Genomic DNA, 144,179 nt, shown 5'->3' on the forward strand with positions numbered 1-144,179 from the left:
ACTTCGCAGGTGTGAGTCAAAGGGTCTAACCATAGTTCTGAGTTGGATTCCTAGCCACTGTGGCATTAATGGCAATGAGATGGTTGATACATGGGCAAGGCAAGCTATCGACATTGGTTCAGTGAAATCGGTAATTTACAGTACTGACCTTTTGAGTGGCGCACTCGCAGACATGTTTGCCACATGGCAGGAGCAATGGGATATCTCGAAATTGCAGACGGGCAAGCACTATGGATGTGTGCAACCTCGTATCACTCGGAAGCCGTGGTTCTATCGTTTTCGTAATTCTCCTAAATGGGTTATATCCACAATTTGCCGGTTGCGATTGGGAAAAGTATGCACTCCGTTATTTCTGGCTATGATTGGTGTCCGCGCGAACTCATTATGCCAATGCGGGCAAGAGGAGGGTAACTTGGATCACATCTTCTTTTCTTGTTCAATGTGTAGCTACTCACTGTACGATGTATTGCCCGAAAGTGTACCACGACCTATATGCTTTAGCTCGCTACTTTGTTACATGGATTCGACCTTAACTTCTATCCTAATTAAATATTTACAAACAAATAACATTAAACTATAAATAACGTAAATTCATTCTCACTCTCATCTATAATATTCTATTACTTCATTTATTCCTATTATACATATAATATGGTTTTCTTTTCTTTCATTTCCCTCATGTTGGCATTACTAACATTCTGTCATCCGCTTCCCGCTTCTTCGCTAATCAATTTGTGTAAGTGTTGTCATGTGTTTGTCAGTGACGTTCATAACAAATGTTTTGTTTTAGGTTTTCCCTTCACATCCTTCATAAAAAATAAAAAAAAATAAAAATACCGAACATTCTCCTCACGTGTGAAAGTCAAAGCTACGATAACACCAAGCCAACACTGACATTGGCAAATTCACCCTGTGCAAATTGGCAGGGAGTAAAAGCCAAAGCAAAAAAAAAAAAAAAAAAAAAAAAAAAAAAAAAAAAAAAAAAAAAAAAAATATATAGCGCGACAAGTTGAGCTCGACTTTTAGCTGTATGACTTCGCATATTTTTTACGGCTCAGTGTTTCGGTTTACTTAATTAACAACACACGTGCTTAGCAAATCGGTTTATTCTCTATTTCAACTTAACTTGAGGTATAAATTGTGTTGGTTAGCTACAAAATTAAATCTTAAAAAGTTAACTGTGCGTCGTCGAACTATCATAGTTTTTAGCATTAATTTCAGTGCAATTTTGCTTGTAATTAAAGCAAAAGTTTAAACATTCGATCTTTAACTTTCAGTTAACAATATAATGAAGCTCGCGCTGTTTTTGTACGTGACACTGTGTGTGCTGAATCTCTATGTAAACTGCAAATGGACAGCACGGGAAGCTGCGAATGAGATCCCTACTCGTAAACCATATAAATATGGTTCTAATCCTCCTCCACATACTGAGCTTATTGCCATGGCCAGATACACACTTCATAATGCAGGTATTATTACAAGATTTTCTCTGGATCTTGGAATTTTCTGTCTTATTGTTATTCGCTTTACTCATTTAAAGTACCTATATTGCTATTGTCTATGTTTACTCATTTGATTTCTTACAATACATATTCCTAAAAGTATACACCAGGGGCCCCTTTCTCAAAAGGTACAAGCCTTGTATTACAAAATGTATTGTAATGGTTGTAAACACACTTGTAATACAAGGCTTGTACCTTTCGAGAAACGGGCCAATGGTCATAATATATTGAAATTAAATACATTCTGGTTCATTAAGTATAATTAGTAACTAAATTATGCAAATCAATTCCTTTTCAGATTGGGCCTCAATCGCAACTGTATCAACATTGCCTGCTATTGAAGGATTTCCATTCACAAATGTGAAATCCATCGCAGATGGAGACATTAAAAACTCAACTGGCATTCCTTATTTCTACATGTCACCACTAGATTTTACTGATAAGGATTTATCGGTAAATTATACTTTATTGTTTCATTTCTAATATTACCATTAACTCATTAAAAAAGTATTTTTTTAAGTAATTTATATATTTTTCTCAGACAATTTTAATTCTTATTAGACATTATTAGAACCAGATATCAATAGATTAATATTACTAATAGTTTTGGAGTTACTTTTAGTTTTTAATTTTTTTTTTGTATTAGGCTATCCTAATACAAAGTTTTTTTCAGTTAATATTAATAAATACATAAAGTTTTTCCTTAGTCTCATTTCCGGTGGATACTATATTAGTTATCCTGTTGCAAACCAGCATAGCAACAAATAGCATGGAATTTGTTTTGTTTTATAATTGAATGAAATCAAAAATAAATCTATATTAATATTTGTAGAACTACTGAAGATTGTTTAATTATTTATTGAATTAGGTAGTAGGTTATTTAAAATTAATCATTGAAGTAGGTCTTTTCTGAAAATGTTTTTTTGTCTATTCAAAAACCTATCTATTGATTTCCCAGTTTCCTTGTATTTTACTTCCAATCTTTTTGTAGAAAAACAACCGGGCAACAGTGCTTGTGAGCTTAGAGGAAACAAGATACTGTGAGAGCCAGCAGTGGGACCCTGAAGACCCTCGCTGCACCAGACTAATGCTTTCAGGTATCATGAAGAAGGCAAGTATATTTATTATAGTGCACAGCATTTATGTCTTCTATAAGTTGATAAAAATAATATATTCTGAGCTATTTACTATTTTCTCTAGGACTTACTATTCTAAGCCCACCTAGAAGCCCAATTTTGCCCAATTTTGCTTCAATTTAAATAATATGCTTCAAAAAGCTAAGAATTTTAAAATATCTAAAGATTAGTCATTGAAAGGTTAAAATTCTATTGTCCATGTATGTGACTGATAAATCATACTGTGCTGCCTAGGAAGAAAACCACATTCTTTAGGCCGAAAGTGATCTAATACCTATACCACTTTAGTATTCATCTGAATAGGTACTGTCTATTTTCTATTATTCTAGTAGGTACTTGTTGGATAATAGATTGTCTCATCGCAATATTATCGACAGGTCAAGGAGGGCACCCCGGAGTACACTTTCGCGAAAGGCGCCTTGTTTGAGCGACATCCGGCGATGGCCGACTTCCCTCCTGGTATGTATAATAACGTATCTATATTCTATACCTAACCGTAATAAATGGCCTGTGTAAGCGAGGCATTTTTCTACACGTGTCTCAGTCGAGGCAGGTTGCTCGGCTAATGAAACGCGCGCAATGTCTCAAGCGTGGCACGTATACATTATACTCTGCTCACCCGCCCTCACGTTCCATTCTTACTAATTATACAATTCGCTATGAAATAAATAAATAAAAATATATTTCAATTAATTGAAATAACCCCTAGTCGAGGTTGTCCCCCAAAGCTTATATAAAATTCGTGCAATGAATTAAATCATAGTCCAATTATGATTTAAGCAATAATTTTTAGATTTATTGGAATCACTTACAAGCTAGATTTCTTACGGCATGTTGCATGTGTAGAAATAAGTCGAATGAAATACGAAGCTATACATATATTGAACGCATGTTACGCATGCATTACAAAAAAGGTCGTTACGGATCATTACATCACACATCATTTCATAAAAGCAAGGAGATCATACAAATATCGTGTTTGCGTCTTAATACGTAAGTCACCTTCAAAAGTGTGTTGACCGCAAGCCGAATATTGGCGAATCAACTTATTTCACCACTTTAAAAGGAATCAGTTATATTTATTTGGCGAGTTGAAGGATTATGGAAGAAATGGTTTAGTTTTATGAGTCCATTGCTTGATTTTTATACAAGTGAGGATTCAGTTTTTTTGTCTCTAGTGTATCGTGATAACACTTTCACCGCTAAAGACGTCAACTGACGCTGCAGTCCAATGTCAATCTTGGTGCATCCGGCAGAAAATCCGCGCCGCACGCGATAAGGGTCCAGTTCATAGGGTTAAGGGTTAAGTATGTTTATAAACTATCTGTTACAGATCACGACTGGTTCGTTGCGAAGCTGAAGATTGCCCAAATAGCAATGGTGGACTACTTTGGAGGTGCCAAATATATCCCTGTTAAGGATTATCTCGCATACAACTACACACAAATCGCTAACACACCAAGAAGTCAATTGTCCTTAATCTCCGTTAAGATTTAGAAAAGTAATCTACTGATACGTAGTACTTTAAATATTATAAGTAATATAATGTAACAAAATGTGATATTATGGAAATGGATCTAGAAGGTTATTTTTATAAGAAATTTGAAATAAAAAAGTTTTTTGATCAATTGTTTTTTATTTAAATAAGATTGTTAAATATACAATTGGAATGGTACACTTGTAAATAACGAAATAAAAGCACCATTTGGCATTCACCCGTGTTGGGCAATAAGCCAATGTTTTAATTACCTACTTAATATTTATATAACAAGCTATTACTTCTATCTCAACCACCTAATTGCTTTTATAATTAATAGTTTAATCTGATTGTTTTTCGTATTAATCGATGTTAGACATCGTTAACAACCGACTAAAAAATAACACCAACAAGCATAGAAAATAAGAATAGAGTTAAATACGAAGTATTGCCTTTAAATATTTTTTTCCCCTCACTAGCTCAGAAACACGTGTTTTGTCCTTTAATACCAGCGGGTAAAAACGCATTTTATCCACTAGTGGGTAAAGTAATTTGACATTGAATAAAGTCAAATTATCTGCTTTAAAATTGATAAAAGTAGGTGAATCTAGTAATAAAGATGATTTACCACCTGTGGAACTACTGGAAGCAGTGATAAACGCAAGTTCAGGATTCTATTCTCGAACCACTCGCTTCGCTCGTGGTTCAACTATAGAATCCTTTCACTTGCTCGTTTTTCAATTCCACACTCGGCGTTAAAATACAACTTTGCCCCCTTGTATAACAAATAACTATTATTATGCTTTTACAACACACAGTTCAGGTAACAAAATATAGAACTTGTTATATTTTCCAAGCTATTTACCTACTTAAAATCTAAAATGTTAATAGTAAGTATTTACTTACGTCGGTACCTGGTATTTACCAGGTACCGACGTAATTTCTAATTTCATATATATCTTCGCATCGCACAGTATGCATCCCTTTTTTTAAAACCTAGATACATATAGTCAAAGTCGAGTTGAATGGTGGAAATTTGGGGTGATTTGAATTCTATAATTTATCGTTGAATCATGTTTTATTAAATTGATATAAATATGTATCTATATATAATTTTTGTGCGACTCAGGCATGGTAAAATCTCAACATATTATTTTTGGGATATCTTATATCTAATTTCAATTCTGTTGCAGTCATAAAGTGTCATTACCTTGCTTCAGCAACAAAGGAATTCTTCGACTTGTTTTTAGATTAATTTGATTGTGACATTCTTAAGTAAAAGGTACCACATTGTAGCTTACCATATAATTATCGTGTGAATTAAGAAAGTTTACCTGTTACTGCGACAAGCGACATTATGGTACCTTTCTAGAGAAGGAAGGAAGGAATTAATCTCTCCATTAACGGTTTTAAATTCATAATCATAAGCCATTGGTATTTTGACGACAACGATATTCTACCTATAGTCACTGGCAATAATATTGTACAAAAAACCGGCCAAGAGCGTGTCGGGCCACGCTCAGTGTAGGGTTCCGTAGTTTTCCGTATTTTTCTCAAAAACTACTGAACCTATCAAGTTCAAAACAATTTTCCTAGAAAGTATTCATAAAGTTCTACTTTTGTGATTTTTTTCATATTTTTTAAACATATGGTTCAAAAGTTAGAGGGGGGGACGCACTTTTTTTCCTTTAGGAGCGATTATTTCCGAAACTATTAATATTATCAAAAAACGATATTAGTAAACCCTTATTCATTTTTTAATACCTATCCAACGATATATCACACGTTGGGGTTGGAATGAAAAAAAATATCAGCCCCCACTTTACATGTAGGGGGGGTGCCCTAACGAAACATTTTTTTCCACTTTTTATTTTTGCACTTTGTTGGCGTGATTGATATACATATTGGTACCAAATTTCAGCTTTCTAGTGCTAACGGTTACTGAGATTATCCGCGGACGGACGGACGGACGGACGGACGGACGGACGGACAGACAGACATGGCGAAACTATAAGGGTTCCTAGTTGACTACGGAACCCTAAAAAAGGCTGAGTAAATATCTAACACGCTGTTATGGCTCTAAAAATAAGTTTGTGACAGATATTTTTGCAGACTTCATATTATTGCCGGTGACTGTACAGATCATGCGCGGATCCAGGGAGTGTGGGAAGTCATGGAGCTCATGATCTCGCCCCTGGAGCCTAGGTTGGCCATACAAATAGACCACGTGACCCCCCCCTGGGGCCTGGGTCTTACCACGTGACCGTGCGTGGATCCGCCCTTGGTACAGATAGTAGGTAAGTATAACTAGCAAGGCTACAAACTGGATTTTCGAACCTCTAGCGATGTTTTCTCTACTCAAGCTTAGAGTAACTGGACTTTGCCGTTGCAGTGCACGCACGAGGCTATAGGTCTTGGAGTGCTATTGCTGCTGGTGTAAGCGTGGTGCACCAGCGCGTTCACAGGCTCTTCACTCACCTTCTTCACTTCTAGGGGCATCGCCATTATCTGAAACAAAGTGTAGGTAAGTCATCCTATCCTACACCATAGATTAAATATAAGAAGATCATAAAATGCGTCTGCCTAAGAACGCGCATACACTATACCACACATAGATAGCGCCACAAAAAAAATGTCTTGTAGATTTCGATTATACTTGTAATAACCATTAATCGATGGCAACAAGACATTTTTTGTGGCATCTATGAGTGGTGTAGTGTATGCGCGTTCTTAGACGGTCGCATTTTAATGTATGGGATGGTATGATCTTATGTGTCGCTTAACTTCAAACCTGGGTAAATCCAATCTGTTTCAAGGTTGAATATGTAGTGTGTGTGTGGATTGAGTGAGCACCTTCCGAAAATAAAAAAAAATATGCTGATCATTTAGTAAAAGTTCTAAAACAATTGTAAAACGAATCTCTGAATTTGTAAAAAGATAAATCAAAAGATACAGCCATTAACATGTGCTCACTCAGTTCTCACAAACTACCAACGAAAACAGTGAATATATTCATTTAACATATAATATTTATATACTAACATTTAGTAAAAAATAGGCCAACCTACCTCTATAAATATTAGATCACCTAGTGACGTATTAAATTTTTTACAAATAGTTTCTTATGCTCACTCAATCCACACACTTTTGAAAAGCCGAATTTTGATGAAAAACATAAGATTTAGACCGCTATTATATGTGTATAGTTTAGTAAAAGTGAAATGGGAATTTGTAAAATACAAAACGAACCACTAACGTGTCAGGTTTTTTTATAATAAATTTTTGTAAGTGCTCACTCAGTCCACACGTTTTGAGAAAGTTAAAAATGTAAATATATTACGATTTGTAGCACCTAAGACACTCGAAAGTACTTCAACATTTAGTAAAAATTTTTACTAAATATCCACCATCTAATATTTTATATTCGTTGTCTGGTTTTAAAGATATTCAGACATAGTTTTTCTCATACAAATGTATCAAGTAGGGTGACTACACTATGTCGGCTCCTGATTTTCCCCACCTTCCCATTGTCATATTGAGATTGGGGAGTTTCGTTCGTTCAATTTTGATAATATTAAACTAATACCATATTAATTATCCATCTGCAAACTGTTTTTAGGTTATTATCTTGGCCTAGTGATGATGTGTATTGTGTAATTTTTATCGACGTCAGGATAATAACCATATCGACATGCATGCATTAAAAAGGACATGAATGATAATTGGTAAGAAACAAAGAATACTTCACTAGTAAGAAACCAGAACCTGGTAATCTAATCGCGCTAACAGATGAGCGTACCGGATTTGTAAGTGGGAGCGAGAAATAGTTATTCTTTTCTCGCTCCCACTTACAAATCCGGTAAACTATTATCAAAATTGAACGAAACTCTCCAATCTCAATATGACAATGGGAAGGTGGGGAAAATCAGGAGCCGACATAGTGTGGTCACCCTACTTGATACATTTGTATGAGAAAAGTTATGTCTGAATATCTTTAAAACCAGACAACGAATATAAAATATTAGATGGTGGATATTTAGTAAAAATTTTTACTAAATGTTGAAGTACTTTCGAGTGTCTTAGGTGCTACAAATCGTAAGATATTTACATTTTTAACTTTCTCAAAACGTGTGGACTGAGTGAGCACTTACAAAAATTTATTATAAAAAAACCTGACACGTTAGTGGTTCGTTTTGTATTTTACAAATTCCCATTTCACTTTTACTAAACTATACACATATAATAGCGGTCTAAATCTTATGTTTTTCATCAAAATTCGGCTTTTCAAAAGTGTGTGGATTGAGTGAGCATAAGAAACTATTTGTAAAAAATTTAATACGTTACTAGGTGATCTAATATTTATAGAGGTAGGTTGGCCTATTTTTTACTAAATGTTAGTATATAAATATTATATGTTAAATGAATATATTCACTGTTTTCGTTGGTATTTTGTGAGAACTGAGTGAGCACATGTTAATGGCTGTATCTTTTGATTTATCTTTTTACAAATTCAGAGATTCGTTTTACAATTGTTTTAGAACTTTTACTAAATGATCAGCATATTTTTTTTTTATTTTCGGAAGGTGCTCACTCAATCCACACACACACGAATATGTATATAAAAAATATAATATGATCTGAAAGATAATCAACCTTACAGCAAAATGGATTTACCCAGTTTTGAAGTTAAGCAACACTTATATTTAATCTATGCCTACACATACTACAAAACAATGATAATAAATGTGTCGCTTAACTTCAAACCTGGGTAAATCCATTCTCCTTTAAGGTTGAATATATAAAAAATATAATATGATCTGAAAGATAATCAACCTTATAGCAGAATGGATTTACCCAGTTTTGAAGTTAAGCGACACAAATGACAACTCACATTCTCAGCATGTTTCTCGCCATCCGTCTCGGCCGGTAAATTATCAAGATAGCTGATATCGGGCTTCTCATTGGAACCGCTAACATTCTCCGATAATTTTAAATTCACCAGCGCCAAATCGATTATATTTGAAGAGTGTGGTATTGTAGTGTTTAAATTGAGGTTACCAATTGGTTGGTTATATACTTTATTATTGCCAACATATTCTGAAATGGCGATGTTTTCTAGCCACTTCTCGTGGAGGCTGTAGAGGTTTTTATAGGTGCATAACATCATGTCTCTGGTTCTGCACCTCTCATCTAGCAGTTGCTTTATCGCTTGTTGTAAATTTACGGTTTTTTCGTTGAGGACTTTCTTCCAGTTCGCTAGCTCTTCTACCATAAGACTGAAAGAGGTATTTTTTAGTTAGTGACTTGGACTATTTAATATTTAATTAAACCATCTGATCTATCTCTTATGAAACTTGTCTGAATGTGAATGCAAAAAGAAAATGTATGCACGGAATGTTATGCATCTGATATTTTATACCGAATTTTAAATTTTATTATTGTAATGATTACATTTTATTTTTATTTTTAATATTCATTAGTTCTGTTACTGTTAGATATTAAGTTAGATACCTATAGTAAATATTGTGTGCCCTAACAGGGTATCATGAATTGCCTACTTGTACCTCTACCTTATGACACTACCGTCGAAAAGTTTAAGACCAAACACAATGTTCAGTGTTATTGTTATAAACCCTTCTAAAAATCATCAAACTAAATTTGTAATCAATAGAAAACAACGTAATCTTATTATATTGATCGGCAACCTATTTGTTCTGCAAGAAGACAACGATCCCAAACACTTAGCAAAGATCTGTAGAAGCTACACAGTCAATAAAGAACGCCAAGGTGTGTTAAAAAATATGATTTGGCCACCGCAATCCCCAGACCTTAACCCGATCGAACTTTTATGGGATGAACTCGACCGTAGAGTCCGAAGACAATGTCCGACATCTGCAACAGCTCTATGGGAGATACTGCAATACGAGTGGAAATCCATTAGCCAAGAAACGCTACACAAACTTATAGCAAGAATGCCAAGAATCTGCTCGGAAGTGAAAAAGCGTCGAGGAGGATTTTTCGATGAGAAAAACGTTTAGCTTTTATTTCTTATTATGATCCCTTTTTAAAAATTGTTATACGCTTTATTTTGTCGGTTGTACATAGGTACTGAAAAGTAATATTCTCATAGGAACTTCAAGAAATGTTGATTATTTGCATATATCGTGTTTGGTCTTAAACTTTTTGACGGTAGTGTATGTAAATATGTTCATGGCTATGCAATAAATGAAATTAGATTGAAGTTGCGCATCAGTTGGCGGTCAGAGTTTTACCTGCTAGCAAGGAATTTGCTTCTCCAAACTTCACATTGCCCTGCTAACCATTCTGTTTGCTCCTGTAAGTAAAAAATAAAATGCAATAATTTCTGTCAACAATACTAATTGCCTACATTACACAAAATAAAGTTTCAACCTACTAACTCCTACCTGTAAGATTTATTAAGTTCGATTTTGAATGGCTGAACTTTAGAAGGGTTTGTTGTCATTCTCAATCTATTAGTAGGTATATAGACAACTTTAATATAAGGAATATCAAAATGCTTACTTGATGGGTTGACAAGTGCTGAGCAGAGTTCAGCAAGGCATTGGCCAAATGCTTCTTATCTTCATTGAGGGATTGCACCTGGATCTCCAAGTCTTCACCCATGGATGCCACAAGCATTGTTTTTAATTCTTTGTTAACCTGTATTTAAAACCAAATATTTCTTATATTAATTTAATAACATAAGGTCTTAATGTTTAAAAATAGGCACTTATGACAAGAAGTTATAATTACATCAGGATACAAGAACCAAAACCCACAGCAATTCTCCCCATCAAAACTGTACAAAAAATGTAAGGTTAAACATTTGTAGCACTGCACAACAGGAAGTGGTCAAAATATAATCAGTGTAAAATTTAATTTGAAATTAGCGAATATTTAGAATTTTTACAAAAATACATTTATTATGTATATAAAAAAAATACCTGAACTTGCTGTTTCAGCTGCTCCTTCAAACAATCATTTTCATGCAAAAGTTTGTCAATAGTAGCCTGCATTTCAGCTTTCTCAGGGTTATGTTTGTCAGTATCCACCACTGCAGGATCTAGTGAACTAGAGGATGTCAACTTGGGTCTCGGCTTAAACTCATTCAATTTTGTGTCCATTTGTGACATCTGGGATATAAGTACATTGATGTCCATGTTGTTTTTAGATTTCTTAGATTTAGAAACAGTTTGAGGCACTATAGGCTTCACAGCCGCTGGGTAAGGCTCATAAGGAACAAATTTAGGGCTTTTAGAATGAAGTTGTGGCCTTTTCTTTTCAGCTCTAACCACACTGGTGGGGTAAACCTGGATGAGCCGGCCTGGGAGAAGGGTCTCTTTGCTTCCGGTTCTAATAGTGGGCTTCCCAGGAACTTTTGGCACAGCCTCGGAGGTAGTTGCATCTGATTCCATGCCATCGCCTGCAGTCCTTGTTTTACTCATAATTTCTGTAAATTGTGTGAAAAAAAAAGAGTAACTAGTAGGTCACGCAAATAATAGACAAAAGGAAACATTTTCCTCATATTTATTAAGATAAACTTATGCAATGCAATGTGCAACCAAGTAAGATAGTTCCTAAGGTATTTTAAAATGAAGGTCAAATGTAATAGGCTCTCTACTTTAAGTAGCAATCATGAAATTAAAGAAGAATGCTAAATTTCAGCTCAATAACAAAGAAGGAATTGGAAATAGGTTGATAATAATAAACAAAAAGTCTTAAATAACTTAATAATAGCTTAGAAAGTAAGTATAATCATCATCATCATAGGTATATGTCCTTTTCGTAGCTTGTCTTCGTTCTTCTAATCTGAAGCAGGCAAATACATTCGAATCACAAGGTTTACTTACTAGGATGGAAAGGGGTTAATTCGTCCATGGAGTAAGAAATAGTTACAGTAGAAAAGAGAAGTAAATTAAATTTTTAACACTTGGCTTACTTAATGAATGTTACACAAACTAGTTAATTTTCTGCCGTGGACAAAAAGTGATATGATAGTAATATTGAATTTAGTTATAATTAAACACAACCCACTATTTCACTTCCACAACATCAAGAATTTTACAAACTTATTATGTACAGGTGAAGAAACGAATATCGTCTTAAAAACATTGGGCCTTGTAAAGAACACGTAAAGAAATGAAATATAGGAAGTTTTCATTTCATTGTCACTTTTATGTCACACTGACACTCAATGCCACCAACTTAACCACAAGTAAATATCCTATGCTGTTTAAGTCTATTATTTAAACACTGTTAAAAAGTTCACCATGAAAACAAAAAATCAGTCAGTCTCTTAAAACATACGGTTTAAAGTTTAAACATTTTTCTTTGTGAATGAGTCTCGTCTTATTTTTATATTGGTGGCCAAGAAGTACACAGGTCTTCTGGGGTATGCGATCATTGCTGCCCATGGACATCGGAAACACCAGAAGGGTTGGAGGTGCGATGCCGGCATTTAAGACGGGAGTATAATATTTTATTGAAGGTTAAATTGGTCAGAGTTTCCGAAAATACCGCAGGGCGCCAGTTCATGCCACAGTTTGACTCACCTGACTCGATGTACCTAAAACCGTGGACAAGTACTACTGTGATTATGTCTGTTCATTATATTTATATTTAAAAAAAAAACATAATTTTATTAAAAGCTTTATTTAAATAAATAAAATCCAACCAATTGAACCAACTAGCAAACAACCAACATTCAAGCTTTCAGAGTGGCATCTAACTCTCCACTGGCTTGCAGTTCTTTGATAATATCTAGCCCCCCAACCAGTTCACCTTTGACATAAAGTTGGGGGTAAGTTGGCCAATCAGAGTACTCTTTTAGGCCTTGGCGAACTTCCTCGTCAGTCAGTATATCAAAAGTGCCATATTGAACCCTGAAATGTAAACAATATGTCATGATAAGATATCATTTATTTGTCGATTTACTTTTATCGCCAACCTAATTTGATCACTATTTAATAGCGATTGTTATTTATCAAGCAGGTTATCTAGTCAAGTCCAATACTGGTAATGGAATATTGTAAACTTTATAGATGAAAGAGAAGTACCATTTTTGGGCAGTGAAAATTTTCCTTTGTTAAATAGTCCATTTCATTACAGTTTTATAGCCAAAGATAATTCAAATGAATAGGACCAACTACATACCCCGTTCCATTCAGAATCTGAATCAAGGTCCTGCTGAATCCACATCTAGGTGTCTCTCTGTTGCCTTTCATGAATACCATTACATTATGTTTATTGATCAGTGCCTTGAGCCTCTCCTCCAATGGCTGTTGTGGTGTTGTGATAGCTGGAGCTGCCTTCCCGAGGCTGTGAGCCTTTACCTTTGAAGTAATTTGTGCGGCGTCTGCACCATCCACTCTGTCCACTTGTGATCCATTTTTGAATAAAATTACAGTTGGTACTGAATCAACCTAAAACACAATTTAATATTTAACAAATTTTGTTATGTATAAAAAATTCATAGACATATTAGAGGAGTTTTGTTGCTGAAATATTTAATGTTGCTCAAATAATTATTATTTGGAGCTAATGTAGTATCTTTATTCCATTCATAATATATTATAATAAATTTGCATACAACAAAATGTTATATGTTACAGAGTATGAAACATGAATTTGTAATTTACATAAAATGCAAGCACGGATCCAGCTTCGTGCCCAGGGGGACACACGTGGTAAAGGCCCAGGCCCCAGGGAAGGGTCATGTGGTCTATTTCTATGGCCAACCTAGGCTCCAGGGGGGGGGGTCATGACCCCCATGACCCGCCCCTTGGATCCGCGCATGATAAAATGTGAGTGTGCACGGGGAAACATCCCACTTTGTTAATTGCTATAAAGCCGCTTTGTCAGTTTATTCATATAAAGATACAAGTAAATCTCACCTTAATGGTAACTGACAAAGTGGGATGTTTTACTAAACACACACATAAATATAAATACCTTATAAGATAATGAGATTTCAGATAGGTTCTCAGCATCACAAACACAGAACTTAGCTCCACTACCTTGGATTTCTGGAATTTTAGAAAGTTCTTTGAGCACCTCTGTGACTTGGCCACATTGGTCTGCCCATTCGGCTGAAAAATGGGCTACTGTCAATGTAGGAGATCTGCAAATAAATTAAAAATACATAGTACCTAGCATACCATACATTAACTACTAACAACTAAGCAGGGGATCTAAGTATGTTTATAACGAAAAACCATTGAGTTTTGCAGATACTGTCATATTCATGTTAATCATGTTAGATGTTTACATAATGGTGAAGCATGGTTTGATCTTGACCTCCAGGAGTTATCATAAAAACGTCACCTGACACAATAGAAGTTTCTTACGCAAAATTTATGTTTTACATACAATGTAGTTTGTTTTACATACAGTGTAGTAGTAATAAATCTTAAGAAAATGTTCGGTTTCTAGAAAATAACCTAACCTGGCATCAAAGGTCACGATGAATATAATTTAATTGTCGAATAATCACATGGAAATAATCTGTCATAGAAGTTGTGTTTCAGAATTAACCACTAACCTTATCAAATTTTGGAAGTTTTCCGCAGAATCAACATTGGTAACAGACATTTTAAAATTAGGTTACTTCTGTAAGACCGGAGAACAAGCGCAGATCAATAAATATGCACTGCGGCTTCTAGCACTTTTGGAGCTTATGTATCACTCAGAATAGAATAATTGCATTCATGAAATAACTTCTAGTTCCTTCGAATTAAATTTAAAGAACAACAACACAACCAAACAGAAAAGACTACGTGACGGTGACGGATGACAAATTGTCAAAACTCGAAAATTTTTTTCCGGGAGAATAGAGGCGGAAAAGGGGAAAGGAAAACAACTGTCGAAGCTCTGTCAAACAATTCTGTGAGTAAATAAGAACAAAGAAAACTATAGGTATCCTTTTCTCTAGCACCCTAAAGAAAAGGATACATATAGTTTTCTTTGTTCTTATTTACTGACAGACTTGTTTGACAAAGATTTGTTTATTCTTTTTTATTAATTTTAATTTTCTTTTTGTGTATTTTAATTGTTTTTAGTTATTGTTTTATTTTATACAAATATGTCAACTTAAGCCCTTTTTACATTGTTTGCCTCATCTTAGGATTCTTGGGTAATGTTGTAAGTCTTGCGAATGAAATTTCGAAAAGTTGTAGCAAAACAAAATATTTTTGCATATTAAAAAAATAAAATAAATAGGAAAACATATTAGTAAAAAAGCTCTCATCATGATTTGAACCCGGGACCTCTTGCTCCGTAGGCAGGGTCACTACCGAGAAAGCTAAGAGATTGTCAAACTCTTAGGGCCCGCGCAGACGGGCGACGCAACTTTTTTGTCTGCGGCGATCGGTCTATGGGCTAGTATGAAAGTGCGCACACGTTGCGACGCAACTATTTTGTCTGCGGGTTCGGCGACAAGCCTGCGACGCAACTGTCTCCTTCCCTATTGGTTTCAATGCAAGTGCGCACACGGCGACAAAATAGTCGCCGGTCGGTTGTCATTTTGACAGTTATCACTCAACCGCCTGGGCGAACGTATGTTATTATTCGAAAAAAATATAATTTTAAATGCCGCTTGTTGAAGTCGACATTAATATCTGTCGTTTAATTGAAGAAGTAGAGGAATATGACAAGAATTTAATAGAATATTCCGACAATATTGAGAAAATGATGTCGGGTTGTAAAATTCTAACCAGTTCATCATAACTTTTAAACACTCATTCTGAAGTACCAAACATTTTTTTTGGATAGGCTCTCAATTTCATGAAAAAAGAAAAAGTTGCGTCCGTAGAATCTTCTTAGTAGTCTGTGATTGCGTCGCTATCGTTCCCGTGTGCGCACCTTGGAAATTGTCGCAAGGAGTGACGACAGAGACAAAAAAGTCGTCGAGCGACTTTGTCGCCCGTCTGAGCGGGCCCTTATGTACCTGCGATTGCAGCGCCACCTATCTTTTCTTTTATATTATGTGCACTTATGATACTTAAAGCTTTTGCTCCTTACCTGTAATCTCCATATTTCATTTGTCAATTTTGTTAATCAGCTAACTTCACTCCTTGACATTTATCGAACTTCACGTTGTTCCTGATCATGGTGGCCAACAAAAAATAGAAATGACAAATAACCACATAACAGATAGCACATTTCTTCACAACGGTTTATTACGTGTCTCAAACATAACTGTCAACTGTGTCAACTGTCATTGCATTTGGCTAATGGTTTCACACGGCTTTTCTTTTGTGTGAGGTTAATAGAAAATATGCTATAGTTGCGTTTCCAAGCAATATTTACAACTAGTTATTGTATTGGTCCGATATTTCTCACAAAATGGCATCAGTTTCTACCGCTCCAGCGCCGGGTATGCACCAAATCGACTTGTCTAAGTTAAATCTTCACCAGTTGGCTCAGCTCAAGCAACAACTGGACCAAGTAAGGCATTTCTTATGATAAAAAATGTTAATATTGTATTACTGAAAGTTTATACTGTCTAAATAAATATATTAAAATAATATCCTAATGGTATTTCAGGAGCTAAATGTCTTCCAAGATTCTCTTTCAACTCTAAAGATGGCTCAAGGCAAATTCGTCGAGTCTGGCGAGAGCATGGACAAAATTACACCTAGCACCAAAGGCAAGAGTATTCTGGTACCTCTCACAGGCTCCATGTATGTGCCCGGTACCATAGCAGATACTGAACATGTAGTAATAGACATAGGCACAGGATATTATGCTCAAAAGGTGAGAATATTTTTTTACCTGGTTTTGTGCTTCTGGCTTGAAAAATGAAGAGGATATTTTGGTTAATGACAAGCATTTCTATATGTTTTTTCTTGAATTGTTCTCTTCCTTTATATAGGAGACTATTTTAGAATATATTTCTGATAAAGTTAACAAACCAGTCATTAGGGTTAATTTATTTTATTTGTGCAACTATAAATCTAAGTTGGTTGAAATATTTTCTGCCATATTTCATACCAATACTATAGATTGTGTTATTCATATTGTCATACTATGAAAGGTTAGATTTGTCGAATTTCTGCGTCATTGTGAATGAAAAAATCAATACAATTGCTACAATTTGTATCAGGTTTTAATTATATGCTTCTATAGCAATACTTTGTTTAATTCACAGGACATAAAAGGTGCTAAAGACTATTTCAAAAGGAAAACCCAGTTTGTAACAGAACAAATGGAGAAAATCCAAGTCATGGGTATTGAGAAATCAAAGGTCCGAGAAGCAATCTGTATGATGATGGAAATGAAGCTGCAGGCTCAAGCGCAGGAGCAGAAGCCTTCCACCTCATAACAATAGAACACACTGACTCGCTTGCTTGAATAACATATTAATTTAATTAATTATTTACTTTGTATTAATACTGGTATTAAAGACTATATTATGGAATTTCACAACATGTTTAATAAGGGTTTTCAGCAATAATAATGATATTTTATGAAGCATTTGTACAGTATTATGTCATACATTCTACAGCAAGAATAGGAAATACTAACATGCAGAATTAAATTTAGTGTATTTCAGAATGGCTAGTTTTTATTCTTCTGTGTAATGAGAATTATCTAGTTGTATTTTACATCTCTTCATCTAAATTATTAATTGATTGTCAATTGATTTGCTTTGAGTTCTGTTTGAAAAATGCTTTTGTAACTAATGTGAAAATGCTTGTAAGGTCTTTAATTGGAAAACATGTTTTATCAATCACAACAGGATTTTTATTTAGGCCTTAAAGGCTTAACAGATAAATGTTTTGATCTTGTTTGAAGGAAATTAATTGTCTTTTCCTTTACTGCATTATGAATTAATTAAAAAAAGTATAACTTTATTCATATTTATAATTATAACCTCAAATTTTAAATATGGAACAAACAGATAAGGGAGTCTTTTTAGGTTTTGACTGTTTTGATTTCTCAGACTAAAAAAATTTGGTAGGATAGGTCTAGGGATAAAATAAATAAGGTAGTCAATAAACATTGTGACACCAAATGATTTATTTTTTTAATAGGCCAAAATGATAGCGCTGATATCTACAATATAATGACTTACTGTAAACTATCTTATACGTATCTACAATGTCTTATACCCACAAAACAATATTACCTAAATAAGGCAACGACTATTCCTTAGAATTGTAAACAATTTTCTAATAATAGTAATGTAAAATCAAATTTTAATTTAAATAACTGTTTCTTACCATGAACACGTGTTGTGTTAGATACGAGATAGTAATTATACCGTAATGTGAACTGTACATTGATATCAATTTCATTTGTGAGCAATGCATTGTACAGTAATCGGCCATAAAGAACGCACATTGGTCTTTGGAAAGAGACAATTAACGTCCCATTAGCAAGAAAGAGACAACGCTCTACGAAGACGAAAAACCGATGTGCATTCTTTATGGCTGTTTACTGTATAATAGTAGGAAAGCTTCAGATATCTAATGCTGAAAGGCTACCGGGAAATGATCTGGCACGTTTAAATGTAGGTTTTTCTCGAAAACGTAAGTCCTAGCGTATTTATACATCACAAATAATTTAAGAATGTACCTATATATTATAAATATCGTTAATTGCGCGCGCTACACATTTTTGGAAACTTCGCACTTCACATGGAGTCTTGTAATAATGATCATATGTAGGTATTTATGTCTAGATACAGATCACTTGTCACGCTGAGCTGCCGTCCCTCACCATTCATAGGTGATCACCAATGTGTCGAAGACTATAGTCTTAAGCCTAAGGTTTTGAGTTTAAGCTGTTTTAAGCTTTTATAACTTAAACTGAAGACGGCATCGGCATCATATTATGCAGAAAATTCAAATTGAACTACATAGTATTAGGTACCACGTGAATGTAATACACTGCATCACAATTCGAAATAAAGATGTAGTGTAGTGGATTCACACCGCAGCATTCACAAGGGTACCATCGCTACAAGTTACATAGCCACTGGTGGTTTGCTCAGTTCTCAAGCAAATGTGTAGCGCGCTTTAGCGTACAAAGTTAACTTCAGCTTAACACTTAACTATGTTTTGTATGCGGTGATCAATTATCTACCAAGATTATTTTTTATCCCAAATATCGACTGATATCAGCACCTAACTTACGCAATATTATACGTTAAAAATATGTATTACAAGGTATTGAAACTCCTAAATAAGTAGTTCACTAGGTATGTACACTTTATTACATTAACGTTACCTTAAGCCTTAAATATTAACCACTGCCTTAGGCGAATCTACACGTCGGTGTATGTATATGTAGACACCATATCCCTTAATTATAAGCCTTTTATTGTACATTATAATAATTGCCGTTCGCTATAGGTCACGCAGCGAGAGCGGGGGCGATTACTGTAATTACCTCGTGTGTACATACTTGAGGCGTATGAATAAGAGGAAACGATTGGCGCCCGGTCGCTGCCCCATAGCCATAGGGCACTACGTGTGGTTACACGAACAGATCACTCGCCTGCTCGGCGAAGTCCTTGTCTCATATAGTGTAGTACTCTGGGGCAAAGTCGTTGGCGAGGTTACTCAGGAAATGGAAGTCCGAGGATGAGTTGGAGTTGTCTCCGGCGCCGGCGGGCGCCGCGTGCGTCGCTTCGTAGAACTGCTGGAAGGAGCCGTAGCCCTCTCCGCACTCACCCGCGTACCCCTCGCCGCTCGCCCCGCTCGCGCCCGCGGTATACTGCGCCCCGGCCCCGCCAGCTGCTGATGGCTGTTGCCCAGCATACACACCGCTTGCCTCGTAGTAGGCACCTTTAGCGTAGTCGTTTCCATGTGAATTCTTCTGTGCCTCGCTTCCATAATAACCGTGCGCGTGCTCGTGCTGTGAGCCCTCGTGGTAATGGTACCCGTAATGGCTGTTAGCGTAAGCCATGGCCTCAGCCGGGTAGCCTTGGGCCTGGTCGTATCCCGGGTGTCCGTAACCGACTTGATCCTTTCCGTACGCCGCCGGGTATCCATAGTTTTGATACATTTCGTGAGGGTACGCTTGTCGGGATGCGATACCGTTAGCGGGTCTTCCTGATGCGGAAGTCTCCTGTCTAGCGTGCTGCTGGTTCCGTGCGTACGCGTGCTGCTCGGCATGCACAGCTGCTCCGTAATTATCGTAGTTTCTATTACTCTGAGAATACTGACCTATTTTCCCTACAAATTGTTTTGAATCCATGCGGAAGTCGGGATGAGGCACAAATTGTCCCGGGGGAGCGTTACCCCTTATAACGTATGATGGCATCGCGTTGGGTACTGCTTGCGGATGAGGCGGTCCGGGGGGCGCGTTCGGGGGCGACGGTCTCGGGTAGTGGCCGAGAGGACTCTGGTGCAGGCTAGACGGCGTGCCAGGGGTGGAGGAAGGCGTGAGGCTGACTGACGAGTATTTTGCGCCATCCGGTAGACCGATGGAGCCGAGTCCGTCCTTTGAAGACGACGGAGAAATTTTACAAGCCGTGGCGTCTAGAGACGGCGAGCGTTTCCTTGATTCTTGTTTAATTCTCTTGGCTAGACTTCGGGGAGGAGCAACGACTGATGCTCCCGGGGGATGAGCGTCACGTGAGTCGTCCTCCGCTAGCTTATCGAGCGATGAGGAGGAAGCGACGCTGGAAGCCCCGTCACTCGCAAAACTGTTGTTATTGGTAGCGCTGGGCGTGTTGTTGTTGCGTGTGCGGGAGGCCAGCTCCGGCAGTTCCTCTGTAGGCGAGCATAGGGCTCCGGGCGGCAGTTCGCACCCCTGGCAGCTCTTCTTGCCGGACAGGGGCCCGTCGTCATCCAGGAATTTATCCAGTCCCATTTTGGAGCTCTTGCCACCTTCGGATGTGGTCGAGTCTTTGTCGTCGCCATCTTCGCTTTTAGTTAGCGTTTGTCTCTTGTGTTTCATGCGTCGGTTTTGGAACCAAACCTTCACCTGAAACAAAAAAAAATTGGATAGGAGCTTTTGCAGTGTTTAATTTTATTATTCCTAACCGTGTATGTAGTCGCAATCATATTGAATTTGATATAACTTTTTATTTTTTTAAATTAGTTTGTGTTTTCAATAAATGAAGTAAGTAGGCAGGTAAAGGTGAATCTGATTTTACCTGTCTCTCGGTGAGGTCTAAGGAGGCGGCGATCTCTATTCGTCTCGGGCGACACAAGTACTTGTTGAAGTGGAACTCCTTCTCCAACTCCAGAAGTTGCGTGTTCGTGTAGGCTGTCCGCAGTCTTCGTGGTAGTCCATTTTCTGTAACAAGTATAGAAAATCATTATTTGAATAGTTTTATGAATTGGGATTTCTACAGTGAGATCATAAATTGTAATCTTTTTAAATAATACGATACAATAATGACATATCTCGCACGCAAATACTTGGCTTTTAACTTTCAAGATTTAAAATGAATTTCAGCGGAAACAAAATAATATCTAAGACTTTTCTTTATTTTTGCAAGAAAATTTAACTCCTGTGGGAGGTATTTTGTGAAATACTTTCCCAGTATAGTTGATTATAAATAATTCCTGGAAGCTTTCAATAATAGATGGCAAGTTACGCGGGCGCGCTTTCCTTTAATGTAATAACTTGATCGCATGTTAGAGCACCGCCCTTGACGCCATTGTGTCGAAACGTTTTTTATTTTACCACAAAATACGAATTGGAATTCGAAATTCAAATTACAAAAGGGCGGCGAATAATGGGGCGATCGCGTTTGCGTGACGAGCAGCCAGGAGTTGTCGCGGGGTTGTGCGGTCGATGCAGCGCTTATTTCGAGGGGGTAGGGGTTAGTTTGCGTTGTGTTATGGTTTTTGGAGCGTGGTGGGGTCGCTGCGCATGATTGACAAGGAACGTCAGGTCGCGGACGCCATTGGCCGGGGGAGCTGTCAGTCAAACTTGGAACTGCCCTTCGGTTCCACATGAATGCACCAGTGTACGAGTATATGGTAGATAGTGTTCAAAATGTACGTCATTCTATTCAAATTCAAATATTTTTATTATTATTTATTAGTAAATATATTCATAAAATCTAATAGACGAGGAACGATGAAACGATTATCATTGCCGAGAAAGTTCAGTCAAGTTCAGAGCAACCAAACTAAGTACCCACTTTAATATCAAAGTTCGTATTGTTCCAATGGCGGACGCTGCCGCACAATCGCGGGCACAAGTGAAACGGGGACTGCATAAATTAGAACAACATTACTAAATTATAAGTTAACTGGAGCTGAAACTCGATAGCCTCTGGTCACTGGTCGAGGTGGACAGTTGGCTACACAAGTGTTTCAACATATTATAGTATAAATTTTTCACCACAATATAATATATTTTATTTCTAGTTAATACCGACTTATGCCTTATATTTAGTGCAGTTTTATTTCCTGTAGCCAACGCATATAGTTAAGGAAATTTTACTATTTTTTCACACTGCGTTCTAACAGATGGAATATGGACGGATACATTATTTTATTAGGAATTTGGGATTCAAATAAGAAAATTTGATCCAAGTGGAGCAGATTATTATACATACCTTGGTTAGGTATAGGTACAGTATACCTCTAGCCGATTTTTTAAAGTACATACTATTATTAAGCGTTAAATATATCTCGTAGGGCTACGCCGTAGCTATTAGCCGAGGGACTACGAAAAACGAAAATTGAAATGTCCTTATTTGCCTCAATCGATCTTGCATAATAGATTAATATAATAGAAATAAGTCGTTTTTTTGACTTTTGGTTTCACAACGAAAACTGAGGCCCAAGAGCGGCTATTTTTGAACTTTACATACGACATAAGTACTAATATTGTTATAAATTTTAGACAATTTTATCGCCGACAAGCATGACTTTCGTGCGTGTGCGTGTGCGAGGGTTGGACGAAAGATGCAAGTCGGTAAGTTTTTGTCGTGTAATAGGGCCGCATAATTCCGAGAGGCTCGTATCGTATAATGCGCGCATTATCGCGTCCACTTCCGCGCCGCTGACCGCTGCGTTTGAATACGAGGATGTTCTGAGACAAATCTGTGGTCGCTATAAAATATAAAGCTTTGTTGTGTTGAGAACGACACAAATAAAGTACGAAACTTTTGGTTCTACTAAGTAACCGTTTGTAACGTTCTCGGCTCGCTATCAAGTAACGAATTGTTAATAGGTATGACGAAAATCGTGTAAGACTTTCAATTGTGTGTTTACCTTTTATTTGTGTCAAAGACATATATAACTCCGTATAGACAGATAAAGTCTAAGAAAAAAACGTACTTCAGTACCATACAGAAAAAGGTACGGTGGCCCAGATGGCATTACACCTTTGGGGTACGCTCAGCTAGATGGCGCTAATATTAATATTTGACATTTTAACACATATCAGTTATCAAGCTAAGAATATGGGCCTAATTGTCAAAACTGAGGTTCAAAAGTTCTAAGCCTGTGTCAAGAGATGGCAGTCTATGCACTGTGATTACACATTTTACTTCGACAGTAATACTCGATCCTCTTTGATTTGTGTGATGGTCAAATCGAGGGTTTAGATGTCGGTTGTAATCTAGATAGAAGCTGATAGAAGAAACAAACGTTCCCAAAAAAAAAAAACTTATTTTATGCTGAAATACTTGCTATTTTTCTATGGGCTTTTAATTTGTCATAAGATTTTATACCACGTCGGTGGCAAACAGGCAATAGATACAATAGCAACCAATAGGATCGAAATCGAAATAATTATGTAGGTACTTAGTTTTAAGTATTAGTAAATACATACGTATTAGCAAGCTGAAGTGGCAGTGGGCTGGCCATATTAGCCGTAGAACCGACAACCGTTGGGGTAAACGAGTTCTTGAGTGGAGACCGCGTCTCGGCAAGCGTAGTGTAGGACGGCCTCAGGCAAGGTGGAGCGACGATTTGCGCAGGATGGCTGGCAGCAGCTGGATGCGAGCAGCCGAAGATCGGAAACGGTGGCGTGAAATTGGGGAGGCCTATGTCCAGCAGTGGACTGCGATAGGCTGATGATGATGATGATGAAATACATACGATACGAATACGAAGTCTTAACACGCGAACGCGTTTAAATTCGGGAACCCTGCACAGGTAATAAATGACGTGTTACAGGCTTGTTTAACCCCCGGCAAGATTTACGGCGGATTAAGGGTCACTACATCACTTAAGTCAAGAGTCGCCGTGTCCCGGTCCGGCGCGGACGCCGGGGTGAAACGGAATGTTATTGAAATGTTTGCGGTCTCGTTGCAATTTGCGTACGTGGGGTTTGCTTTTTCTTGATACTTGCAGGTTTTCCACACCAATTGTAAGTTTCTGTTTGGTCCAATGGTTGACTGGTAGAGAATGCCTTAAGGCATTAAGTTCGCTATTTGTACTTTATCTATGGTAAACTGAATAATAAATGCTTTTAAGATTTTTGCTGTGACACAACACATAAGTCAAACATAAGTCGAGTTGCTGAGCTTCATTTAATAATATACGAGGGCTGATTGAAAAGTTCGCGGCTTAAGTATGAAATCAAAACCAAAGTTTTTTTATAATATTTTTATTTCTCTACGTAGTCCCCGTTAAGGTCTTTGCACTTATTCCATCTGGATTCCAAAGCCATTATACCACTTTTAAAAAAAAAATCCTCCAGGCCTTCAAAATAGGTATCCACTTCAGCTTGGACCTCGTCGTTGGTCAAAAATTTCTTACCAGCCATGTGTTTTTTTTAAGTTTGGAAATAAATGGAAGTCCGATGGTGCCAAATCGGGTGAATAAGGCAGATGCGGCAATAATTCAAACCCGCAATTATGAATTTCTGCCATTGACTTTAGTGACGTATGCACGCGTGCATTGTCCTGGTGGAAAAGAACTTTCTTTGTCAGCACTCCAGGTCTTTTTACTTTCAAAGTCGACGTAAAAGTCGACGTAATCGACGTAAAAGTTCGCAATAATAGTCCGAGTTTATAGTCGTACCTTTTTGGAGATAGTCAACCATTATTACACCCTTTGCGTCCCAGAACACTGATGCCATAACTTTATTTGCCGACAAAATGGCCTTTGCCTTTTTGGGTGGCGGAGATCCAGCACGAACCCACTGTTTTGATTGCTGTTTAGTCTCGGGCGTATAGTGGTAGACCCATGTCTCATCCATAGTAACATATCTGTCCAAAAAGTCTTGAGGGTCTGCTTCATACAGGTCTAGACAGTCGCGTGAAATTGTTAGACGAGTGATTTTTTGTTCCACTGAAAGGAGCTTTGGAACCCATCTCGCCGACACCTTGGAAAACCCTAATTCGTTAACTATAATGTTTTGAGTTTTTTCATAGGAGATGCCTACGATGTCGGCTATTTCTCTCACTTTTAACCGTCGGTCTTGGATTACCATTTTGCATACAGTTGCCACATTATTTGGATTGGTCGCAGTAGTTGGCCTCCCGGAGCGAGGGTCATCTGCGATACTGACTCGTCCCCGCTTGAATTCAGCTGCCCACTTTTTTACCATCGTATATGATGGACCGGATTGTCCTAATGTACACTGCATATCTTCATAAATTTGTTTCGCAGTCAATCCTTTTTTATGAAGATATTTAATTACATCACGTTGCTCCAAATTGTCCATTGTGAAAAAACTGCTTACACGTATTTTTAAATGAGAGGAAAAACTTATTTTAAAATATTGCATTTAATTAAAATTAAAATTTCGCGGGATGACAAGAGTCTTGTCTGACACGCCGTGGGAGACGGACGCATCCCCCGAGAGCCCAAAGTTGTAAAACCTCGGCCAAAACAAAGGAACCCGCGATAACCCTACGGGTGGCAAGTGCGACAACTAGCCGACCGCAACCTACGCCAAGTTCCTTACGCGTCCAAATTGCACAAATAGTTGCTTATAGGTTTCACGTTACGAGTGTATTGTGTGTTATTTACATAATCATTTAGATTTACCTCATTTATAGAGACAGTGTTAGATCTATTTAGAATCACGAACCTCTTCCCGCGTTACGAGTGTGCAGTGTGTTTACATTCCTACAGTGTCTGTGGCTCAATCCTAGGGACAGTGTTAAATCAATAACTTATAGGGACACCAGATCTAGCAGCGAACTAGCCTAGTGTGTGACTCTCGCTCTCCCAGACCGGGCCAACTTTCCCGCGCCCGGCGCCTACGATCCAACGCCGAGGAACAGCAGCTGCTGCCAACTACACCTCCATGACCAAACTGGTGAGCTCGTTCCATCTCTGCTAGACCTTAGCACTAACACCAGTACTGCAGTATACTCAGTCCACTAGGTCCACGAGTCACAACGTACATATCACAAACGAACCGGTACAGAGACATAGCGGGGGTGATACACCACAACCAGCCGACTACAACTATTATACATGCCTAGTTCACCCGGAGTATACATACTGTTCCTAAGTACCTAACATATAAGTACCTAACTTATTTGTACACCCGTAACGCGACCATACTACTTAATGGACAAACCTCATAGGCATCGTATACCTGTCCAGTGTCCATACCTATAATATACTTCAGCTAATAACACCCTTATGAAACATTTCATTTTCCAATATTATTCATCTATTCATAAAATAATAATTTGCACATTACGTTTCCAAATTTACAACATTAATTTCTATTAGGTATAGTTAGCATAATTTATTTCATAATTATTTTTAGGTAATCTATAGCATTAATACCACCGTAGTTCTGTAATTTGTTATTCAAGTGGTATAAATAAATCTCGTAGGTATAAAATTTGTATAGTTTAATCTTTATTTCATTTAATTCCGAGTAAGAATGTTTTCTTAGGTATACTTGTGTAGTAATTACTAATTACTACGTTAGCCTTAATATTGCCTAGGCCTACACACCACATTACCTTGCGCCAAATATCAATTAGGTACCATACCTCTTGTACCCTTCTAACGAAGGACTCTTCCGAGACGAGATATCGCAGCCTGGAAGGCACATTAAGCATACAAGTACAAGCTTCATATTAAGTCATAATAGCAGCACCCGCGGACACAGACATTCGGAAATACTAAACAGCAAGATTCAAAGCACAAAAAACCCGGACCTTTCTTGGGAACAATTTGGATAACTTATACAACATAATAACAAACTCATTGCGCACCCAACTCATAAAACAAACCAATAACTTCCCATTAAAGAAAAGGATAAATTTCCCCCATAAAAAACGATGACAACTCCTTAGTAGAAACGCACACATATGGCGTCCAGCCCCAGCCATCACTTTGCTGTCGAACACGGTCATAAACGATAAATTACGTAAAACTCTATTCATGCAGGGTTGTTTATCTGACTCGCATTGAGCCGTATTGTCTTTACCCCGGGGCACTCGCTAGACCGTAATTATTCCCACCAAAAAATCGGGATCCTTGGACAACTTTACACCACGAACAGGAAACTACGAGTCAAAGAAGAAGGATAACTATACAAATACATTTCGAACGTTAGCTATATCACAGTTATAAAAAATTGTATCTGTATGTACTACCCATTCATAAGTAAGTAGTATACATAAAAAACGCAACGGGCTACTCAATCGTGGCGCAGTCACACAGTTAGAAACTAATGTTAGTAAACAGAAATAAATATTAATTAGGCACCACAAGGCCCGAAAGCCATTGCACACTACTGAAAAATAACCTAAATCACACCATACCCTGTAAAACAGTATAATCCCAGAAAGCGCAAGTACTGCATACCTAATAAACATTACTTAATTCTATAAGCACACAGCAAATATTATACACTTAATTATATTCTTTACTATATAAGTTAATTAGCATAACCCAAGTTCTATGTAATTAGATACGTAGTTTGGTACAAGCTCACTTTTATTTGTAAGTTGAACTCTAGTTTTAATGTTGTTTAGGTCAACATAATCAGTAATTAAATTGTTCATTAGTTAATGGTTAGTAATAATAATTCAACCAAACATTACTTAGCCCTAATATAACATATAAGTACATCACACTAAGTTGCACGAACTGCATGACACATTAGTAAGAAATTAACCCTAAACATAAATTAGACACATAAGTCCTCCCCACAGCATACTCTAGCAACGCCAAATGCAACATCAAATACAAGCCCCAACATGGATAACAAAATCATAAAGATACAAGGCGACGGGAATTGCCTATACCGCGCACTAGCCCACCAAATAAACGACCTATATGACCTAACATTTGACTACCAGGCAATCCGACGAGATCTCGCGCGATATGTGGAAGAAAATAAAAACGACCCTAAAATACATATGGCAATCATGAGCAACCTGGACACCTTTGCGCAAAACGCAGAAATCGACAATTACATAAAATCACAATACGTAGATGGTACATGGGGTGGCACCGATATACTAATTGCAGCGGCTGATTATTATAGCATAAATGTAAAAATATTCCAGGGATCCCCTCCACAAGAAACAGCATGCTTTTCTCCCACCATACCACATGACGCGGTCGGTAATATAGGCCTTATTTTTAGTGGCAATCACTACGACTGTTTTGAAAGCCATCTAGGAGTATTAACGAGAAATATACCACATAACGATCTCAGTCTTACGGCTGGAACTGGGACCCCAGAAGATATACCCGATAAGACCGGCTACAGAATTACCCGCACCAAACCGCGGCCTGCCACCCATAAACGTGATGTAGAAAACATAAACGTGGCCACTTGGAACGTAAGAGGTGCGGCGACACAAATTAAAAAACGTGACATTGACTCACTACTGGAAGAAAAGTCAATCCACATCGCATGCTTACAAGAAACACATCTCAAATCTGGCACACTCGACTCAAAACACTACACGTGGAATCTTAGCGGAAACAACAACAGAAGAGGCGTAGCCATACTAATCAGAAAAAACACCGGGCTTAAGCTAAACTGGTCAAAAGAAAACACAAACAACATGGTGGCCTCAATAGACACATCTAACGGACACACACTATTTATTATCACAACCCACTGGTCTAATGCAGCGTCTGCCGCCGCCAATGACCTAACACGCCTTCTACAACTGTTAGATAAGAAACCAAAGAATGCAACACCTATCATCCTAGGAGACTTGAACGCTCACATTGGCCTCAAAGACACAACTGCACTTCGGGATCAAAAACTAATAGGCAGGAACCTCTTTCATGAAAAGACTAACGACAACGGGGAAATCTTATTAGACCTGATTCGCAGGGAGAAATTCCGATTAGAAACTTCTTTTGGACGGACAAGCTGTAAACTGACTTGGAGGTCAGGAGAGAAAAGGTCTCAAATCGACCATATAATGACAGACGCAAGAAGTCGACCCATATTTAACTTTATCAAAGGGGAGTACACACACTTATCTGATCACAAAATGATATGGGGTAATCTGAAACAAAGACACGGTTTAACCCGTAAGAAAGTTTCTTATCAGACAACCAACGAGACGATAACCGACGAATTCAACTACAGGACCCTTAATTACGAACTGCTCCAAAACAGCTCAACAGTTAAAGAATACCAAGGTTGCCTTATGGATCTAACTGAGAAAAGCAGAGCGGAGAGAACAATGCCACTACCGTGGGACAACATCATGAACATCATGAAAACTGCCGCTAATAAGACCCTAAAATATCAACCTAACTACTCCACAGAACGCAAAGAGGCACTAACAAATCTACAAAAGGCAAAATTTCAAAGTAAACAACACCCACAGGACCCATCAGTTAGAAACAATCTCAGAGAGTGCAGGCGTCGTTTAGAAACGATCGAAGCAGCAGACGACGAAAAAGAATGCAAAGCGTTCTTCAGGGGGCTAGCCAAAACACACCCATCGATGAGAATGAAGATCACTTACGACTTCTACAGAAGACATAAACAAAAAGAAAGACGGCAAATCAAAAACACTTTTATCCCAATGTCAAAATGGGAAAACGAACTAGACAACATGGAGGGGCCTTTCATTGACGGACTCACCGAGGAGGACCCATCAGAACTAGGAGAGGACCCCACAATGGAGGACATTGATAAGATCATCAGCCAAATGAGAAACGGTACCTCCCCCGGCATCGATCAAGTGGTCACGGAATTATACAAAGCAAACACCTGGGAGCTAAAATCCGAGATTCTAGGACATATAAAAACGGCTTGGACAAAAAACGTTTTGCCGGCCACCTGGACACAGTCAGTCCAAGTACCCCTCCCAAAAAAATCTAATCCGAGAACGATTGACGACTACCGACGCATCTCTATCTGTACTACCGGCTACAGAATATACGCCAACTTTCTTTTAGCAAAGTTAGAAGAATCAACCAAGGAACTTGGTAATTACCAGGCAGCATTCCTGAAAAACAGATCCACAGACGACCACATGTTCACCCTACGGAGAGTTTTGGACGAAGAGTGGAAAGCAGGCAACAAAACGTACGTTCTATCAATCGACCTGGAAAAAGCCTTCGACACCGTGGACCTAAACGCCCTCAGGGACATACTATTGAGTAGAACAAACAGAGCTATGACCAACAGAATAGTCAAAGCGGCCATGAACGAATTAACCTGTATAAAATGGTTCGGGCAACAAACAAGGTGGATTAAAAAAGGCAAAGGCGTCAAACAGGGGTGCCCTCTTTCTCCCAGGTTATTTACGATACTAATGGATGACGTATTCATAACCCTTGAAGAAGAGCTTCCCTTTGTGAAGCTCAACCAGGACCAAGAAATACAATTACCTATAATTTTGGCATTTGCGGACGACGTAATCATTATTTCTAATTGCCAGCAACAGCTTCATACCATTTACGATAAAGCCAAATCCTTATTCGAAACGGTAGGCCTCAGAGTGAATGAGACTAAAACTAAATTACTAGTGAGAGACCCAGTAAATACAAACCAAAACCAGGGAACCTTCGTCACCCTCGGTAGCTCACTAATCTCCCCAGTGAACGAAATTAGATACCTAGGAACATACATCACGTCTACGCTATCTAGAAATAACACAGTTCACACACGTTGCAAACAGGCTCTACGAAACGCTAAAATTCTTACTAAATTCGTCAAAGAATCTAGAATGCAATGGCAGATCACACTTCTACTATATAAAATGGTCATCGAACCTACCATCACATACGGGCTCAAGTGTGCAGCCCTTACTAAAGCCAATAGATCCAAACTCAGACGCTATGAGCGAATAATATTAAGAGACATGATAAACAAGTCAGGAACAGCACCGAAACCAGCTAAGATTCGAGATATCCTCAACGGTAAAACAATCACAAAGAGGATAAAATGCCTCCGAATGTGCTACCTAGGACACATCCTAAGACGCCCTAAACCCCACCTCTTAGAGGCCGCCTATAGATACAGAGCCAATAAACTTAAAGTGGGCAGACCTATCTACACGTGGGAAAATTCACTGATGCAAGACATGGAATATTACCCCAGACATCCTTCCGAATGGCTCAACATGGCAGAGGACAAAAGCCAATTCGTAAAAGCAGCAAGAGAAATTTATACACTAGAAGAGACCGACAGCGAATCAGAAGAAGAAGTAGACCATCGAATCGACGAGCAGCCAGAATTCTAAGATTATATTGCATACAGCTAACTCGAAACAAGTTAGTTAGCTAATCGAAACTAAAACGAGGAACAGACATATTAATTTTCTAACGCTCTCCTTTAATGACTTAACCTACCCCTCCTACCTTCCAATATTGGCTCAAGGCTGCATAGCCGGCTGATTGACTATCCTCCCCCTATCCCTGAGCGTGTCACTCCCCACAAAACTACGCCCCCTGGTACGCCGGCTAGTCCGGAGCAGGCATGTCCTGGCTGGGTACGGCGTCTCTTGTCTTGTCTTGTCTTGTAATTAAAATTTCGCGGGATGACAACTAAATAATGACAGTTCAAAATGACGGCAGAAAAAAGAAACTAAGTTTTTTTTTAATGGTCAGGCCGCGAACTTTCCAATCAGCCCTCGTAGGTAATACATTCCTGTTTAGTTATCTAATGAACAATGAACCCAAGGCATAAACTTTAATGTTTTTTTAAACTTTTCCAACAAATAAATTGATTCCTTCAACTAGCAACACAACCTTGTAAATTATCTTCTTCATCTATTCGACTATATAGCGACATAACATACATACAAAAATAACATTCAGTCGAATTGAACCTCCTTCTTTTTTTTGAAGTCGGTTAATAAAGGAGATAAAAAGTGATCTTAAAATTTCCTCCTCTATCGTGATATTTTGGTAATCTTGTATATCGTCACTACTTTTAAAAAATCTCGTATCTGTTCGCTGTTCCTCAAACTTAAAACGCGGTAAGTCTAAAATATGCATTCCATACATACGACTTTGAAGATGGTCCTGAATGTTATGTTATGTTGTTAGTTCGTATCAAAATAAATACGGAACTGAAAAAGTTATTAAATCTGAATCGGGATCCATATTAAGGACACGTCAGTACACAAAACATTCAACAATGTAATTAGGTTATAGATTTGCTAAGAGTAAATTAAAACGTATAATTTTCAAAATATTCTCCTTCAGATTTGGTGCACGAAAGCAAATATATCGTCACTACTTTTAAAAAATCTCGTATCTCACGCTCTTCCTCAAAGTTAAAACGCAGTAAGTCTATATGCATTCCATACATACTTACTACAATTTTCTTTTCATTGACAGACGAAGGTACAAGTTTATTTAAAAGTAGTGACGATATGTGATAGTGAGTAGCTATAACGCGATATCAAACCGATTCAATAAATCAGCACAACAAAAGATTCACGACAAAGACGAATGCCCAGACCTATTGCTACAATTAAGTGTAAACTACTCGCGTGCGTGGAGAAGAGCCGGAGGCAAGTCGGAATAATTAATCAAGAGCCGGTAAAGGATTAATTAGTGCTGGGCAGTTGGCGGTCGACCCATTAGATCGACGCCCCTCTTTAAATGTCGTGGCCACATTTGTATTGCACGTATTGGGAGATAGTTTTGATACTTGTGATGCTTGCCTTTGTATACAGGTTTAAGGGTCCCCCAATATACCTCCGTTCTTCTTCCGCCATTGTTACTGTTAGGGTCCCCCCACATCTAGCGTCTCGCGAGCGTAGCGTCGGGCCAGCTGTATGGAAAAAGACGCTGCGTCGACGTTGCGTCGACGTCGCGCCGACGCGGTGTCAGGATTTGCCAAAACAGTTGGCCCGACGCTACGCTCGCGAGACGCTAGATGTGGGGGGACCCTAACAGTAACAATGGCGGAAGAAGAACGGAGGTATATTTTATGTGGCACTTGCAGACAAACAGGCATGGTGGTATTGTTAAGGTTAACTGGATGTTAACCTGCAACAAGCTGAGATAACTGTAGTTACTTAGAATTGAGTTATATATATGTAATTAAAAAAATATTGAAACAATATATTTTATTGTGATGTGAATTCTCAACAATAATACAAAAAAAATCTCATAAATGTGTCACAATTGGTGCCGCTGCAAACAGCTACGAGGAAATTCAACTTATATCTTGTATAAACATATATGTATGTAAAGCATACCATAACACATAATATCAGCCTTCAGCGCGCGTGTAAAGGTGGCATACACGGCCCGCCCTGACAAAGCACCAAACATTTATTTTGAATGTTGCTGCAACGGAAAAGTTACCGAAGGGAGGGAGATTTCGCTGAGAAATATTACGTTATGAGGTGTGAAAGGCATAAATGTAAAAATTCAATATTTCTACGAGCGAAAAGTAAATTTTTCCTCAATTTTGTGACGTGAACATTGCCGTTACGACTTCGTGAGCGGTATAAAATGATTACCGGGATTTAAAGTGCTTATCATCGCTACTTGCTTTGAAAGCATCTCCTTGTGAGACAGGGGACTTCAAGTGGAAAACTGCATTTATTTCAGGTATTTTTTTTATTAGATCGACTTGAATGTGAAAATGTTCGTTTTAACAGGAACATTTTAGAGGACATACATATAGATTAATATTTATGAGGCAACAGCGACTCCCTTTCACGCAGGGATTATGGCTCAAACACTAATTTGTAGACTTATACGAGTAGGTACAGCCAAGTGTAAAAATATGGGTGTAAGGTAACGGACCTAATCATGGACAGTTTAAGATACAATTTTGCCTATTTTTGATATTTCAATGATACGTGTAAAAATTTTACCGCTAAGCGTGTTAAAACTTGAATGTCTTATCCTTCTTTTACATTTCAAGCGTAATGCAGAATAGATACTCCTTTTGGTTTCTTCATAGTTTACAAATAAAAACCGGCCAAGTGCGAGTTCTACTCGCGTTGTAAGGGTTCCGTACACTACAAGAAGGGCTTATGCGCCTCCTTTTTAGTAGGAACTTAAGTCATTTTTACGAATAATCGACATTTTGAACAAAACGAAACAGAAATGAGTTTATATGTAATATTCAAGCGCGCTCAAAAAATTTGGTAACTCCTTGCAGCGGGCAATGAGTGAAATTCGTAGGTAATTTGAGTTTTTTATTTTAAGTCCTACTTACGCTTTACAGTAGATTTCTAATAGGTTTTCCTGTAATCTATAGATTGAAAACTATCTCGTGTATTTTTTTGAAAATTTTACGCATAGTAGTTTCGGAGATAAGGGGGGAATGGTAATTTTTTGCCTATTTTCTTAAATAACTTGAAAATTACCTTACTAAAAATTATTAAAAATATATTTTTGAAATACTCATAAAAACTTCTTTCATTTGATATGTAACACAATATGTAGGTAGTTCCAGAAATTTTGATTTTTAATTTTCACTTTCGCCCCCAAAAGTGGCCCCTATAATTAAAATTTCTTAATTTAAATTACATGTTGTCTTTGGGTCACAGGTTTACATATGCGTGCCAAATTTCAAGTTAATCGGTTCAGTAGTTTCGGAGAAAATTGGCTGTGACGACGGACAGACAGACGCACGAGTGATCCTATAAGGGTTCCGTTTTTCCTTTTCGAGGTACGGAACCCTAAAAATGAGGTGTTTTTTCTCCAATCATGGACTGCAGTTGTCCAGTAATGGATGGATCCCCATTATGGACAGTGAAATAAGTTTAAAATGTTGCTTTTAAAGCCAACTGATACTCAATGAGTCAATTTTATATACCCCAAATAAAATTAGTTTGGGTTATTTTAACATAGGATTGTTTCTTGTAAATTTTGGTTTCGTAAATTGTTCCTGAGTAGGGCTGCCATCTCGAATTTCGCCAAACCCGGACAAAGACACAAAAAACCCGGACATTTGACGTAAATCGCGTTTTTTCCCCGGACGAGTCAGAATTTATTTTTAAAAAATATGACCTTTAATTTTCATCCATTTATTTTTTTAATTTCACACAATGTTTAATGTGTAATTTTTCTTATAAAAAAAATATTTGTCTCTTTTTAGTTTACTAAGTTACTAGATCAAATGGGGTATCGTTAGAAAGAGCTCAAATTACACATATCAACTATTTCTTATAATTTTTTAGTTGAAGAAAAAAAAATATTTTGAAGGTAAATGTAAAAAAATACCGTTCTTCCCCCTTATTTCCAAAGTTTACCAACGAAAAATTGTGAAAATTTTACGAAACATTGGCTTTATGATAAATATTGCAGGAAAAATTAAATAGACTGTGTATCTTGGAAACTTTTTTTTTAAATTGACTATAAAAAAAAATCCATTTCCACTTCCAATTTTACCACCCTTGCATATACATATTATACATCCATATCGTATTTCAAAATTATACGCGATTTTACCTAAAACGTTGTCTTTCAAATAAAGTAAAATAAAAACTGTCGAAATTGGTTAACATTATAAAGAATTATACGTCAAAAACCATCATACTATTGTAGCAGGGCCGATTTGTGAATTCGATTTCGTGAAATTCATTCAATAATATCTCCACTACTAGCGATTTCAATTTTACTAACAGAATCGAAAACGAATGGTCATTACTCGTACCTACCACTAGTTTTAAAATTACTAGCTTTCCTTTTTCAAAAATAGCAATTACGGCGTTTTCCACAGACTTTTAAACGACGAATATATTGTATTGTATTGACGTGTTGAATTCGGGCGTTCGAAATTCAAAAATCGATCCCCTGGTTGCGCAAGTAAGAGAATTCACCGAGAGATCGTACCTACACAATAATGCTCATTAGTACCTATACTTCTAGTCAAGTCATTATGTCTACATATATGAACTGAGATTTTTTTAACCATTGGAAGTTTGTACGAATACGGAACCCTCGGTGGGCGAGTCCGAGTCTCACTTGGTCGGTTTTATTATGTAAACAGATATTAGTTAATCGGTCAACTTAAATTCGCTGATAATACTTAAATTCAATGAGGTGCTTCCTTACGTGAAAAGTGTCCGGGTTTTCCCCGGACACTTCTTGACTCCCCGCCCGGACGTCCCCCGGACGGCCTCCAAACTAGGACAAATCCGGGGAAACCCGGACGGATGGCAGCCCTATTCCTGAGGTACGCAGTTTTCCGGTTCCAGTTATGAACACTCGCATAATAACACTATTTCTTTATATCTTTGGAGCAACAAACTAGTATGTTTTATACCTTATCTCATCCTTAATGCACTAAGTAAAATTCATTCAAGTTTACACCGAGTACTATTTTTTTATTATTTTATACATTAACACTAATCTCTTAGCAACATTACTAAGAATTCGTCCTAATATTTTTTTTAGTAAACTGATGACATTTATCTTGCCGCCAAATCCTTCAGAAATAACCGAATTAAATGAAACTTCAAAATTAAACAGCTCTATGACTCTAGTTTATGGTACATTGCCGTCAGTTTTTAGAAACTCATTTTAGATATTTATTTTTAAGGATTTGTGTATTTTTGTCCATAATGGCATCACCGTCCATTATAGGGTATTTTACATTACTCAAAAATATGTCCCATAGCACCTTAGTCCGGTGTAATAAGAGCGTTCAGCGTAGTACCATATTTATGCGACGATTTTTTCGATACATATTTTTGCGGTTGACTGTACTATGTTTGGAAGAGCAGGAACGGTGCAACTGTAGGATATGTTGTGAATACAATTATGATTTTGGAGCACGTTGCAAGACTAAAACATTCTGCTGTTTATGAAAGCGACTGTACTCAGTAAAACTTCGACAGCTTTTCAGAAATCAGCGTAACTGTCACAACGACAAGACAATCGATCACGCCGTGTTTCCGATTAGCTGTATCGCGGGATTGACGTACACATCAATTATAAGCGGCTTACAGGAGACAGATGTAAGACGTTCAATTTCGCGGGGCCGCTATCTGGGCGCATCTGATGCGGTGAATGCGATGCCTAAGACGCCTTAATACTGGTGGCTCTGACCTTGGGGCTTTAAATGGAAGGGTATGTTCTCTCAAGCGAAATACCTGAGTATACAACACGCAATTTTTGAAGAGCATTAATCATTTGAAAAAGCTCTAGAATGATTAGGTACAACCATAAAAAAAAATACCTATAAAAAAAAATCCTCATTTATCTACAGATCGAAGTTCGAACTACCCGTGCCGTAATTTGCATATAACATAACAATGTTATAGTACACGTAGAAACTGTAGAAAGTTTGTAATAAATCCAATAATCGCGGCTGCTCCACCTTCATTATTCTGCAGTTATATTTTGCATAAAACGCTTCTGTTCTGCATTAATTTGGAATTAAAGTTAAGTGGCGGGTATGCCGCCATACTGCGTGGTGCGTGTGTGTGCGTACTCGTTGCATGCCACCCATCACGTTTTAATTTCCCCTGTGTCGACAAAATCAACCATTACATATGTCGCTACATTATTAATACTTGTTTAAAAAAATCTCCAGAAAGGGAGACAGAATATGTTTAGGGATCTAACCAGCAAGTAAAAAGATAGCGATTCAGCTACTACTAGTATTTGACCTGTTTAACTTGAATGCAAATCGATAATGACGTGAGAACCTCTGATTTTTTTAAACACACCGAAATATCCACTTGATTTTCTTTATAGGTACGTATCAATGGGTGCTAAATATTTTGAAGGTAAATCCACATTTTCTTTTATTTCTTTGTAATCACACTCATATTATAAAATTAACAATTCAATAATCATTAGTTCACTACTCACTACACCACGACATATTTCTAACGGATTAATATTTTACAGCTATTTCCCGACCCTCACAGTTTTCCAACAGATGGCAGCACTTAATAAGTTGAAACGTATCGAACCTTCAGCTAGTGCCCAAAATCCATTTGCTTGATACAGAAGGTTATTAAAAGTTGTCCCGGGACAGACAGGCGGGAGTTTGGACGAGTTTGACACCTCCCCCAGGACCCCGGTTCGATTCCGTCGACGAGAAAATTTCATTAATCCCGTATTAAAAGTTTATTTCCTAATCGTGTTACAGGCATTCGTGTTTCTGAAAGTTTGTGATACCTACAAATTTTGTGGAAAGATATTCATCATTTGAAGATACAACCCTATTATTTATAAACGTAGTTCGTTAAAAAAATCCTGGGTACATCATAGTGTCCATACAATTAATCAATCGTAAATATGTTCAAATCAAGAGCAGAGGATACCGGTTCAAACATCTACATAATAATAGCATACTATAATCGGCGCGATTCTGATAATGTTAAGTATGTTAAGAATGTTAAGATCCGTCAAATCATCGTTCTAGATACGAAATTGATTTGATATTTTCAGTGCTAAAATTGAAAGAACACAGTTTAGACGCTAACAAAATGTGATGTGTTTGACGTATCATGACAGTATCCCAAGTTTATGCAGTTAAATAACGATTTTTTTCTTTGCATTTAAAAACATCGACCTTTACTATTTATTAGTGCGGCCATAAAGGCGCCACGGAATATGCAAAGAGCTAAGACTGGCGGCATTTAATTGCCCTTGAAAGGGGACAAAAAATAAACGGTCTGGGACGTAAATAACGGTGCACTTTTCATAATCGCAATTGTCGCCCCGAGAATATTTAGAGCGCAGTAAAGTGCGGGGGAAGAAAACCCCTCGCTGGGACAGATAACATGGTGTAAGCAGATACAATACTCGTACCCGTGAAACATGCCAGAAGCCCCAGAAGGAAAATATATGTAGTTCCGTTTGTCATGTGAGAAAAGTATTAAAAAGCGTCAGCCAATTTTGTAAGGCAGAGGAGAAGCTTAGGTAGAGGTTTAATAAGCGAAAATGAGTGATTGCATTAATGTCAGGAAGTAGGTACCGTATGGGTTTTAGAACATTTGTTCCCTCAGTGTTGTTAAAATGCTTGATTGTCACATACTGGCAAATGTATTTAGGTAGAGGCCAACTAAGTTAATTTTATATGGCTTATGACAGACTTTGACAATAACATCATAATGACAAGTCTTTATGAAAATTTGTCACTACGTCACGTTGTTCTTTTCGAGTCGGAGAAAATTCGCTTACACAAGAGTTTGGTTATATTTGTGTAAATAGTAACAGTAACCACACAGTATCTGATAGGACGTTAAGTTTAGTATGTAATCTGTGGCCGGGGACACATTTAACGACTTGCACAACTGCATATGTCTTTTAAATATGCAATGTCTTTGTAAATACGACCTTCACACAGACGATTAAAATTAATTTTATAGCAGACTTAAAAAAAACAGACAGATGCGAATTTGTAAAGTTGTTGCGAAAAATCTATAGGTAGGTACTTTAATGTCATTAGTTACGACGAACACCTATAATAGATTCTCCTGCTTGAATCTTTGGTGTAGGTACGTATATAATTCTATAAAATATGTATGAATTAAGGACATACATTTCAAAATTGTCTCGTACAAGGAAAGAATATATTCAAAACGACCACATATTTAATGCATGTGAGAACGTATAACGCATGCCTGGCTACGCTGCGGCTGTAAACCGTTTTTAAGCAATTAATTAATACCTACACTTTTATATTGTGCCAAAATTTCTCAGTCCATAAAACTAATGATAGAATCCTTAAGATCGGCTTACCGCATAACCCCCAAGAAGCGGCGAATAAATTTTATTTATCAAATAAAAGGATGGCGCGGTCGTTTTTCACCGCGGGACATTATCGCTTCTTTTAATTATTATCCCGCCAATATTTTATGCGACGTTCACTATGTTTCTCCATTTAAAATATAGGAGGTTAGCTAGCGGTTAAAAATAAATACAATTATAAAAAAAAAAACGTAGGTTTGGTACTAATTGTAAGACTTTGTTCTTAAATATTTCACACATTCTAATATGTATATTTTAATCATATTTATGTCCCTACCATACATTTTTCCTATAAAAAATAAAAGAGGAAAACGAATATAAATTAAAATATATTTAATTCTGTCAAATGGAAAATTAAGACTGAGTTTGTATGAAAAATTGAGTGTCACCTTTCATCTTAAAAACTTTAAATAGGCACAAATTACTTCTTATATTCCATACACTGAATCTACATCATGTTCATAATAATGAGTTATAATTTAAATTAGTAAACATTTTACATTCCTTTTACTCCACCGCCATAAAATCATTATCTATCCTTACGCTGCACGTTTAAAAAAACAAAGTAACGTTTTAATTCTACTATTAGAGCATGGGGCGGCCCCCGCGGCCGCGCCGAGAGGAAATGAAGGAAAAAAGCGGCGGAAGCTGAGGCCCCCTCGCCTCCCCGCCGCTTGTGGCTTTTTAAATGGAAATTTATTGTTAAACACTTCGTCAATCCAAGTAGCAGGTTTAAGAATTTTATTTTTACCTAGTGCTGTGTGGATCAATGGAGAGTCTCATTTTGATTATGAAAAACTAGACGTAACACAGCCACAAAAACAGTTTCAGCATATCGAAATATAACTTATATAACTCTAGGTATTTAAATTAACCTGCAGCTCAAGAAAAATAAAAAGTATAGATCGATAGAATATTTACATAATGTTACCGTTCTTTCAAAGCTGTTATGCTGTATGAAGTTGTAGGCAAGTCGACAAAAAGTTGGGTAACATAAAGAGAGTAAAACCACAGCGAGCATTAAGTTCGCTAAGCCAGAAGCATTCAGTTCAGTTAAGTTGCAATTTGCTCTCCGCATTACTCAGCGGGGTAAGTGAACTCAAAAGTCAGAACTCTAGTTAATAAAATTTACTTCAACCAAAAGCTGGCCGCTTTCCCCACAATTGAAAAGAGCGAGGGGCGATAGGGCACTGTAAAAGTTAAACCTAATTGCCCTTAAGACATATTTTTAATTTCATTGCTCCTCTCTTAGTGTTTACGAACTTTGGGCTGAAGGGAAGGGTGTAACTGCCATTTTTACGAGATAAGGTCACGATATTCGAAAGTCTGAAGTATTTTACCGGGCATTAGGAGCTTAGAAAGATTTGATGAGATTTATGTTTGTTTTAATTTCTTTTTAAGGATTGTATTGTAACCATGTTTATCTGTTACGTAATTTAAATATTTAAGCAACCCAAAATATTTCCATTGGTAACCTAAACTTTACATGTACAAGCAATCTAGTCCGTTAAATACGCCTTTTGAGACAAAATTAAGTTTGAGCAAGCAGCAGACATTAATATATTAGTTGCAGATAAGTAACCAATCTTAAAAATATTTCCTCCTCGGTGGCTACTTTTTTGTCTTATTGCAGAACTCGAAAAAAATGCTTTCTTTTTGGACTTCTTCCATCAAACCTACTAAGTCCAGCGAGGCGCGTTGTGCTGGGCCGGGCCACGGGAGCACGTGGCACAAAGCGGTGGCCGGTAGCCATCTCCTTTGTACCGTCTTCACATTCATTCAATCTGTCATTTCATTTTCATAAATGAATCATTCTTCATTTGAATTCGGCTCCGAATTGTAAGGTTTTTTCCTTGGCCGCTGACCTGCCCACCGCGGGGGTCGTGCGATGACTGATGATATTTTAATGGTTTATTTTTCTTTTAACATTCTTATCACCAACTATTGTAGTTGCTGGCCGCAGACCGCATAAAGACTAGATTTTTTTTCTGCCGTCTGGTTAGTAAAGTTATTTATTCTTGAAGTTTTCTGAGCGTACCCATTATTTCTTATCGATGACATGCAAGGCAATCATTAGTTTGGTTTTTCAGTATCGATTCAATAAAGAAACCTGAGTAAATATGTACCAATTTCTACCTTGAATTTATAGGTATTAAAATGATTGGTCTATTAGAATTATTTACTCATTTAAATTGTACTTTTTGATCGTAGGATTGCGGTGGTTTGTTTTTTAAATAAAACTTAGTTAAATATAGAACGTGGGTATCTATGAGAACTATCATAAAGTTAGTACCTACCTAATGATAATCAGCACGTAATTATTAGCACTTGATCCTTCGGAAGTAAACCTGACCATGATCGCTTTGCACTAACTTGGCGGTATGAATGCACATATATTTCTTATCAACTCTATACCTAATTGACGGCTACGTCAATTATAGAGTAAACTATTTAACAAAAAAAATGTCATTAACAAGTATTAAGGTCCAATACGTTCATATCTTCCCGTTAAGTTTATTTATAGAGCCATATTTCTAAGTAAAACATTCACGTTCCGTAAACGGCGTACCTCAGTCAAACTGTCAATAGATGTCGCTGACAGTTCTGATGAATGAGCATGCGCCGTTATGCGCGGGAGTCATTAGCGGGGCGAGATTAAAAGAAACAATCCGACTACTGTCCACGGACAACGGAACGGAAGTCTATACAAGAGTCGGTATGCAACGTTTCATCTATTTTCACTTCATTTGTCTTGAAATTAATAGTAACCGGTTAAGTAGCTGGCGGAGATGAGTAATTGTCATAGGTTAAGTGGCTATAATAGCTAGGTTTTACGATTTGCGTGAGAACCTAACATTTAAATTTTAAGCAACCGACGATATTCTTAAATTCATATACTTACATTTACAGTCTGACCAAAAAGAGTAGAAATTGAAAAGTGACAACATCGTAGTGTCGTCCCGTTTTCTCACACATATTGATTTAAAAGGGATGGACACTACAATGTTGCCACTTTTTAAATTCTACTCTTTTTGGTCAGACTGGCTAGTAGAGAACAGTGAAGACAAGAGTCACTTAGTTTATAGGTAATACCAAAGACATATATATAACTTCGTATAGACGGATAAAGTCAAGAAAAAAACGTACCTCAAAGCAATAGAGAAAAAGGTACGGTGGCCTAGATGGCGTTACACCTTTGGGGAACGCTCAGCTAGATGGCTTTAATATTAATATTTGACATTTTAACACATATCAAGCTAACAATATGGGCCATATTGTCAAAACCGATGTTCAAAAGTTTCAAGCTTGTGTCGAGAGATGGCAGTCTTTGCACTGTGATTACACGTTTTACTTTAACTCTCTATAATACTCGATCCTCTTTGGTAATACTTAGTTCTAGTTGTTTTTAATTATTGTATTATGTGATTTCATTAGCATCAGACCATCACCCACCTAAAGTTTTTTTTTTCTTTACATATTGCCAGTTGTTCGACATTGCCCTCTGTACCACATACTTTTCCAATCCATGTAGCAATGTCGTGACACTTGTTTCAAAAACGGAATGAGCAATATCCGACGCCGTTTATTATAAGAAAAGTATTTTCTGTGTTCTAAATTCGACGGGCTGTCGATTGACGGGTACGAGCGTGGGGGCATGTCCTACACGATTTCTCTAGAACTGTTAATAGAATCAGTGTTAAATAGTGCTGAGTTGTATCTACATGCTTCAATGTCATCATAATTATAGGTATCGATCAATAAAATATCCAAATCGTGGAACTTGTAAAAACATACTAATTATACAGTATGTAAACTAACGAAAACCATTTACTGTAACCCGTAAATGTTAAGGTTATTTGATACTGAGAAAGTGTTTTACTATGGGACCAAGTTTTTTAAAACGCGAAAGGAAAATTTATTCCCATAGGAAATACTTACTATAAAATAAAACTACCTATGAAACTGTCAGAAGATATTTTCTTGATTTCAAGGGGTTGATCCCATAGTAAAAGTTTCTCTGGTATCACCTGGACAAAACGTATTACGAGTTAATATAAATGGCATTTTCGTGGACCAACCAAAATAATAAGTGAAAACTGTATAGATACTTATTTTCAAGGTAGCTCATATTTATGTAGGCATTTACTTAGGTATTTTTGCGTAAGTAAACTATAGTGAAAGTTTTTATTTTGTCTACGGATGCGTTAATGCTATGATATGTGTAATAATGTAAAAAACTACATTAGTGTTTACATTAGTTGTTTTGTATTGTTGTATTTTATCAAGGTGTGCAATAAAAGTAGTATTGTATTGTAGTGTATTTAAGCCCCGCTTTATCGTGACTATCGTGAGTATCGTGACAGTAAATATCCACGATTCTACGATAAAATTATCACAGTGATCAATGTTAGTAGTTATAGTTATCAATTTTATTTTGTTACTGAATTTCAATATTCAACGCGTAGGTAACGTGTAGGTACTTGGACGATACAGGAGGGTCAATTCTCCATTCCTCCCTGGTTTTTGACGATAGAGCAATGATTTTTTCAACAAAAATTATTATAATTTTTATCTGTGCCGGACCGTTTTGATTTTTTTGATATTCTTGTTTTTAAAGACGCTAGAGCCCATCAAATTTTTTCAAAAACGGATTATGGCGCAAAAAAGTTGTGGTATTCAAAATTGATAACAATTAGCCAAAAAAACTAAACAGTCCGACACAGATCATTTCATTGTTATTCAGATTCTCAAATTTCGTTACGATTGATTAAGTTTTGAAGGAGGAAACAGTCGAGAGCGTTACAGTGACTACACTAAACGTTAATAATTGAAAGGGGGGCTCCTTTCTATTTTAGCATTTTCGCTCCTGTAGCCTCTTAATATAGGTAAACAATAATTCAAACACGAACAGTCACTACTTTAGAATTTAAGCATGAAAGCTGCTACAAAACATTCGTTATCAATAATCTAGTAACACTGTTGTCAGTGTTCTCGCTCGTTCGATTCAAAATAATTTGAAATGTAAACTAAAAGCGCCAAATCAACAAATACTGTAAATAAAGTGTCGTTCAATGCGCACGTCTCTCGTCACCTCGGACGTCGGATGCGACGCTTATAGCGCGACAAGACGACAAGTGACAACGGCTGATAGCGATACACGTGTCGCATCGACGTGACGACACAAATGGATACTATTGGGACATGTTGTTTCTAATGAAAAACGCGTCGTGTGAAAACTCGATGTTGGGTCAAGCTGACAGAAGTTTGTGTCAGGATTTTTTAGGAATTCTGAAAATTTTTGTCGAAATGTTTTCATTCCCATTTTTTTATGATATACATAGTTTGCAAACGAGCAGACGAAACGTTTGATGTTAAGTGATTACCGCTGCTCATTGACACCCCGCAACAATAGAGGGGTAGTATTTTAAGTGCATTTTTCGATTTTGAGATGTGAGTAAACTTTTTTCTTAAGGGGCCTGAAGGTCGCATCGGTCACAGTTCATTCAATTGTTTGAGTGGCCATACACGTACAGACGACTGCAACCAAACTGCAAAGATGTATGGGAACTGCACGCCGACGTTAGAAAAAAATTAAGAGAAGATTGCCAAATCAAAAAATGTTTTTCTGATCAATACGTCAATATCGGGAACATACCGAATATTTAATCCACCACATTGGCCCAGCAGGTCATTCACATTCAAATTAGTCTTGACTATAGCTCATAAAACGCAACTTCTATTTTTAGAGGTCGGTGCCGACCTCGACATGTCGCGAAGAAAGTTTTTATTGCTGCAAATAATAGGATTCATAAAGGGCGCGGGTGTTCGGAGTTCGCATGATATCGTATCGTGTGGAACTTTTGCCGGAATTTGTTACAACTTACGTCGAGCTGGGTTGGGAACTATCTGTGCGAGTTGGACGAGTCGCTTATAGGATTATGATAAGGAATATTAGAAAAATTGGAGATAGGTAATACTATGCTCTTTTTACTGAAATCTTCGAAATATATCGATCGAGATATCTACGACCTAATAGTAATAACGAAACGATAGTAAAATAATAGTAAAATAGGATCACAGCGTCATATTAAGTATACCTACCGAAGCAAAGGTGTCGGCGAAAATAAAAAATAACTTTGATTTAATGTTTTAGGAAACATTAAAATATTACTGCCGTCCAATGGCTATTTCGTGCATCCTTACACTTTGCTACTGCTTTATCAAAGTTGCAAACTATATATTAAGAGGCCGTCGTTTAAGTGGCCATCAAAGCGTGTTTAGATGATAAGTTCCCGAAGTATGCTTCATTAAGGGTGCATGTGCCGGTGACGCGGTGTCCGAACTCGGCCCGTTTGGCGCAAGTGTTGCCAGCTCTTAGGGATGCGCAGAGGAGTTGGAAACATTCCCGATCCTGAATCAATGAAAGACATGGGAATTTTCATTGCTTACATAACACTACAATCAAGAATACATTTGGCAACAAATTATTAATAATTAAGTTATACTAAAACATGATAAAATTATTCATAATGAAAAAATAAGATTATGACGTTTCAATAGACGCTAGCATAGTTAACTTTATTTTTCAACCAGTAAACCAGTATTCTGTGAAATTAGTGGCGGGGGAAATACTCGACGACAGAGCACGATTATAATAAAACAATGCATAGAATTTTATGAGACATCTTTATGTTATTTGAACAAATAAGCAACATCAGTAAACCACCACAGTCAGTCATGCAAATCTTATTTGCCTAATTACAATATTCTATTCTATAATTAGGAAGTTCATAAGTCGGATGTTTACATGTTCTTTTGGCACTTTAACCCATTCATTGCCGAAGATGCGAATTCGTGTCACGATAGATGTTAATTGTAATGAGGATGTGAACGTCGGTAATTAAAGGGTTATCTTAATGGGGAATATCTTATTTCGTGGTTGTTCCCAGGAACGGTAATATTCGCATCTCTAGTGCTGGCCATTGAGTGGACTGTCCGAACTTTCCTCCTGAATATTCCTCTCGCGCGCGGCCACTTGTTTATGGCCGTTGCTGCGGTAAATTTAGTCCCGGTTTTGCGGGTTTGCAAGTTTCCGTGAATGCCCTCTTAACTGTCGCCAGATAAGATTTAGGTGCGGTGAAGGAGTTAAATTTTAGTAATAAAACGGGGGAAATTAACTTTATGCGCTTTTATGTGGCGTATGGGGCCTTTTGGGGTATTATTTTTGTTGCAGAGTTCGTTTTGAACTTTAGACCAAGGAATTAGTAAGCAATTAGGACATTTAGGTTTAGACAAGTATTTTTATTTTGAACAAAAATGTTATTTAGGGTTGTTGAAACTTATGATTGAACTACGTTTATGGTATTTTAATAATATCAAGGGATTTCTGCCTTGTCGTATTTGTTTAATAAAATTACCCCTTAAAATAGGTATTATTTACTACTGTATGTATGTACATATCAGCAAGAATAATTTATTGTGAATACATCATGTTTACCATATAATCCTCCAAAACCGTTTTCATTTATAAACCCGCCTGTCATGTAAGACCGAATACATCATAATCTATAATATAACTAATATTTAAACACAAACTTAGCGACAATGTTTTGCTCAACAAACAAGAGTTTAGGGGTTCGGTAGTCCATGACATAACACACAGTTGGTGCGTCAGAAGGGCGTAAGTTGGCTTAGGATCGGATTGAGATGGGACCTTTTAAATCTGGGCTGGAAGGGGGGTAAGTGCAAGTCACTGGTATCAATATCAGGCATGCTCGACGGCTTTTGTTTCAGTTTTTGCCGCGGGGTTTAAAGTTGCGAGTTACTGGCCGGTTAGCTACTGTTTGCTTAGTTGGAGTTGGAAGTTAGAAACAAATTTTATATTTTAAACGTGTTTAGGTTCATTTTGTTAGTCAAGATTGTTCAAAATAAATATTTAGTCCATTTAATGTCGTTATTACCGCTACCTATTCAATTCATAATTTAATAAACTTCATAATTCATGGACATGAAATGTATGAAAACTATGTCTGTGCACTCTGTGCTGTAGTAAAATCGGACAATACTGTAACCACCCAAGTCCACGTTTCTATTCATCTACTGTATTTCTACAATACTTTACAATAGGTAGTGAATGTAGCGCGGTAGGCGCGGGCCAAGGCCCGTTACATTTGCATGTACGGTCGGCATATGTATAGTCGTCTGCAATAACATATCACTCATCGAAGTCCGCAAAAAGATGTGACAAGCTCTTATGGCTCTTCAAATAATAAAATCGTGTTACAATAACTATCATCGGATCAGCGCTGGAAGTTGCGAGCAATATGCTGAGATGAAGTCATTTCGGCACACTTTATTATTTTATGTTAGTCTTAATCGATTGATTATCTGTGTGCTTACGAATAAATCATATCCTATTAGGTATATGTATTTTAAATGTATATTATATTTTTGCGGCATTGTGTAACATATTATTGCAGGTCTAGGTCATTAGGTCTGACTAATGCGGCTAACAGTTCTGTGGTGCAACATTCCTCGGAGATGGGATGTTTTTGTGGTTGGTTGGATCTGGCCACTATGGGTTTGATTGAGAAGTGAATACGAGAAATGCAGTTAATGTTTGGAAACAGATTTATACCTACTCAAGGCATAAGCAGTCATTTTCTCTTATATCCTGGCCAAGGTATAAGCAGTAATTTTTTTACAGGTTTTGATATGTGTGACATTTTGCTTTCGTGCACCAAATCTCAAGGAGAATATTTTGAAAATTATACGTTTTAATTTACTCTTAGCAAATCTATAACCTAATTACATTGTTGAATGTTTTGTGTACTGAGGTGTCCTTAATATGGAGCCCGATTCAGATTTAATAACTTGTTTCAGTTCCGTTTTTATTTTGATACGAACTAACAACATAACATTCATGACCATCTTCAAAGTCGTATCAAAAATCAAAACCAGTGTACAGATGTATTAACTGGCATGTCCATCATTTAGGAATTTAAAACAAATTACAAAAAAAGTTTGTTTTGTTTTTTCTGCTTACTATACTGAGTGAGTATGCACATTTGACCCCAGCGTTGCGTAGATTTCTCTGTTTGCAAATAAAATGCCGAAGTGAGCGACGCTACTATTGAAATGTTTTCGTTGATTCATAATATAGGTACGAGTATGATATATGCGTATAAATAATTTCAGCTCTGTGCTTATACTTACTTATTTACCTGCTACCTGATTTATCTACCTACTTGTTATACGTTTATTATTAATTAATTTAGCAGTAGAAGAAATTATATAAGTATTAGACAGAATGTATTCAACTGAAACTTAATGTTGAACGCATACGTACACTGTTGACTAAGTTTAATTGTAATATAAAAACTACAACATAACTTTTAAAAACTTTCAGGGTTCAGTACAGGCCCCGTAGCCGAATGGCATTTCTCCGACGCCAAACGAAAGCGATACGCCGCTGGCTCTGTCGCGCCAATACGCAAGCGCGATAGAGATAGATATCTACTAGCGCTTCGTTTCGTGAGCGTTTCGTGAGCGATTGTGCCATTCGGCTAGCCACCCGGTCTTGCTTATGAATGGGCCGATTATGTCACGGGGACCAAAACGAAAACAAATGAGATAACAGGTGGTACGAATACGTCGAAAACCACTCACGTGACTACTAGTACTTCATTTCTTTCCTGCGTATTAATTTAATGATTCGATTGGCAATACCTATGAAATATCAACAATTGTCATCTTGGTTATAATGTCATCTACTCTTCCTACCAGAGCTAAATCAGAACTGTAAAGTTTAATAAAATAACCAGCATTTTAATACAATTTTTGTTTGACTAACAACAAATAGAAAACAAGCACTTTCAACAAATAGAAAATAACAAACAATTAGGTACATGGACTTTTGATAAACGACGACCATATTTTCTTTTTATGACTTATACTTGGGTTGTGCCAGATTTTAATTTACACAGTGTACGACTTCGATTTTCCTGCAGTTTTAAAAGGAACTTATCAGTTGAAAGGAGGGAGATGGGAACATTTATACAACAATGCCAGAGCGAAAAGGAACATCAGAGTGCAGAGGGAACGTAAAATAAAACAGGGGAAGAAAGTTAAGCGTCCGTGACTTTTCAAGATTTTTTCGACGTTTATTTTTTAAACTTTATGCTTGCCTCCGAAGTAACGTCCTATATAAAGGAAAACGCTTTCCGATTGTTTTTTGTTTTCCTCTTTTCTTTGCGTAGCGTATTCTATCCATTTGTTTAATAGAGAGTTTCCGGCAGCTAAAATATGAGATAACGTGGACAAATATTTTGATCACAGACGAATCTGTGTATAGAGATTTTTTAGTTAACATTACAGAGCGTAATCATTCTAAAATACATTTACTTTTATTTTTGTCGGTCTCACGCTCCAGAATAAAAAAAAACTGAAATGAAATCTATATTAGAAACAGTAATAGGATCATAAGCAATAATGAAAGTAAACTTCCGAAACCTCTAATTACACCGGCGTAGGTAAATAGTACGAGCGCGTCGATCATCCATCACCGATAGACCGGTCTTTGTGGCCACCGACCAATTACTGGCATGAAAATTAAATTCACGAAATCTAATTAAGAACAAATTGTTTTATTTATTATGATGCGTCGGGGTCATTTGTTCCTGTCGCGTTCGGCGCCCGGGGCGGGTCCTGCCCATCACTGCACCTCCGGCGCGCGTGCTAAAAGGGCGTAAGTACACTTGCAGAATTAAGCACATACGACCCTTTGTTTTGTGGGTTTTTAACTTGTGGTCTGTTGCGACCAGTTCTGGCGTCGCTGTGAGATGGAACTGTGACGCAATCGAGACATTGCCCTTAGATGTCTGCTCATGAGTCTCATGACTTAGGATTATGTAGTTATAATGAAATTCATGATTTAATCCATAGGTAGTTTATATCCGCAGTATTAAAAGACGTAAATTTTACACAGTTCGATGAATCAAATGTACTTTAGTCAGGTAAAGCTGGTTTACCGTAATAGGTTTAGTGGCCTAGTTCGATCTGTTCGATTACTGACAAACTATCGTTACGTAAGTGGATTGCCACTTAATAACATGAACTCATATTGATTTAAAAAGTTTCTTAATGAAGTGTCTTTTCAAGAACTATAAATCTAAAGATGTATTTTACTTCCTTATAACGTTCATTTCCAGAGGTCGGTTCTCTAGGTGAAATTTTTTATATTTAGTTATAGCAAAAATTTTATTTTTTGTTGTGTATATTTACATTTATTGTTATATTAATAAATGCATAATGTAAAAAAAAATCAAAAGGTCGTTCTCAAAAAAAAAAAATGGAAAGACCTGTGTTCAAATAAAACGTTCATAAGAGCTTGCAAGGAATATTCTAAATTCCAATTACTAAGATTTTCATTCTTCTGTCAGGTCATTTTTGGTTTATTGCTCGCAATTTTATTTTTACTTTCTCATTCGTATGACCGTTTACTCGTCGCGCCATCTAGGCAAAAATCTTCCAAGAAATATTAAAAATAATATAGTTCGGGCCAGTATGACGTATGTAGTGGCGGAGGGACGTAATGCCCTCATTTGTTACGGCCGCGAGCTCGTCCGCCGACAGCCAGCACAAAGACCGAGGTTTTATTGTCGAGATTGCTTACAAATGGATAACATATCCGACTTATGCCTGAACTTTGGGATTTTAATGATGGCCTTGGACAATGTGGGAAGGTTGATGTTTGTGTCACTACATAGCAAAAATAGCAAAATATAGAATTGTACTTCACCAATTTTCTGTTTTCTTATTATGGGTTATATTATATTAGTCGTGTGACAGTAAAAGTTGTTGATCAGATTTTATAAATAGGTATTACCTACCTATGTGAAGCATTTTTCTAATATTTTAGTTAGTTTAAGATGTTATGAACCTAAGTTAGCTGGTTACCAATTTAAGAAGCATAGACTAAATGACAATCGTTCATGGACCATCATCAAGCGGCAAAAGATTTGAGATGAGAGATGCTGTTAAAAGTCCTCCAATGTTTTCGGTTTTTCGAATGTTTGTTTTGAATGAGTGACAAATTCCATTTTCGGCAGGAACCATGTACGTTTTTATTACTAGTACACAAAAGGATGCCAAAGAAAAATTTAAGTCCATTTTGTGCTACCTAAATCCCATATTCAGCATTAAATAGGCGAGCAGAAATATAACACTAATCAAATATAAGCGAAACGCTGACATCGAAATATTCCAAATAATGGTATCACATTTATCAATACATTGAACAGTAGCGCGTCCCGCCGCCTGAACCTGTTAATAGAGTCCCGACCGTGACGCCACGTCACGTCGCGTCACGTCATCCATCACGCCGTGGCAGATGAGCGATAATCTCTGACCGGGGGTCACTGCGAGTGGTCAGGTGACGTGTTAGATTATCTATAACAGTTTCGAATGCAGTGAGCTGCTAAGTGCTACTACTAACTACTTTCTTAAATGTAAATATACGTAATTACGTATGTACGTAATTGTTATATGATTATTTATTATTAAGTAACAAAAGCGAACTAACTGTATGGTATTATTAACCTTACAATTAAAATTTTCATCAGAAAAGGAGCAAAACTGGACAGAGACACTGACCCTTTCAACCTACATTTTTCAAACCTCTACATTTTCTACGGGCGAAATGGGTTACCAATAGGGTTTGCAATATCCGCCGATTTTTCGGATCCGGATATTTCGGATCTTAAAATATGACGGATCCGGATATCCGGATATTTCGGATAAAACGGATCCGAGTTGAAAAGTTAGCTTTTTATAGGGGTTTCGTCAAATCAAAGCTGCTGTTACTGAAATAAAATAATTTTAACTCACAAAACGACGTAAATATAGTATATTTATGTCGTATAAATATAAATATAGTATATATAAATATACTTTTTAGACAAACTTTTTAAACATAATTAATGTCACTCTCATTTTACAGCATATAACATTAAAAAGTAGGCCAATATTTTTGTTTAACATAAGATAACAGGGTAATTTAGTGTTCACTAATACCTCCATATTTACTGGGACGTCAATCTTCTGTAACCACAGCCAATACATCCATGCAGAAGTAGGAAAAAAAGTTAAAATAATCGTTGGACGAGGGAGTGTCAATATGTAACTACACAAAAAGTATTACACTTGTAAAATATGTCACACATATTTAGTTATCATGTACCAATTTCATGAAATTACGCTTCAATACTTCCTGAACCTTTAATACTCGTAGCTCATTAAATCCGGCTGTATTAGAACAATCTTCCATTATTATGTATATAAAACTAATAGAAATCGGCTGAGTGGTTCCAAAATACTGTGGAATGAATTGTCGCCAGCGGTATTTCCGGAGCAATACGACCTTCAAGAAAAGAGCGTACAGCACTCCCAGCTTAAAGGCTGGCACGGCACCTGCAATCCTTCTGGCGTTTCGGGAGTCCATGGGCGGGAGTGATCGCTTACCATCGGACTACCTGCCTGTTAGTTAGCCTCCCATCTCATAAAAAAAAAGTGGCTTTGGATTCAGCCTATAACATTTTTATAAAAGTAATTAATTTCTCTTTAAGCTTAAAAGCATCCATTTCATTCGTTTCTGCTTATATACAAAATTAATAATTTATCGTTATTCCTGTCGGGATGCATCCAGTTAGTAACGACTAACGACGGCAGTTTTAAAAACGATGGTTTACTGTTCATTTCGTTTACTTAAGAAACATTAAGTACTTAATACATATTAGTTTCATAGATTCTTCGCATAGCGTAATGTACCTAACCTAACAGCTTGATATTTTGTAGTATTTGAATGAAATAAAAGTGAATAAACATTTTAAGCTACAAAATACACGAAATAATTCATAAGTTTTATTCGAAAACTCTTTCTGGTGTGGATCGATGGCCATATTTAACGGATCCGTATTATCCGTATTATCCGGATCCTATGAGTCCTCGGATCCGGATCTCAAATTCGACGGATATCCGGATAATTCGGATATCCGGATATCCGGATCTCAAACCCTAGTTACCAAACTATAATTATTCTCATTCATCAGTGATTTGTAAAACAGTATTTACAGTTATAAATTAAAAATATGTAGTAACTAGATGCTGATGGCGGACATAAGGTCAGCATGGTCAGGCATGGGGCCGGATTCGCGTGATGGATGGGTTCGCGGCCTTTGGCGTTGGTATCAAGCCTGCAGTTCATTCACAAGCCTGTTGCTAACTCACCTTGTTCTTCATAGTTAGATTTTATTCTAGGAAATTAATCATTGGTGTACCCATTACTTTGTGCGAGGCCTAAAAAACCAAATCCGTATAGTGTATGTATGAGTTGAGTACCTACATATGTACATTGGCGTATGTTTTGGACATTACAACGTATGCTACAGCTTATTTCACGTCAGACGTTGGGTTGAGGTGCAGATTTTTCTAATAAACATGATATATAATAAGATACTTCTCACTGTATTAAATATAATTTGTTTAAGAAAAACCGACTTTTTCCTCCAAGCTTCTCAAGTTCTTGCAAAAACTTGGCAGCGAACGCACGACATTATCGTAAGATTGAAACAGTGGCCGCGGCCCATGTCCCGTTCTGCTCCGGACAGTTCATTTTTAATAATAAATGAGACGAAATCAAGACATGACGAATAAATGAATCCAGAACTTGACGAATAAATGAATATGGAATATGATAAATGGAAGTAAGGGATCCCTCGCGAAGATTTTTTCTGTGCCGCCGGCCGAACGGAAGACGCTGGCTTTTTCCTTTTGTAGTGGGACAAGTTAAGCGTTTTTGGACCGAGACTGGCGGTGTGATATTTATCATGTCATAAAAACGTTAGATCTTCAATTGTGTTCTTGCGTTGATTCGACCGCTGGATGGGGTTTGAATAAAAAAATACCTCTTTTTTCAAAACCTACCTAAGTAGCCACGAGATAAAGAGTACTTAAGTAAAAGCTAAAAGTTATATTTACTTATATATCTATTACGGAATTATCAACAGTATTCTTATTTTGAAACCTGAAACTGCTGAAAGAGCCTGAAAGTGCCTGAAAGAGTTTATTCTTTAACAACTTATTGACATTGCACAGATTGAAGTAGGTAGTGAGATCTATAGTAGATTTAGGTACTAATTAGTTATTCGTAATTCAGTGGTTAGGTACATTAATCATTTTAATCAGATGTTTGGGACAGACATAAGACATTTGCATGCCATTAATCCAAAATCAAGGTGCGTATCTAAATTCGTCATTACTAATGCATCAACCACACGTCTCGTATAAATCTCGAACTCCTCGGAGGGACCGCACGGTTGCGACACTACGCGTGACTCGCACGACCTCCGCCGATTTAATCCCGCGTACGTAATCCACTGCACCAGTCACTGCCACGTGGTTCAATGATAAAGTACCCAAGCAGATTATGCAAATTCTTAAAATTCAAACCCTGTCCCGTTCTAACAACAGGCGCAACTCTCACCCCATCCCTGTCTAGCGCGAGCTCCGCGCACCCTATGACGGCATCGTCTGATGGATGATGCGTTATTCCAATAACAATTTGGATATCTATGTTGAATGTTTGAAAGATGTGCTCTACATGAATGTGTTTGATGCGCTCGATATCCTTGATGTGTTTACGAGTAGGTAATTTTGTTGCGTTCGAAATTTGTCGTATGGAAATTTATACGCAGCCATTTCAGTCACGAGCTGTCGTATAGTAAAAATGCGGAAGTATTACGGTTTTTGTACTTCTTTTATAACTGTAGGCAAGGGAAGATAATTTTGAGATGAAACTAAACTTTTGGGCAGTGCCTATACTAGAACTATGTAGTTTGAAAATTGAAAATTTATTTTCATTATCATTTAGAGGAAACATTTCCAAGCATTATGGAATAAAGTAACCATTGGCTTGCAAAGAAGCTAACAAAGACCCGCAAGTAAGTGTAAAGAGAAGAACCCAATTGACTCCTATACACATTGTACATACGTCCATAATAAACAATATGTATGTCTTGAAGATGCCGACATGTTGTTTTATACTGAATGCCAATGAACTTGAGGCTATTAAGGCGTCCACACGCAGCCCGCGGTGAGAAGCGTGTGCGCAGCTCTGCACCAATAAAATCAAAATGATTGCTCGAGCCCGCCCGTGAACGTCCACTCTTGAAACCAAAGAGGCATAAGTGACGATGTCCAGTCCAGAATATACATTCGGATACCTTGCAAAAGAGCAGCTAGGTTGAGGTCATGCACAAACCATTATAGAGGACATGTTCATCTCCAACAACTATGAGTAATCGCTGAGCGCTTTTAGGCTGGATTCGCGTCCAAACAAAATTGCTTGCACTTGGAAAGCTATCCGAATAGCAGCACTGAGCGTGCATATACAACGTTCTAAAACTAAAGCGGTAAAGAGGCGGACTCTTTATATGATCCCTGGCGTCGTAACATAATCCATACTCTCGTATCAAAAGATCTTATAACAAACCCAATGTATGCAACTTACATCTATCTTCTTTTAGAAACAATAATGAATTTCATTTTAATACAGCCTAGACCTCTTTCGATACTCGGTTATAAATGGCTAGCGATTAATATTTCTGTTGAAGCGATGGGAACTCACTTAGGTACTATTTATGTGGGACCTTTTCAACGGGTATGTAAAGTGCACCTTGTTTTTAATTATAGGAACTGTTAAATTACTTACTCACTTTGTTTTGAAAGGCCTTTTATAAAAACCTTTAATTTAGTTTTTGAAGCAATACTTAAATAACTGTTAGAAATAGTACACTACATACATTATATTTTTTTATGTAATGTTCCTCGGTACATTATACACTTACATATGTAAGTGTAAATATAATGTGTATAATGTAAATACAATATTGTACTTACATTATACACATTTTATTTTTTATAGAACACTGTCATGTATACTCTGTCAAATAAGTCTGTCAGTAAATAAGAACAAAGAAAACTATAGGTATTCTTTTCTCTAGCACCCTAACGAAAAGTATGCATATAGTTTTCTTTATTCTTATTTACTGACAGACTTGTTTGACAGAGTTTAGCTTGCCGCCGAGTCTGTCTCTATTCAAGTTTGTGATAAACTTGTTTTCACCTATTACCTCTATTTGACTGAGACTGATTCTGAACGATATTTAGTTTAAGCTGAACAAGTCATTTAAACCCTCAATATTACTCTTCAAGAATAAACGAATCCACCATGTTGTATTTGTTAAAGTATATTTTGTGACAAGTTCAATCGGTCCATTATTTGTCGGCAACTCCGCGGTAAAGAGAACGGAAGGTTCACAACGCATAGATAAAGCCCATTCAGTGTCACGACGCATAGATAAAGCCAGTGTGGGCCACGGGTTCCGTAATAACTGGCCGTGCGAACGGAAACCTCATGGCTATCACACATTTCAACAGTTTCTTGCGTTGGAAATGGAAAACTACTTTGTCAAATGCATTGTTAGTCGGTGACATATATCACTAGCCATGGTGTCACTGTAGTAGGTATAACCGCTAGAAGCGGGAAAAACAAAATAATAGAGCATTCCGAATTAAATGATGTGACTGTCAAAAATAAAATAAAATAATAATTGACTCGATATATATTTTAGATGTTTATACTGAGTGGGGCCTGTAACAAAGGCGAAGAATTGAACTCTAGGCTATTCTCCTTATACTGATCAACATTTGTTCGGCGACTTTTAAAAATAACTTGTATTTTGATTTTTATTACCCTTGAAAGTTTTTTCTAAGAGGTAATGTATTGCGAATTCTGTTAAGTCTAAAGTGTGACAGACAACGTCAATGACAACAATAATGGCGTACATTGAAGCTAATATGTATTTTGTATGAAAAATTAAAAATTTAAAGACTTCATAATTTTTAAAAGTCACTGAACAAATGTTGATCAGTATAAGGAGAATAGCCTACAGTTCAAATAATAGTAACGACAAATTAAATATAATATGTAAGTATAGAAGAAAAAGGCATGATGGCGCATACGCAAAATCAGGTCATAATTTTTTAATGATAATGAACGCGTCATTTTAATATTTGGGACCCGAAAATAGACAAATACATAGCACAAACATATCTCTAAAATAGAAAACTGATCTTAGAACCACTTATGGTGCTCCCACACTGCATGGGCTGTTATATACCATTTATAGTATATAACATGGTGTAACAGGGACAGTGCGCCATCGTGCCATCGCGTTGGGGACCCGGATAATCACTCCATGTTATAATATAACTTTTATAACACCATAAAAAACTTAAAATATTACACTTAAAAGAAATTGCTACGTGAATTAGTAGAGTGTGGTTTAGATGTGTTGTATCTCCGTTCCTGCAGTATCATGCCAGCGATAGAGTAATTTTAGAGATGGATTTCTAATAATGACACTCGCGTGATCTTCAGACTAACGAGACGCAGTTAGATATAAAAACTTTAAATACACCCCACGGCTAAGTAACCCGTCTCCCACATGACAGTTCTCGTCTCAATTTCAGCTCAAAGTTGACAGACGAGAGTTCGACACACATGTTAACCAGGCGTTGTCCAGGGTGTTGTTGTTGCTGTCTAACTAGCGTATCGCCTCTGGTACATTATTTAAGAATTCACTATGTAACTGTTACAGATCGCGAGGCCAGCTTACACTGGGCTGGTGTTCGATGCACTTGGTATGCGGTGCTTGGAGCGGACGGAACCCGTGATTCAGCAGTTAGCTGACTTTTGGCAGGACCCACGTTAACACATGCATGACGGAGGGCAGTGACTTGCGGAATGCTTCGGCAAGTCTGCAGCAAAAATGGCACAACTTGACATTGTTCAATGTATACGTAGAACAAAATGTCGGGAACAGCTAAATTTGTGTAGCAAATTGAATAATGCAGCATAACTGTGTACTTACATAATTAGAAAATTTCAAAGTATTATACATGGCATGATACTAGATCGTCTTTTATTTGATTGAAAACAAGTGACTAGATATTTATTTAGACGCAAAATGCATTTGCGTCATCGAAAGATATCGGTTCCACGCTAAAATTTATATTATGCAAGCATTGCATACAACATGTGTGTGTAAAGTGGAGTGCGGCCTCATAAGCATTTGGATTTCACCGCATACGATTTCAAAGTTCGCGTAATTTTCGCAAAACATATAATCGTTTCTAGGTAAAACCGCAAATTCTGCAATACTGGTCGAAAAATATACGTGCACGTTGAATAAAGAATAAAAAAGCACAAACTGAGTTGGAGCTGTGTGTGTAAGTGTGGGTAGGCAGCTAAACGCAATATAAAGTGTGGTTGTCGTGGCATGTAGGTAGGTGTAGGTAGAGCGCCCTCTCCCCGCGCGGTCATTAGTAACAGAGCCCCGCCGCCGCCGAGGAGAAAGTATGATTTTACTCCTATAAAGCCGTATTTCTACTCCATACAGAAATTCGAATACGCGTGGCGAAGTTCCCGGGTTCCGAGAAAGGACATGTGGCGTGGCGGTTGCTTGTACATAATTCCGAAGTTTAAACAATCTCAATATGGCGGGGCGCGTTAATTTTCTCCGTGCGTATAGTGACGGCTGCGAAGCATGAGGGACATGAATGCAAAAACTTTGGGCTTTCTTGCCGCAAGTTTTATAATTATAAATGATTATTAAATTATTTCCATACGTAACTTATATGACTCAATCAATAGATATCTCTGTTCTTACTTATTTTTACATATTAATTTGATGACGATGATAACAATAACATGTATAAAGTATCTTCAAACCCTCTTTTTTCGAATGCTCACTTCATCTTTTTTTTATTCCACGTCGGTGGCAAACAGGTATACGGTCCGCCTGATGGAAAGCGGTTACCGCAACCTATAGACGCCTGCAACTCAAGGGGCGTCACATGCTCGTTGCCGACCCATTAGAAACTTGTACACTCCTTTTTTGAAGATCCCTACCCATACTGTAGTACAACTGACATATGATTGCAATAAACTTAATTAGAACACTGTTTTTATGATTAATACGTCTACATAATAATATATCAGTTACATCACAGTGATCCAAGCTCAGCAACGCAATAACAAAACATGAGCCCATAATAAAAACTCATCCCCGTGACCAAGACGGTGGACACGTAATAAAATATTTGTTTTAAGTGGAAAACTCACATTTGGTGGGGTCCCAGCTGAGTAATTAGTGCCCACCACGTGGCGAGGGGAATAACCGGCACAAAAAACGCGTGTTCGTGCGTATCACTACTACAGCCGTGCTGTACTACGTGGAACCATTAATACACCTAACTTTTCTTTCTTTACTCTTTTATTATTTTGGGAGTTACGCCGTCTGTAACTGTTGAAATATACTGCGATGCAAGTCATGTTATATTGGCAATCGTTTTAATGACAAGAAATATCTAACAAAATATATTCTATAGAGTGCAAGGTTTAGTAATACATTGGTTCAGAATTTGTAGCTCTTTTAACGTTAAGGAATGAGTTTTGATTCAAGAATCAAGGTAAAGAAGAAAATAAAACATAATCAAGAAGAGTTTGATGTCACATAACAAGATATAGGTGTGTCTCAATAATCTAAGTGTATTTTGTTGTTTGACAACAACCTTTAATAATGGTGGTAACTTTTATGGCTGAATACAAAGAAACCTCATTTAAAACAAGTTCATATTATTCGGATGATTAAAATATTTATTTAGTAGGTATCAATCAAATCTCCAATTGTCAATTACATATTTCGAAAGGTGCTTGATTTTAGTTACCACAGGTTCATAAATATTTATTTAGTAGGTATCAATCAAATCTCCAATTGTCAATTAAGTTTTTTTTTTCGAAAGGTGCTTGATTTTAGTTACCAGATTCATGAAAATTGCAATAGGTGCATGTTTTTAGTCACCAGCTTCGACTACACATCTTCAAAAACTGAAGTAACGGTCTCATCTGTAAGTTTATTCGTGCGTAATCCGCGCCATGCAAATGCTGCGAGCGCGGGAGTGGAGGTCGTTGGCACATCGATTTTCGATTTGCTCCCGGTGCAGCAAGTGGGTCAAGAGCTGCCCGGATCAGGACACGCCGGAACTTATGGATACACAATCGGGATTCAAATAACATAAATTGTGATGTTACATGAAATTTATCTCATAAAACATGAAATTTAAAAGAAAAAACGGAAACCTTAAAGAAGTTCACACATAAGACACTTTACAGCTTATGCGATTGTCCTGAAATCACCTTCTATACACAACCAATTTCATATTGTTATCGATACTTACCAAATAAAAAATCGTTCATCGGATATTTGCATTCTTCAAAAAGTAGGTAAACCTATGAACTAAAATTATGGAAACGGATTATATCGCGCATAATGAATTTACAATTCATCCCGACGTTTCGAATACTTTACCTACAGGGTTCGTGGTCAACAGGTGACTGAGGAAAAATTACAATGTGCAAAAAATACCCACATACAAGAAATATATTAATAAACCGTAAATAATAAAGCAATAAAGCTAGTTATAGAATATAAAAAAAATACATTTTAGGTTATTATGTTTAAAAACAAGTAATTAATTAATATAATCCACACAAAATTGACAAAACTAAACTGCAAAGTGTGCAACACCATACAACACAAATGCCTCACAGTCTTCGTCGTGCTTGTTCCGTTATAAGATGTACTACTGGATAAGCCGGTGATAAAGTAAAGCTATCTTCTCTATTAAAGTTTGGATATTTTCTGAAGTGTTCGAAACGCCGGGATGAATTTGTATATTCATTATACGCGATATAATCCATAGTTTTATTTCATGAGTAACTATCGCGGTAACCGAAGACAATATTAGGTACCTACCTAGTTCTCAATTTTAGGTTTACCAATAGCGAGTGTTTGTTGAGGTAGGTTCAATACCTATAAGTAAGTCCGTTTTCACATTATCCGATTCGATATCGAATGTCGGAAGGATTTCAATGAAAAAAATCCAAGATGGCGCCTGTAATGTATGGGATATCGGTCCGACATCCGATATCGGATCTGGTTATGGGAAAACACACTAACTTAACCTAACCTACCATTTTATATGGAATTTGACAGCTGACATCCCACTAACCTTGAGTTAAGCGGGTGGTGCGAGAGGCCCTAAATATATAAATCATTCGCCAGCGTCACTACTGTTATAGTTATTTGTTATACAAGGGGGCAAAGTTGTATTTTAACACACGAGAAGTAAAATACATTTTGCACCCGAGTGTAACACAAAACTTTTCCCCTCACTATAGCGAGGAAACTACAACGCAAAAAATGCGTTTATCACTGCTTTCAGTAGTTCCACAGGTGGTTAGATTCACCTACTTTTATCAATTTTAAAGCAGTTAATTTGACTTTATTCAAGGTCAAATTACTTTACCCACTAGTGGATAAAATGCGTTTTTACCCGCTGGTATTAAAGGACAAAACACGTGTTTCCGAGCTAGTGAGGGGAAAAAATGGGCGGTTCTCAGGGATGACGTTCGGTGCCTGATTTCGGTGCTGATTTTTATTTACTACTTTATTGATATGTCAGTCAATTTACTAAAATCTAGCCTAAATATAAAAAATATTGGTGGTGAAGGCCTCCATTAGAACCTTATAGTTTGTAAGAAATCTGACATTTTAAAATCACCGAAATTATGTATGGGCACTGTAATCAATTTGCCCCACCGAATTCAATTTTTTACACATTATTCCACATTTCAACTTAATATATAACTTATTATTCAATTTATTGATATTTTTCATTTTAATTCGATGACAGGTCATGTAAAAAGGCACATAATCGCGCAATTTTACTAAATTTAACATGGTAATATGCTAGTCATTATTGAGTAGAGAATTTTGTACCCATAGAGTGGCTTAATTTGCTTAGAAACATAGTTCTATGTTTTTACAAGGTATATCCTACTATTTAAGTATGAAATATTAGAAAATAATAGACATTTAATCAGTTTACAACGTGGCAATCGAAGTCGGTGGTCACTTTTTTTGATATCGGTGGTCAAAAAATCCACCGAAACCACGGAAATCAACTCCACTGATATCAAATTTTATAGCTTTTTTGGAGATAACTGCAATAGCATGCATGATACAGAGGAGATGTTTTAATGACGTAATAACATACTTTCAAGGATTTATTAGTACCTTACATAACGACAAATGGACCTAAACTGTGGGAGTAAATTGATCCACCGAATATTAAAAAAACATGGGACCAAACCCAGCGAACGACTGAGAAACCTTCAAAAAGTCCCCTTTATAAAACGGTACTTCATCTCCTCTACACTGAATGGTTAAAACATAGCTAAAACTAACTATATTTGTGCTACTACGTCCCTGATCTACTAATTTGTAAGAGTACTGTCATGTTTAAAAAATTACACCGAAATCAGTCACTAGCCCGGGACACATGGTAAATTTTTCTTTACTCGATGAGTTTAGCTAACATATTATTTTTATATAGAAAATATGATAGGTTAACTAATACCTTATACGTGAATATCTATAACAACTGCGATCAACAACTCCATTTTGAGTTATGATTTTTTGTTTCGCAAATTCTAAGTGCGGGACACGCCCACCGACGGTCATTTTTCGCATTTAATATTTTATTACTCATATCATACAAATAATAAATAAATAATGTTAAGGTGTACCAAATAGAACAGAGGCTAAAGATTATGCCTGATTTAATTCAGATTTTTAGAACAGTCCGTTCTGACGTTTTTTGCCTCGGACACGTAAAAACGCGCCTCCTGAGAAATGCCCAAATATTTAATCGTGTTGAATGACGAAGTCAAACAAATATTTTTTACGGACATCAAATAAATATTTTAGTGCCGTACAAAATAACAACCTAAAAGCTTAGAACGGCACATATGTAGCTTATTATCTGCAATTCTGCATGCTACCCCGCCGAGGAAAGCTCATGGTCCTCGGAAATGAAATGTAACCTATTGATAGAGAAATGAGGAGTTTTCAACTTTTCATTAGGGTGCGATCGAAGCAGTTAGAGCCCTTTTATTATCTGCTCGCCTCTAAATTGCCGAAAAGAAATTCCTCCCCTGGAAAAAGGGGAACGGGGACAAAACCTTGTCCTCGAGTTAGCTTCCAATGGCGCACCGTTATTTAAAAATCGAACTCGATAAGAGCCGGAATGTTTTTATTTTTCTAAATGGCCAGAATTTATGTCTTCTTAAAGTAAATATTGGAATCGATAGCACATTTCAATGGAAGGTCTTTGATAAGGTATTTTTATGTCAGTCGGGACATTCGGACTTTGGGAAATGTGACGTTCGATTTTCGGTAATGGTCAACTGATAAGCAAATGACGTCGTTATTGTGCCTGCTTTAGTTTGTATCGTTTACGTTTCATTTCCTTTTGACGGTTGACCTAATAAATAACTTTCATCCGCGGAAGACTTAACGATTCTGCGGTGTAGTAGCGAGTTTTTAAGGATATTGAGGCACGGGTGTAATGAAATTGTATCGGTGATAATCAGATAGCTTTCGTCAAGTAATACATTAGGGCGGGGGTGGCGCGGATACAGATTCCCCCGCGACTGATAAAGAATTGAGGGTATTAAACGATTACAAATGCTTCGTGGTTCAATAAACAAACCACTGGAGGAAACCGAAGGATGCGATGAATTGCTAAAATTAATACCAAACTGGATATAGAATGAGAAATAAACATCAAACCAATCATTAAGGTACATGAAATAATTTACTGAATAAAATAAATAAATGCAAGTTTGATAATATTCAAAACTGAATGAAATAGGAAATTTTATCTGGCTGATAAATTTTAGCAAATTATGCACATGGTGGGTAATAGAAGTGCCATTTTTAAGTTCTTTTTAAAACGGAACTTCCATTACGGTGGCCCGGCCCTGTTTGGTCCAACTCTAAACGATTTGAACAACTCAATAATATTCAAAGCATTTAAGAAATTCCTGCTTGCCAAAAACTCATGATGATTACGAAACAGAGCAAACCGAGTGACTGAAAGGGAAATAGATTGGCTCTTTAGACGTAAAATAGGCAGGAAAAAGCGCATTACGGTCTCCTCGATAAGTAGTCTCCAAGCACTCACACTTTTCAACTACCTACAGAATCAAAGGTACAAAGTGAGGTGACAACTTCAGATAAGGCCTTCATCCAGTTTTATTTATGTAGCTGGCATCCGATTGAGAGGTCGGCGCTGCTCGGAGGCGTTCGGAAGCTCTTGGCGGCGTTCGGGCATTTCCACGAGCCCACTTATCTACCCTCCGAGCTTACATTTTATTTCCGACCCGTGCTTCCTACCGTTTGATTGTGATCCCACCTTTACCAACTACTCTTGCATATATTACTGAATATACGAAAATACTTTTCTTAGAATTTGAATAGGTTCCGTTCTATTCGATTTATAGATCTATCACTATCTTAACAGTAAGGAAATTACGTAGTTTTTTTGTAGAAGGTTGTTTTTATGACCACTATGACTTTATTTAGTTAACAAAGCTCCTGTAGTCAATATCCGTGGCTAATCATAATATCTTCTTATCAACCTCTCGAGTGTCATTCGTTTTAATCTCCGGATTAAACGAATTTGATAAATAAAGCAAATGTATCGTAAAAAAGGAATGCCGAAGACAATAAAATCGAAGCAGCGGAATATTCGAGAGGTATTTTTGAGCGGGGACATTCATAAAGTTAAATGGGTTTACTGCAATCAGGCTGTTGCGTAACAGAATCAGATAAAAATATATTAGAATTTTGTTTCACGGTGTTGCTCCGAGGCCGCGACTTGTTTTATTCGATGAATTTAACACGGCTTAAATAATACCTACGACGAAAAACATTAGTAAAGAGCTAAACAGGGCTTTATTCTAAAATGTATACCTAATATTTATTTATAACACGAGGTGATTAACATAATAAAGTACTGTTTTTTACTTTTGTTACAGTTACATTCTTAATTTACAGTAGTTTTATAGTATTTAGGACAAAGTAAAGCCTATATGAACAAAAAAAAATACACGTAGGTTTGTTGATGTATGACTATTCAACAACTGATGTTAGGCACAATTTAAAATAAAAGATGGAATTCGTAGAATCGATATTGAATTATTATCGCCACTCATATTTCACTTGTCTTTCGAACCCAAAAAGGAAGAATAAAATATAATCTGACATTAGTCACAATATTTTTTACACATTTTGCAGGTGGACTGGACTTCCGTTTCCGTCTTGCTTAAAATTGACTAGTGTGACACAAGCAAAGTTTTCCTTCACTCAATCGATTTTAAAAATTAATTCGACTAAACAGCGCAACACCATGCCCTCAGTTCCTTTCACGACGATTTTTACACTTCCGTGTTTGCATAGATAAGCAAATACCGCGCGTGATGGATATTACGGCGCACCTTACATCATTTGCGTTATTACCTGAGGGCGCAAGCGTCTTATGTCGTACTGTTGACTACGTAAAGCCGCATGTGACCATGAGACGTATGTGCACATGCGACCTTATTCCACCCGATCGGACGATATCTAGATGTTCCCCTTAATATGCTAAAATCAAATTAGTTCCAACGCGTGATGGGAATCGATGGCACTCTCGATATTGCGAGGGCGGCTTTATTTCAAGCAGACGTGACGTACTTTAAATTAAACGCCGGTGTTCGTGCCATTGTTTTACTGTGATTGTTTTGAACTAGTTAATTTGTTCCCACGAGTAATGCTTAGGACAAGGTCGATAGACATTTTTTATAGCCTTTTAGGAATTAGACTTATACATTTTCGTGTCTATTTTTATTGAGTTGAATTAAGTTAATGGGTAGCCACTCCATCATATTTATTCGGCAAGTAATTTAAAAACTTACTTCAAACGCATTTACCAATTATTTTTACGGCCAAATCGATCCAATCAGTCTCTCCTATCTAAACGAAATTTTGTACAGAGAACAAGAAACAACTTTTTGGCATAAATGTGCATCTTATCTAGTTTGATATACCTAATTAACGTCATCGAATTTTGAAAATATGTATTCCTGGCAACGATTAACTTAGGCTCGATGTTATCGTGCAAGTTCACAAGTTGGGAGTTCTGAAAACGCCAATTTCCTGTGAGATTCTTGAGAGCGTTTATCTAGGCGGGGATCGAGCCGTCAGCGGTAAGTCGCGGCTTTCATTAGGGCGTTAGCAAATTAACGCCCTCAGCCCTTCAGGCGGACGCTGTCACGTTATTGCCCTTGTTAATTGTGCTCCAACATCGTTATTGCAGGCTGAAGACAGCTATGAGAAGTTGGTGGTTACATACAATACTTAATTGAACATATGTAGGATATATTGGAAAACGATATCAATCTATTTACAACATTAGGAAATACTTTGAAATATTGAAAGATTAAATTAAAGAATAATTTAACAAATATATTTCGCTCTTTTGTTTTGTATTAATCGTGTGTTGTTTACGTAAATTGTCTGTTTTTTGACTTTACCATGTCTGTCAACGCACAATTCTTATGGCCTTGCAGCTGAGACAGTAAATATTATTGTGCATCAAAAACAATACATTTTTGCGTTTAAATATAGAAAATATCTCATAGAATATTCCTGTTGAACAAACTTTTTGTAACAAAATGTTTGTCCAATGCGTATGTTACAAAAATATTGTAATACAGGAATTTGGCAAAACGGCCATTTATGCAGCGTCGTTGCGGTGACGTAGACTAATGACTGATGCACTAATAGTCCTGCGTCACGAGGGGGATAACGTTTTGTCTACCATCGATTTGTCTTTAAGGTGTTTGGAGACGTTGCAAATGGACATGTTATGTTATGCCAAAATTTACGAGGTAGTGCATTTTTCTTAGGAAACTGAGCATTGGTTCTTAAAAGAGTGGGTTCTTGTTATTTTGTTCCGTTGTTCAGGACAATAGTGGGTCAGTTTTTAGAAGAATTTTTGTATCTAGCCCTTGTTACTAATGTGCTTAGAACAGAACTGTACTGTGTGTAATATTGTCTTCGGTTGATAGTTACTCATGAAATAAAACTATGGAAACGGATTAAATCGCGTATAATGAATTTAAAATACATCCCGACGTTTCGAACTCTGCTACTGTAGGTACTGATAGAGTATATATCATTTTAATAATAGAGGTAATCTACTCGTAGGTGCCTGTAATGTAAATGCCAAAAAATGCACAGCTATTGACAGATACACTAATAGTCCCGTGTCATGAGGCGCTGTTCGGAGACGTTGCAAATGGATGATATGTTATGTTGTGCCAAAATTTACGTTGTACTATATTTATACATTTTTCACATCACAAATTCGGAAAATGTACTTTTCTTCCTGTGATGAGGGATCAAAGTGGCACTTTCTGTTCAAGGACTTTAAATTGCCAGTATGTAAAGTGTTAACGCAGCGCTCAACGCATCTGTAAAACCTGCATTAAACATTTTTCATTTACGTAATAAATTCAAACCCTTCAATTGCATGTCCAACATCGCAATAAACAGCGATTCTATCTAAAACTGTGACCGCTGACACATAGCTTACAAATTGGCACAATAAAATATTATCACGACAAAGATTAAATACATTCCACTTCAAAAGGTAATAACTTTATACAAATTACCACCTCATACGCCTCTTTATCAACACTTGAAACATAAAAATCACAACTTTAAGAAGGTCACATTGCGTTTGAGTCCCAATTGCACATACGACTTTATTACTAACATTCAGATTGAAACTCTTTCAATAAATCGTATCTCCACTACTTGTCGCTGCACATACGTCGTTCTTAATTATCACTAGCATTAATGTAACGACACACATCATAACAAATGACATTCGTGTCTGCGTCAGTCAGTAAGGGCATTAGCATAAATAAAACGCTTATACACGTTTATGTAGTTATTTGTTACAGTTTTTGGTAAATTAAATATGGCCTTTAAGATTCCTACGTTGTTTTAATGGTGAATCGGAATTGTTGGTAGTCAAGGATAAAAATAATTTAAGATAAATTTGCTAAGTCGAGTAAGGAAAATTGATTATGCACACCATATTATAAAATACTTGGAGATTAATTAAACGTACACATGTGTTTAAATAACATTATGTATACATATATTTCATATTAAAATATTATATTATAGGCTTTATCGAGATTTTTATATTGAGACAGTATCATTACTGTCTCAATAAAAAAATCTCGATCTTAGGACAGGCTATACCTTTCATATTCGTCTCAAATAAAAGTAACAACGAAGTTTGATATACACGTAGACACAGTTCAATTATGTTTTAATTCAATCCGTGAAAATTGTTTTGAAATTATATAAGTAATAACTTGCTTTCATGTAATAACATATTTTATTTTGAATTCTAATGTGAATTATTTCAAAACCGATTACATGTCGTCTCAGCCTTCCTGCTTTTTCGTAGCAATAGCAAGGCGCCTACGGCGTAGCGCTACGGGCGACGTTTCTCGATTAAGTACAGTGACCGAGGCAGTCGCTCCATTTGTCATGACACCATTTATATAAATATGTATGACTATGTTGACGATATGTGTAGAGGAGATACCGATTTTTAGTTAAAGACTGTTTTAGATATTATAACATTTATAACTATAAAACGGAAATTAATTGCGTACTTGGTCGATTCAAGTTGAGAAAGAAGAACAAGTGTCGTTACTTGAGAAAAATACTATATCTATGCTATACAAAATCTTATAATTTTATTGTCTCATAGCATTGATAAAAAAAATTTGCTATGTTGACTTGCGAATAGTAAACTCAGTCCAACATCATGTTTTAAGTTCCCCTGCTAGAGAGGGCCTCAAGATTAATATATCTCTCGGTAACTGGTGCAACAATTTGTCTATATAAATGTTGAGTCAGCTTTTATATCAATCTTAGTATTTACTTATAAAATGTTCCTATCAATGCAAGTCTGAGAAAGTTATCGAGTGCCATGCAAAATCTTGAGTGTCAATATGCTATTTCGTTAAAAAAATGTAGTTAAATGTATTTTTCATTCAGTAACTGTCTTATTTTGCTATGCCAAACTTGCAAAATAAATGGTTTAACTGAGTCGTGAAATTATGTGTTCTACGTCTCTGTTTTAAGTTCTTCCTCTAGTGAGGCCTTAAGATTATCGGTTGGTGCATCAATTTATCTTTAAAATTAAAATAATAATGTATTATTTATTTCAGTAGTCAATTAATTTAGCTTCACGGAACTTGCAATAGTTGAATAATTGTATCGTCAAACTATTTTCATGTTTTAAGTCCTTCCCCTAAGGCCTTAAGATTAATACATCTCTCGGTTGGTGCAACAATTTGTCTCTATAAAGGTTGAGTCAGCGGTTAGCGCGACGCGCGATTAGCTCCGAATTTATTGTTTAATCCAACGCCAAGTTATTAATAACAAGGGATGATTAAACCAAGACGCGGTGATTTATCGCGAGAGCGTTTATGCGGTGTTGAGGTTTATGATATGTGAATACTTTAATGTTTTATAGCTAACTAGTTTTTCTCCGCGGCTTCGCTCGTGTTAAATTCGGAAATTGCGGAATGTTTCATACAAACTTCCACCTTCTTTCAGACGTGACAATTGTCTGAAGAAGATTCTGAGATCGATGAACCAATATGTTCATAAAAATAATGCAACAGTACCTATACAAAATGAAAAATATGTAAATAGAGATAATATTTTGAATTTACATAAATTTGGTTGTGGGGAATACGATACCTATAAGTAATTTTCTAGTACGATTTTCAATAGGCGATGATTAAAATTCACTTTGAATTACTTAGGCATTTTAAAACTACGAACCTGAACAAGTTACAAGCTAAATGTATAATACATATCGGTACATAATTACAAATGTATTAACAAATAATCAACTGAGAACATGTACCCGACTACCTACAGTTTAAACATCACGACATATTGCATACGTAGTCGCTAGGGATAGTTTAAGTTTTATCAACAACATTTACGTAGTAAGTTGGTTAATTACGGGCGGGCTAGTCCGGAAACCGGACAACATGATACACAGCCACCCTCGTCTCAGACAAGCTTGTGCATGTCTCCAACCCCACACCCGAAGACGACATAACTCCACAGCGACCCATGCAAAATCTAACCTAAACCCTTGACAGTTAAGCTTAAAGTCACGGACACAAAAGTATAACATGGATTGCTATACTTGATAACACAGCAGTGACGCTACCTAATCTAACGCTACGCGAATACACACTCAAAGTTTAAGCGCATATTGTTCAAAAGGTATTGTGCTTGTCGACAATGGCGATATGGGGTTTATGCGTGTAAGATGATGCTTGTTTGGCAAACTCTCGCTGATATGATAAATCAGTTTACAGCCACCAAACAACTCACTTGAGATCGAGGGGAGACGATCCACCGTCAAATGAACAATCGCGTTTTGAATACTTGATAATTATATTAGTGTTTAGGTTTGATAGATGTGTGGTGTGGGGTAATCCATTAACAAAAATTTAATAATTTCATAATCGCGGGTTGAAATGAGCAGTTTTTTACAAAGCAATCTTTTGCTCATAGGTATCGCTGCTGCCAGAAGCACATGTCCTATTGAGAAAATTGGGACTTTTATCTGACGATCAAACACTAATTAATGTGAAAACGCACTAAGGATACTTAGAAAATAGGAATGACTATTAATATTTATTACAATTAAGTACAACTTCGATTCATGAACCGGTACGGTCTACCGTCGAGATCACACCTTCCATTGAAAACAAGCGATCTAAAAACACTAAGCCGTCTCTGTCCAACGACCGCCCACGCAGCTAGCGCCGTCCCACTCTAATAGGATTACCGCAGACCGTTGCAGGTAAGTGTCGTTAATTGCCGTAAAAATCTACGCCGACAATGGAAGGACAAAAGCCGGCGCCCAGTGCGCGGCCGCCCTTAGCGAAAGTGATTTATTGATTTCTTCATGACGGCTTAGGCAGCGGATTACGCTTTGTTTGTTTGTTTGTAAGTCGGCTGCCGTTTGACTGGACTAACAAAAGACTGAACAGGTTTAGCTACCTGTTTCTGATAATGTGACCTAGTCATCTCCGGCTCGCCTAGTCACACGTCAGTGATGTGAAACGTGAACCGAAAAAAGATAAGTCGGACATTAGTTGGCTTTTTATGCGGTAGCCGCGGTTATGAATCGGCAAATGTACTTCACGTTCACATTTTACAGACAGTGGCGCAATTCTTATAAAAACTAGACAAATGTTCATTTTAATGAGTTGGCCCCTCATGGAAACATTTTCAGTCTTATCAAAACACCATAACTCTAAACCTCGCCGAAATTCTACTCATAACCCCCAAAAGTTAAGATAACCCACATAATTTCTGTAATCATAACGTGCGAATCTGTCCAAGAGTCCTGACCTAATGCACCGCGATCTGTCGCACGTATATTACCCGGGAGCAGGAGCGGTGATAAAAGGCAGTGCATTTCCATAGGGCGCGCGAGCGCGACAGCGTCGAGCTTTTGTTCAGCCCAATGTAACCTAGACCTCCGTAGCTATACGAAATCTCAGAGGATACAAATACTGGCTAGATCATTCCCTTTACCCGCCAGTACTTGCTCAGCGATTGGAACAACAACTCGGGACACAAAAGGGCAGTCCACGCCATTGATTTATCGCTCGGAATGATGTAGAGGTGAAAGTGTTACCGCGCGTAAATCAAAACTGATGTATTGACAGCCTATGAATACTGTTATTATACCGCGAAATAATTGTTTATGAACTATTAGCTACCGGAAAGATTTAGAGCTATTTGAAAGATTTATGGGCGATTTTTATCACGTCTGATGGGTCGGTGTTCTGTAGTGTCTTTTGTTTTTCTTACTAAGCTTATCATATCGTATGGGATGGGGCTAAGTAGCACAAGTAACAAACTTAAAGTTTTTTTTATCATGTAAATAACGAGAAGACGATCACAAATACACCTAGTCTAGATTTTATTTAAATCAAAATGTAACTTTGCCGTCGCATGAACGAATATTACGAATATTCTACCTACTTATCTTTTGTTTGACAAAGATTATACTGAAATTCTTGCATATAATATAAACTTTCTCTTTATCTACTACGTGTATGAGTTTTAGTAGTTTTAGTCTGTGTGTAAAAGGTACACTTTACATATTACAAAGCATACCTTTTTCGTTACCTACCATTAAATATACACTCTAAATGGTTTTGCGGTATTTCGGAAAAGAAATCCTTGAACCCATCCACAATTCCTCAAGGTGATTAGTCGTATTGCATAACCAATAATTGTTGTTCCCGTTTTAATTCACCTTAATAGGGCCGGGGACCTTCGATGTTCTTAACCTCAAATTTACGGTCATTTTTCACATAAATCAAAGGGAGCCGGTCGGAGATTTATTATTGCAGCCACAATGACGGACAAGGAAACTACCTGCGTTATTGCGTAACCACGGTGTCTGACCATTGCGAATTTGTAGATTTATGACTTACTTTTGCAGAAAGTACAAGTGTAAATATATTCACACATTGTTTGAAGGATCAGCTGCCTGGCGCCAGCACGAAATATTGAGTCAACTGCAAATACGAAATCGAAATTACAATAATAGGTTGTAATTTCGATTTCGTATTTGTCCTACTTATCGTCTATCTTTATTATTTATATTAAATGAATAATGTCTGTAGGATACAGTGGGTGATATTAGTAGACAGGCTGAGGCGAATAAAATGGAGTTGTATATCAAGTTTTTCACTAGGTTCTATACTAGGTTCTACTTCCTTAGCGCCTATTAAAGAGCTTAGGGTCAGACCAAGCAATGCTGACAAAAAATTGATATGATAGACTGCACAAGAGTCAGTTTAGACGTTAAAATGCGGAACTATACCTTGTTATTTGTTTTACAAGAGGGCAAAGTTGATATAGACGTTAGAATTACTTATATGAACTATGGACTATAAAATACGTATTTTATTTCTAATTTCTCGCATTTCTTCCTTCAACTTTATGTAACCAGCAGATCACGTCGATGTTTCTTGATTCGTGTTCTATCACCAATTGAGCGTTTAAATAAATAACGCCATGTGCCAATGCAAAGACACCAAATGACAGCGTTCCCATGTCATCATCATTACGTATAAATGGGCTCGTATTACAGTGAATATTTCAGTTGTTTAGTTACAGTCGGAGCCTAATTGGGGACGCACGCGATCTCTGTGACGTGTTTATGTATCTACTTATTTATAGACTTTTATTAAGTTTATAAATAGTTATTTGTTATATTGATCTTCTCTTCACTTTTTGTGGAATTGTTCCTGGGATCTAATATTGCTTATGGCAATATGCTGGGTGGGCTCTCAATTTAACATCTAGATTGTGTTGTATTTATCTCTGTTATATTTGTCCAAACTGATGTTAAATAAAAAATATTCTATTCTATTCTACATTTCGAACTCGAACATACAATGTGGCACTACCTACCCTGGTTCACTGGTATGGACAATTTTTATACTAAACTTTTTAAAATCGGAAGTGCTAAATTAAAATAAAAACGACAACGCATTGAAAATGGCCTCCAATTCAAGTTTAGGTACACATTGTACATTTTCTATTTAACCTATTGCCGTGTATTTAATGAAAACGCCGTGAAAATAAGAAAAATATTCTTAGTTTCATTAACGTAAAAATGGCGCTATTAAGTGCAGGTGCCAGTAAAAAGCAATGACGCCGTCTTAGCTTCTGACTACACCGGCACCGGTTTAAAATAAAACTCCGCCAGAGAAGGTAGTAAAACAATAATTCGAGGGTTGACTGGTGAAACCCAATAAGTTGAGCAAACTGGTTTTTGAAATTCGAGCTATGTGTAATATCCACAATGTTGTTATTTCAAGGACAAATTATCTCAATTTATCGGGTTTCACCAGTAAACCCTTGATATTTGGTTTGGATTATACGAAACAATCTAACAGTTACATAGAATTAAAATGAATTACATTTTATAAACAACATCATAATTACATCCAAATAATTCCAAAACTCTTTGCTTTAATAACGGACAGCTGTATCAACGTGTATCATTTGATACGTTGCGTCAGACATCAAACAAGCCGAACAAATTGAGACAGTACACGGAATTGTATTAAAGAATCGGAATGATCGATCGTGGCAGGGCGTTTTAATTCCGAGAGAGATGGCCGGAGGCGTGGTCCTCGACGATTTGTTTTAGCTGCAGCCGAATAGGTGAGGGAAAAAATGCCGGAGCGATGGGAAACTTTAACAGGAAACTCGGCCTTCATAGCGCTTATCCGTAGACTTGGTTATGGATTAGGAGAAATTCTGATTCATTCATGCCGGATTAACAACAACTACGATCATTCGGCTTAAAGAGCAACAATGTTTTTATATTTCTATTATAAGTCAATGATTTCTACTTGTTTTACAATGCTGTTGACAATTTACCTAGTTCAAAGCTCAGAGACGCTGACTTGTTCTCTTGCATTTGTCTCAATCTATCTACCAACAATCAACAGATCAACACTATTGAATTACTTATTTTATATTTGTTGCTAGATGTTCATAAAGAGAAGAGTTGAAGTGTATTGGGGTCTAATAAATTCCACGACTCTGCTCTTTCCGGACAGACTCATATAATCATTTAAATCTACAAGCTGTTTTCTTTTTTATATCATTAACCCCCGACGCCAAACGGGTGTTATAAGTTTGACGTGTCTGTCTGTGTGTGTGTCTGTCTGTCAGTCTGTCAGTCTGTCTGTCTGTCTGTCTGTTTGTCTGTCTGTCTGTCTGTGTGTGTGTCTGTCTGTGGCATCGTAGCTCCCGAACGGATGAACCGATTTGGATTTAGTTTTTTTTTGTCTAAAAGCTGAGTAAGTCGGGAGTGTTTTTAGCCATGTTTCATGAAAATCAGTCACTATGTCGCGGTCGTGGGTTTTTTCAAAATTTTAATTTTGTGGTTAGGTTATATTCTATGAACTTTTAACTACTTACTAAAGTAGAAATATACGTACCAGTGTAGGTATAGGTACATAAGAAACCGTGGCTTTTAAAATATCAAAGCGAACGCAGACGCAAAAGTGCCACCGGATATCCAGCGCGGAAACGGGTGGCATAGACGAGGAGCTGTCACTTAACGGAATCAGTCAAAACTTGGTAAATCCAATATCTAAGTTTAGAGCGGGGCACAAACGCCGAGCTGCATACAGGATGCGGCCTGACCTGCAGCGAGCACTGCGGTTTATTGTAAATTTGCTGTATACACAAAACGAGGGTTAATTTTGAATTCAATTCTAACGTAGTTTGTAAGTAATCGCAATGAAGAGCTTGCTCCGGTAATTTAGTAGATTCGTAAAAAAATCTAAATTTCATTATCATAGTAGGTACTTCCCTACATTTGTTTTGTTTTGTGGTAATCAATTTGTCAAATATGGCACCAAATTAATTTTAATGCATGCGGAGATCGTATTAAGTCAAAGAAATATTGTAGATAAAACCTTTACAGATACGTGTGGTTTTATTTCTTGTGTTGCTAATATGATTCACGTTTTTTTTTAAACGATTGTTACATTTAAAAGCTACATTAATATTTCCGAAAGTATTTCAGAGCATTGTTTATTTGACGACCGGTCTGGCTCAGTCGGTAGTGACCCTGCCTGCTAAGCCGCGGTCCTGGGTTCGAATCCCGGTAAGGGCATTTATTTGTGTGATGAGCACAGATATTTGTTCCTGAGTCATGGATGTTTTCTATGTATATAAGTATGTATTAGCACCCATAGTACAAGCGTTGCTTAGTTTGGGGCTAAGTTGATCTGTGTAAGGTGTCCCCAATATTTATTTATTTCTTTATTTATTACTTAGATACATTTGAAAGCAAATTATTGAAGTACATATTCGAGGGCACCAGCTACATTTTGCTGTCTGTAGACATCTCAGGATTGATTCCTCGCACCGCGCCCGCTTCCGCCCGCGGCGCGCGGCGTGGCCCGCCCGCGTGCATCGCTCGATAGCGGCGACAGTGACTGATTACCCCCAGTTCACGGCCCCACTATCTCAGTATAAAGTATAAAGTTTGCTTATAAACATTTAAGGTGAGGGAATTTTGAATGCATATTGATTTTAAAGTTTAATCTGTAGAATAATAAGTAAAATGCTAAGCTTATTTTTTTTAGTAGGTACTTCAGTTGGTAAACCGACGGGCTGGTAGTCTGAAGTAGCAACTTTGAGGTATTTATTCGAATACAGCGTCTAAAATGCCAATATGATACCGATCTATCAGTTTTAAAACGTTTAAAAGTGTGTGTTGTAGTCCTAAGGCACCCCAGAGGTGCAAAGGGCCTTCACAAGCTCGCGCCACGCCTTTCTATCTTCAGCGACCCTCGTGGCCTCTCTCCAGCTCAAATCAACCGCTCGCAGCCTTTAAAAGTACTGTTTCTTAATATCCAATCTATAGCGTATCTAGATCTAATATTTGATATAAACTAAATGTCGAACTGGACCGTGCGGTATAATAGAAAAATACATATTTTCCAACTTTTCATTAGTCATTGCAATTAAGACTTTTTACGGGACAATTCGACTAAAAAACGTACGTGTACTTTTGTATCCATTTTGATTGCTTAGTTAGTATTTTCTCGCCAGTTTTTCTACTGTTGTTGATAAATATATTTATAAGCTAAATAAATAATTTCAGATATTTCATTAACAATTTCACTGCGGGGGCCAATGAGGACATGTTACACTAAACCTTCTTTAGAAGGAACTGAGAGACCTCAATCTCATTTAAATATCAGCAATGTTTAACATTGTTCAATTACGTGTAAAAGCAAAAGGGAAGATGCGTTGGAAGATTGCGTACTCGCGGTGTAAGTCGGCGGCCGACGTGTTAACACCGTGTCGACGAGGCCCCCGCTGCGGACTGCGGGGGGCTCGCTCCTGCTCGCGGCAATCGTGGACATGTTACACTAAACCTTCTTTAGAAGGACCTTAGAGTGATTCATCTTGGAAGTGGTGTGGATTTTTGTTTTGGAACGGTGAAAATTGGCTATTATCATGCTAATTAATGGTCATTTTTACGTTTTATGTGAATCGTTTTAGGTCTGTATGTGTGAAATTATAAAATCGGATCCAAATAATTAGTAAGATTATGGCTATATACAGATCTTCAATTGTTATTATTAGATTTTTCATGTTGCCGAAATTTTTTATATTAGAAATTATGGCCAAATATCGCAATCTAGCATATGGACAAAAGTTCACATGGACCAAAAAGGAGCACGAGCAGAACTATTCATAAATGATGCATGAATATCGATTTGCCACACCTCAAAGTACAAGCCTCGACGTCAATTTTCTCAGCTTTGATGTACTGACATGACCCCAATATTAAATGTTCCCGCGCCGCGATTGACACAGGAGCTGCAATTTGCCGCATGTGGAGCATGATGTATCGGCCTCAGGTGAGCTCCTCGTTCCCAGGCGCGCCCGCTCGTGATGATGGATCATCCCGGACCGCTTTGTCTGACCCGCCGTTTGTCCCGACGACAAATTTGGGGTCATTCCGTCTTTGCTGACGGCTATTGTTACTCTAATTGTGCCAAAATACCCCATAAAAAACGATAGCAACTGTTCTTTGTCAAAATATGCTTGTGGATAGTCAAATCCGTGCCACGCCGTAATGGTACGCTACGGTCTAAAATTGATGGAGTCCAATATGTAAGGCGTGTTGTCAAAAAAAGACTACTAGTTAGCCTAAGGAAATTCAAATGATACATGTCTCTCTGTTTTTTAAGACATCATTAGTGAAGCGACATAAATCCTACATAGCAAGATAGCATGTTATATGAGTTGTCAGCATGTAAATTATGATCTAAAAAGTTCTCACTTATAATTTGTGGTTATAGTGCATGTCGAGTTCCGTTCCGTTAGAGGAGCCGCGGCTCGCCGGGTCGCTGGCTCGGATAATGCGGCGGCGCTCCGCCCTGCGCCCGCGCCGCCGCGACACCACTCCCACCGACAACAGTTACCCACACAAAACGTCGTGAGCCTCACAATTCAATATATTTCAGAGTAATTTGATGTTCATTAAAGAAACTCTGGGACCGTGAACCAGAACACAATGGTTGAATGGCCATTTGTTGCTGCCGTTGAAAGGCACAATAATAATTCCGAAGTAGTTATTCACGCGGCAGTTAGGCGCTTACGAAACGAAACGTCGTTTCGTGATGGAGTAGCTGTTTCGTTGTTAAGTGACCGCCGCACCGCGATGGTGATGGTGCGGTTCTATACTAAATTTCCTTTAAGAACGCTAAAATAAATGCAATACGTCACTGACCTTGTTGACTGTTTTTTCTCGTGGTTTTTTTCTCCTTCATCCAAGGGTATTCGGGGACGTTGAGGCCGCCGCCCGGCGAGGGCAGATCGGGCGCGTAGCCGGGCGGCGTGTGCTGCGGGCTCAGCTCACCGCCGCCGAGCTGCGGCAGCGCCGTCATGAACTCGGCCATGGACGGCTGGCTGTTGATGAAGCCGGTCTCGGTGCAGGTCTCGAGCATGGGGTGCGGCGCGCCGGCGGCGGTGACGGCGGCCAGCCAGAAGCCGTTGCCGCCGTGCTCCATGCGGTCGGGTGCGGGCCCCATGGGCGGCGTACTCCTGCTCTTCACGGCGAACTCCTCCTCCATCTCATCGCGGACCCCCATGCCTCTGCCGGGCTGCTTCCCTCTGATGGCGGGGAACTCTTCGCATTTTATCTTGCGCACGAGCGGGTTACTGTCCAGCGGCAGCGCGGTGTTGCATATCTCTTGCATCGCTGCCGGTGCCGGTGACGCGTGACAACCAATGCGCGATCATTTACGAGATGACTCTGCCTTCCTTTTGGCCTCATGCGTTAACATTTTCGTTTACGCATTGGAATTGATATAACTGCTTTCTGAAGCTATTCTGATTACTCCCGACAGCAGCGTCATTATCTGTAAAGAAAATGCTAGTTAAATGCGAAACAATCATGTTTTTTTCGTCTTGAATATGTCACAATTGTATCTAACTCAGACAGAAGAAAGGATAAGATCAATTAAGATAGTCATCAGGACTTCTTGAGATTATTTCTTTCAGAGCGAGCATTGAATAAGTAATGCTGTTAAGTACGGCACAAGGCTTTGTCTAATATTCCCAAATTATGAAATTAAACGCGGCCAGGAGGCTGTTCGCGGTTATTCTGCAATTATGCGAGCTCGTCATTACGCGGTCTGTGTCGAATAATTCGTTTGACGTCGTGATGAACTCGCCAGTAATGAGTGCCCGAAATTGTTTATTGTTGCAATAAACATTATGGCGCGCGGCGACGAGACAACAATAAAGTTATTAAAATTGTTATGAACTGGTAATCGCTTGATGGGTCAATGTGTGTTTATCTAAATCGTGTTACGCGTGCACATTACACGCATGTGGCCTTCGTGTGAATGGTACAGGTTTCATGACCATGGGTCGTAAATGGCATTCAGTTATCCGCATCAATTCGGAGGTTAAAGTTATACCGGTTTCCAAAGAAGACACATTGCAGTCATAAATAACAAAATATAGAAAAGCATGTTCGCAAATAGATTTATAGGTATTTGTCAAAATGTTCATATAAACAGCTGAATGGAAAAATTTTGATACCTACTTTTATAGGGATCTCAGCCTTTTCACATGGCTTACTTCAGTTCACAGCAACTCGCACATAAAATTAGCTATTCGACCGTTAAATAAGCCGCCAGATTTGACTCTACACATCGCTAAAATAGCGCCATAAACAAATTCATAAGTAGGCCCTGCTCCCGTTTTTATGCGTTTTTAAGGATCCCCCGAGGGAATACAGGAAAAGTGAAACGCGGCGTAAAACCTGCACCCCGTCGCGAGACAAGAGGGATCTCCAAATTTAAGACTACCGTGCTATGCAAATGGAAATGTCTGAGGCAAAGCAAGGAATCTTACGCGGGGAATAATTTTACCCTAGCATAGTCAGGAGCGAAAAGTTTTCCTGGTAAAATATAACTACTATAAAATCATTTTATTCTTATCGTACAGATCCACCCATAAAGAATACAACAGATTTTCATAACACAAAGGAAATTACATTTCATTGCTCGTTTGCATTCTCATGCGGGGCGTAGACGGAAAATTTTAATTCAAAACACAGAGCAACCCATACGCATTAAAATAGGTTTAACCGCCAGCCGTTCCATTTTCAAAAATAAAATAAAACAAAAAGGTGCGTTCCCGCCATTTCTCTCGGGCGCGCCGCAAATTCCAGTGGAAAAAATCGTATTTCGAACGCGGTTTGAATTTTAATTGACATTCGGTCTGGGAGTCGTTGTGGGGAGTCGCGGACGTTTTCGAGTTTACATCTAGGCGTAGGGTGTCCACCAGTTGCGGACCATAAAAGCGACGCCACACGTCCGCGCCCTAACCCGGTGCCTACGTGATAAGAAGCAATGAAATTTATTTTAGAAAAATGTGTTTTTTGTTGTAAAATAATTAAAATGTAAACTGACGTAGGTGGATGTTCTTACATAAATAAAAAAATATATACAGCATGTTTGAGACTAATCAGTCGAGCAAACTGTATGTAATTGGTTCCTTTCAATAATTACATAATTATATAGAATCTAAGGCTATACAAGAAATAGTTACAAATGACATATTGGTGGAAATACATACATGTATATGTATAATAGATCAAGACGAATATATTGCAGCATTATTCTATGGCTCCAACCATCGACAAAATTGTTATGAACGTTTTAGCCTGAGCCAGATTTGGTGCTCAAGTAAGCGTAAATCGAGGTTAAACACAGGTACAGTCAAGGTAAAATTATATGATATTCAACCGTTCTCTATCTTTTGTTGTATTGTCCAAGATTTGCAAATTTTCGCATTATTTGCGTTGAGCTCTCTATTTGAATCAGATGCAAATAGGGTAAGTACAAGTAGAAAGGAAAATAAGTTATAGGTAAAGTCAAATTTGGTTTTGTACTACCTTAGAATGCCCATTGTCAAGACAAGTAATAATGTTTACAACCATTAAATGTATAATAAGGTTTTTTGTTTTTACATGTCTCGTGGTTTATCTGTAATTTAGAATCTTGCAAGTTTATGACCCACTTCTCGGTTTCTTATGAAACTGAAAATTTGCAGGATTAGTTAAGTCGGTTGTCAATGCAGTTTTATAAAGCTCCCACACTGGGCTGTTAACTATAAATGTTATATAACATGGTGGACAGCGCGCTCGCCAGTGTGGGAGCACCATCAGTATCATCTAGTCTTTTGAACCATAATACTTATGTAAGACAGTTCCCATCTATGGTGGGTATAGGTAGCTACTTACTTAAATACTATAACATTGCAACTATTACAATAAATACTTAATTAAACACGTAATTAGGTTTTTGATGTACGTACATATAATATTAATATTTTACGCCATAAACATAAAATTCCCTAGCTTCGAACTCGTACTTGCATGGAACCAGTTCATTTGGCGAGAAATCCTGCTTTGTTCACAATAAGTACAAGAAGTAAATAACCCTGGTTGCATGTCAGGCCTCTAACTAGTGGTTAGGGTCCAATTTGCCCGCCGTAACGATTTCCTCTTCGGGGAATCGAATGGCGTGCGTCCGGAGGCCGCCCACTGTTCTATATAGGGAATATTGTGGCGGGCGTTTGCGTACGCGGAGTATAACGACCGCGACCCACTGTTGCACGGAACAAAACATCCAGAGAGCCAGATTTATACGTCCGGGTACTATGTATTGTGTTTGCACGGTTATGTGGCAGGTTCCCGTCCGCGGTCGACCGGACGAATAAGGCTTACCTACTGATTAACATGGTTGGATGGTTGATGTGAAGTTATATTCAAATAATGTACTTAGTCAATAAATAAACTGATGGCGAAGTTGTTCTTAAAAAACATACAAAAATACTATTATTATTCACAAAAACTCGGTTTGATTTGTCAAATTCGTACTTTTTTTAAATACTACGTCGGTGGCAAACAAGCATACGGTCCACCTGATGGAAAGCGGTCACCGTAACCTATGGACACCTGCGACTCAAGGAGTGTCACATGAGTGTAGTCGTATCGATTAAGTGCTCGTACACTCCTTTTTGCTGTATACTTAACACAGCAAAAGGGAGTGTACAAGCACTTAATCGACACGATCTGACCATCTATTTATACTGGTGAGTGGTGATTGTTGTTGCTGCCTCACCTGCATCAACGTTGTAGTTGGGCTTCCCTTTTATAACTATCGTATTTAAGACGCTACGGGAGCGAAAATGCTAAAATGGAAAGGAGTCAATATACTAGTGTTATTAACTAGATTTATCGAAAAAAAAAAAATGTCCATTAAGAACAACTCAGTTAAAATATATTGCGAAAAAATCCTCCTTCAAAACTTATTTAAACGGAATGAAATTTGAGAATCTGAATAACAATGAAATAATCTATGTCGGACCGTTTAGATTTTTTGGCTAATTGTTACCGATCTTGAGTATCACACCTTTTTTTGAGCCATATTGAAAAAGGCCGTTTTTAGAAATTTTTGATTGGCTCTAGCGTCTTTTAAAATAAATAAAAATAGCAGTAAAATCAAAACGGTCCGACACAGATAAAAATAATAATAATCTAGACTTATATTGACCGGGATATAGACCGTGATTACCTTTTTGATTTTTGTCGAGCTCCCGATATTTCGACGCAGTTGCATCACAGCAGATCGATGCAGTTGATGTAATCACGGTCTATATCCCGGTCAATATAAGGCTAATGAAAATAACCGTGAATCATTCAAAACTCTTAATAATAATCTGTTTTGAAAAAATCATTGCTCTATCTTCAAAAACCAGGGAGGAAATAATCGAGAGCGTTTGTATGGAGAATTGACCTGTATCGTCTTAAAAGGGATGACCAATACAACCAAAGAGTCATCGCTGCTCTTACCGACTACTTGTATGAGCTATAAAGAGGTAAAAAAAATACGAGTAGCATGCATCAAAATATTACCGTGAATATTTATAAGTATTAAATTTATTAAATCTTGACGTTTTGAATTGGTCATATCCTTGCATTACTTATCAAATGTAAAAAATCAAATAATTTACTTTTTTTATAAACTGTGCCCTCTAACAGACTTTAGGTGCCTACATAAAATTGATTACATCCACCCATTTCAGTAAAATAATCACTCTTTTTCACTGCCCTTGGACATAATTTCTATTGTGAAAATAATTTTATTTACACAATATAAGTCATAAATCATAATGTCTAATTTATGTTCGTTTGAACTCTGAGATCTGATAACTGCAAATGAGTGATCCTTTACCACGAGATATGAATGGCTACGTTAATAGTGTCATTGTTCTCTACATACATATGTTGGAAGTTTTTGTTAGGCTTTTCATCTTAATGTTAGTATGTACTTTATATTTATTTTATCACCAAAAATCTAGTGACTTCAACGTTTTTTTACTTTTTTTTTTATTATGGACTGATCGGCGATTGACCCTAGTCACACCTGATGGGAAGTGAAGACAGAGTCTAAGATGGAGCTCACCGATTCAGTAATAGCCTATTCACTCTACGTTTAAAGAGACCGAGGTCGTATTTCTCTCCTTTCTCTCCTTTAATGACATTTTTTATTAAAATAAAATAAAAATAAAATAAAATAAAATAAAATGCATTTATTTCAGACAAACAAGGTCCATATTTTGTTAGTATAACTTAACCTAAAACATAAAACTATGGTTAACTTAAAAATAATCTTAAATAACTAACTTAGGTACTAGAGATAAGTGGAGAGAGGACCAGTGCTTGATGAGGCCACTGTCCCATCTCTCAGCAACTACGCTCAGGAGGCTGTGGCGGCTATCGCGCACCCTGCGCAGCGTCGCGGCGCAGCGCTTACGCAGCGTCGCATGGAACCCGTCCACATGCGCGTCCGCGAACATGCCGGACGCGCTGCAATGCCGCGGCAGCCGCAACAACACCCTGAACGCGTCATTATATTGTACGCGCATGGCGTTAAACGTCCTTATTTTATTATGAAAACACTTTTTAATTGAGTGCTATAAAGGAGGTGATCAGATAAATAAATAAACAAACAGATAGATAAATAAATAGGATATTAAACCTACATAGTTTCAAAGATTTTTATTTTTTGGGACACAAGTAAAGCATTTGATTACAATGTCACCTGATGGAAATTGTCGATACAGTCTAGGATGGAGCATGATTACCTACCGAAAAGTTGTCTTTTCACCCTTGATTGAAAACTATTCAATTTGGTCCTATTTTATCAACACTTAGGCTAATGATGGGATGATGGGATCCATGAAGAGTTGCTGTTCAAATCTGGAAGGCACATTAAGCATTAAGCAATCCAGAACGTGCCATTTAAAGAAGTGGAACTGCCGAGGAAGCTATGGTGACCAGAACGAAATTCTTCAATTACTTGTATTTTACTTTTGCCAACCTGTCTTGTTCGTTAAGTTGGCTAAGCAATGGGTTATAATAGATACTTTTCGGATAATTACTTTGGAATAAAGGAAACTTTAACTTCACTTTTCAGCATATTCCTAATATTCACCGGCACCTATGCTTATGAACAATGCCAATGATGCTTATGTCAATAAACCGTTCGCAATTAGCAAGTCTAAAACTTTTGTTTTAATAATAATTATCCAGGTCACTACAATCCATATCTTATGTCGTTTTTAGGATTCCGTACCAAAAAGGTACAAAAGGCGCCGCTCTGTCCATCTGTCTGTCTGTCTGTCCGTCTGTCACATTGCTAAATAAATACCTCGAGAACTACTTATGCAATCGATTTGAAATTTGGAATAGTTATGGACATTGTTAACCTTTACAAATGGAAGGTATATTTTTTTTAATTTATTAACATTAAATATAGAAAATGGCAAAAATTAAAGGGGGGCAAACTGTAAATATCAAGTTACTAGGTAAAGTGGGGTATCGTTAGCAAGAGCTCGAATTGTACATATCAAAAGTATTTTTTATTTTTTTTTTTTGCTGTGAAAAAAAAAAAGAATTTAAAGCAAATGTAAAAAAATACCGCCCCCCCCTCTTATCTCCGAAGTTTACCGACGAAAAATTATGAAAATTTTACGAAACATTGGTTTTGTGCTAAATATCACAGGAAAAATAAAATCATGTCTGTGTAATGGAAACTTTTTTTTTACTGACAAAAAACTTTTCAGATTTCAAATTTTAATTTAAGATAAAGGTAAAGGTCGCGCAAATTAGTTAGCGAATTCAGCGAGAGATGGCGTTGTACATAATAATACTCATCATTGGTACATACTGTATACAGTCTTTAGAGTTATTTGAGAAACTTGACCTTTTAACTATTGAAACTTTGTACGGAACCCTCGGTGGGCGAGTCTGACTCGCACTTGGCCGTTTTTTTTTTCTAAAATGTTAGCCGGCGTTCAGACACTGTGACATTGCGAACATTTTCCTCCTATTGTCATTGTATAGTGATCATCATGCGATTAGTATGGTTGTAGTAGTAGTTTAGTGCTGATTATGCTTTATGGTAACTTATTTTAATCTCATTTCACGTACATACTTCGAAAACCATCACATTTTCTTTAAGATGAAATTCGCTGATTTTTTGTACATATTGGTTTTAGGGACACCCAGTAGATACATTTAATATCATTAATGATGAGGCGCTACTTCCAAAATCTAATAGCATATATACGAACTACAAACCAAGGCACACGTCTTCGTGAATGGCACGAGCTAAAGCTACGTATTGTATTGTAATACGTAATGCATGATGTTAATCAGCCAAGATATGTAGGATGCTTGTCTCGAACTCAGTGCATCGCGTGCCAATGAGTTAATGGCGGACAAAACGTCTCTTGTCTGATGAAGTAATTCTGCAACTGCGACTGATATGAATCAGGCGGGAAAATCTGCCTTTACACGATGGTCAGTACAGGCAAATTAAAGTAGCTAAAGTAATATCTTCTGTTATTCGTACTTTGATCAATCTTGTCGACCATATAAGAGCGGTTACCAATTTATATCAGTTTAAATGTTAGTTTTATTGTATGGAAAGTATCAATATAGGTACATACGTACCTACTGTGCTTGCTGCTGAGGTTAAAACAGGATGCGAATACTTGTACTTGTTGGTACAGCTGATCTTAAAATGTCTCGTCTTTAAAATGGTTTTTAAACAGTTCTGTGAGATCTTTGAAAAGTGCAGATTAGATGAAACATGATCAGACACAATTGTACGATAGATAAGTAAAATAAACGAGAACTCAGTAGCGACCATGATTTCAATTGAGCTTCGTCAATTAATGGAAATGTATAATTATAGCTGGGAAATAACCTTGAAGTAATAGAACAATTTTATTGTTTGGCATTCTTAAGTAGAGTACTTGTACCTACGTATTCTATTGATTAACTTATTTCAAATTATTTTCGGAGGTATTTTTATTCATGGTACGGATTATTGGTTTCCTAAGTAAATATGTGTTTACATTTTAGTATCATGTTATAGTGACTTTACGTGAAAGGTGCTAGTTCTGTGGCTAGATAGATATGTATTAATAATTACATATTTCACATTTAAATGTACTAATATGTTTTGTAGTTGTAGTTTTTATTCTTTTTTTGTAGCTTTATCTAGTTTTGTGTTAGTTTGTAAGTGTGTAATTTGTGTGTTTTTGTAATCATATAATGTTTTTATTAAGATAATGTAAATTTTCGAAAACTCTTCATAAAAATAGTCAAAAACACATTGTTTGTAACATAGTAAAACGTAAAGTAGACAGTAAATAACCCTTACGGGCCAATATCACGCACTAGTGACAAAGTGGATGCGTGTTGCGGAAGGTATTCGTCATAATGTGCCCATAAAAGTCTGTTTCGCCGGGATTCGTGATGGATCGCGGGGATCGCAAAACTGGCGCTAGGATTTACTTCATTTTAGTTGCTGAATAGTTATTTACATACATTGTTTTGGAGCAATTTACACGTGGTTCAGGTGTTTGTATCTAATAAAGCCACACAGCAGCAATTATGAAAACGTCAAAATAATGTATTATAGATATAGGTAGTACTTACTCAAGTCTCATAGAGGTACAGACATTAACCAGAAGAGTCACATCAAGAATATTCTTGATTTAGACAAACATTCGAGCTTAAATTCAAAACTTATTGAATATTAATTTTAACGTTATATCACGTCACGCTTGTACTCTTTATTATACTGTGGTTATACTTGGATCCAAATTATAAACTTCCGAGACTAAAATTTAGCAAAGATACATTTTAATTGGAGGTATCGACACTAACGACATGCCTACTAACCTCCCCAGCTCTTTCACGAAATCAAGCCATACCTTCAGGTAGTTCAGGTTGCTAACAGCTACTGCCTGCCTAAATACCTTCAGCCTGCACTGTTCTTTGCGAGCTCCTTATCTTCTCTACTTCTGCTTACATTCTAGGAGAATGAGTTTAGTGTCTTCTACTTTCATGAACTCTTTTCACATGGTGCTGTCTTTGTGCACATGTCAATGCCATGTGTTTGTTTTGATTAGTCCTGTAATTGTGCAGTTCTCTAAAAGTTGGTATAAAAATTAAGGAAAAAGTAAATTTCTTTTATTATTCCTTTTTTGTTAACAAGATTTATTTATTGAATTGAGATTTTAGTAAGTTTTATTTGGTCATTAAGGTTCTCTAGAATCTATATTTTCTTAATTATAACAATTATCCGGTATATATTTTGCGAAAGTCGACTTATATCACTAAATGTTGGTAACGAAATAGGATCAATTAAAATTTGCTGACGTGGCTATGTACAGACTTTTTGAGAACTGCTGAATGAATGCTGAATTGGTGTTTGAATGTTTTCGTTAATATTTGTGTGAGATTTTATTATCTTCTCAATTATAACTACTCAATTACTCATATATATATAACATGTATTGTTGGAGCAGGGACATTCGTCATAATGCTTATAATACGTTTGTGAAGGAGTATGCCACATTAGGATTTGGTGATGGATCGAGCGGGAGTTAGTTGCGAAAGTGTTGGCTTTAATTCATTTACGCGAAGATGCTTTAGAGGGATAGTTGGACATATCTACAGCGCGTTTTCATGATTATTTAATTTTCTGGATTTCTTGACTGGTTAATTTATTTAAAAATATGATTTTGTAAACCCATATTTAATAAACATATTAAAATAAATATTATAGGACATTCTTACACAGATTGACTGAGTCCCACGGTAAGTTTTCATACAATGATTGGATTCATAAAAAAATAGAAAGGCCTTGATAGAATAAGCCACAAGATTCTACTTTATATAACTTCAATAAGAAGATGTTTTTTAAAATATAAACAGATATATAAATATTACAGGACATTCATACACAAAGTGAATGAGTCCCACGGTAAGATCAAGAATTATTTAGGTACTTATTTGTTAATAGCTACTTTTAACGCTGAATGTTGTTGAATTGAATAAATTGAATTCAATTGAATTTTAATTAACGGCTTGCCTACGAAGTAAGAGGTCGCAGGATCGAATCCTGTGTGTGTGTGTTCATCAAATATTTGTTACTTAGTTATTGGGTCAATCCGCGGCAAGAGTAACATGAGTCACGATTTTATGGCATGTTCCATTTATTCACGATGCAACTTCCAGTGATAATCTATCTCTAAATAAGTATTACTTTCCCGATTATGCATAGATCCTTTCATTTGCAGCTGTAGTTCAAATAAACACCCAATGAAGTCGTGACTCACGTTACTTTTACGTGGATTCACCCTATTGATGTTATCTATAGATATCAGCAGCGGCTGGTCCATACAAGCCGATTCCCACCGGCTTGCCTAAAATTGATTACTAGTAAAGTGCCTAATGTTAAGGTAGGTTTCTTTTTGCTCAGTGTTGCCTAGAAAAAAATTTTCACCAGCCGCCACTGATAGATATTACTAATACTAAGTATTAATATAAATATAACTATTTACATACCTTTATTTTCACCTAATGCCCGAAGCATAAGCTTTGAATTTCTAGTTTGGGGCAGGCTATAGTTAGATCAGTGTAAGATTGTCACATAATATAAACCTCTAAATTTTATTTATTTAAATTACTCCCTAATACTTCATTTACTCTTTTGACAAAACAATATGATTGAGAACGAGTAGCAGCCTGTATCTGAACAGCAGTAATTACGCGTAAGACGCGGTGTCGCGCCTCAGATTGAATCGTGATGGATCACCAAAGGGGTGCAGCGTTCCGACCGAATCCGAGTTGTATTTGACGCGCGGAAATTCATAGGCTGACTAGAGTGTCTGCACTGCACTTAGAGAAATGTTGGTGAAATATATTTGGCTATTCAATAAAAACATGGTCTTACGAATTATGGGTTATTTCGGACGTCAAATTAAATTGGTTTGAAAAAAACAAATCGGTTTTGCTTACGTTTAAAATATTAATGCCTGTTGTGTTTTGTTTGAATATGGAAGTATGTTAAAAATATGATCCCTGAATATAATTTGACTGCATCCTAGCCTAGTCGAATTCTGGTAAGATTTTTTTCTACATTACGTGTTTAGGTACTTTAATAATGCACAAGTTAATTATTATAGTAGGTTGCCTAATTCCTATAGTACCTCGTACTAGGTCATCTTAATTTGGGACTAGGTCGATCTGTACAAGGCTGTCTCCAAGTATTTATTATTATTTTCTTGTACTTAGTTGCCTCTACGGATTTATTATATAAACCTACTGTAACGGTTAGTGTTCAGAAGCATCCGCCACACCACACTAGTCTCACGTAATTCATAAACATACAAAGCAGATCATGCATAAACACGAGGCTGGAACTCTGGAACTCCTTATGTAACGTGGCATGTACTGGTACGCGCGTGCCTGCGCCGCGATACATAATGTATGAGCGGTGTTTTGTGAGAGTTAGCCTGCGCTTCATGTACCTACGTGGTTTAATGGGTAATAGGCACCTACGTGGGTCTCGTTGTTCATTTGTTTCATAATTTTGACGGGATATAATTTTTTAACCACACACTTCGTTGTAACGAGAGTGTTTTTTTTTGACGTCTGATTCGGTAAATGATTTAGTCAAAAGTCTACATTTATTTTATTTATAGTTAAATAATTATCCAAACAATTAGTTGACACTTAATTTTGCTACTGTAAACACGTTTTATCAATGGAAGACTAATATCAGAAGGCTAGAATTGCAAGTGTGTGTCTGTGGGGCTTGAATTGACACTGTCTATTCTTGTTATACAACCTGTTTTTATTGAATTCCGTTAACTTTAAGGGACGGTTCTTTATTTCGAATACAATTAATTTCTCTAAGAAAATAGCGTCTTAACTCTTACGGTTATAAGGTTATTAAAAAAATTAAGATAATTAGTGAACACGCGTGTGACAACCTTTACCAATTCCTAATGTTATTTGTTTTGACATGTGCCGTCAATCACTTGACACTAACTTGAATGTTATTCTTAAGGGTCTCTCACACTAATAAATTCATTTATGTATGAAAATGATGAAAACATTTTTTTTTGCGAATTTAACTAAAAGTGATATACGGGATGGTTCCTGATAATGAACCTAGCGACGTGTCGAATTTAACAAAAAAAAAAAAAACACGGTGTATAAAATGATGTGTGTTACGAGTATATAAGTTTAAAATGCATTCACTGAAAGTAGGCAAGCCTTCTTAAGACGCAAGTAATACACACAGTATTAAAATATTCCTTGACAGGGAGTTATCTAAAATTATAAACACATGGCTTACCAATTCTTTACTAGTATAATAATAATAATAATAAAGGAAGGAAGATAAATAAAGGAAATAATAATAAAATTCTTTATTCAAATATAACACAACTAACAGTTACGTTCAAAATGCATTCACTGAAAGTAGGCAAGCTTTAGGCCACCTTAAGGCGTAAAGCTTGCCTACTGTACAGTACAGTATTCAAATATTCCTTGGGAAGGAATTATCTAAAATTATTCTCATCTTCATCACACAGTATTCAAATATTCCTTGGTAAGGAATTGCCAAACATTATAAACACATGGCTTATCAATTTGATACGAGTATATACGTTCAAAATAGGTAAGCTTTAGGACCGGACCATCTTAAGGCGCATATACACACAGTATTAAATATTCCTTGCTAGGAATTATCTGAAATTATAAACACATGGCTCACCAATTCGGTACGAGTATATACGTTCGAAATAGGTAAGCTTTAGGACCAGGCTAACCTAAGGCGCCAATGCATACAGTGTTCAAATATTCCTCGCCAAGGAATTATCTAAAATTATAAACACATGGCTACCAGTTTAGTACGAGTATATACGATCACACTCGGCCGTCGGTGGGCGTGTCCGCGTACGCCCAGCGACGGAGGCGGGCCCGGTCTCTAGATATTTGAATTTGGACAAGACTGAGCTCTTACCTACTCGTATGTTGAGATATCTGTATGTGAGCACAGAATATATAATAGTACAAGTACAGAAGGCTCACTCCTTTGATGTTAACAAAACGCCGCCATTCTAAATTCTTACCTACATTAACAAACGGACCGCACACGTGCAGACGGCATTGAATTCTATTGAGCCGCGCGAAGGTCGTCGCCAGTGAATGGGCCGCGAACTCGCGGCCGCCGGCATGTACTTGTAGCGCGGCGAAAGGATCGCGGAGTGAGCCGCCCCTGATGTGAGGTTATGTGTGTAAATAGGAGACAAGACTTTGCCAAAATACGGTACCAAATTTCTACGGTAATAACGTTTAAATTTTGAAGTTAAAAGAGAATATGTTGTAGTCACATTATAGTAAACGGTCTGTTAGGAGATTATAGTACTGCTTACCTATAATACTGCTTATTTAGGTATATATCTGGTTTAAAACTAAAAGCATTCGAATTAATTTGATGTTATTGTACTATGGATTCCATTTGGTTTTGAAATTAAAGAATGCTGGCTTTTATTACTACAATATATAACTCTATATTCTAATTGATCATGGCCTTTTAATTTCAAACTGCAGTAAAAAAATATTTTGTCCAGTGTCTTAAATGCACAAACTAGGTTTAATTTTGTAGACATATGGGATTGTAGGGTAGGTACCTACTTTTTAACTATCTGCTCCAAAACGATACGTTGGTCGACCAGTTGTAGAGCTGAATAAAATTCATTACAAAGTTCACTTTATATTTCAATATATCTCAAATATAAAAGAAATGTGACGAAACTCTTCAGTGGTGAATGCATTTTCAAATTTAAGTGACTCACAAACAACACACACACAATTTAAGTGACTGACAAAGTTCACTTTATATTTCAATATATCTCAAATATAAAAGAAATGTGACGAAACTCTTCAGTGGTGAATGCATTTTCAAATTTAAGTGACGAAGTAGGTACCTTAAACATACATATATTCAATAAAATAATTGCATGTGTCTACTAAATTATAAATGAATTAGAAATTATTCAAGATAGAATATAGTCTCTATTGCCATCTGTAAAAAAAATATTCTAAATAATTATTTAGCCATAACAGCGTCCATAAGGAAAAAGACACACTATCCAGAGTATTTTGGTCATAAGTATGTAGTTTCACATGTATGTGCAATTTATACACTGTTAAATGTGTGTCCTCTAACTGTCAAAAATCAATTAGGTACCTAAGCAGTTATTATTACTAGAGTAGCTGCCTACTAACACTTAGATAAAATCCCAAGATAGGACGTAGTATAAATACAATAACTCTCTATAACAAAGCTAGCTGTCAATTCCACCATTAATTTAAAACACCTGTCAGAAACGCTCACTTATCAGCTTTATTAAGTAAATATTCAAGACAAAAAATAATAATAATACTTGAATGAACCGAAAAGCAACAAAAGTAACTTTGAATATTGAGGGTAGTTTTAGCAGATAATTTAGTTTTATATTTTTATCCACTGTACCTACCTATAAACATAAGAGGCACAACATAATCACATTTTCCAGAACTAGGTTCTTATCAAAACCAACCGGAGAAAAATTATAACACTCATAATTAGCGTACACAGGAACTATTGAAAACAACTTACTTTTCAATTTAATTTCAGTTTTACACTGACGTACAGTCAACAACACTTCTTTACAGTCATTTTAACTATCACAACACTTCACTGTAAACACTTCCTCGCAACAAATCCACTGAGTTCAATGTCGTGTATCCAAACGCCACCATACGGGAATGTCAGCAAAAAATATTCATCTATAGAAAATTGTTATCAGTGGTATCAGAATGTCAGTGTGGCGTGGCGACTGTCAACTGTCTACTAAACGAATCGTCACCGCTTTCGGCCCGCCATGCCCACCGTTCCTCACACCAGCGACCCAAACAGTACAACTCACAAAACGAAAAAACACAAACTCATCTCTATCATGCTGCGTTAAGATCAGTAACGTTAGCACTCCCCTCGGACGTTACGTTTGGGAAACCAAGTGGAACGTGCGCGTACTGCATCGTCTCTACTCTTCACACTCACGCAGACCTCAATGCTTTATCTTTGTCGTTGACGTTTTAGAGTTTTGAGTTTTAAAACATCGAATTGATTTGGTACTATTATTTTTTCTGTCTAAAATAAACTTTATTTAGAATTTTTGTCTCCTTACGACTTCAAGGAATAAAATTCGTAGATTTAGTGACACGGCAGTGAGTTAAAACACGTAACTCTGAGCTTATTGTAGCGCCGTCTCTTTCGCTCTCGTGTTTCTTGTTTGTTTCACGTTGCATGATTCGGCCAATAGCATTTACGGAGCAACCCACCTTACGGCAGATAAACTACCGCGGAATAATGTGCTCTAGCGCTCGTGAATAAAGTTTCACTTTTGAGCATAATAATTTGAAGTTACCGGCGTTTGTCACGCAAGAGTTCTAATTTTAAATCAAGTGTAGGCGGAGCTCTCGTGTTCGAGCTTTTGAATTGAAAAACAGAATGTCTTTAAAGAAAACCTGTTTTGTGAAACTTAAGCCTTTTACGTATGCGAGTTTGAAGTTTAGCGTTGTAGCTACATACGTACCGCGTCTGGCCGCAGCGCTCCGTGCCAGTCGCTGAAATGAAGTAAAAAACTTTAGTAACCGGCTTGTCGGTATTTTCCTTTTGTTGTTTGATTTTCGGGGCATTGCATGAGAAATGCAATGCAACAATATGGCGCCCGCTGTAGGTAGAAACTTTTCAGAGCCCGAGACGTCGCCAAATACTCTTTGGTATATACATTTTTTTATTGCAACTTTTCAGGTTCATTTTTCAGATGGCTCCCTGAAAGTCGATCGCGGGTTGTTAAGGTGCAGTTCCAGTGTCACCGGTTAGGCCTCCGTCTGTGAACTCATTAGGGCTGTCGGTCAAGGCCTCAGCCGAGGTCGCTGCGGTGGGTGGCCGCCTTAATTACACCCTACGATTTAGGACTTTTTCTCGGCTTTTGTACGACTTAGACGGTTGCTGGATACAGCGCCGTATTTAGCCCAGAGGTTTGTTGACCTTGATTTGCCAAATCTATTGGCTTTTTTGACGATTTAATAAACACGCTACAGGCTTCATGTGCTATATGCTCATTATGAGTTTGTTTTAGTCTATTACTTTGACTTGTGTAGGTACCTACCACATATACATAAAGGGATAAAAAATAAATGAAATAATGTAGCCATGTAGAGTTTAATCTGAATTCTTGTATAATGGCCTTTTAAACAGTACAGTATGTTAATATAGATGCATAAAAAATATTCAAATATTAGGCATCGCTATAAATACAATTCGTATCTACCTATCCGCTTTATCCGTTGTTTTGTATGATTATTCTAGGGTAAACACGGGAAAAACTGTTACATCGGATCACACATGCTAGAATAAGCACTGCAATTGTAAAATATAAAATTGTGGGTTTATCATAAAAGTAAGTAATAAAATAACTAAATTGCCACTGTTTATTAAAACACGAATAAAAGTCATTGAAGATTCTGATCTCTGAAACGAACTTTTGAGACTTGAGTTGTGAATAATTATCTAGCCGTGGTCAGCAGAGGAACGTTTGTTTTTAAAGTACAATGAAAGCCCTTTAAGAAAAAGGTGTACAACTTTCTTAAAAACAATAATCGCCAATCTACGATGGTTTTAAAAAATAGGGTAACGATGCGATTTTAATGGGTCTCTAGGTGTGCTACCCTAGACGGATTTAAAAGGAAGTGTAAAGGTGTCATGTGGATCATTTGCACTCCAAAAGTCACCGAGGACACTACTGAACACATGCAGAATGAAAAGGCCTTCAGAATACGGGTACAACTCCAGAAAAAACAGCTCAAGTGGTGGCACTGCTCCTAAACGGACTACGGCAGTAGCAAGTTGCTGAACGCCTAAGCATAAGCCGTTTCCGGGAGCGACGAGGCTTGCTGCGGTTCCTGGAGATCTGTGGCTACATTAGGAAGCCTGAATCTGGGAGAAGACGCTGCACCATTTGTATCGGCCTCTTTGCGGAACCGCTTTCGGACCGCTGCTGAGCTGCAGATACTGCTTAGGACAACTCGAAGAACTGCAGTGGGTGTCTCCACGATCAGAAGAAGATTGCTGGAGAAGAAAATGTTACCCCGAAGAGCTGGCAGGGGCCCCCAATTTAAGCCATCGAATTTCCAGAAGGAATTTTCGCGAGGTTTGGACGTTGCAGCAATGGAGGAAAGTTTTGTTCCCCGATGAGACGAGGGGGTTCATTTACACAAACGATGGACGCAAGAGGGTGTACAGGAGTCAAGGAGAGCAGTTTACACCAGTCTGCACCGAAGAAACAGTCAGAAACGGGAGCGGCTCGTGCATGTTCTGGGGCGGCACTTCCATCGACGGCAAAACGGATCTCGTCTGCGTTTCCCGCACTGGCTGTGGTCGTTTTGAGGGGTCCTTAACTGCTGGCAGTTACATTATGGAGATGTTTGAAGAACATGAGGTCCCATACTCTGAGTTTGTTGGACCTGACTTCCAATTTATCCACGTCAACGCCCGTTGCCATGCTGCCTTGACAGTGCGGGAATCCCTGCATGAGGTCGGCCTAATCCTTGTATAATATAAAAACTCGAGTCGGTATTTAGGAGTTTTAGAAAATTTTCGTTACCATAAGTGCGGTATTAAATTTTATACCAAGAGGCACAAGCATCTGCAGGCTACCTATTTATTTCTGAAGCTGACTACATATATTATCAGCTGCAAAAGTGCATATAGAAATTAGCCATGCACTTTTGCAGCTGATAGCACCTAGACACTTCCATACCTACACGTGGCGCCTGGTGAAAGTTTCTGCTAGACAACACTGAGCAAAAAACCTAAAGGTATGTTAGGTACTTTACTAGTACCTAATCAATTTTAGGCAAGCCTGTGGGAATTGGCTTGTACGGATCAGCCGCTGCTGATACCTACCTACTTATTTATATATTAAACGTCCAATTTACAATATGAATCTTCAAGTAACAGATGCAGAAAAATAACGCTTAGATACTATAGTCACTTGTATCAAAAAAAAATTTTATAATCCTCCGATGAATATTCACGAGCAGACTTAAATGGAATAATTAAATAAGGCTAAAAACTTATTTAAGTATTCTGGCGGAGATCCGCTCATCAGCCACGTATTCTGGTCCCGTTCTGACCATTACTTTCTGCGTACATACAGTACCTAAGTGAGGGTTTATGTAAACAGAAAAAATGCTAGGTTTTTCATTTGACATTTTACTTTATCTTGTGTTTAAAATTTTGAGTGTGTGACAATGAGATACAAAAACGTATACGGCTTTACAAAGTATTCATGCTATCTTTATTCATTTTGCCAAATAAAATTGGTTTTAGGGGCTTTTATTTCCACAGATTGACTGAGTCCCACGGTAAGCTCAAGAAGGCTTGTGTTGTGGGTTGTGGGTACTCAGAAAACGATATATTTATTTATTTAAACTTTATTGCACAAAATATACACAAAAATGTACAAATGGCGGACTTAATGCCAAAAGGAATACTCTACCAGTCAACCATAGGGCCAAACAGAGATTCAATACAAATGGTGCAGAGAGAAAACAAAAAGGTGATGAACTAAGAAAAAAGCAACTATGTATAAACTACATATACTTTTACATACATAGATATTTATAATAAATATTTTAAATACATACAATGAAATAAATATCTACAATATTGATGGATATTATTCGAATTCTTGTTTTAGCAAATGCTTGCGTAACAATCGCTTGCGTAATATAGGTACATATATAACATACAAATCATCCATGACTCAGGAACAAATATCTGTGCTCATCACACAAATAAATGCCCTTAACGGGATTCAAACCGGAACATTTTTAGATCAGGATCACAGCATTACGTATATTCCCTATATGTATATTCCCTGTATCAGTAGTTTGGACCTAGCTGAATTCGAATCTAACTGTCCAGGCTCAGCTAAGCTTTTTATTGAAGTCTTCTGGAGCAACTAGGAACTATTAGCTCACACCCAGATTGGATTGCGTAATATGGATTGCTCTACTGATATCCTGGAAACGAAACTTCAGTATGAAATTTTCGTTTAGAAAAACTAGTAAATTCAAGTCTGGTGACGAAGAGTGTTAGATTATCCTTAGGCTAATTGTCATCATCCTCCTTGCGTTTTCCCGGCTTTTGCCACGGCTCATGGAAGCCTGGGGTCCCTTAGGCTAATTGTCATATAGTTACATTATTCATCATCATCATAAGGCCTCGTACATCTTGACAGATGATTTAAACAGCGTCTGAATGGGAGAGACAACTCTTCTCGTGACTATATAGACCTATCCGGGAGAGACATGAACGTTCGCATTTCTTGCATTGAAATTGAGACCCAACCGTCGAGGAGACACTATCGCGATTGTATCTTTTTAAACGTTTTACAGCTAAGTCTTGAAACCAGATGTTGTCTGGATTTCTTTACCTTTTGTGATGATACTTCTCCACTCATTTTATCCATTAGTGCAAAGTAATTTCATACTAATTTTAACTTGATATCCTAAGCTGGCTAATTAGAATTGACATTTAATGGATCGTTTATTAACAAATTGATGTAGTTATTTATAAAACAAATAACTTTCCTCTCGTTTTCTGGAAGTCTATTTCTCATTTCCTACAGAACCTAAGCATTGCTTTAATAAGTTTGAAACATTTATAGTAATGGAACCGATGTAATCGTGGCCCGTGCTGTGATTAATGCTCGCAGAGGCTTAATTAAAGGGTAATATGCCGTAAGTAATTGTAATTACTATTGTGCCCGCTTAGCTGGTGTGAATTGCAATTACTGTTGTTTAGATATTAAATAATGGAAAAAATGTGTTTGTATTTTTAATTTGTGTAAATTACTAAACAACAGAAAACTTTTGCTTAACTTAGACAACCGATTAAATTCATAATACTTACTTAATTTTCGTTACAGTCTGTTCGGAAAGTCAAGAGTCGTGGAATGTATTGGACCCCATACATTTCATGAATCTTTCCGAACAAACTCTAGTGATTTCATAAACAACTTAAATTACAACGTTACTTTACCACTGATTCGCACTAAACGATTACCATCCAGCTTTATCACGCGAACGGAGGAACTAAGAAGTGGAGCTCACTTCCTGCATGTCTATTTTTAACTCACTATAATTTGGATCTTGGTAAAGCAAGAGCTAATCTTTGTAAATCTTTTGGGTAATAACCTAACCACAAAATTAAAATTTTGAAATAAGCCCGACATAGTGGACCGATTTTCATGAAACATCGCTAAGAACACTCCCGACTATTTAAATCAGCTTTCAAACAAAAAAAAAACTAAATTTAAATCGATTCATCCATTCGGGAGCTACGATGCCACAGACAGACACACACAGACAGACAGACAGGCAGACAGACAGACAAAAACAGACAGACAGACAGACAGACAGAGAGACACGTCAAACTTATAACACTTATAATGGTTAAAAATGCTTTATCCTAAACTGCATCGGTACTTTCCATCAGGTGATATTGTACTAAAATGCTTTACCAATTGCCAATTTAAAAAAAAATGTCTAGACTTACCGAATTAATACATACACCATCATAAGTAAAATTATAAGTAGGTACAGCACAATATTTGCGATGTGATGACACTCGTACAATGATGGATGTCATTCATTTAGTTGTCTATTTGTATCACTGGCTGCATTTTTCAGTCGTAGTCGATTTTTGATGAATCGACACGACATGTACGTATTTGTATGTAAAGTTTTATTTTGCAATATTTAAATGTCCCTACTGCCTCAAGTGCCTCAACATACTTGGTTTTACAAGTTAATTTACGACGGGCAGTTCATATTGTTGGCGATGTCGATTTTACAGATTTTTTTAAATTTATAAATGGGCTTAGGTACCTTTCTACTCATGACCACACACGCCGAGTCAAAAACGTGGCATACTATGGAGTGAGCTCAATATAGTGCATATTGCTCGTTTTTTCAGAACTTCAGAGTCTTCACATCTGCTGACTACCACAAAAAAAAAACTAAAAATGTTAATAAAATTCTTACACATAATGAAAGAAGAGTAGTTTTGTGAAATACTCATTTCCCTTCGAAAGATGCACCCTTCGCGGCGGCGTCGGTTCCTCCGGTGACCGCAACTGTGAGGTATAATTTGGAGCGACATGTGTCCAAAGGGTTGCGCCTCATTAGCGTCAGATGCTCGTCCGCAGACTGTCAACTGTTAAACTGTCATAAATTACTTGACGGCTCGTGATCGTGCCTCATCGGTGTCGGAAGGCTTATTGGGCACTAGATATTTGCAGGCAAAACTTTTGAAAGTTCTTAAAGAAGTGCGGTACAAGTTTGTGTCACGCATATCGTGTATTACCCATTCATGAAACTTCATTTATTGTGTAGCCAGGGACGGCTCACTCCGCGATTCTATCGCCGCGCTTTAAGTACATACCGGCGGCCACGAGTTCGCGGCCCAATAAAATTGAATGTCGGCTGTTCGCATGCGGTCCGTTTGTTAATGTAGGTAAGATTTCAGAATGGGGGCATTTTGTGAACATCAAAGGAGTAAACCTTCTGTACTTGTACTTTTATACATATATTCTGTGGTATAGCATGGATAATTTTATTACGGTTTAAAATTTTACTTCTATGAGTTCATAAGCTATCTAGTCGATTTTTAAGGGAATATTACATTTTAACAGTCTCTCAACATAAACGTTTTTGTCTACTGGATTTTTTGTAGAAAAATCTTTCTTTTGACATACATTGGATAATATATTTTGGGTCACTGAAAGATAATGCTGAATATATTTCAGTGACCCTAACTCCAAAGTATATATTGCTGTTCTCGCTGGCCGAGCCTTTACACCAAGTTGCGCAGGTGACCTTAGTCCCGTTTCCCGTTCCTGTTCCTGTAATTACCAGCGTTTCCTGTCGATTTGCGCCCACCTGTCGGCACCGCTACCTGACTGGCACAGCCCAAGGAATTAATTGCGCACCTTGATTAATCGAACTCAGAAATAATTAAATTTGCACGTCGCTGACCAATGCAGTGACGATTCGATCAATCTTGTTTGTGCAGCAATATTTTTTTTCTTTAGAAAAGGTTGCTAACATTCCTTTAAACTACATAATACCTAATACATGATGTGCTAGCTCCATTCGCTTTTATTATGTTAATTCGAGTTTTAATTTAAATACTTATGTATTTAACGTAAAAATTAAGGAAGGCCGGCGGCTATATTTCCGAGCTCATATAACCCGGGAACCTTCAAATCAAGGGTGAACAGGCATCTTCTGGGCGAGCTCACTCCATCGTAGGCCACGTCTTTGTCTTTGGCTAAACTGTGGTCAAGAGTAAGCCCATTCATAAAAAAAAGAATAAATGTATTTCTCCATTCCTCCCTTTCTATAAACGCCTTAAGGTGGCATTTTAGGACACCTAAGGAAAGATTTTTACATCTTCATTCAACAGAGTCTCAATACTATATGTTCTATGTATTGTAGTTACTGTTAATAAAAATCTTTACCAATTACATGTGTGGGTGCATAATAGTACATTGGGTAACAAGGGAGGTAAGGGGGGATATTAATAACGAGTGTTATAATTTGTGACAGCCGCAGGCAGGAGTGACTTACAGATACGAGTTTTTAATATCCTTACCTCCTGCGTAAAGTTTACACTATGTTTTTCATCACATTTGAGAAGAAAATACAGAGAAAAAATCTAGTGCTGTACTGATTTAATGAAAGAAATATTTTATTTGAATTTAAAATTATTTAGTACCTATGCATACCTACACAATACATTATGACCTCAAAACATCTGCTTATAAGACTTATATTGACCGGGATATAGACCGTGATTACTTTTTTGATTTTTGTCGAGCTCCCGATATTTCGACGCAGTTGCATGCATCATGATCACGGAAAACTGACGAAGGCGGGTGGATGTTAAAGTTGCATAGACAGCGCGCGATATACCCTCCTTCGCGCGCGTCGGCTGCGTTCACTTTCAGCGTTACCACTGGTCGCATTCACACTCGATGGTCTGTCCAAACACACTACACTCACAGTGTCACTACGTTTGTTCAATTCTGACTTCACCGGTTTTTTACACAAAAAAATCACTGGATTCCATACATTAGATAGTTTGAAGCCATCCTCACGATTGAAATTTTTATATTTGTGAATCTCAATGGCTTTTCTTACCAATCTCGGTATGTAGTGGCGTTCCGTCGAAATTACCTCAGGACTATGCAACTCGATCCAATGATTTGCACCCGACTCAATGAGATGTTGAGCAATAGCAGACTTGCGAGTATCGTTCTTTTTGACTGCAGCAATGTGTTCTTTAATTCTGCAGGCAATAGTGCGCTTGGTCTGCCCTATGTAAGAACTGCCACAACTGCACTCAACTTTGTACACACCAGGTTTTTCCAGAGGAAAATTGTCCTTAGGTGACCGCAAGAACTGTGCAATTTTCCTGTGTGGGGTGAAGATAGTTTTTACAGAGTAATTGTTTAGTATTTTAGAAAGGTAATCACGGTCTATATCCCGGTCAATATAAGTCTAATGAAAATAACCGTGAATCATTCAAAACTCTTATCTGCTTATAAGATACCAAAGTTAAATTGCTTTTACAGTTTTAGCATTCCATACTCGGCATTGAGCTCGAGGCAAAAACCGACAAGCATACCGATTTCCACGAACATAAAGCAGACCTAAGACCTAACATAGGCACTTATAGAAGCAGAGATACAAGTGTAGAATGTATGCACCTAGCTATTACTTGCACGGGTGCATCGCAGGGTCAGTGCACCAGCCTGCAAGGCCTCCGCTTTTTATACCAGCGGCAACCGCTTATTTGCCACCATCAATCATTATTTCGGCCCAGCGTTCGACCGACGCGCGCTTCACAATTTGAGAAAATAACCCTTTTTTGTACTTTGTATTACAGTTTGCAATAATACGAGCCTGCGGAGCGTGGTAGGGTATAACAATATTTAAATTGCCAGTTACAGACGCGTCGCTATACAGATACGGATACATTCTACGCTATAGGTATGTAATGTACCTACTTTGACGGTTGTGTTGCAATAAGGGCTGATTTTGTTTTGGTACATAAAGACTACGCGCCATCTTGCGGAATTTCATTAGAACTATTTTCTTCATACTAAACTGAACTGTCACTTCATACATCAGAATAACAGCGCCCTCCTGACAATAGTCATATGTATATTTCTGGTCAGGCTTTACTTATGAAAAGTGAAAATGATTGCCTCGTTCTAGGCAGTCGATGAAGTATTTGTTCCCTTCTGCCATTTCAAGATACCTAAATGGTTGGAAAAATAACATTAAAAACTTTTGCGTTTTGTGTACACAAAATCTCTGTTTTGTCATTTGCCAAACCTGTGTTATTATTTATGTTATTGGCAAATAAAAGTGACAAAATGGATTCGCAATAGAACAGCTTATAAACATCATTTAATATGGACGTGAATCGGTGGAAAAACATTTTGTTTTTACTTAGAACTTGGAGCCCGATTCAGATTGTACGATTTGTTAAAATTTTGATAATGTTTTGATAAGACCTTGAAGATAGCTTACGGATACGCTGATTGATGTAAAATACTAGGGTAAGTGTAGTGAGTATGCATTTTATCTCTTTATTAAGTCGATAGGTCCTTCTTAGGTCGAGCATAGCTGATTAGGTGATCATATCGTAGTTAATATGCGACCAACATATCAGTAGCCACGAAATCGTACCATGAGAACCCCTAAAAAGAGAGAAAACGATTGAGTTCCAAGTTCCAATTTATACTATAATTCTTCCTGCTCTTAACAACTAGGGCAAACTACAAATCCAATGTAATATCAAAACCATTTCAAAATAACACAATATTGTAGCAGAATATGGTTCTTGGTTTGCGATTTTATGGTAAACATTGGCAATTTGTTCTGAATACATTAAACCTGTACCTGGACCACTTTTCTCCGATAATGATTGTTGAGGATTACTATTTAAAAGATATTAAGCAATTATTATGTAGCTTGAGGACGGTACCAAGAAACACACCAGCTAAACATAAACTGCGATCTTTTTTTTTACAGTAGATACATTAACGCTTTATTTAACTTGAGAGAAGGCTAAGGATTTTTTTTATTTAATGTTTTATTACTGAAGTGTATATGAAAACGTCAAATAGAAACTAAGTCTCTACTTAATTTGCGTATCTCTATACGTATAACCTATGAAAGCAATTGAAAGCTCGGTATTCAGTATGTTTAACTGAATACCGAGATTAGTGACAGTAACAGGGCCTAAGAAAGTAAATTAAGAGTTTTTCAAACTTTTGAAGTAATTTACAATAAAATTAATGAAACGAGATTCTTTATATTAATGAAATAGCCCATTATTAATCCAACGGGTTAAAGATCTGCTAACGTGTCAGCGGGTAATAAAAGCAGGAGATCTAAACTGCAGGTGCAGTCTACGGCACTATAACGTTGAAAGGAGCGCTTTCCGTCCGAGGCCAGGAAAACAAACTTTGGGAATAGATAGATTTCAGTTACGAAATGTGATATTTTACCATGCCAGGCAGCACGGAGTGCTTGTGATCTGCGATTGCTTATAGTGTATTCCTCACTGTATGGACTTTGGTCTGAAAAATAGATATTTTATTTTTATTTTTTTCATTTTAAAGGCTGTCGCATTGAAAAAATCGCACATATCGCACTTGGATTTTTAAGGACTGACATTGTACTTCAGATTGCAGAAATATGGGACTTTATTTATTTCTCAAAAATCTACATTTATGGAAAAAACGGCGGGGAAGAGATTTGGATAGAGAATGCTAAAAATATTAATATTCAAGTCCAGTTGAGGAAGATTACGTAACACATTAGACCATCCGGAGCTTCCGGCTTCCGGTTGTTTTTTGGAAAATATGATGTTTCCAATCACCGGTCAGAGAAAATTAAGTGTTAAGTATTTTTTTATGCACACTCACAAAGAACGGTTTTCTAATGCGACTGTCTGAACCTTTGAGTGTGTCCTCTAAGTCCTCTTCATATAACTATGTATTTCGTTTTGGTTTTGATACCACTCTAATTTTATTATCGTGGTGGTGGTCATTGTTTATTGGCGAGTATCTGATGCTTGATTTTCAGTTCATTACACATTCATCGCATCAATCCGCTTTAGAGTTCGTATCAAAACATGATTAAACCCGTAACGAGTTTTTAATCTGAATCGGGTTCTAGTCAATTTTGTAAAATAAAAAAAATATTATATGAAAATATCTTTTATGCTGTGAAATCGTGCTTAAAGCAGTAGTTTCCGCTCGCTTCGTGGCTTCCCTCAAATATGCGAAGGGGCCGGGGGCACTTTAAAAGTCTGAACTAGCTTCGATAATAAAGTACGCGTCTAAGTCTATACAGTAAACATGCGTTCCGCGTATCAGTAAGGAACGGGGGTGGTATTCGACTGCCCAATGAGGCAGGTATGACCTGAAATATAGGTAATAGGGACGTTCTTTATAGTTATTTAAGTCATTTTAGACAGAAATGGACAAGATGGTATGAAATCGTAGACGGCACTTCCAATCTTGCAATCAATGCAGACAAAAAGAGTTCTCTATAATGTTACTTTGAAACATCTTAGACATTAATGTTAAGTATTCATAAGAAATGTATGCCTACTTACTATAATACCTACCTTAATGATATGATTATACGTAAATTCAGAAATGTTTATTTCAGAAGAAGTATTTACAAGTTTTAAACTTATGTTTAAGTGGGTATCCCTGGATGTTGCGTTTTTATAAGGATCCGATGATGTAGGTCAGCAATTCCCGTCAACTTTGTACAAAAATTAAGGGAAAAGTTAAATTTGTTTTTATTAATTCCTATTTTGTTACCAAGATTTTGTTGATGAATTGAGATTTTATTAAGTTTTATTTCGTCATTAAGGTTCTCTAGTATCTATATTTCTTAATTATAACAATTATCCTGTATATATCTTACGAAAGTCGAATTATATTACTAAATGTTGGTAACAAAATAGGATCAATTAAAATTTGCTGACGTGGCATTGTACAAAGTTGACGGGAATTGCTGAGGTAATATAAAGTATACTTAGTCTATTCCCATTGATAGGATGAGCAGAGTCCGTGTGCGTGTGTACCCTACAGGCACTGTAATTTCAAGATTAGCTACCGCGTCCTACACTTGCACTTGTTTCTAGCCATATAGTTTCCTTAGTCCAGTCCTCGTGTACGAATTTTTGTACATATTCCAAAAAAAAGAACTATTATTTTATTGAGTAACGAAAGGTTCCAAATTCAAAAACTAAACAAATGCTTCCAGGACTCAGGAGGATATAACCCTTGGAACTTATCCAGTGTATACTCCACTTTAGTAACAACGGCGATGTCGAGCGCGCAGTGGATGCGGCGGGGCGGGGCGAGCGGGGCGGGCAACAGATGCGGTGCATTGCCGCGGCAGCTCGCGACGCAGGGCCGTACTGGAATCGTAAAGTTTCAACTTATTTTAGGCATATACGTGACGATATAGTTCTGCTGCTCTAGCACAACTTGCCTTGTCACGCGCGAGTCCATACTTGAAGTCGCGCTTGATGTATGGACTCGCACGCGACAAGGCAAGTTGTGCTAAAGGATCTGGAATAAGAAAAATATTGTTGGAGTTTCACGTAATTAGAATAGGTAACCAAAAATGTTTCTTATATTAAGTTTCACACGTAATTGTCTCCTAAAATGTAGGTATCTTTGACGTTATTAGTTAGTTGGAGATGGTACCTAAAAGTCGTGAGCAGGAAGCAAATTATTACAGGGCAAATATAAGAATTTGAAACGTGTAAAAATCTGATTGGGAGTTTTTGCATTTAACCTACAATAAAATACTAACAGCTATTATAAGACTTATTAAATTAAAACTATACAATATTAAAAAAATAATTACACATAATTATGAAATAAAAAAGTGATCAGTCTCCGCCGCGTCTTGCGTGAGCGACGAACCCGCGACGGCGACGCGATGCGATGCGATGCGACGAAATCAAACCTTCTATCTCTATGGACTTGTCTTAGGTGGGCGACGGAACGCGACGGCGATGCGACGCGACGAACTAGCGATGAACATGCGAATGTTAAGCGACGCGATGCGACGCGATGCGATCAAACCGCTGTGTTCATATAGGAGTGTCTTGCGTAAGCGACGGCCCGCGACGGCCCGCGACGGCGATGCGACGCGATGCGATGGCGATGGGCGCGCGATCAAGCTATTTGATTTTTAGAAGCAAATTCAATACGTAGAGAGGTCGGACTAGAGAAATAACGATTGATTACTAGTCTCACATTTCATTCTTTATATTTTCTTATAATAAAAATTCAAAATATTCAAATTAATATAAGTTGACCAAAGGAGTAATGTGCCTAAAAAGTAAGGAAATTACAACTTTTGTAACTTGTATTGATGTGCACGGTGATACGTGATTGTCTGCGTAAAATATTAAAATTTAAGTGTGAAGTAAAAATATGAAACACTAGTGCGATGACCTTACGATATATGTACTAGCACTTGACTTTGGTCAATAGGATCACAAAATTAACTAGTTATTACAACGGGCTCGTAGCCTAGCGGTTTCGACGTCTGGACGCCGCGCCAGCGGTGTGAGTTCGAACCTCGGCTGAAGCGTGTTTTTGCAGTTTTATTTTTGTTTCTTTTATTTTCTACTATTTGATTGATTACTTTTTTCTTTCTGTAAGAATCTACATTCTCATTTTTATTTTATTTTTAATAACTCCGGCTTTTATACTAACAAGGAAAGGTACCCATACAAAAAAATATAATTAGACTAATCTTTAAGGGGCGTTCATTGTAATTCCTGCGCTTCCTGCATTTATTGTTACTCTTAAATAATAATATTATCCTAAACCAGAACTTCTTGTTGCCATATAAAAAAAAACATACATATAAGACATACCTTTGTGTCGATAGATATTTTTCAGTACAGATGGTGTTTTTTTATGCACTAGTGCGAGAAGTGGTTCATTATTTATTTATTTATTTATTTATTCCAAGAAAAAATTCACAACATTATATGCCAGGTCGAAACTTCGGAGGCTCATCTGTACTGAAAAACGTCGTACGATACACGTGCGAAAAGGAAATTCGTAACTCGTGTCGATTTAAAACACTCCCTTCGGTCGTGTTTTAATTTATCGCCACTCGTTTCGAACTTCCTTTTTTACGCACTTGTATCGTAATGTACTATTTTAATACAGTTGCTCAAAAAGTGCCCGTTTTTTGGCTGTTTAGCGTGCGAGAAGTTGTATTTTACGAACTAGTGCGTAAAAAGTATATACATTCCATTTTACGACTACTTACCGAGCTGTTTTCATATTAGTCTAGTTTACTAAGACAGAATAAAACTATTAAACATACTATTAAGTGATTAATATTTAAAACGTTAATATTTCATATGTAATTGTTTACTTTTAGTCATACTAAACATAATTTATAAAATGGTTTATACTTTGAAAAATCGGTCATAATGAGTCGTGTAAACAGAACATGATTGGAACGAAACGCGTCTTCTACTGTCAAAGTAGAGGCGTCTACCATGTTTTAACTTAATGCACGTTCAAAAAACCTCAATATGTTACGCGATTTGTCATAATTATTTTACGTTATTTGCAATACATCGGGGCATAAATGGATCGATTAAATTAAAATGTAGTTGTACATTAAACAATCGTCCCAAATCGTAAATGTTTATGTTTTTATGGCACCCAATGAAATCAATTATGTTGATGAATAGCAAACTCGAAAATATGCACGCAAGTTTAAAAGCTTCAAAAATACGCCTTTGAATTGTCAAATAATCCGTCAATGTCCATGGGAAAATTGATAGTTCGGATTGTTTTATTTCGTTGTAAGTAGGTAGTAGTGTTTTTTCGCAACTGTATTAAAAAACGTCGTTCGTCACACGTGCGAGAATGTCATTCTTCACTCGTCCCGAGATTTGCCACTCGCGTGCCGCTCGTGGCAAAATGTCTCGGGACTCGTGAAGTAATGACATACTTCTCGCACTTATAACGAAATATACTATTTTAAAGCACATAAAATTCGAATAAAATACACTGCTGACACGGGCCCGCTCACTGCTCAGTCTGCGCCCAGCGCTCATAGACATAGACAGTGGACTTACGTTCGATCGTCCGGCGCACCGTGCTCTCGTAAGCATAAGCAGCTAGATAGTTCTGAGAAGTGCTGTATAGGTACTGCGACTAAACAAATCTTGATCCTGTTGGTGGCAAACAGGCATACGGTCCGCCTGATTTTTACACATGCAATTTTATCCAAGAAATTTTACTTGAAATCTGATTTGTTTGAATTATTATTATATTTCGGGACCAGGGGACCGATTTTTGAGTCTCACGTGTTCGAATTCAGAAAATTGTCACTGAAAATACTAAGCAATTCACTGTTTTCAATCGGTATTTTAGTGACAAATTCCATATGTGAGATTCAAAAATCGGCCCCCAGGATGAGGTTCTGGTTCTCATGGTGGAGTCAGGATATGGTCAGCAAAACTGCTATTTTACTCATAATAACTCCACTTTGTTTGGGCTCATTACATTTGGGCTGATGAGCAGCGTCGATCTCGATGATGTCCAAGGTCACATGATCGAGTCAGGAAATGAATAACAGAACTGCTATTCTACTTATCGTAACTCGACCATGTTTGATCTCATTAGCCGGGCCAATAACACATGTAATTTTTTGCACACAGCTCAGCTCCTTGAAACTGTTTATTTTAAGTTACTTACAATTTAAGTAGGTACATATTATTAAATTAAAACGGCAAAAGCAAAGGATGTTATTCCATATCAGACGCCAGGCGTTTATAAGATTGACTGTAGCTGTGGTAGTTCTTATATTGGAGAAACCAAACGCACCATAGCGGAAAGGGTCAAAGAACATATCGCGGCGGTCAAAAAACGACAAATAAATAAGTCTGCGGTTGCCGAGCATTTGCTAGAGTCAGGACCGAACCACTGGATTGAACTGCATAATCCCAAAGTCCTTTCAACTGAACGTCTTTACTATAGCAGGAAAGTACGTGAAGCGATTGAAATCAGGAAACATCGTAATTTCAATCAAAATGAAGGGCAAGGGATTTCATCTTCGTGGAATCCAGTGATTAGCAAGTGTAAACGTGAGAAAACTTCCCGTCCCATACCATCGGATGTCGTGAGTGTTGTATGTAGGCAGATTGGCAACCCTAGCGTAAAAGTGACTGATGACAATCAAGTGCGGGTAGTTCGAAAAACTCGTACAGCTAGAAGATGTTGATACAACTCCCAGCCAGTCTACCCGTGACCACGGACGTAATGTCATGTCCGAAACGTCGGGTTAAATATAAAACGTAAGTTTTACGCGATTAAGTCCCGTTTTAATTTAATAATATGAGTGAAGATCGTGTTAGTTTAAATCAATATATTAAGTAGGTACCATATAATAATAATATATTCTTATCTCTTGTAAACTTTACAAAAAAGTTAACACATAAAACCAAAAGACTAGCAATTAAATTCAAAACTATCAAGATCATTCTTGCGGGTCTATATTAATTCGCATAACTGAATACTCCTAATATGAATTGGCATACCGTTTATTACGCATAACGTTTAATACGCATATCATTATTTCGCATAACAGATTTCGTATAATGCTAATGCGCATATTGTAAATTGTTATAACGATGAATTGGTATAAGTATAATAAGCATAACTTTGTTTCGTAGAATGTTTAAATGGCATACAAGAAAATTATATTTTCACCACACTAACGGGTAACGGCTTACTTTTCTGTTCGAAAACAGATAGCAAAATTGCATTTTATCCACAAGAGTGCAAAGTAATTTCATACAAATTTTAACTTGATGTCGTCAGTATTTTGTTCGTGTTGGGGTGGTGAAAAATTTTGTGTTTCAAACTCGGTGGCAATGTTTAACGTGCCGTACGAAGGTTAATGTGCCTTGAAACCCTCGCAACGCTCAAGATTCCACTTTTTGAACCACTCGCTACGGGGTGTGTAATGTTTGGTATAACTTTTTTTGGTATAGTAACATTTGATATAACAACATTTGGTATATATTTAAAGGATATAATCACTCATATGACATAATTAACATTTAGTATAACTACAAAATATCTACTTTTATTTTGTATAATCATTATTTCGTATAACACTTATTTATAATAACCGTTATATGGTATAACTATCTATTGATATACGATTAGTATGATATAACAAGCAAACAGTATAAAACATTTCATGAATTAATTTTATCCTTTTTTTGAAGGGATCACAGTTCTAACCTACCTTAACCAATTTTTCTGGTAGCAGCGCATTGTGTGTAGGGGTCACAGTTCTAACCTAATCTACTTTTCTGGTAAATGATAGATTTTCAATTTCTTTAGTAAGGTACAGCGGGGCAAATCTAGACTAAAAGGCAATTGTAACTAATCCATTTTTTCCATTATTACACTATTTCCATTATTCCATTATTACACGTATCCACTGAACACGCCTACTACATAATTGGTAGACACTCTATTTTCTGAAAAACACTTATGAAAAACGAAGAAACTTAATAAGTAATGTATAAATAAAATAAAGACTCCTTAACTCAAATAATCTTTTTAATTTAAGATTAGGGTGATTCTAAGTTAAGAGGTACTTTCGACGGCACTGACAAAAAAATATATTTTTTCAAGATAATACTTCATAATAACATATTTATTTTATAAAACTAAATGTTTTCTACCTGGGCACTCAAAATTATTACAGAAATTCATGTAAATTAGTCACAATCAGCTCTAATGTAGGAAAAATGTCTCTCCCCTGGCCTGTCCCCCAACCGAATTTATTTGTCAACAAGTAATTATGACTGTTAAAATTCACTTACTTATTATTTTAATAGCCTTAATTTTACAAACACAAATAACTAAGGAACAGTATTTTATGAGTGGAATTTCTTATATTACTGTATTTAACAACAATTATGAACTCCAAACTTTGTCCTACGTGTTTCGTGTCTCGTCCCCTGGCTTTTTAGTTTTCGTTCAAAAGTCGGTTTAATTTGTTAATCTGTGGAGGTTCTGTCCTCTAATACAGAGGGTGTTATGTGAAGTTACCGTCAAGAGGCGCGTAAGGCAACTATGCATCCGTTTTGTTGATTATTTCGGCCACGGCACTCGCTGGGTACAGAAATGTTGAGTGAATGCAGTCTTTCCTCTGGTCACTTTTATTTCACAATCATTTGTTTAAATACTAATATATATAACAATATCCACTGTAAATGTTGAATATATTGTTACGTTTATTTATGAATTGCGTACGAGAAACACTTTTACAGCTATTTTTGATTTTCATCGAAAATGTATCTCCCCTGGCGTATCAAAAAAGCCAGGGGAGATACTTTTGTACTAGTTTTGATTATTATTATTTCCGTTTTCTCTTAACCTTTGTTTAGCGTTGTGCCTATTTTTATTTTAGCTTTACGATAGAAGGTTTTCTTTCCAGAAAAACGCAACTATTAAGAAAAAAAGAGGACATCACATTCACATTCAACTTCATATGAAATTTTCGTGAAGCTGTTTAATAAAAAGGTTTAATACTGATATTAATAGGATAGGTTTTTGTTTACTTGTTGCCTATTGATTGTACATTAAAATTATTTTTGTTTTAATGGATAATATGGAGAAGTGAAAAATAAGACAACTCATTAAGGAATTATCACTTTTCTTGCTGTAAGAATGTTATGAAATGTGAAGTCTGAGTATAAATAATCAATAATTATAATAAAAACAATAAATAGAGTTAATTCTTAAAAAATAAAACTAAATTTTTCATACAACTGTCTCTTCCCTGGTCACAAAGTATCCTCCCCTGTGCAATAGTATCTCCCCAGGGTGGCTAGCCGAATGGCACAATCGCTCACGAAACGCTCACGAAACGAAGCGCTAGTAGATATCTATCTCTATCGCGCTTGCGTATTGGCGCGACAGAGCCAGCGGCGTATCGCTTTCGTTTGGCGTCGGAGAAATGCCATTCGGCTACGGGGCCTGGACTGAGTATTTCCCCTGGTCGCTGATAAAACACGATAAAACAAATAAATTGACTGGTCCTCTTTGTAAACACTTCAAATTGGCAGTTTTAAATAATACAAATAAACAAATAGGTAAAAAACAACAAAAAAGTTCGCGCCGTCTCTCCATACAACGTATTACCTCTTAACTTAGAATCACCCATTAGCAGTTGAGTTCATAAATGCATGTAGGTATGTTTCTTAAAAATAAACAGTTTTTTTTAAATAATGCAAACATTGTAAAACATGGAAGAAATTGACCAGTTACATTTGCCCCCCACTCGAGATTTGCCCCGATGTAACTTACTTACCCCTATTTTTATAAAATTAAACACTCAAAATCGAGCGCTCGAAATTGGAAAATCAGCCCCTGATTGATCCAATCGCTTGCTCCATACAGTAATACAGTTAGTAAGTATGGCAATTCATTTTAGGATAATTAAAGTTATACGAAATAATAGTATGCAAATTTCAATTATGCAGATTCATTGTTATGCGAAATAAGAATTATGCATTTTTAATATTATGCTTATTCAATGTTATGAACAATAATGTTATGCCAAATCTGTTATGCGAATTCAAATTATGCGAATTAATGATAGGCGAAATAGAGGGCACCCCATTCTTGCCTGTGTGTTGCGTTACCGGTGCACGGTGGCTCGCGTACCGAGCGCCAACGCCATCTATCAATGGCTATTTCACGAAATTGATGAACGCTCTAAGGAATAAGGGCTCTTAGTGTAGTGGTTATGCCAGTCGACACTAGATGGCAGCATTAAAAAACACTGGGTTACACTGTATGACATTTTTTCATTTCAACATTAAGTAAATAGCATTCGTTATAAGTAAATAGTATACGTTAATTCGTCGCTCAGTTTTGCCGTGAAGGACGGACAAATAAATAGACACACACATACTTTCCCGTTTATAATATTAGTATGGATTAAAATAAACATTAAGTTAATAAAAACAAAATGCAGTATTATTGTGTGCTACTTAAAACTTTCCTTGTTCGTATAAAACCCGGAGTTCTTAAAAAAAAAATAAGAAAGTAGAATCTTAGAGAAAGAAATAAGCAGGTAAACAAAATCAAATAATCCATACTGATTAAATTGGAAAGTGTATGTGTGTCTGTTTGTTTGTCCGTCTTTCAAGAGAAGCCGCGGGCAAAAGCTAGTAGAACATAAAAGAAAAAAAGTAAATAAAAATGCAAAAAGATTGCGTGAGCCGAGATACGAACTCACGACACTCATCCGTCCGCGGATAATCTCAGTAACCGTTAGCACTAGAAAGCTGAAATTTGGTACCAATATGTATATCAATCACGCCAACAAAGTCCAAAAATAAAAAATGGAAAAAAATGTTTTATTAGGGTACCTCCCCTACATGTAAAGTGGGGGCTGATATATTTTTCATTCCAACCCCAACGTGTGATATATTGTTGGATAGGTATTTAAAAATGAATAAGGGTTTGCTAAGATCGTTTTTTGATAATATTAATATTACATTTTGAACTTGATAGGTTCAGTAGTTTTTGAGAAAAATACGGAAAACTACGGAACCCTACACTGAGCGTGGTCCGACACGCTCTTGGCCGGTTATTTTTTCATATAATGTAATTTAATTTGGTTTTATTTATATATAGTAGTGTGACTACTTTAAAATAGCACAAGTTGAAACATTTTCAATATAAGATTATTTAACTTGTGTCAATTAGAATATACCATATTCCAAAAAAAATAACGTAGGTAGATAGGTGGGTTATATTTGAAACGTTTGCCATTTCAAATACAGTCCCACAAGCATTTCCAAATATTCTTGCTTAAAGTCAAAGAAGTATTTTAAAACTATACCCAACGTCATTAAGTTAAAAAATATTAGTTTTAATACATAATATCACAGTAACGTTTCAAACATTATACATATAAATATTACGGTACTTGAAATTGAAACCCGGAAGTTAAAACTTAATTCAGCAGAGTTCGCCCCTGGCACAAAACACGAGGGAGCACCGATGACAAAATACAAATTTTATTTTATTAAATTCAAAAAAGCCTTCAATGATTGATAGGAGCGCGACTGCAGGCAATGAAACGGCTCATTGCCTCGGCGTGCTCTCGATTCTGCGACTATTGTGTCAAAGGGTGACATTTTTTTGTCATCTTTGTTTTCTATGACATTAAATTCTCACGTTTTGTGACTATTTAATGGTATGAATGGGTTCACCAATTCCACCATCATATTACGACTCCGCGAGTTTATGAATAGGTATATAATTTTTTAATTTTTAATATTACTGGAAAGCAAACGACACATCGATTGTCTTTGAGTGCCCCATCACCAAATTTAGCGGAGAATTGGCAGATCTTAAGACCTTGTCGACGACTGCAATCGAGTATCTGCAGTCTGACTTTTTAAACATTTAAAAGTAGAGAAACGATATATGCCATACGATAAATAAATAAATAAATAGGTGTTAGGTTGTATTTAGATACGATAATTATTTATTTACATGAACATATTTACATTAGATATAGCAGGTTCAAAATTGGCGTTTTTGTTGTACCTAATTTTATTGACATCGTCATCATCATCATCCTCCTTGCGTTATCCCGACATTTGCCACGGCTAATGGGAGCTTGGGGTCCGCTTTGACAATTAATCCCAGGATTCGGCGTAGGCACTAGTTTTACGAAAGCGACTGCCATCTGACCTTCCAACCCGATGGGTGACTAGGCCTTATTGGGATTAGTCCAGTTTCCTCACGATGTTTTCCTTCACCGAAAAGCGACCGGCAAAATATCAAATGACATTTCGCACATAAGTCCCGAAAAACTCATTGGTACGAGCCGGGGTTCGAACCCGCGACCTCCGGATTGAAAGTCGCACGCTCTAACCGCTGGGCCACCAGCGCTCTTTGACACTGACATATACGATCCATATCGAATCTAGAGCCAATACTTGACGCATCTTAAATTCGACTTATCAAAGTTCGAATAGCACTGTAACTGTAACTTTGTTTACTGATAATTTTATTTTCTTTTTAACAAAGCGCCTGCTTTATTTTAAAGTCCAAACACGACACATTCATGAACCACGCAATATTATCCACAATAAAGCGTCCCCAAGAGCGCCTAACACCTAATTAGCGATATAAAATACGTCCCCGGCCGCAGAGCATTGCATTCGCAAACGCTATAAAACGCAAGCGCTACCCCTTGTTTATTCCAGAGTTTTGAATTAACTGTGTGAATCCCGAGGCACCCGCATGCGATTCCGGCTGAGGTATTCTGTGGAGTTCCACTTGGTGCTAGCTAAGATGTGTAATTATGATGATGCTTTTTATACGTAAAAATATACATAAATAACCTGACCACAAAATTAAAATTTTGAAAAACCCCCGACCGCGACTAGTAGACCGATTTTCATGAAACATGGCTAAGAACACTCCCGACTAACTCAGTTTTCAGACAAAAAAACTAAATCTAAATCGGTTCATCCGTTCGGGAGCTACGATACCACAGACAGACAGAAACGTCAAACTTACAACAGCCCATCGTTTTTGCGTCGTGGGTTAAAAATAAGGGATAATATTTTAATATTCAGCCAAACGGTTCTTGTATTTCATTCTTATAATAATGTAAACGAGTAGGTACACATATTATTGTGTTGTAGGTATGTCATCATAAAAATAATTTGAAAGATTGATTGCAAGAATACTGAAGAGTTGAAATGCCTTTAGCAATGTTGCCCATTCTTTATTGGTCTAGAAAGACTTTAATTCTTAGTAGTAGTTAATAGGTAAGCGTGATCCACCGTAGACCGCATCATCACTTACCATCAGGTGTGATCGTGGTCAAACGTCTACCTATTTATACTAAAAAAAAAAAAAAACAAATATTAAATATTTCATAAGTTTTTCAGTTCGTATTTACTTACCAAACGATCAAAGGTAATAAGGCTTGAGGGTAATTTAAAAACTTTTTCCCTACCGCTGGTTTTGATACGATCTAAAATAGAAACGAAGTATACCTTTCTCCTAAAGGCAGAAGCCGAGATAAACACGCGACTCGTGATATACAACGTAAATAGGAAGTGGCAAGTGGAAGAGAACAATGTCCAGCGGCGCCACTCCGTTATTCTTGTAAACAACGACGTCTGATATATCTTGGCGCGGTCAGGCGCCCATTAAACCTTTTCGCAGCGCCATGTGTCGCCTCATGTAAATTATTGTAACAATTATGAGAGAGGACAATTTGTTTAATTGCTAAGGGTTTTCTCAGAAATTGTAAATTAAATGGTATATTTATTTCCTTTCCTGCAAACTCTTTGTAAGTAATTTCCATTTTGGTGAAAAGATTGTCATTCTTTTCATAAGCTAGTAAAATGAAAAATATGTTTCTTATGTTAAATTTCAATCAGAATTCGTGGACCTAGCACATAATGAAACAAGTTATTCTAATAAGAATTAATGTCACATTCATGTATACATAATATTATATTCAATTCTTACAAAGAAAAGAAAGCTTAACCACATACCACCCATATACTTACTCGCAATTGCTATGTTATCGAAATGAATGATCCTTATATATTATGCATCGCGTTGTCTAGACGTTGATTGTAAAATAAGTTGGTTATAGGTCACGTTTACTGTTTTTATTTAAATGAAAGTGTTGAAGGAACTAGGTATCTAGAAATATGCGAGTATAGATATGTCAAAAAAAACTCTCTAATCGTTACACGTGATGCTAAGACGTATTTATACACACGTAGATCAACACTTATGTTTGTCAATATGAAGACATTACAGTCAAATTAGTCAATACAGGCCGAAGTGTTTGTTCACTCAAATCAAACAAACCACTTTCTCTTGTTTGTCTTCGGCCAATAACATGTCATTTTGACTATCTTCAGTAAATGTCGGGTGCCACTAATGTGTTTATTTGGAAAATAATTCGGGAAATTGTAGGCGTATCCTTGAAAACTTCCATGCATTAGAGAGGTCTAATAACTTCAACTTTTTGTTTAAAAACCAATCTGTTAAAACCGTAATAGGTCTACTCAACACTTATGCAAAACGGAACAAAGTATGCCCCTCATATCATTAACGTCGTTCGAACTTAATCGAAAATGGTGCGATGTAAAATGGGGTTTGCTACTAAAAGTTAAGGTTGAAGAATGTTTGTGGGTAGTTAGCGAGTAAGAGCAAAGAATTGACATGTACACCGCACTTCAATTAGGCAAATGGGATAGGGCTCAAAGGGATTAAATTAATTAGTAAGAAAGTTTCGCTCCGGTTCGTAGCGGCGCCTTTGTTTGTCCCGGTGTCTTGGTTTTGTTTTTCCAAGCAAATTAATAGGACATTTTCCATTGGAGTTTACTTAACGTGGCTCTTTTGAAACTTGTGTAATCATTTGAAGATTACTGTTATTTCAAGCATAGCATTGAAATATAAGATTCATATTACATATTACGAATATAATAATGGTTAAACTTTATTAATGGGTGACCAAATCATACTATTTCATTCGTTAAATCGATAGGTTTTTAAAGTCAAAAGTCAGCTTTGTCGGGGATAATGTAGGTGGGTATATAGGTCTTTTAATGTACAGTATTTAAAATTTCTGTTTATTTTGTTTATCGTTTATTTTGTCTGTTTTTTTGCATTTTTTTTAATTGGCAGGTATTGCTAGCTGGTACATATAGCCTATAAAATAAAAATTATTCGTAAAATGAGTGCTTCATAAGACCACGCTCCAATAGTTCATGACACGCAGGGCATAACAAACTTCCGTGAAATGGGGTAAAAGTAATTTGGCCTCGGTCAGTCCTGCCATGTGGCGGTCCCAGCTTCGTTCCCGGGGGACGCTAAGCAAGAGGAGAATTCCAACCGCTTTTTAAACATAAAGTCGAAATATTGGCTTATCCAGTATAAATAGAGGTATAATATTAGCTTATTCAGGATAAATATAGTCTACAATATTATAGTCTATACTGTCGCTATTTCTACTCTTGGCCTTAATATTGTGCGTGTGTAAGTTTTTAAATCGATATCCATAATGAACCCAACCCACCCAAGGCAGACATTTTCCACTTTTAAATTTATTCTAAGCCTAGTGGCATCGATTGCAGACGTTTCTGCTAATCAGAAGTTAAAAATCCATAATGAATTTTTTTTTGTATGGTGGGGGGTACCTATTATATCGTATGGGCACACTATAAGAAATGTTTAGCGATTTCTATTTTTCCGTAACCATGTATTTTAATTTTAATGTATGCTTATCTACATTATTGTTAAAAAGTCCGAAATAGATCAGCAAAAAAGTATCGAATAATATAACACAGACTTCAAATAACAGTAAATTTTCTTCATCAGTGCCTTTTTAAAATGCAACTTATATTTTTACTCCACATGTGTGGCGATACTGAATTAAGCGCTATTAGAAGTGCATATTTGCTCTTACCAAATCGGGATTTGGTTATCATAGATCACGTTACACTAGATAGTCAAAACCCGCCTCGTCTTGCTTTCCACAAATCGGAACACATGTCCAGCAATGTCACGGCTATTATCTGACGATATATCTTCCGTTCGCGTCAATATTTTACTTTCCGTGAATTTCTGTACATTTGGGAGTTCATTAGATCCATTTATCAATGCGACGAGTTCGTATTGCTGACGTTGAACTGATTAAGTATTTTCTAACTCGATTTTTTTTACCAATCTCTGTAGAGATACACGATAATAACCAATACGAATTTTTATTTAATCTATGTATATGTAATTACACTCGATAACTTAAAACAAGTGTTTAACGCTTTCAAGTAAAAACGTATAAAGAACCAAACGCTCCTATAGTGTACTTACCTATTCAGCCTATAAGCCAACCAAGGATAAAGTCTCCAAAAAATGAGAAGTCATCCGCTGTGGTAAAGTAACATTTCTGTCATCCGACACCTCCGGTCATGCATCACCGGCCGAGGGCAGACAATTTTATAAAGTACGGCCCCGTCCCTCACGGGCCGGTCATCCTTTATTCAAATAAACCCTATTTTTATGGAAATCCGCATCAATATCAATTTCCGAGCGATTGTTGTGAAATAAAGGGATGACCCTTCGGGTCCGGAGAGGTTGTCTACTTAACTATGTTAAAGGATCTTATAAGAAGTTTCTTGGGAAATATTATTACGCGCGTCTGTAGAGATTTTCTTTGTTTATGTTTCTTATGTCTATAAGCAACTTTATTGAGTTTCTTTTATGTTATTAATTTGTATGTCAAAACATTTTGTCAAGTTATTTTTAACTTACTTAATTCGTGTCAAATTGTAGAATACAATAGCGCGCTCAAGAGCTTGAAATAGAAAAGCCGAACAATAAACCTTTCATTTCACCAGTCCCACGTAATAAATTCCACATAATAGAAGGAACGACAAGACCATTTACGGGCCAGTAAATAGCCAGGCTGGGAAACTGGAGACCGCCACTTTACATGCCCGTTCCGCGCTATGATTACACATGATTACGCCGTCACCAATCTCGTATTCGTTCTCCACTTAATATAATAAGCCTCGCTGAATCCTGGATCGAAATCGATGCTATTATTATATCCCGTCCCATTTATAATCAGTACATTACGTAGTCTCGGCCCGAAGGCGGCACGGTAATCGGTCAATTATCTATAATTTTCAACCATCAGTCTTTACCTGGAGCGGGCTAGATTCCTGGGTTGTGATGGTTACCGGTTATCGATCTAATTGGTAAATTATGTAGGGTGTCTTCGAGATGAAAAAAATATACGACTTTGAACGCAGCTTAAAAATACACAGATAACTACATAAGAAAGAAGCTTTAAGCTCTAATGAGAGAGCGTAACCTACCTATAAAATAGATTCTATTATTTCATGACATTTTCAGTACCACTTATTAAGGTGGTAGTGTGTGAGTCGATGAGTTAAATATCTTCTTTGAAACAAACCTTTGCAGACGTTCGTCTGCAGATTATTTTATCGTTATCAAACTATTCACCGAAAGACGCGTCGTCGGTTACCTAATACAATACAATACAAACACTATTTATTGCCTAACAGTGTAAATTAACTTAATTTATTTATGTAAATTCTTATATTCAGAATACCAATTTTATTTCCACGGGCAGATGTACCCATGGGCACGGAGTAATTTTAAAACAAAACAGGTTCGAGTAGAAACCGAGCCGGCCATTCGATCCGCCCCCAGCGGCTGCGTGCGCTTGCGTCTTTTATTTATTGCTTTTTTTACACCTTTGATAGTCTTTTTCCTATTGGCTGTAAGAAAATTTTACGTTTTTTTACCGAGGCAGATAAAATTTATAGCAGGTGTAATTGTACGTTTATTATCTGTGGTATCGATCGATATTGGGTATTGGTCGACGCGATTGGACGGCTGGGTGGCTGGGATCCAATAGGGGTTTGATTTGACCGCAACATTGTCGGTTACATATTTAATTTGATACTCGTACCTCATAAGTACTTTACGGTAAGTTAAGGCTCAATAAGTAAGTTATTTTGATCTAAAGGTTGATTAAGATATATTATGTTGGAATGGTGTACAGTGATTGTTTCATCTGTGTTTGTCTCAATTATACTATGATGTAATGTAATAAACTTATATTTATCAGGCTTCGTAGTAAGTATAAGAAGTTGACGACAATTTTTTAATAGGCATTAATTATTATTTAGAAAATCCTTTACATCAGGTTAGTTTAAGGTTGGTATTTGAGTATGTGTAGAGTTTGGTGAGAACTAGAGTTGATTTGATACTTAGAGCGTGTTTTTGTATCTATAGATAGACTACAGGACGAATAAAAACATTATAAGAAGAAAATATAGATAGCTACCACTGAATTACACTTAGAACTATTATTTTTAAATGGATACCTGTTATTTGTTTGTTATCTACGCGTGGTTATATATAGTATAAATATGTAGTTGTGTGTTTCAGCCTACCGAAACGCGATCTTGCGTGACTAGAGGGCGTGGCGTGCGATTAAAACACTGGCCCACCAAATTCTTTATCACCATATCACGCAATAGATAACCTTATTGTCGACCAGTAAGATATGTAATGAGCGCAAAGACAAACTGGTCGGCTTGTATAGTGATCGGCGTAGCTCGATCCATGAGATTGGACTTTGAAGTTTGATCAAAAATATTTTCCCCTCACTAGCTCGGAAACACGTGTTTTGTCCTTTAATACCAGCGGGTAAAAACGCATTTTATCCACTAGTGTGTAATTTGACCGTTGAATGTAAAGTAATTTGACCTTGAATAAAGTCAAATTAACTGCTTTAAAATTGATAAAAGTAGGTGAATCTAGTAATAAAGATGATTTACCACCTGGGGAACTACTGGAAGCAGTGATAAATGCATTTTTTTCGTTGTAGTTTCCTCGCTATAGTGAGGGGAAAAGTTTTGTGTTACACTCGGGTGCAAATGTATTTTACTTCTCGTGTGTTAAAAAACTCGCAAGTTCAGGATTCTATTCTCGAACCACTCGCTTCGCTCGTGGTTCAACTATAGAATCCTTTCCCTCTCGTTTTTCAATTCCACACTCGGCGTTAAAATACAACTTTGCCCCCTTGTATAACAAATAACTATTCTTACCAATAAGTTTTAATCTGTACGTAACTTAAATCAAAATTTGTATTATGTTGATCAGAATCGGTCCCTTAACCTTATCATATTATTTTCATAAGTATAAAATATGAATTTATAGTTAATATTTCACTCGCAAGCATTTTCTATAATATCTTACTGTTTTACCTATTAGGGTCGTTCTTAATGTTTAGTCAACCTCGGTGAACCCCCTTCATGTTCTGTAAGTCATTTAACTAAGTGATTTTTCCTGTAGAATACAAGACGATTCACGTGTTAACATCGAAATAATTGTTTCGCCACGCATGTTACCTACAACACCTTGCGCGTTCAAAAGTAAAACGACCTATTCGAATTTAAAATAATCTCAATTTCAACCTAATCTTGCTAAAATAAGCGTTTTAACCTTTAGAAGCTCTGTTGATTGGATGTCCTTTTGTTTTCTAACCGGCGGCCTATTAAAGGACATCAAAACCACCGGTTAATTTTGTTAGAAGCAAATTAATGACAACATTAGTACACGTCGCGCGCCTAATGTGATTCGTGACAAAATATTGACACCTCCGCGCCGCGGACGCATAAAAACATGAATTAAATGAAACACAATAAAATAAAAACATTAACTGTCAAGCAACACATTTGTCTAGAGCGAGACTAACTCGATTAATACGCTGCGGTAAAATATTTAGGGGTCATTGGATCAGCGTTTCGTCTTTGTCGGAGGTTGTTTTTTGAATCGTGTGTTTATATCGTACATGGTTTGAGTGTAACTAGCAATTATTACTTAAATATACGCCGTGAAGGAAGGTTACAGGTTAAGGTAACTACAGCAAGTTAAATGGATTTTTTCCGAATATTTGTAGTTCTTATAAGAGCTCTTAACAGTATCCAATATGAAGTTTTAAGAGACACCAGCACTAACTACAGTAACTACAGACTTACACAATTGTTATTAAATATTGAATACAGGTAAGCTATTACATACATATTAAGAAGCTAGGACACTTTAATAAACAGTTTAGTTCGAATGAGATTGAATCCAGTTCTCGAGAAAGTATATTTTGCAAACGGATATGAGTACCTATGACATCACTTAGCAATTTCAAACTGTTGTTTAGGTACCTACTTCAAAACGGTTCTTAGAATTTCAGAATTTCCTGGATCTGATATTACTCTCAGATTTTTCTAGAAATGTGAGGCATAATTAGTTACTCTTTAGGGTTTTTGACATGGGTATAGTATAGGTATACTGTATACTGTAGTTTTTGCATGACTACAGTTCTTATTTGTGATATATGTTGGGTACCTACTACTTGCATTGAATTGAAATCACTGTGCTAAAAAAAAAACTATTAGAAAAATTGTGACTTTATAATTGTATTCGGTTAATACTTATACGTATAATCAATATTCTGATAAGATTTTGTGACTTTTAGAAGGACACGCACAACAATTCTTATAAGACTTAGTGAGTATAAGTCAACGATTATTAGCGTAGTGCATCGTATTGTCTAGTTTTATTAATAATGCCATCCAATAAAATAATACATTCACAGGTCATCATCATCGGATTCATCCTTGCGTTAACCCGGCATTTGCCACGGCTCATGGGGGCCTGGGGTCCGCTTTTGACAACTAATCCCAAGATTTGGCGTAGGCACTAGTTTTTACGAAAGCTGCCATTTCAAACCCGAAGGGTAAACTAGACCTTATTGCATACATTCACAGCTTATTTAATACAGGTGTAGGTATGTAGATTTACGTATGCGTACATGACGTATGGCTGCAATCCATCCTCGTCCACCGCAGCGTTAAGTTAACCCTCCCTAATGAGGTCGAACTGTGCCTAATAGAATTAAACATTCTGAGGTAAGGGTTCATAAATAAGTCTTCAGGTCTTACCGACAAATGAGTCAATTTCACTCAAAGAATTCATTTCATTTACTTTAGTTGTTTCATTACTTTCGTTATTGTGTAACTTAAGGTCAACAGGTGTTTGAAATCAGGATTTATAGTCGTATTAATCCATGAAGTTTTCTGTTTGGTAATTTGATTTGAGTTATAAATATTATAATAAGTCTATTTACAATATAGAACAATACCTAATAACAAAAAACTTATAAGAATAAAAAATAAAACTACCCAAATAAACTATTCCCTGTCGTTCCCGGTGCAAAAGTGCCCAAATAAATAAATTGAATAAAAGTTTATAAAGCTTAATATGTCTTATAAGAAATATTAAAAATGCTTGATTAAAGTGATTTTATTTGCGGTTTAAAATGCATGTGGCTGTATGCAAATGGATGTCGTAAAGGACAAGGAAAGGAAATAAAAAATTACCTTTCTATATTATGTTTTTCAATGAAGATATGGGACATAACCCAAAAAAATGTTTGTTTTCTAGTATTTACATATTTACCAGTTATTTCCACTACGCGGTTGTTTGTTATTTTGCGTGTATTATTAAATACCTACTAAAAATATATCTTATAAAATATCTATTTCTCGAAAGTTTACTATTTACATAAAATAAATAAGCTCGTGATGTGTAAATAAAACACGAAACTAAACAGGCAAGAAAGCTGTAGGTACTTATTATATTGTTAAACTTCTCTTGCGCACTAAAATCAAGCATTAAAGCCTTGAGTCTATACAATACCGTTAGCAATTCTATTATTGTTGATGCGTAAATTTGTACGGCGGTACAGTGGTGGTCAAACCGAGCCGTGACCTCCACGGCGAGCCGTGAGAACGCAGCGCCGCCTGCGACGATCGCAGTCGACGTCAACTAATCAGTAAGGCCCAATATAAACTTTTTTTTAAATTTACGTTATTATACTCCTATTTTGAATTAGCCGGAATTATTGTAAACAAAAGTGTGGCCGGTGCTATAAAAAAATTGCACCATTCGAGGTATTAAAATTGCCGATATTTTACAGGTTTATTAAAAATCTTTACATATTCCATTACACAAATAATGACTCTTTTTAAACGAAAATAAATTTAAACACTAAACGTTTTGGTATATTTATTGAAATTAAAAAGCCGTTTTTGTCGGGTAGTTTGTTTATTGCACTGGTATCACTGTGGAAATGTACCTGGGCGACCAAGTAGCGGGCCGCTAAACATTATTTTTTAGCAACTTTTGAGACTAGGTAGCAGTGATTTTTAATTACTAATTAAAACCGTCGTCTTCAAATGCGATGGTGATAATAAGGTGGTTATAAATTTAATTATTGGTTTTGCAAGTATCTGATATGACAGGACTTCGTCTATTTTGGACCGATTTTTATATTGACTTGCATTGGATCATAACATAATATAACAGTCATTGTGTTCGATCGCTTCACGATTTTAAGTATGTAATAGAGTGATCGTTAATAACTGGTTAAAAGTAATTTGATTTTTTCTCGCCCCTTACTTTGAGAACCCCTGACTTGAGCTGCACGTGTTAATAAGACAGTCACAGCAGTTTGTTTACGTTTATTCCGTTCAATTCGTAATGGGAGTATAACAGAATGAAAAGTCAAAGTCAACATCGACGGTCTTGCGAAGGAGACAAGCTCTTGCATCACAGTAACAAAACTGTGCCTCTCTGTCACTCTCCCATATTAATTGGTGTGACAGTGACAGTCGCCATTCAATTCTTTGATATTTAAATTATTAAATGACTTACTGACATTCGTCTGTAGACTGTTGTTAGCTTCCCGCTCACAACAGTCACGAACACAAGAACTGTGGGCGGCAGCTTCTAACAAAATGGTTGCTTCGGTAGGTACCTATACATACACTCAATACATAGAGGTATAGGTAAGGTATATACCCTCTACATATTATTCATTTATAAATACGATATGTCACATAAGGTACCGGTGCGTAAGATCGTTATCAATATTTTTTTATACTTCTCATTTTTATATAAACTTGCAGTTTTATTTATTTATTACTGCAACAGCTTCTAAATAAATATGGACACATAATTTGACCTTGTATTCACACTTACAAAACTATGATACTGTTTATCCGAATCCAACACACGTCAAATGTCAAATATTTTTTCAAAATGTCTGTAAGTCACCAACGAAAAACATTTTCTACGTCTTCCATACTCCAGTAAGTTTGTTTATTCTCGTTAAATAGATACGCGAGCTTGGTGGCTTATGTGTTCGGATCTGCAACAAAAGACTTATCCCGCCTTTGTGTACACAATGCTACCTCTATTGTATGTATGTACTCGGAATAAACACACGTCGTCAAGTGTACGAGTGCTTGAAGATAAATCTCGTGTATGTGTTGACTATAGTAAGCTGTACGTTCATTTTATAACTTTAACGATTGATCTAGCTAGGTGCCAGCTGGCACTAGCTAACTGGTTGATCTACCTGGGGAAGATCGAATTTTAATAATTATAAATTTACCGACGAAAGCTCGGTCGTTTAGATATATTCGTACTTACGAGATGAACTTTATTTCACCGCTTACACATGATTTTCCACGAAGGAAAATTTGACCGACGTTTATCTAAAATGGTTCTCTAAATATCCTTGGTGCAAATAAACGAAGCTCTGCCGAACATAGGGCGGTAGTTATAATAAATCAGTAAGTTTCTATTTTGAACTGAAACTATATGTAATGATAATATATAAATAGGCAACAAAATTGCAAATGTATTACAATAAGATACGTTTAGATCGCTCGAGAGAATCGAAAAACTTAAAGATGTCGTTCATCGAGTGTATGAGTAAATGGAAATATTATTCATTAACAGATATGATATCTTTTCAGGCTTGTAATTGTTGGGGAGACCCACGTGAGGGACCCGGACAGACGTCTCTCGCGATGACTCAGCGCCCGACCTCGATTCGCGCAAAGCCTCCGATTCAAATCAGAGATTTCAGGATACCCGATTGTATTATTCCAGTTTCCTAACCAAAAATCCAATTGTGCTCGAATCCCTTTCGAGAAAATCCGAAGTCCCGCTGAGATTGCCTGAATCGAACCTTCGTGGGAATGAATAACCGCGAATAATACGATGTCATCCGCCGTTATTATCTAACAATGATACAGTGTTTTTGCGATAGAAATCTCGAATAATAATCGGCCAACTAGCGCGCCGCTACACGCGGCATAAAAGAAGATATCATGACAATTCAGATAATGGGCGGCTATTAAAACAATTACGTGTACATGATGTCTTTATTATAATGTTTGTAAATGCATGAAATTGCTCTGATCCGGGAAGGTCATCGGTAAAACATCGAAAATTACCGGATTCTGAAATAGCTATATCAATTATGCCCTTGATAATACGGCAGTAAACACAAAACACAACAATTTATCTATAGGGACGCACGTGGATCATATTATCTTTGATACTCATCAGATTGAAGGCAAATAAATAGATATAATCAACTGTGAAACACGTTCCACTATCACTGAAAAGAATTTTTATAAATGGGCTTACTCTTGACCACAGACTAGTCAAACTACCATTTTATATTAAGTTAAATTTAAGGTTATCTATCAGAAAGTAAAAAATATATACAATCTATTATGTATTTACACAATATTTAATAAGAACATCAACATTATGAATGTACCCATCATCATCCTCCTTACCTTATCCCGGTATTTGCCACGACTCATGGGAGCCTGGGGTCCACTTTGTACAACGCTCAACTAATACCAGGATTAGGCGTAGGCACTAGTTTTTACGAAAGCGACTGCTATCTGACCTTCCAACCCGAAGGGTAAACTAGACCTTATTGGAATTAGTCCGGTTTCCTCACGATGTTTTCCTTCACCGAAAAGCGACTGGCAAATATCAAATGACATTTCGCACATAAATTCTGAAAAACTCATTGGTGCGAGCCGGGGTTCGAACCCGCGATCTCCGCTCCTCCGCTAGCAGCTACCAGCGCTTTTATGAATGTACCCATTAGAAGACAATTCTCATGTTAGATACCAGTCCCAATGGTGGCGTCCTATTAGGATTCAATCTATGAATCATAGATCCGTCTAAATAACTTTTTAATTAATAATAATGTTAACCTATCTATTAAGAAATTATTCATCCACAGTACACATTTAGCGCCGTGCATTACCTAATGACCTATTAATTAAAGGTAATGTACAGAAAAGTATACTTAATTATAAACGTATATACTAGTACGCAACCAACATTGCATCGCTGCAAATTACTGCAATTAAAGTAATTAATGTGAAGTGAATATGTATGGGTGATGGCTTAGCGATTATTCTTCACTATGCAAGTAGGAAAGTCATTATTTAATTTGAGTATTGCAGTATGAATTCGGCGAAAATGTTGTACCTAACCCCATCAAAAATTAAATTATGACAAGTGCTTCATATAGGTACTTACCTATAACTTTAGACGAGTTTAACGAGTCACCCGTTGACCACGAATGCTGTAAAGTGTTCGAAAGGTCGGGATGAATTGTAAATTCATTATACGCGATTTAATCCGATTCCATAGTTTTATTTCATGTATAACTTTAAAGTTAAAAACCTATAAGTTAATATTTATTTATCGTATTCATGAATAACTCAGGTTCTAGCCAAGATGATACTTCCTTCCGCTATGATAACGAAACGCTTTGCTCTCTGTCACTCATCCATTTGCTACAGTAACCGTTGCTTAGATGATTGATACGTTCTACACACACCCTAAGGCCGTTTTCACATTATCCGATCCGATATCGGGTGTCGGACCGACATCCTACACCCGATAAACGCTTCCGATAATGTCGGATGTCGGTCCGATAAAACGCATTGTTCCAAATCAATGAAGTATGATTTTGTATCAAAAAATATTTTTTAAAAGTTTTATATTTAATAATTATAAGCACTATATTTCAAATATTTTATTGTAAAATTAAAATAACGAGCATAAAAATACTCAAGTGTGTGCAGGTTGTTGTAAGAAAGTGCTCATCTGCATTAAATCCGCAATTTTTGCGTTTTATATCGTTTTTTAGTAATAATGATCTATCAAATATGTAGATAAATAAAGACCTGCATAAATCTTACATTTTACATCCTTCCTACATCCGATATTCGATTACTGAATGATATAATAAGAATAAAGACGAGAGAAACTAAGCCCTATTGAGATTCCGGTTTCCTCACGAGTTTTTAATTCACAAGCGACTGAGAAATGTCAAATGGAGATTTTCGCGAAAAAAGATTCAAAACCTTTTTTTCCAAAATAGGTAAATTTAATGTTTTTCCTACTCAGAATCACGAGCCCTTACGATCCTACTAGGTAGAAAAAGCGTCCTAAACTTAATTTTTCCACTTCGTTACCATTTTTCAAACACTTTGTACAGCGGTTACAAAGTGGAAAGTATGCAAAATAATAGAAAATTTTGGGACCATTTTATGTCTCCTGTTTTTTGTCCTGGATCGAAAGAGCTCGTGATTCTGAGTAGGAAAAACATAAAATTTACCTACCTTAGAAAAAAATATTTTTGGTGATTGTTCTCGCGAAAATGCCCAAATGCAATTTCGTAGGTTCATTCCGAAACCGAGGCTTGAACCGCCTGATTGAAGATCGCGCTCTATCATCCCTTAGCTACTTAACTACTTTTAAAAATATGTCCACACTTGTCCTGCGATTCATCGAGTCATCCCCTTGAAAAGTGGCATTTTCACTGGCACCAGCGCTGCTATTAATATACCTACTCATAACTCTCCCTTTCATTTCCTCACAAGATACAGTTTCAAGTTTGCAGCGAGCACAAATCTCGGTCCGTTATCTGTAGGTAAGGGACGTAAGGGTGCTGTTTGTGACGTCATCATCATCTCTGCTCTCTATTGACATTGTTCGGGTTTGCACTGCGGTATAGTGCGCGTTTCATGGATTGGCGCGTGGATGTTTATACATAATTTTTTTTATTGATTACTAAAACAGGGTAAATAATAATGAACTAGTAGTACACTCTATTTGCTATTCGTAATGTATATCAAAATATATGCATAACCCGATAAAAGTTAACAATATAAAAGTCATAAAGATGGTGCTGACTATACATATTAAAACGGTTATTCACTGTTAAGTAATACTACTCACATATACTTTAAATCAATAATGTCACACATTGATTGGATATTACTAAAATCAATTACTAAGCAATTATTAGAGAGAAAGTTGAGCATGTATGAAAATAGTAATTAGTAAACGAACCATAGTCTAATGAAACTAATTAGGACACTGAATTAAAGATCAACTGATTTACAATAAATATATTTATTACAGTTCTTTTAATCAAACACCAGAATTAACTATAACCGCATAGTCGAAGTTTAATCGAGTTAAAATAGCTACTACTTATGTTCGATAAAAAGTTTTAAGGATATTTTGATTATTATTATAATTAGACATATCATAAAATACTTTTAAAATTTCATACTCATACTCATACTCATTTATTTATAAAGCCATTTTACACGTCAAGATTTGGTTTAAAAAAACAATATTCATACAACAATAATACTTTAGGAAATAAATAGACAGAGGATTGAGATTACAAAAATTAGGCCATATTCACATTAAAAATGTACAATAATATTTTTCTAATTAGGTAACAAAAATTCGTCATAAGTGTAGAACGGGTGCTCGACCAGCCAATTTTTTAAACGATACTTAAAGTTCGACACACTAGGCGCTTCAACCACATATTGCGGCAGTTTATTATAGACGGCAGGGCCCATCACATGTGTTAATTTGTTGGATTTTGCCAATTTACGGTCGATACCTACTAACTTTCCAGCATTTCGAGTGTTGTACCTGGAACACATGTTAGTTTTGTATGCTGCCAAGTTCTCTCTTACATAAATGGCTACCTGCATGATAACTATTGCAGGCAGTGTGAGGATTCTTAGTTTTTTAAAGAGTTCTTTGGCCGGAGTGTCTACAGGTACTTGAGCAACGATCCTGACAGCTCGTTTCTGAAAGCGAAAGACCCTCTCCCATTCAGCACAGCGTCCCCAGAGCTCCGCACCGTACTGTATTAGTGAGTGGAAAGTGGCGAAATAGCATGTCCGGGCTACTTCTGGAGCCACAGACTTTGCAACCCGACCTAAGGCAAAGCACGCACTGCCCAGACTACCACACAGTTTATCTACTTGCTGGTCCCATTTTAAGCCCTGATCAATCCTAAAACCTAGGAAAGTAGTCGTGGATGCCTGTTCAAGTATTTTCCCATTCATATGAACTATCAACGGCGTAGTCATGCGGCCCGAAAGATTAAAATGCACAAAGTGAGTCTTTTTGAGATTTAAAGCTAAGCCATTCCATGCGAACCATTGAGACAACTGAGTTGTCGTTTCGTTCAAGGCTCGCTGAAGACTTTCAGACGTTGGTGCAGTAACTATGGCAGCAACATCATCGGCGTACATAAAAATGTTGGCAGCCTGTATCGCATCCGGTAGGTCGTTGAGGAGAAGTGAAAAAAGTATGTTAGATACTGACGATCCTTGCGCTACACCCATAGTTGCCTCTGAGGGATCAGATCTGATTTTTCCACTATCCCCTACCACAATTTGGGACCTATTTTGGAGTAGGCTTTTAAGTATGGACAAGGCTGGGCCATGGATTCCATAGTGTTGTAACTTTTCAACTAGCACAGTATGATTCGCAACATCAAACGCCTTCGAGAGGTCACAGCACACGATGGCCACTTGTTGTTGACTTTCTCTTGCGGTCATGATGTGACGGATCAGTTCTCGAGTTAGCGATATCGTTGATCGGCCAGCACGATATGCGTGTTGTCGGTCTGACAGAGCATCAGTGGCAACTAAATGATTGGTAATGCGAGTACTCAGACCATTTTCGAACACCTTCGACAACGCGGGGATGATCGAGACTGGCCGATAACTATCAATATCTCCTCTCTTACCCTTGCCTTTGAAAATCGGTGTTACTTTGCTGATCTTGAGTGTTGCCGGGATAACGCCTTCCTCCAAACAGCGGTTGAAGAGCTCGGCCATAGCAACAGCGAGGGGAGTGGGAGCTAATCTCAATAATCGCATGCTAATTCCATAAGCGTCCATGGAGGCCTTAGGTGGTATACAGAAGGTTAGTAGTCTGTACACCTCACTTACAGTGAACCGCATCAGGGAGAGAGTTTGCGCTGACTCTGGTCGCGCCGCACGCAGCTCGCGCATAGCGCAGGTGACGTCAGCTCGTGGCGCGCCGCAGGCTGTGGCTGCACTCAGGAACCTTGAATTCATTGCATTCAAAGCGTGTTTTTTGGTGGGAAATTCCGAGCCATCATCCTGTCGAATCGCATCAGTAACTTCTACTACTGCACTATTGTATTTGCCGCGTTCTTTGTTTATCACAGACCATAAAGCTTTTGAGACATTCTTGCTCGATTTAATCAAATTGTTATAATGACTAGATTTCGTACTATTTACTAACATATCATATCGGTGTTTCATATCGCATATAATGTCATCAATTACATTATAACTTGGATTTCTATTCCTAAACTCGATAATGTCAAATAAAAGGGATTTGTACAGTTTGATATCTGTTGTAATCCAGGATGGGCTCAACTTGTTGGTCCGCTTTTGGAGAGGAAAACATATCTCAAATTTGTTTATTTCTTCCTAAGAACTGTCAAAACGAATTTCAACAAATTGCTAATATGGAATTAATATGAAATTGTGTCGAGTGATGTCACGGTCAACTCATTTACATTATATCTTTCTCTTGAGCTTATTAAATATAAATTGGGATTTAAAATAACTATTGTCCATAATTATCAGATGCTTTCTTTCGTGAATACACAGTGTTTTTTTTTGTTTTCCGATAAATTCGACACGTAGCTAGGTTCATTATCAGGAACCACCATGTTAGTTATCACTTTTAGTTAAATTCGCAAAAAAATTTTTTTCACATTTTCATACATAATAAATGAATTTATTAGTGTGAGAGACCCTTAAGAATAACATTCAAGTTAGTGTCAAGTGATTGACGGCACATGTCAAAACAAATAACATTAGGAATTGGTAAAGGTTGTCACACACGTGTTCAGTAATTATCTTTATTTTTTTAATAACTCGATAATCGTAACAGTTAAGACGCTAGTTTCTTAAAGAAATTAATTGTATTTCATCTAAAGAACCTTCCCTTAAAGTTAACGGAATTCAATAAAAACAGGTTGTATAATAAAATATTTTATTTTAAGTACAGGCAAGTATCACTTCAATATTTGAATGAGATATCTACACACATATACGTAGTTATTTATTACGTCATGGAGATTAAACAAGAGTATGGGTGCTTGCTTTGCAATGAATAACCTTTTTTTGCGTTAAGTAAAAAAAAAAATAGGAAAATATTGTCTTCTTTTTAGAATGTAAGTCAGCTAATAACATAATAGAAATGAATACGAATAAGTGGTATAGTAATATATGAAAGATCGAGATTTGCATGGAAAATACATAAAGAAAATAAATAAAAAAATAGTTTTCTCAGAGTTTCCTAGTTACATCGATTTTTTACTGGTATCTAATTATCACGTTCATAAATAAGTAAATAAGTTCATAAAATATAGAGCATTTACCTTAGAAATGAATAAAATTTGTTTTATTTCATCTAATCTTATTTTTCGTACCCCGAAACTATCAAATTTCGTTGCTGCCCATATAGAGGTACTAGCTTTTGCCCGTGACTTCGCTCGCATTTAATTTGAAAATTGCGAAATGCTCCATACAAACTTGCCTATGTCACTCTCCAATAGTCTCCACTCTCCATCCCTTTAACTATCTCCTAAAAAAACACGTCAATTTATCGCTCCGTTTTGCCGTGAATAACGGACAAACAAACAGACACACACACTTTCCCATTTATAATATTAGTATGGATAACATAATAACCGAGGAGCCAATCCTCCACATACTGACTATCCCCGCATCCCCGCGCGGCTCGGTCATTTATCACCGGTGCAGCGCGCGCATTCCAATTCCAACTATTGTGCCGGGAGTGCACTCTTTATGCACCTCGCTTCGACCAACCTGCTTTTGAATTTGCAGTGAGATGTACCTACCTATGTAAATGTTAAAAGTTCTGTCTGGGACAAAATAAGGCAAAACGACAGACAACAAGCTCATGCTAGGAATTCTAATATACATACCTATATTGATGATTTCCAGACTGTTTATAAGTTTTATCAGGTACCTACATTTAATTTTAGACTAAACTAGTTCCACTCAGGTGCGAGCCGAACTAGAATAAAGAAAATCATGAGATTATTACTATCAAAAGATGCTATGCTAAATTACTATCAAAAGTTACTTTTAAAATGACGCAAGTACGCACAACATATATACATAGGTACAGACTGCTCTAAGTCTCAGTGCCAGTTGAAGGGTTGAAAAAAAAAAGAAATTGTATTATTGCCTACACCACAATTGAATCCAAATCCACAGTCGACTTCTACGACACCCACGGGAGGAAAAGGGTGGTGAAGTTCTTAACCACACAGGTACGTACACACCACACAGGTATGTACGTACAACAATAATAAAATTTAAAAATACAAGCAATCTCTTTATCAACGAGACATTCTTGTATAGGTTCCTCACGTTGGGAAGGTATCGCGTATTGATTACCGTTAATAAGGGGTGTCGGATACCGCATGTCCCGCGGAAGGAAGAAGCGGGCTGTCGCCGATCATGTAAACCTGCTGATAACAGGCTGTACATTCTTCTCATACGGCTTGTTTAGATAAGGGCTAAATATTGTATAAGCAAAAACTTAAAAAATACAACTTAAAGCTTTAGATCCTGTAAATATGTTGGTATACTTTGTAATTTGTGTTATGTAAGTACGAGTATACTCAACTTACGTAAGTATACTCGTAGTCTGAGAGACTTGTTCACGTGTAAAACTTAGAAAATACATATTTTATATTCAAGATTGGCGTAGTAATTTTCGAAAACGTTAGAAAACTTCTTAAACAATTACAAAAATACAGGAAAATACCTATAAGTAAGTACGAAATATGAAGACTTATTTAAACATGTAGAATCACTCAGGGTTAGTGGGCTGTCATCTGTCAAATTCCATATAAAATGGTGGGTTAACCCTCGGGTCAGCAGCGGCTGGTCCATACAAGCCGATTCCCACCGGTTTGCCTCAAATTGATTACTAGAAAAGTACCTAATGCTAAGGTAGGTTTTTTCTTTTTGCTTTGGTGTTGCCTAGCAGAAATTTTCACCAGCCGCCACTGCCTCGGGTTAACCCTCCATTTTCGTTGGTGCAAGTGACCCTAAGTAAAACTGAAATATATTTTATCATAAATACGCACTTTCCGAAGTATCTTTGTATTATTTATTTTAGATGAAAACGGGCGAAATTGTATCTAATTCATAAATATTTACATTTTGTTCTTAAACAGAAATAAAAAGCATCTCAATCCAGTAAACGGTTCCCACAAAAACGCTTTTAAACAACTAACTGAATTAATAAAAGAAAACCCAAAGAAAGGGTGAAGGAAATTATAATCCTTTCTTTTAAAATGCAATGAGGTGGTTGTAAAAACGTTTGCGGGAAATTTAAAATGCGCCTTCCCTGGCAATTAGTGATCCGAGTGAAATTAAAACAATGAGGAGGCTGGGTTATAGCACGCAACTCGAAGGGGACTCCTTTCTTTGGGAGAATCGTAGCATGGACTCTTTTATCGTAGGTTTATAAATCTGTAACAGCTTTCAGATATTTTCTTTGAGATATGTAGGTATGCGATGATGTTTGTTTTTGTAAGGGTAGAGCTATTAGGTACAACTGTGCTCCTTAGATTTACAGTTTTATTCCTATGTGTTTTATATTTATGTACACTTATATTTAAGTAACCTACCCTATTGAATGTAACCAACTAACCACGTGGGTTCAATATTTTTACTTCATACAAAGTCGCGTTCTGGTACATCTACACATTTATGGCAGCAAAAAACATATCGATACCTTTGGGTTCAATTGGCGTAAAGGACAAAATGCAGGCTTTCAGGAGAAGCAAAAAACAACTTTTTTTTAGAAAAATGTTTATATCTTTTTTGTTTTTTGACCTATATTTGTGACATATATAGAAAAATATGTAGATTTTTAGTATCCTTCACCTAGTGTAGCAACCGTAGTGATAAACTAAACGGTTTAGAAGTTAGATGGTTGTAAAGGACACGTCAAAATGCTATGGACGTCCTTTACACCCACGACTTTTTTGAACAATTAGAGTTGATAGGGTCGTAAATGACGGTGTTAGATGATTTTTATACAAATTCGGGGCGTAAATGTAACCGGAATGGTACAAATGGCAACTGTTTTTAGCTTAGTTTACAATTGAGAAACTTGAAAAATGTATCAAAACGTAGTTTATATGGCATAGAATAGCCACATTAGTGTTACAGTGTATATTTATCTAATAAATATTTAGCAGAGACAAAGAACAAGACTATTTTATATCCAGCTTTGCAATAAAAAAACAACATTTGCTTAAAAACTATCTAATATTTTGGAAAGTTATTATTTTAATACTCGCCGCTCGGCTGTCTCAATAAGTTACGCATTCAGTATTTAATTCTAGTAGGGAAACGCTTTCGTAGTTTAAGTAAAACACTAATTGTAATCACGTAAACTTTAATCAGCAACTGTGAATAGTAGACTATATTAATACGACAGTAATTTTAAGTCTAAAGTAGTAAGAAGTTTTAAGAACAACTAAGAGTTAAGTATTTATTTATAAACGCAAGTTAGGACGCGTATAAAAACTGTAGTCAAGACTAGTTACCTACTATGTTGATTCATATTTTTGATAATTTTAAAACAGAAGATTGTTATTTAGTCTTAAACCTGTTAAATAAGAATAATCTTAATTATGAGTTCAATCCTAGAAATATTATAGTCAATGCTTTAAGTACCTGGGTATATAGCCAAGTCACCAAACGCTAACGCTCATTTGTTAGCGAAACGCACCTGTTATTGTCGCACTAAATGTTAGTATAGTCTACTGTTAAAGTTTACTGCCGGCGTAGCTGAATGACAATCGTCGACGACAGACGCCGACAAAAATGCAGTCTGGTGCAATACGCAAGAGCGATAAAGATATATAGCTACGAAATAGATATTATCGTGAGCGTTTGTGCATTTGGGTACGTACCCTAATTGCCATAATGTTTTTTTTATTACCTACATCTCGCCGCAGTATAATAATACTACGAAAGCGTTTCCCTACTAGAATTAAAGACTGAATGCGTAACCTACTGACTATTCAGACAGCGGCGAATACTAAAAAAATAACTTTGAATTTGTTGCAAAAGTATTAGATAGTTTTTAAGCAAATATTGTTTCTTTATTACAAAACTGGATATAAAATATTAGTCTTGTTCTTTTTTGTTGCTAAGATAGCTTAGATAAATAATACACTGCATTAAACTGATGTAGAGCTATTCTATGCCATATTAAGTACGTTTTGATACATTTTTCCAGTTTTTAATTGTAAACTTAGAACAACATTTGTACCATTTCGGTTACAATTACGCCCCGACTTTGTATAAAGTATAAAGACTGAATGCGTAACCTACTGACTATTCAGACAGCGGCGAATACTAAAAAAATAACTTTGAATTTGTTGCCAAAGTATTAGATAGTTTTTAAGCAAATATTGTTTCTTTATTACAAAACTGGATATAAAATATTAGTCTTGTTCTTTTTTGTTGCTAAGATAGCTTAGATAAATAATACACTGCATTAAACTGATGTAGAGCTATTCTATCCCATATTAAGTACGTTTTGATACATTTTTCCAGTTTTTAATTGTAAACTTAGAACAACATTTGTACCATTTCGGTTACAATTACGCCCCGACTTTGTATAAAAATCATCTAAGACCGTCATTTACGACCCTATCAAATCATGGGTGTAAAGGACGTTATAACATTTTGACGTGTCCTTTACAACCATCTATCTTCTAAATCGTTTAGTTTATCACTACGGTTGCTACACTAGGTTAAAGATACTCGTAATCTGCATATTTTTCTTATACACGTCACAAATATAGGTCAAAAAAACAAAAAAGTGGGTTTATCTTTCTCTTGGAAACCTGCATTACATGTCCTTTACGACAATTGAACCCAAAGATATCGATTACAGTTGCGGATAAAATATTTTTAGTGCTGGTCGTAAAGGACGAAGAACAAAAAAACTTGTCCTTCACGCCCAACTTTATCACACTACTATAGAAAGTGATCCTTAGAAAGTAAGGGCTTATAGGGCAACAATATATAACAAGGTGACTTACGACTATATTTTTATTTGTAGATTTCCTTTACGACACAAATAATAATTTATAATTAATGACTTGACATATTTTTAACATATTTACGGCCTTTCAGAAAAGCTATTTTTGCAAGTCCATAGTAGAAAATCTTGGTCGTAAAGGCAACTTTTTAAGAGATATCGAAATTTTAACTACACAGATCGATAGCGCTTGAAATTCTGAACAAAACTGTATATATAACTCATTTTCGCCAAAATGTCCTTTACGCCAATTGAACCCAGAGGTATCGAATGTAGGTACTTATATGATCATAATATTAGAATCGGTTTCTGAGTTCTAATATCTATATTCGAGTAAATTTGGGAAAATGTAACTTAACGCAACTGTATGTATTTATCTGTGGCTAATATGATTGTGTATATTTTGATTTATTTTGTTCGGAACTTCGTTTTAGGTACCTACGTTACAACCACTCATCCACGTATCACAGCCCTTATTAAACCGAACAAGCCTACTGATCCCGATTCCACGGCAGGTCTTCTTGTTTTTGAGTCCCAAGTACCAAATCCAAAAAGCATTTTACCGCCAAATACATAAGCTCGATTTTATACCTAATATAAAAGGTGTCTAAGGAGAAATTGTGCTGAATATGTTATGTTGCTTAATCCTGTTTACTTCTAATTGTGGTAAATGGCGAAATAATGATACACGCGCGCCACAGGGCCATGCCGCGGCCCGCTTTGCACGCGGGGACTCAGCATGCTAATATGGAACATGAATATTTATAAAAAAATTGCAATTACAAAACAATACGTTTTCGATTTGTGGATAACGTTTTTGCGAATGTTCCCATATCCTATTTTTGGATGGAGCTTTATACAGTTTTTCATTTAATTATTAACAAAATGCTCAAATATATTACATATTATGACATTAAGCAAAAAAATATCTTCGTGCTCATGAAACACATTCCACATACAACAACATATTATGAGTATTATGTAGATAGGTGGTAGGTGAGTATTATTTTATTTATTTTGACTTCATAGGCAGTTTGTTTATACTATACCTACTAACTGTATCTTAATAGGAGGGTGACCTAGGATTTAAATTCAAATGGCATTATCTAAAAACTGTCAGCACGCCGCGAGCTTGACAGATCGGCGCTTGTGTCACCCTCCGGTGGCGGGAATCAATAGATAATTTAAATTCACGGGGTACCTATAACTTCTGATGAAAGACTGTGTCAAAAAACGTTACTTTTTAATTTTACAGTACTGTACTGTGCTGTGCTGTAATTTGCTAATGTCTGACAAAAACCTATTTTATATCAGACGTAAAAAATACAGTCTATTATCGAGTAGTTTATTACACTTAAAGATACGAGGTTTTATTAGATAACATTTAATACATAGATTTAAATTGTATTACTGTAGTATTACTGTAAAAAAATATTGATATTTATAGGATACTTCATAACTGTTATTTAAAAAGTAAAAGAAGTTGAAAATAATTTAAAATTAAATTAGTAATCAAGATCACAAAAAAACAGTCCAAGCATGAAATTTTAAATGCACATAATTTGAAAGCAAGCCACGATAGCAAACAGAAGGAAAATATTACAGGGAACTTTACCTACATTTTTAAAGGAAGTTTTCTTTATCCTTCGAATAAATCGAAGGTGGGGGGAAGTTGCGGCGGAAGTAGAAATCTGTTGTTTTATTCATGAAAAAATAAAGAAGGGAAAAATGTGAAATGCCAAACACTTTCTTTGAGCTTTGTTAAAGTTATTACAACTTTAACTTGTCTGCGACATCTAAAATTGTTACTTATACATGCATGTTACCTTATACACGAATAAAAGTCAGAAAGACGCATTCTTAGGGGTTTTCTCTGGACTTGACCAAGTAAAGTCAAATGGACAAAAAAAAACACACTGCTTAAAACTTAACCAGTCTTAACTGGTCTTAGTTTTCAATGGTTAAGAGGGACATCTTCAACTTTCAGATCTATTAAAAATATTTTTATCAAAATATAGGTAAGAAAAAAATACCTTTATGTTTTTAATCCTATAGTAAAAATTGTAAATAAATCCGGGACACCCTGTGTCTTCCATATTTGTGAAGACGCTGTCACCAGAGTGTCTGACAAAGCCTCACGCACCTTATCTATTAAGCGATGCAAATTTGTTGTAATCCTCGAGCGGTGCGAGTGAAATATTTAATTTTCATAAAGTTTACATTATACCGGGGCTGAGAGCGACTCGAATTCTGCCGTTTTAAGCTAAAATAGCTCAACTCCATAGAAGCTCAAGATACTGCTGTTCCTAAAACGAAGTATACAAATTTCTATCTTACACGAATGGTTCAAGCTCCAAAATGGATACATGTTTATAGACGAGACGATACACGAGTCCTTTTAAAAGTAAGGGTGTGTTGTTTGCGCGCGACGGATTATGGGAAGTTTAGAACTTGTTTTATTTACTCGATTTTAGTAAAATGGTATGAACATTTTCTTGTTTAGTATTGATTAAAAATGTATTAAAATATATTCGAGCAGTTTTTAGAGTAGAAATACTACAGGTTACAGGTATCTCAAAATGATTGATGTAAAATAGATTTTATATTTAAATGCTATTTTAATGCCTGATTTTCTACAGTAGATAATAATACTAGCTAATGTGAGTAGTAATATTACTAATAGTTACATGGGGAGTTTCAGAGTACATTTTTTTAGCCGCACAAAAACTGTTAACCCTACATTTTATTTAAATTAACTATTTTAAAAATGAAAATATGAAACTGACGATAAAAACATTATCTTCCAAACGTACACACCAACAACCAAAGGTATACATATGTATAGCTCGAGTAAAATGGCCGCCGGTTGTTATTGGAAACAAAACAAAAAATAAATTCGATCGCCTATTGTTTCCGATCGGCATCAGCAGCCCGACAGCAAATTTGCATATCACCAATATTATATCGTCACGCGAAAAACGTATCCCTTACGCCTGTGTACACATGAATGACGCGTGATGCTGCCGGCCTGCCCTGACGACATCCATCATTCCCGTGGCGCCTGCACCTAGACGAGTGACAGCCAAGCGGCGGCCGCGGGTGGATACAGCTACCCAAGCTAAACTAACTCTTACGATAACCACGTATAAAACATGCTTTTCAAAGCATCTAATGAATGCAAGGTGGCACCCCACCTCCCCGCGGGCGAGGGAGGATCCCTGTCAAACGCTGGCAAGAGTTTGACAGACGCGGGCGCGGAGTATTTGACATGAAGGGGCTTGTTTGATACGGGGGCTGACAGGGGAGGGGGGAATTTTGCCCGGTCATGAATAGGCAATGGGCTCGCTTTATTTATAAAGACTGTTGGCCTAACACGGCCTCAGTGAACTTGTGCTTGTGCTACGAAAATAAACACGTCATCCATTGAAATTAGGATTTTTGCGGTCGAATTAACTTGATATCAGTCTAAAGTTACCGGAAGTGTATAAGTAGTGATTAACGCTGCGACTAAAAATAAAGTTCTAACCTCACGAGAAAAAACACTTTTTTATGGCCATTCATAACCTTTAACAGGAAATAAGTGGCTGTTGTAAATGACGTTATCAACGAGCATTTAATTCAAGCAGGCGCGAAGTTCTAACATCTTGTTAGGGGGATAAAATCCATAAAAGGCACGGTAGTGGCTGGATGCGGGGCAAGAGGCAACGTTCGGTACAAAATTTGATTATTCCGCGAGGTTGGCCTATCGCCAGCGTTCGACTATTTATCAAGAGCTCTCCGCGCCCGACGGTTTACAAGGATACTAATCATCGACGACGGATCGCTATAGAGTGGGTGCAACTGTGACAGTGGATAAGTTACTAAGAAATAACAGTGTACTAAAAATATACCAGCGAGAACTGTGTAACTAACTACCAATCTTATACGGTTCTAAGAAAGTTTAATATCCATTGGCAACAAAACGCACATAGTGATAAACTGTGATAAATAAGTTCAATTAATATTGTTATTGCACATTTATTTATTTTTTGTATTTTGTTTAAAATTTCTTGTATAACGTTAATAACTCTTTAACATAATGCTTTTTATTGTCCAAGATATCGTGTGTTTATATAGATTCATAT

The 144,179-nt window shown here is 36.8% G+C and overlaps 5 protein-coding genes across 6 annotated transcripts; 2 read left to right on the forward strand and 3 right to left on the reverse strand.

Annotated features, from left to right (window-relative positions):
- The first annotated feature begins 990 nt into the window (after window positions 1-990).
- Window positions 991-4,370, forward strand: LOC125237374 (protein CREG1). Its single transcript, XM_048144388.1, has 6 exons — window positions 991-1,131; window positions 1,278-1,469; window positions 1,801-1,955; window positions 2,494-2,613; window positions 3,016-3,097; window positions 3,972-4,370. Exons 2-6 carry the CDS (start codon window positions 1,289-1,291, stop codon window positions 4,133-4,135), a joined length of 702 nt encoding a protein of 233 aa, XP_048000345.1. The 5' UTR covers window positions 991-1,131; window positions 1,278-1,288; the 3' UTR covers window positions 4,136-4,370.
- A 1,789-nt stretch (window positions 4,371-6,159) lies between these two features.
- LOC125237354 (golgin-45) lies at window positions 6,160-12,252 on the reverse strand. 2 transcript variants are annotated; one of them, XM_048144367.1, is made up of 6 exons: window positions 12,076-12,252; window positions 11,081-11,586; window positions 10,659-10,796; window positions 10,388-10,449; window positions 9,007-9,391; window positions 6,160-6,623 (listed from the first exon to the last, which is right to left on the reverse strand). In XM_048144367.1, the coding sequence occupies exons 2-6, from the start codon at window positions 11,579-11,581 to the stop codon at window positions 6,480-6,482; spliced, it is 1,230 nt and encodes a 409-aa protein (XP_048000324.1). In that variant the 5' UTR covers window positions 11,582-11,586; window positions 12,076-12,252; the 3' UTR covers window positions 6,160-6,479. The 2 variants fall into 2 exon arrangements, with proteins under 2 accessions (XP_048000324.1, XP_048000315.1); XM_048144358.1 differs by having other exon boundaries at window positions 11,987-12,252.
- A 520-nt stretch (window positions 12,253-12,772) lies between these two features.
- On the reverse strand, window positions 12,773-14,941 carry LOC125241008 (glutaredoxin-3). The gene is made up of 4 exons (XM_048149274.1): window positions 14,677-14,941; window positions 14,088-14,256; window positions 13,290-13,558; window positions 12,773-13,018 (listed from the first exon to the last, which is right to left on the reverse strand). Exons 1-4 carry the CDS (start codon window positions 14,724-14,726, stop codon window positions 12,841-12,843), a joined length of 666 nt encoding a protein of 221 aa, XP_048005231.1. The 5' UTR covers window positions 14,727-14,941; the 3' UTR covers window positions 12,773-12,840.
- Window positions 14,942-16,353: 1,412 nt separating this feature from the next.
- LOC125238107 (prefoldin subunit 5) lies at window positions 16,354-17,871 on the forward strand. Its single transcript, XM_048145396.1, has 3 exons — window positions 16,354-16,580; window positions 16,680-16,889; window positions 17,284-17,871. Exons 1-3 carry the CDS (start codon window positions 16,479-16,481, stop codon window positions 17,455-17,457), a joined length of 486 nt encoding a protein of 161 aa, XP_048001353.1. The 5' UTR covers window positions 16,354-16,478; the 3' UTR covers window positions 17,458-17,871.
- Window positions 17,872-18,133: 262 nt separating this feature from the next.
- On the reverse strand, window positions 18,134-94,670 carry LOC125238097 (homeotic protein proboscipedia). Its single transcript, XM_048145388.1, has 4 exons — window positions 94,470-94,670; window positions 79,643-80,273; window positions 21,244-21,386; window positions 18,134-21,071 (listed from the first exon to the last, which is right to left on the reverse strand). The coding sequence occupies exons 2-4, from the start codon at window positions 80,109-80,111 to the stop codon at window positions 19,659-19,661; spliced, it is 2,025 nt and encodes a 674-aa protein (XP_048001345.1). The 5' UTR covers window positions 80,112-80,273; window positions 94,470-94,670; the 3' UTR covers window positions 18,134-19,658.
- Between the last annotated feature and the right edge of the window lie 49,509 nt (window positions 94,671-144,179).

This window comes from Leguminivora glycinivorella, chromosome 2 (genome assembly GCF_023078275.1).
Source record: "Leguminivora glycinivorella isolate SPB_JAAS2020 chromosome 2, LegGlyc_1.1, whole genome shotgun sequence".
In the NCBI taxonomy this organism is placed as follows: Eukaryota; Metazoa; Arthropoda; class Insecta; order Lepidoptera; family Tortricidae; genus Leguminivora; species Leguminivora glycinivorella.

Bases quoted from the DNA above. Each gene is read 5' to 3' on its own strand.
- LOC125241008 (XM_048149274.1), bottom strand. From the start codon at position 14,726: ATGTCTGTTACCAATGTTGATTCTGCGGAAAACTTCCAAAATTTGATA. The intron at 14,257-14,676 runs GTTAGTGGTTAA...ATTTATTTGCAG, and splicing joins AACTTCCAAAATTTGATAAG to ATCTCCTACATTGACAGTAG. The intron at 13,019-13,289 runs GTATGTAGTTGG...TTTACATTTCAG, and splicing joins CAGATTCTGAATGGAACGGG to GGTTCAATATGGCACTTTTG.
- LOC125238097 (XM_048145388.1), bottom strand. From the start codon at position 80,111: ATGCAAGAGATATGCAACACCGCGCTGCCGCTGGACAGTAACCCGCTC. The intron at 21,387-79,642 runs GTCAGTGACGTA...TACTTGTTACAG, and splicing joins GAGAAAAAACAGTCAACAAG to AAAATGGACTACCACGAAGA. The intron at 21,072-21,243 runs GTAAAATCAGAT...TTTTTGTTTCAG, and splicing joins TAGACCTCACCGAGAGACAG to GTGAAGGTTTGGTTCCAAAA.
- LOC125238107 (XM_048145396.1), top strand. From the start codon at position 16,479: ATGGCATCAGTTTCTACCGCTCCAGCGCCGGGTATGCACCAAATCGAC. The intron at 16,581-16,679 runs GTAAGGCATTTC...ATGGTATTTCAG, and splicing joins TCAAGCAACAACTGGACCAA to GAGCTAAATGTCTTCCAAGA. The intron at 16,890-17,283 runs GTGAGAATATTT...TTTAATTCACAG, and splicing joins CAGGATATTATGCTCAAAAG to GACATAAAAGGTGCTAAAGA.
- LOC125237374 (XM_048144388.1), top strand. From the start codon at position 1,289: ATGAAGCTCGCGCTGTTTTTGTACGTGACACTGTGTGTGCTGAATCTC. The intron at 1,470-1,800 runs GTATTATTACAA...ATTCCTTTTCAG, and splicing joins ATACACACTTCATAATGCAG to ATTGGGCCTCAATCGCAACT. The intron at 3,098-3,971 runs GTATGTATAATA...TATCTGTTACAG, and splicing joins GATGGCCGACTTCCCTCCTG to ATCACGACTGGTTCGTTGCG.
- LOC125237354 (XM_048144358.1), bottom strand. From the start codon at position 12,014: ATGGACGAATTAACCCCTTTCCATCCTA. The intron at 10,797-11,080 runs GTATTTTTTTTA...TTTTAAATACAG, and splicing joins AGCTGAAACAGCAAGTTCAG to GTTAACAAAGAATTAAAAAC. The intron at 10,450-10,658 runs GTAAGCATTTTG...TTTTACTTACAG, and splicing joins AGCACTTGTCAACCCATCAA to GAGCAAACAGAATGGTTAGC.